Below are 144179 nucleotides of genomic sequence, written 5' to 3'. Positions count from 1 at the left end.
ACTAAGTTATTACTCACAGATTGTTGTACAGTTCGCTAGTCAACCAATGGATCAATAGCTTACGACGCGTGACCTACATAAACATAACAGATACATATACTGAAACACACGTTTGGATCGCATATGACTTATCTTATTTCATTCTTAGTGTGTTTCTAGCCTTTATCCTCATTATTATGTCTTAATCTTTGTAGCGATCCTAATTTTTCATAAGTCATTATTTATTATTATTATGATTATTATTACTTTATTTATTTTTGACTTTATTAATTGTGTGGTTACATGAGAATTTAATGTGGTATTTAATTAATTTAAGGTGTTATTTAATTATAGGTAATTAATCTAAATATTGATATATTTATATTGTTTAAAAAAAAAGGTTTTATATATTGATAAAATATGTCATATTTATTTATGTTTTAGTAATGTTGTATTTATATTATATAATACAATAACTATTAGGTTGTACAATAATATAACAAGTGATTAGGTTATCAACTAAAGAAAAGAAAAGTGAATCAGAGAGGAGCAAGCCGTGAGTGAGGAAAAGAGAGAGAGATAGATAGATTAATCAAATCAAGAACCTGTTTCATCCAAGAAAGCTGAGAGAAAGTGAGTTAGTGCCGAGAGGGAGAGACATTGAGAAATCAAGATTGACAGGGGAAAGAAGAGCGGAGAAAAAAAAAGATTAGGGTTTTGTTTTGGTAGCTTAATTAATTCTTTAAATATTTGTTTGATCATCAAAAAATAATTGTGAGTACAAGATCTACTTCCCTTGATTTATATTCAATTCATCATTTTTATTTTATATATTTGATGTTAAATTTATTTCATATTTGCATGTGGATGATTGATTGGTTCTAATTATTTTGATTAGTTGTGTATGTAAGGTTTAGGGGTTTTAGTTGATTGATTGATTTTAATTATTTTGATTGGTTGTGTATTCAAGGTTTAGGATTTTTTTATATGGATTTATTTTATTGTTGTAATCACACTCATGGTTATATGAAATTAAAATTAATTAGAAACTCATAGATAAATTCCCTATACGCCACCATGACTCCATAGATTGTTGTTTTATTTGAGTGATAGTGAGAAAGAGTGTATAAAAAAAAATTGAGGATTATGAGATTTATTTGAATGCCTTAGGCTTGGCATTGTTATGTTGTTCTCATGAGTGAGATGTTTTATATACTTATATTGTTGCCTCATTCTCATGAGTAGACAAGTGTTTTGATTTACGCGCGTACGTATATGCCAACCATCTGAGGAGCGTGGGTCAAACTCGGGATGATATTCCCGTGCAAGTTTGGCTTTGGAGTGGTGTTAGATATATGGGACGCACATGGGATATATGTGTAGGTCGGAATTGGAGGCCGAAGTGGTGGAGTTAAGGTACAAAGAATTTAATTATGAGTTTATTGGTATAGTGTGAATTGTATTGATTTGTTCATGTTGAAAAATAGTAAACGACCTTGATAAATTATGAAATTTGAGTAGAGGCATGTATACGTGATTCTAGACAACTTTTGTGTTTTAAATTTTTATTAAAAAGATCGATTAGAACTTATAATCGGATGATCTTGGTTATAGTAGTTTTAATTCATTTTGGCAATGCAGATTTAAGAGGCTGTTTTAACCCACGAAACGAGCTCATTTTTATTGGTTTCGCGCTAATTGAAGTAAAACATTATTCTACACACTTTTCATGTTTTGAACTTTTCCGAAAAGAATCATCTTAGGGCAGTTTCTGTTCGTTTTCAGCTTCAGATTTTTCGATTGAATTCCGTCTAGGTTCTTCTATCAAGTTTTTCTCTTAGCCTGTTCAGTTTCTGTTAAATTTGTTTACGTTATCTTTTAGGAAATTTGATTTTGTACAACTTTTGTTTTTTGAGTTTTGGTCAATTCGAATTATTTAAGCATAAAACGGTGCATTTTTATACTTCTTCAGCAAGTTGCTTCTGATTGAATTATACTAACTTTATTTTTTTTGTAGGATGGTGGATCTTACTAATTTTTTTTTATGCATGGCTGACCCACCATATTTTTATTTCTATTTTGTTTATTTTATAATCAATTTATATTTCGATGTGTACGGGAAAGAAACTAAATGCCACCCATTCGTCTCGATGTGGTTGGAACTACTTGTCTTGTCCCGTAACAAGAATTAAATATATTTTTGTTTGTGTCTGGTGGACAAGTGGTTGTTAAATCTTGTACTCACACCAGTATACCTATATACTGACCCATTTTTTCTCTTGGCAACTCGGGTGCGTTCTGTTTGAGCGCAGCCGAGCTTCCTTTGCAGGATTAGTTGGGGCTACGGTGATGACGTGGAGTAACTATAGTTTTTGGACATATCTCTTGTATTTCTTTTGTTTTCTTGAGCTTAGAGTTGATATTAGTTTATGTATTTATTTTTTTTTTTATGACTTTAGTATTGGGATAATTTGGCATGGTTTGTAACCATACATTATTTAAGTTTATTTTGACTATTTATTGTTACTTTAATGTTGGAGGTATTAGCTAGTTATGAATATATGGTGGGTGGTTTGGTTGGCGTTTAGTTTTTGTGTTTCACCCCTAGGATTTGGATGATGGAATATTGATTGGGGTTTAGTCCTAATTTAATATTTAATTGTCTGAATTTTGGGACATGACAATCTTAGCCTAGGAATGCCTAGGATGCAATAAGGATGCTAAATTATACTCGAAAACATTTAACAAAACTTGTTGAAAACAGGGGTGCCACTCGAGCATAACTTCCTTTGCTCGAGCAGACATGCAAAATGTGAGTGGTCGCTCGAGCGCATATTCTTTCGCTTGAGCGATCTGCAAAAGTACTGGTTGTGTGATTTTCGCGCTCGACAGACGCTCGACGGTCGCTCGAGCGTGAGACTAAGTATAACGATTCCGGTCTTGACCCGACTCTTGTTGCATTCCGGACTCAGGGTTATGGTTTCTGAATGTCGTTCATTATCGTTTTCCCCTTTATCCCACTTAAATTTGGTTAGTGGATTGTAGTTGTGTGTTTGGAACAAGTTGGTTGCTTGTTTTACCAAACCTTGTTGCCCAGATTTTTGCTCTTCCGCTCGAGCGGCCATTCTTGCGCTCAAGTGGGCTTTGCAAATTTTGTTCCTCCGCTTAAGCTGTACTTCTCGCGCTCAAGCAAGCTTTGGAAACTCTCAGTACTTTGTAGGTCTGCAAAATTACAGGGAGAGTGATTTCTACGCTCGAGCGACGTCTCCTAAGCTCGAGTGGGTGGGCACTGGAGCGACCTTTCTTGCACTCGAGCATTGGTTTGTTGTTTGCAAAACTACTGGATGTGTGTTTTCTTCGCTCGAGCTGCCTTTCTTGCGCTCGAGCAGTGAGCGTCTTGTCAATTGTGTCTTGGCGCTTGAGTGGAGCAACTTATTGTGTCTGACACTCAAGCGTCAACTCTTCCGCTCGAGTGGACTGTGTGTATATCAGATTGCGAAAATGACTTTTTACATCACTTTTTCAGATCTTTTCTCCCTAAAACCTAAAGTTGAGACACTCTCTCTCTAAAACACACACACACACTCTCTCTATATATATATATATATTTTTTTTCACCTAGTTTTAGTGATTTCTTCACCCTAATCCCTTTGTTAAAAAGGTAGAGCGTCTCTAGATCTTCATTTTGATCCGAACAAAGTTGGGTTTGAGCATCTTTGGAGTTTCACCTTTGCTTTGAGGTAAGGATTTTCTACACTTTCATATAGTTTTTAGCTTAGTTATTTGTCGTTGTGTAACAATGGTGGGATTTGGGACTAGTTTGAACAAACCTAGGGTTTGGGTGTGAAATGGAAAGAGAGATTTTTGATGAATGTGAAATAAATGGGTATGGGGTTTGAATATGACTATATGTTATGTCAAAATTGTTAATTTTGGTACTTGGGTTGTTACTTGGGAAAAGGGGGAAATTTTGCCCTAATTGGATCAAATTGTTATTTTGTATAAATAATTGAAATTGACATTGGTAATATAAAATTGGGCGAATATTGAAATGAATAGTGGAATTGGATATGTATTATCTCACATCCTTTGGAAATTATTGAATAAACTATCTATCTTGAGATTGAATATATGTTTAGAAATAACTGTATTGGGCTATCGGTGGAGGATAGCTATGATTGTTATAGAAATTGCATGAGGATTAGGTGAATTAAAACTAATCCATTGTTAGTTGTCATTGGTTATGACTATGTTTTAAATACATTGTATATGTATGACTGTTTGGGAGGAGATTGGGGAAGTACTCCTTGTATGATTATGTTTTTTTTTTTTTTTTAATACATTGTATATGTATGATTGTTTGGGAGAAGAAAGAGCATGTACTCCATTATTTGGGAGGAGAAAGGGGATGGACTCCATTGAAATTAAGTTGGCCAGAGTGTCTTGGGTGAAAGTCCCAAAATTATACTTTGGTGCCAATCCCATGGATGAAATATCCGTAAAATGGAAGATTGAAGTGTTGTGTGTTAATTGTGATTGGAAAACCATTGAGTTGTAGTCTCAGTTGGGTTGTTGAAAGATAATGAAATTGACTCATGAATTGAGAACAATAATGAACTTGAAATGAATTGAAGGATAATGGATCAAGATTTAAATTTGGTATTCTATGATTATACAATTTGTGAATGTTTTATCATAGGCATTATATATGTACATTATACTTATATCTTTGTTAAATCTCATATATTGTGTTAGATTATTCTTGTTAGACTTTAGCGCACCCTATTTGGGAAACCATTTTCAGGTGTTAGGGACATGTCTCTGCCAAGGCAATAACTGAGAGGGACTTTTGAAAGAAAGAGTTTCTTTTTGTTGTATTCTTTTTGCATAGCCTAGGGCTTTACTTATATAAGCTAGCCTCACTTTTGTTGTAACCAAGCTAAGACTTGGAAAGATGTAATCCCATAGGGCATTTTTTTTTTTTTGTTAAACTCTTAGCATTAACTCTAAGAAATGAAAGAACATTACACTCTGATTCATGTAGTCAATTGTATTCATTCTTGGTTGGATTTATGTTTTTTTTTTTTTGGGGGGTGTTACACTCAGGTCCTCGCTCGAGCGCAACTCTTGTCGCTCGAGTAGTCTGCAAAACATGTGATCTTCTTGGAGCTTGCATTTCACGCTCGAGTGGACTTCTGGTCGCTCGAGCGGAGATGCAAAAAACAAAGGTGGCCACTCAAGCACAGGATCTGTTGCTCGAGCGGAGGGGTCAAATTCTAGAATTGCCAGATTCACCTCCAAGCTTCCAAACTCAAATCAAATACTCCAAAACTCATCCTTTTGGGCCAAACACTTGAGAAATCATATGTGAACTTGGAAAACATTTGGAATTCTAAGTCATTTCGCAAAATCAAAGCCCAAAAACTCACCAATTGTGCAAAACAAAACTCAATTCTTAGAAAACATAACATGCATATATTGCCTTGACTTCAAAACTTCAAAAACATGATCTAATGACAAAATGACATGAAACTTGATGAATTCCCAAAACTAAGGTGAATTAGTAACATGCATGAGGAAATTCTTCGGAAAGTAACTTCAAAATGCTATGAAATATGCATGTATGCATGGTTTTAGTTCATTTCTCCAATTCTAGCTTAATTTTTATGTAATCCTCTCAATTCTCTTGAATTCATGGTTTATGCATCCATATTATACAATCTAAGGGTTGAATTCTTACCTAGACTTCCCAAGATGAGAGCTAGAGACTTAATTCTTGAATCTCTAAGTTCAATTCTTCTTCTTCCTAGCAAATCCTTTAGTTGAGCTCAATCTTCTCCTTTTTCTCCCTCTCTCACGTTTTGTGTGTGTATAAGCTCAAAGCTGTGTTGAAATGAGGAAAGGAATGAGTGGGCGCACATAAGGAGCCTTATATAGGCTTCATTACTGGTGGCTAATTAATTCAACTAAGCAAATGAGCATTAATTATTTTAATTTAATTCGCTCCGAATCGAATTTCAATTAAACCTATCAAGGAGTTATAAAAATTCCAAATAACACATATACCGAATCAATTTCGCGATCGGATGCCGATAAGGCCTTCAAATCACAAAACGAAACAGAAATGCAAACAGATATTCCTATGAGGGATAGATAGAAACACAAATTATTCAGTGCACATGTAATTAACTCAGGATTTCATCCTGATTACTTATTAGGAATGCTTAATCATGTATTATACGTTAATCATGTGTCAGGGTTGTTATAGTTTAGCTATTCGGAAAAGCCAGAAAACATAAAGAACAAATTGAGAAGAACATAAAAAACATGCTTAGAATGGGCATGAAAACTTACGGATTTAGGGCAAGAAAATCTGATTCCAACCAAACAGCTGGTGCTCTAGCAAACGGTTACAAATGCTTCATGGATTGGGGCTCGAACTCAGGGAATTGGGAATCTGAGGTTTAATTTGCAGAGAGGCTAGAAAAAGATGAACAATGTGTGACTGTTCAAACGTACAAGCATTATATGTGTAATGGAGGCAAAATGGCGGGACTTTTCAAATTTTTAGGCAGTGTGCGATGGTTGTCACAGTGAGAATGGGCAATCAATGCGTGCCACGTGTCCCAATAAGGACACAATGTCAAAAGCGTGGGAAGAGGGGTTGTATGACTGGCGCAACTTATAGAAATCGAGCAAATTTTAGCTCAGTTAGTCTGATTATTTTAGCTCGGTTAACCTAAGTATTTTAGCTCGATTAGAAGTGGTTTGGGTTCGGTTGATTTGAACTTTCACTGCTCGGCCGAAAAATAAATAATCCCAAACATGTTACGCAAATGGAATTAAGAGGCAATTGAAAGGGTAATTTGTGTGTAAATTGGACCGAGCTAGGCGTGGAGTGGCGCAATGGACCGAGATATGAGTTTGAATAGCCTGATCTTGGGCTTAGTGAATTCTATCCCGATTAGAGATTTTGTTCGGGCTAGGACCTAGCTAAATGAAGGAAGTCCTTTGGCGGACTAAGGTGTTAGTCGTAAAGAGGGCCGAGCTGTGTGTAATTCGGTAGGTTGCAGTCCTGTAGCTAGGAACATCACAGCTCTGCCATGTTATGCACAGAGCCGAGATAGCTCGGTAGGCTGTGGTGACAGCCAGAGTATAGGGTTTTGACCATCTCACTTGGTTGGCAATGAGTAGGGTGTTATTAGGATAGACATTATCCTTGGGCATGGGATTCCTAAGAGGACTCTGCTAAGGAGAGTTAGAGTCCTATTAGGATCGTGTCAAGTAGAATCTATAAAAGCTCATGACATAACCTATGCACATGCATTGCAATTCTTACTCTCAAATACACAGGACATTTGTGTCTACTATCTATTTGATGACTTAGGCATCCGGCACACACTTGCTGACCAACTCATATTTGTGTTTTTAGGTAGCAAAGCGATGACATTTGGAGGAGTGTAAACTTGGTCAACAAGATTATTTCGTGTTCGTACAGTCTCATATCTTCCTTTCGAAAGCTCTTCTGTTGTTTTTTGAAATTTTGAGTTTTTGAGAGGAGTTGGAATTTGTGATCATTGATTGAAGTTTTAGAATTGTATTGTTGAGAAAGAGGTGCTTATTTTTTGGAAAAGATTTTGGTTTATATTTTGTTCAAAAAACTAATGTCATTGAAGATTCTTTTTTATATTTTTTTTTCCTAAGTTTTGACCCTTTTAGGTCTAAAACTAGTTCTTCATAAACCCTCAAGCCCTCTTAATTAAATATATATATATATAGGTGATTAAGATGTATGATAAAAAAATAATATTTTATTTTAAGATTTAATGTATATTATCTTTATTAGTAAATTTACATTAAGATATAATAGAAATTAAAGTTTTAAAATTTTAGTTGGGCATACTGAATTTATATTTGTGTGCAAATAGAATCTCCCACAAAATAAAGGATTTAAATTATTGAAACAAGGCCTGTCGAGATTGGAGGAAAACACAACCAATGGAAAAAATATTATCAATCCCACACTTTTGCCCGACCCTCGTGAAAGAGACACTTTGCATAGGTTTTGAGATTAGTCATAGTTTATCCGAACACCCGATCATCCCCTCAAAAAATCTTACACTTCTATCATAATTATGTTGATTTCTCTTAAGATTTTAATTCAAATAACAATTAGACTAATTTTTTTTATTTATAAGTCATTAATCATATTAAAAAAATAATAATGTTGTTATCTCTTTTCTACTAAAATATAGATTAATTTGTAGTTATTTCAACATTTATACACATTCTGAATTAGTTTCGATTGCTTTAGTAATATTAAAAGAAAAGTTAGTGTAATTATATATGAAAAGAGTAAGACTAACTTTGTTGTTGTTGTTGTTGTTGTTGTTGTTGTTGTTTTTTTCCTTTTTTTTTTTTTTTTTTTTCAAACCGCATGGAGGTGAGTCTAATTTACTATAAAAATAAAAATAAATTTACAGAAAAATAGAATCACAAAACATGGAGTAATATGTCTCAAAAATAGGACATATTAGTAATTTACCCTAAAATTAACATTACACAAACTTATCGCACCTAAATTACTATCGGAAATGTAGAAGTAAAGATTCATGAAAATACTATCTTATTTATCGGCCGAGTTCTGTAGAAACTGTCAACTCATTATTAGAAGAGGATGTTTCGGGTTTGTCAAAGGAAGAAGAAGGTCCAGAAGAAATCCATTTCTTTGCAACAAAAGCTGGCTCTTTAGGATTTGGAAGAGGAGTTGCAACTTCACTAGTGAGCATGGAAAGTACATTTGACATGTTTGGACGATCACTAGGATCTTCTTGTACACACAAGAACCCAACATTTATGCATTTTAAAACTTCACCTCTATTGCAAGATTCGACTAGTGTTCGATCCATCAAATCCAATGCCTTCTCCTCATTCCACAATCTCCAAGCCTGAGATGATAAATCATCCAATCAAAACATTTTGAGTAAACTAAAAGACATATGAGATTATATATTTTGGTCAAACAAACTTTAGCACTCACATAACCTAAAAGGTTTAGGGCTTCTTTGGACTGATAAAATCCTGTGTTCCTTTTCCCACTGACAATTTCGAGCACAATTACTCCAAAGCTGAAGACGTCGGACTTTATTGAGAACAATCCATCTAATGCATATTCGGGAGACATATAGCCACTGCATTATTATGCCAAATTCTAAATTTAAGTTAATATTAGTAGGATAGGACACATTAGACAAAGAATGAATGACTTGAAATTTGCATCCCTGAAAACATGGCAATCTTAGTTTGATGATGATACCTTCAATCATACTATACTTACTATGTTCCAAAAATTCTCTTTGTGTTCGCTTCTGTTTCTTTGCCCTTAACTATCCTTGCTAAACCGAAGTCTGAAATTTTGGGATTCATCTCTTCGTCTAAAAGAATATTGCTTGTTTTCAAATCTCTATGGATTATCCTCAACCTGGAGTCTTGGTGAAGATAAAGAAGCCCACGAGCAATCCCCAAAATGATACCAAAGCGTTTCTCCCAATCCAAAGACAAGCACAATGTTTGATCTTGGAAATGGTCCATTAAAAAAAATAAATAAATAAATAAAGAAAAAGAAGAAGCACATTTAGACTACCATGTTTCATGTATATTAGTGAAGAAGCACATGCTTTGCACGTGGCACGAAAACTATATAGTAAATGTAGAACTAGCATTTGAGGAATTTGGTTATAGAAGCTAACCAAATACGAATGTGTCTAAGCTTTTGTTTGGCATATACTCATAAAGTAAAATCTTTTCATCGCCTTTGATGCAGTAGCCCAAAAGCCTGACAAGATTCCTGTGTTGAAGTTTGGCAATCAAGACAACCTCGTTCTTAAATTCTTCTAAGCCTTGTCCTGAATGAGTTGACAACCTCTTTATAGCGATTTCTTGTTCTCCAGGGAATTTACCCTACAAGCATATTTTTAGACAACTATTGTGTCATTAAAGCAGAAACTACTTGTTAATGAACTTCAATGAGTAATTAGGAAAGGACTATAACCTTGTAAACAGGCCCAAATCCCCCTTGTCCGAGCTTATTTTCATCTGAGAAGTAATTTGTAGCTTCTAATATGCTTTCTAAGTTAAAAACAGGTACATCAATGCCTTTTTTTATCACCCTCTTTGAATTCACTCGAATCTAAGAAGCTTTTTACACTTCTTTCCATGTCATACATTTGAATCGCTTGATTTCCCTCTCTTCTTTCTCTGCTTTCTGATGTTGAAGATAAATATACAACTTAGTTATAGAAAATTCTAACATGGAATGGAACAGTGAAATTATCATTAATATTTTCAAGATACAGAATAATAGTAAAAGAAAAAAAAAATAATCAATGCACATTATAGGGCTGACTAATTAATTACCTCGTCTTCTTGCTGTCATTCTTCTTCCACAGAAAATCAAGCTAATGATGCATAATAGCACAAATATGAAAAACACAACTATGAAAATTACTCTGGTTTTCAAAGAAATTGACTTGTGTTTCTTCTCAGAGCTTCTGAATTGCCCAGATCCTCCAAATTGCCTAGGGTTATTGCCCACTAAAAAAAAACCAAAAAAAAAGAAAAAAAGAAAGTGAGCGAGAGACAGAAAGAGAGAGAAGATGGCTCTCTTAGATATGAAAAGGCACAAAATTTGCATCTATCTGATCAACAATATAGATACCAAACAAGCAACATAAGAGGCAACGTTTACAGTTGATAAATCAATTATCAGCACATATGACTAGTAGTTTCATTCATTCCTCTAGCCAATGGGAAAAGTCTAGTACTTAAGAAAAATGATAAAATATATGCATTATATAGCATCCTCACCTTGTGTACAAGCTATTGTTGTCCCATTCCATTGATAGTTTGCATTGCAATGACACCAACCTTTACCACCACTTGTCGCATTGCAACTTGAATTAGGCCAATCCTTGCAATCTATGGCTGAAGTACAAGGTGGCTCAAGTGGGGAATTCCAAACAAACTCTACTTCATTTCCATTTCTTGATTGCTTTTGACCATAGCACAAGTTAAGCGCCTGAAAAGGGGATGCTGGACTAAGCTGTAGATATTTTGAATTTCTAGCACCACAATCTTTATCTTTCACTTCAATGACAAACTTGCGTGTTTTTGGATTGATGTTTTTGACCTGAAAGTCGTTGACCTGAAAGTTGTCTCCTAAAGTCCGGAAGCTAACTTGGCCAGTTGAGAAGTTGCAGAAGAAATTGAAGTACATGGGATCACCACAATTTGGTCCTGTGCTTAGCGGATAGGGAATTATGTTCGTGCCACAAGTCTCACAACTTTTGCTTATTGATCCTACAAGAGTGGATTGTCTTATATGTCAAAAAAAGAGCTACCACTGAAGTTTCAAGATCATGTTTAACTACAATGTGATGTGTTTATACTTTTATTCTAGGCACATTTATCAGTTACATTACATCTTTTTTAACTAACATAAGGAACATATATATGTAAAAATCAACAATAAGAATAAAAACTAGTGGACAAATCAACTAAAATTAGATGGCAAGTATATATCAACAATAATTGTAGCCAAGGTTTTAAATAATGGTGGTGGTTACCGTAATGGTAGTGGTAAAGCTGACGCGGTTACAGGATGTAACGGCTGTAGCACAACGTTGGTGGTAACTGGAATTGTGAATTTTTTTTAATTATTCGCTCAACTTTAAGAAAACATACCGATATGCATTTTTTTTAATTTCAGAATCACATTTAGTGAGGTTGAAAATGATTTTTAGTATTTTTGTTTCGTTTTAAAACATGATCCAAAATATATACTAATTTTTATATTAGGTTTAAGTTGCTATGGAAAATTTTCTTATTGTTGGATTTATTTAATTTTTTTTTTACTTTACTAATTATAATTGTGGACAACTTCTCCGATTTGTTAAGAAAAAAAAATGAAGTATATAATATTCTCATAAACAAAGGTTCAAAATACAAAATGTCAATTTAATAATGTAAAATAAATTTAATACAACAGAAATAGATATATCATATAAGTTCTTTTTTTTTTGGGGGGGGGGGGATAAATAGATATAAGTTCATATTCAAATACAATTAAGTTAAAAAAGTAATGAAATCTTGTAGAATTTGAAGATTGGACATTCAAAACATGTATAGATAAGATTTTTACTAACTTCTATGTAACTAGAAAATAAAAAGAGAAAAATAGCAATACATACAAAATTTATATTAAAAAAAGAAAGAAAGAGAAGCATAACAGTCATAACAGCCAGCGACAATCTAACGGTTATGGCCTTTACATAACGGTAGTGGTTGTTATGGTCGTGAATTTCTGTCACACCGCTATAACGGCCGTAACGGGTAGCTAATCACAAGATGTGTACCTACCATATTTGTATGTAACCCAAATTTCTTCAAAAAGAGTTTTCTAAAAAAATTCAAAAAGAAACTAACTGATAGTCAAGTAGTTCAACTATATATCTGATCAATGTTACAAAAAATACCAGACTTTACATCAAATGTATCTATATATAAGCTAAAAATGTCAAATTGCATGTTTGTTGATATGTCGAAAATGAGTTTTTTTTTTTTTTTTTTTTTTTTTTTTTTTTTTTTTTAATTTAAGCATTTGTTGAAATTATAAAATGATATATTCAGATTATTATTTCTTCTAATATATCATATAAATATACTATAATTTTACATACAAATAATTGTATTAGTTTGCTAGGTGAAAACTGTCTCTAAACACAAGATTGTCATGTGCTGAATTTCTGAAAACTAATTTTAGATCATATTCATATCTGTAAGGAAGGCTAATAATAAGATAAATCAAATTATGTTATGAAAAAAGTTGGATTTTGAAAAAAGTCCTTGTCCCACTTCAGCATAGGCAGCTAGAAGCGAATAAATACAATAGGAGTTCAAAATCAACAATCCGATTTCTGCTATTGAGAAAAAGTAAGATGCATATATAGTAGTCTTTGACAAATACAAATACTTAGCATATGACATATAACGTGGTCAATATATAACATAAAATCATCGTTGTGCACATTGTTCATATGTAACATTGTATATAGCACCATGGTTTCTTGCAGCTTGTAAGGCGACACAAGGATACATCTATATTTGAATATTATCAGTCAGCCATCGATTCCTCAAACAAAATTGAAATATATGGTGAATGTTTAATCAGCTAATTAATGCAAGGACCAACAATATTAGATTTTCTGTTATTGATGGTTTGGGGATTCTAAAGGCAAATCTAGTCATCAATTTACATGGTCAGCCCCTTACTGTTACTTGTACTTGACCATAGTTTGATTGTCCATGTCAAGTGAAACAATCGTTCAACAATTAATTCGACTGAAATTATTTTGCAATGACATCGAGAATTTTCTGAATAAATTAAACTCAAAAAATATAAATGAATATAATAATAGTAATCATAATAAAAAAAATTTATTGCCTCAGAATGAAAAATTTATTAAAATAAAGAGTTGTAATTGAACAAATATGGCTGACTATTAGAAGAAGATAATAATTGTTATAATAGTCACAAATAACTATCAATTGCCAGTTATTTAACAATCACTTTTGGTTTAAATTCCCATCATTGTTTTATGGTAGAGATCACACATCTTCATGATTTGATAAATTCTATTATTACATAAAAGTCATACAAAAAAGTTAATAAGAATGATGTGGCACTATCATTATTATAAATAACCTCTTCTACCTTATTTTAGATAGGGAATACGAAACTTTCACTGTGTTTGGGAACCTAGGGAAAAAAAAAAAAAAAATTACTTAAGTAATAAGAGAAAAGAAAAAAAAAGAAAAGAAATGATTGTGATTTCTCTCATTTTTGTTTGGATAAGGAAGAAATAAAAGAAAAGAAATGATTATGATTTCTCTCATTCTTGTTTGGTTATAATTCATTAAGAGAAAAGAAAAGAAATTATTTTATGTTATATTACCAAAATAAACTTTTTATATTTTCAATCATTTTATTTCGTTTATTTTTATAGGGACAAAATTGGTATTATGAAAATAGTGGTTTCTTTTCTCTCCCAATCTCTCCACTTTTGGGAAGATTGAAAATGAGACTTATAAAAGAAATGAGTTTCTTTCCATTTCTCTCAATTTCTTTCCATTTCTCTCCACTTAAATTATCCAAACAAGTAAGAGAAATGCATATCTCTCTATTTCTTTTCTTTTCCCTCCAAATCACTCAATCCAAACATAGCCTGTCCCTATAATCTCAAAGTCGACAATCAACTATTTAAGAAGAAAAATCATTTATAGGCCAAAAGATAGGTCGATAGTGTCTGAGCTGTAACAATTTAACTCAATTCTGATACATAGGTCTATTATTGCCCCATGAAACAGGGCCATTTGTCCAAATCATCAGTGCTCTGTAAGAAAGCCCAACAATACAAGCCCGCAAGCCGAACAGCAACAAAGGATTGATCTTGGCCCATCAGTTAAGGTGTGGCCAAATTGAATTAGCCTAATTAGTTAGAAGGATAAATTGTTTGGTTAAGATTGAATCGGGCATGTTTAGCAAGAGTAGATCTAGTCTATATGTTTGCCAGTAATGTTATACAGTAATGTCATGATGTTACGAATTTTTATTTAAAATATATATATATATTAAAAAGTGTACAAAATTTGATATGAATTTAAGATACTCATATCAAATTTAAATGCATAGAGGGGCACCCATTTTTTGTCTGGAAGGGAAGAAAGTAAAGTACCTATATCTGTACGGGCTACACGGACTGATAGGTTATGAGCACCTTCCGTATCCTCGTGAAGATTTCTTAGATTGGAGGTCCAAATTCTGCACCCAGATGAGTTTGTACTAGTGACTCTTTGCGCAGATGATGCGATATAAGAATACGCCTGGCAATTGCAATCTCCCACACACTCGCTTTCGCAATCCTGCTCACTTTTCGCCTCAAATGATGAGTCTGGATCTTCCACTTTCATCATCTTCAACTTCAAGAATGTGTACTTCTTATCCGTCAAGCACATAGTTGTCTTCCTAGTACACCCGCTTGAAAATTCACCAGAATTCCATTCATCTGGTGAGTTCGGATCAAAACCCGGCAAACACTTACAGTACTTCACTCCACTATTCTCACTATTACAGCTTCCAAAATCCCCACAAGCATTATACACACTGCACTTGTCTCGCGGTTCTGACCATATCAAAGACCACTGTCCATTATCCCAATTGAAAAGCTGTAGTTCCCCGGAAAAACTCATCACCAACCTCGTAATATTGTCTATTAAAACTGGTGAGACAGTTAAACTCTTACCATAATCTGTTCTGTTCTTACCATTGCTAGAATTTGATAACAGTGGGGCTATTTTGTATAGCAATTTCTGATCGGAACTGTTAAAGATACCAGACCCTCCACTTCTCCAGTACATCTTGCTTCTTTGCCAAATGATGTAATTATTTGATTGATCTTTCCCGAAAGTAAAATTTCCGCTTGCCGGGTCGTTGCCCCTTTTCCATGAAGTCAAATTTAGATTATCGTCCATCATCATACCGGGAAGGAAGGTATCGGTTGGATGATCAAAACTCTGCCATAGTACCTTCCCCGATAGATCATCGCTCAAAACCAAGTTCCCAGAGTCCAAGAGCTTTACTGTTGTCCTATTGGACAAAGATGCTGAGATTGTAAGACCTGTACTGAAATAAATGGAATTTCCGTCCATGACCTTGAGGTTGAGGTTGCCATCATCTTCTGCAATGGTGAAAACGCCAGTTGTACTGAATAGCGGGCTGTCACGGTTGGCAACCCACACAATTGTCGATGGGTTCAACATGTAATACCATATTCCTATGTATCTGGCTACGTAGCCGGATTCTCCCATAGTGGAAAAGAAACCAAGTTGGAATTTGTTGCCAGGTGAGATGAGAGTTTCGCCATAGATATCATGAATTGGATTGCCTGTTGTTATAGTATCCCTTGCAGTTGTAGCTGCAGCTGCAAGACAAAATATTAAAGGACCCAACAACAGCAATAGGCCAAAGATGATGAAAATGGTAGATGGTTGTGTAAAATTTGAATGAAAATTATAAGAAAATATCACGGCGGCAGTGGTGGTGGTGGTGTATGCTCCGTTATCCTTCATTACAGGACGCATGGTGGTGGCTGTAGAATAAGCTAACAATGAGGATGGCATTAGCGGTTGACTTGGCAATTGAGCCGTAACCAAGTCGTCTGCCATGGACAGAAGGGCGGGCCGTTGATTCTTCCCAGTAGGGGCACGCGGTTTGACTATCCCAAAACCACGTCCTTTTGGAGAAAAAAAACAAATACTTCTTGCCAAAATAAATAATAGTTTCTTTTTGAGAAATCTAAATTATTTTTTATAGTATAATTATTACATTTTAAAAATATTAATTTTTTAAAATTACTCTTTGATAGTATATTTTTTTGACAATATCAATTATCATAATTGTACTTTTTGTGTTATTAATGAATTTAAAAAAATGACAAAATAAAAAACTCATTATTTTAGTCCTTAATTTTTGAAAAGTGACTAATATTTTAAGACAGTGAAAAATATAATAAGAGATTAATATTTTGAAAATAAACTAATAGTTTGAGACGGATGGAGTAAATAAAATAAAATCTTCTTTTCCCTTCCCCCTTGTCTTCTTTATGTTTGGTTCAAAAGTATTAAGTGGGTATCATCAAAATATTTATTTCTATATTTGGAAATAATAATAAATTCATTATAAATAAAATTATTTTTCAAAATTTAAGAAATAATCTACATAATCATCATTTCATTCCATCTCATTCTAACATCCTCAAATTTCTAAACTTCATCCATCAAAAAAAAAAAAAAAATTGAAATCAAACCAAAACAAGCAAGGTTGACTGCAATGTTGATTTAAGAATTACCTTTTGAATTTGGAGAATATTCATGAGATAGGGATGCGAAGGGACGTCGATAGACTCACCCCTGTAATCTTGAACCACTCTGCGGACCTTGACTCCAATGAAAGATTCTGAATCTTGCGATGAATTACTCTCTGGTGATCTGAGTTTGATATTGCCTTCTCATCCATGATCTTCATCACCATTTTCTAGGGCTTTTGATGCGTTTCCATGTTTGTCACCGTAGTAGTACGGATCGAGACTCGGTAGTCAGATTAAAATCATAATGGGGGTACGTGTTTTCGTTGGATGACGATGGGGTAGGGTTGCAACCGTTGAAAGGGGTGTTTATCAAGTTTTTTTTTTTTTTCCTAAAATGATGTTGTTTTTGAGACACTATACACATCCATTATTTAAACTATTAAATAAAAATGAAAGCATATTTGCTACTATTTATGTTTATGTTTTTTTATTAATTTTTACAAAAAAAAAAAATTAAATGACAAAAGAAAAAAAAAATTAGTGTTAATTTTTGTTTTTTGGCAAATTGTGAAAAATGACTTTACTTTGAAAATAGATTTTCATCCATTCCTTTGTTTCAACCACTCCAATAATGTTATCACCCCCTTGCTCATTAGTACTACCAGTTCCAACATTTAATGGGCTCATTACCTCCCACAACCAACACACCAACCAACCACCACCCCTGCCGGTAGCAGGAATAACTTCGGTTAAAAATAGAAGATACCACTCAAAATGGGAATTTCATTTATCAAACACAAGAACATTGTTTGGAGGGACCTTAAATATTAAACTAAAAGTGAAATATTAGAAATTTTTAAAAAATATTAAAATTTTACACAACACAATAAATGTAATTTTTAAAAAATATTAAAATTTTACACAACACAATGAATGTGGATTCAATATTGTGTGAGTCGCACAGCATGTAAATATTGTGTATCATGGGATGGGTCTCATGTGATATAAATCATATGTTGAAGATTGATTGAAGATTGTTTGGCATAAATTGAGGATGACTGTGTGTTAATTATAGTATTTGTATAAATTAGGTAATGTGTATCAATTAGGTAATCATTCCTTTCTTGTATTGCTGTGTATGGCTATATATATATCATTCCATATTGTAAAAGAATATAGAAAAATAATATTTCATCTTGAAACCTCTGAATCTCTTGTTTTCTACTTGGTATCAGAGCATAGTTATCCCCATATTGTTCCTCGAATCCGTCTCTCGCAAACCATGAACACCGAAATTACTGAATCCTTACCATCATCCCTTCCCGTTATCCATGTTCAGTCTGAAACCGCCAGCTTCAAAGCCGGCATAACCCTCACCGAAACCAACTACAATGTTTGGTCCCAGATATTGGAGATGCAAATCGCAGGCCGTGAACGTCTCGATTTTATTCTGGGAGACACACTCCCACCACAGAAAACTGATGCATCCTATGGGAAGTGGTATGCTGAAAATCAAAAGGTTAAGGGGTGGTTGTTGACATCTATGTCGCCTGAAATCATGAAACGTTATCTCCGTCTACCCACCGCTCGCGAAATCTGGAGTGCTCTTGCTAAAGCCTTCTATGATGGGTCCGACGAATCACAAATCTTTGCACTACACCAGCAAGCTTTCTCTCTAAAACAGGTTGGTCGACCTCTATCTACTTATTTTGGTGATCTTGTCGCTATTTTTCAAGAGTTGGATCATCGTGATAAGATTATTATGAAGGATCCCGATGATATGATTGCGTATGTAAAATCTGTTGAGAGGTTGCGTGTGCATATATTCTTGAATGGGCTGGATACAGAATTTGAACAAATCCGAGGAGAGGTTCTTCGGAAGGATCCTGTTCTGGATCTTGATGAAGCCTATGCATATATTCGGCGTGATGCTGTTCGTCGCACAACGCAGCATACTAAACCAGAACACCTTGAGTCATCTGTTATGGTGGCTTATCGCCCTAAACCGCAAGCCACACAACCTGCTTCCAAATCTGAACAACTCTCTGGCCCTCGGGTTCCATCTGCTTCGCAAAATCGGCGCAACAACATTGGGGGTGCACAGCCAGATCGTGTGTGTACTCATTGTGGTGGAACTGGCCATACTAAGGCCCGGTGCTATGATCTGATTGGGTACCCTGAATGGTGGGATCCTGCAAAGGCATCCAGCAAGCGTACTTCCAAGGCCACACCTCATACTTCTCTTGTTGTTGCAGAACCAATCAGAGACCTGCCTGAGTCTGCTTCAGGTAACCATGGTAAGGCTCTCTCTACTTTCCATACTTTTAGTGATAATACATGGATAATTGATTCCGGTGCAACCGATCACATGACCTTTGACGCAAGTCATATTCAGTCCATAACACCTTCGAAACAACCTATAGTGACCACAGCCAATGGTCACTCCACCCCTGTAATTGGAGAAGGTTCAATTCCTTTGACAAGCACTTTAAATTTGGATACTGTTTTAGTTGTTCCTTCTCTCCATCATAACCTATTGTCTATTGCACAAATCACTCATGCCTTGCAATGTATTGTGATTTTTTGGCCTAATATGTGTGTTTTCAAGGACATCCAGACTCGGAAGACAATTGGTTATGGTACTAGAAGGGGCAAGCTCTATCATCTTGATCTGCAACCTACAAGTTCAACTCAGTTAGCTCAAGTTTTTTCCGCTGCTGGATCTGCAAATAAACGTACTTTAGAGATTTGGTTATGGCATAAGCGCTTTGGTCATGCTTCTTTTGATTATTTAAAACGATTGTTTCCACAATTATTTTCTGCTTTAGATATTTCGGATTTTAAGTGTGATATTTGTGAATTTGCTAAAAGTCATAGAATCTCATTCCCAATAAGTATGCATAAAAGTTCCGTCCCATTTATGGTGGTTCACTCCGATGTGTGGGGTCCAGCAAAAATTCCGACTCTTAATGGTGCACGTTGGTTTGTTTCTTTTATCGATGATTATTCTCGCATGACTTGGGTGTGTTTAATGGCATCAAAGAATGAAGTTGCATCCCTGTTTCAGAAATTTCACACGATGGTGGCCACTCAGTATCAATTTCCTATACGAGTCCTCCGCTCTGATAATGGCGGAGAATTTGTTAATCAGTATTTGACACCATTTCTTAATCAACATGGCATTGTACATCAGACAACTTGCACTTCTACCCCTCAACAAAATGGAGTGGCCGAGCGAAAGAATCGTCACCTCCTCGAAGTTGTACGTGCTGCCCTGTTTGGAGCTCACATGCCTACGAATTTTTGGGGGGAAGCTCTCACTTCTGCTGCTTATCTCATCAATCGAGTCCCTTCCCGTACCTTACAGTTCCAGACTCCATTTCATGTTCTCCATGCGGCTATCACTGCTCCAACCGTCCCGAATTTGTCCCCAAAAGTCTTTGGTTGTGTTGCCTTTGTGCATCTTCACAAACCCTTCCGTACTAAGTTGGAACCTCGTGCTCTTCGTTGTGTCTTTGTCGGCTATGCCTCTCATCAAAAAGGCTATCGCTGTTATCACCCGCCTTCTCGTAAGGTCTATGTTACTCTTGATGTTGTTTTTCATGAGGATACAATGTATTACTCTTCACCCGCGTCTCCACTTCAGGGGGAGCATAGCAATGAAGTGCAGACCTCTCATGACATTTTAACTCTGGATATTCTGGATTCTGACATACCTAATGAGGAGCATACCAATAAGCATAATGCAGAGCATAATGATAATCCAACACTTGTTGAAGTTGATACCCATACCGAGGAGCATACCAATAAGCATAATGCAGAGCATAATCATAATCCAACACTTGTTGAAGTTGATACCCATACCGAGATTGACCCAATGGAAGTAATACCGCAGCCCACACTGGTGCACCCAGCATCATCTCAGGTTTCACAAGAGCAAGAGCACACTTCTTCTTCCCCACAGACAGTACCATTTAACCAATTGGGCTCTCCGATTGGCTCTATCCCTGAAGAGCATGAGGTAAATCTTGACCCCAAACAAAAACTCCTACCTGCTCGTGTCACAAGAGGAATACCGAAAGCAACATATGAACCTGTTCTTAACTCTCAGCCTAAGTACCCCATGAGTAACTTTGTCTCATACCATCAATTGTCAAAGGATTGTGCATCATTTGTGAATCAATTATCTGCTGTATCTATTCCTAATAGTGTGCAGGAAGCTTTGAGAGATCCCAGGTGGAAGGAGGCAATGAATGAAGAGATGAAGTCTCTCCAAAAGAATTCAACTTGGGATATTGTCGAGTTACCTAAAGGAAAGACACCTGTCGGGTGTAGATGGGTGTTTACTATCAAATACAAAGCTGATGGAGCTATCGAACGATTCAAAGCCAGATTGGTTGCCAAAGGGTATACACAAACATATGGACTAGATTATGGGGAGACATTCGCACCAGTAGCCAAAATTAATACTGTTCGTATTTTAATTTCTCTGGCTGTAAATCTAGATTGGCCTTTGCATCAATTTGACGTAAAAAATGCGTTTCTACATGGGCATCTCCAAGAAGAAGTTTATATGGCGTTACCTCCTGGATATAATCTGCCAACAAAAGGGGGCAAACAGGTTTGTAGATTGAAGAAATCACTATATGGCTTGAAACAATCCCCTCGAGCCTGGTTTGGTCGGTTCACAAGCTCTATGAAGGCATTCGGATATAGACAGAGTAACTCAGATCATACTCTATTCTTGAAACATAACAAAGGAAAAATCACAGCCCTTATTATCTATGTTGATGATATGATAGTGACTGGAAATGATCTAGACGAAAGGAAGGCATTGCAAAATCACCTCGCCCATGAGTTTGAAATGAAAGATCTTGGTCTATTAAAGTACTTTCTAGGGATTGAAGTATCAAGATCAAAAAGGGGTATTTTCTTGTCCCAACGTAAATATGCCTTAGATTTGTTAAAGGAAGTTGGTATGTCTGCTTGTAGTCCGGCTAGTACTCCGATGGATGAGAACTTGAAGCTAAGTATACATTCAAATCAAGTGCCTACTGACAAAGCACGTTATCAAAGACTAGTTGGAAGATTGATGTATCTTGCACATACTAGACCGGACTTGGCTTATGTGTTGAGTGTTGTCAGCCAATTTATGCATTCTCCAAGCGAAGAACATATGAATGCAGTTATCCGTATATTGCGATACTTGAAGTCATCTCCGGGAAAAGGAATCATGTTTACAAAAGGATGCAACTTGGAGGTTGAGGGTTATACCGATGCAGATTGGGCTGGATCAATTGATGATAGACGTTCTACGTCTGGATACTTCACATTTGTGGGTGGAAACTTAGTTACATGGCGAAGTAAAAAACAGGAGGTAGTAGCTAGGTCCAGTGCCGAGGCTGAGTACAGGGGAATGGCTAAGGGAGTATGTGAGTTATTGTGGATCAAAAGTTTAATGCAAGATTTGCATATTAAACAAACCAATCCCATGAGATTATATTGTGATAATAAGTCAGCATGTGATATTGCCCATAATCCAGTCCAACATGATAGGACTAAACATGTTGAGGTTGATAGGCACTTTATTAAAGAGAAACTAGAAACAAAGATCATCGAAGTGCCTCATGTACGTTCTCAAGACCAGCTCGCTGATGTGCTCACCAAGCCAGTATCAAGCCGGGCATTTAATAGCTGTCTCGTCAAGTTGGGCATGAGTGATATCTATGCCCCAACTTGAGGGGGAGTGTTGAAGATTGATTGAAGATTGTTTGGCATAAATTGAGGATGACTGTGTGTTAATTATAGTATTTGTATAAATTAGGTAATGTGTATCAATTAGGTAATCATTCCTTTCTTGTATTGCTGTGTATGGCTATATATATATCATTCCATATTGTAAAAGAATATAGAAAAATAATATTTCATCTTGAAACCTCTGAATCTCTTGTTTTCTACTTCATATACCCATATAAATATTACAGTAAATTACACTTACTTCTTTTGAGATTTCTGGCATATATAAGAACTTCTCCTGTGATTTCAATAATTATAAAAATTTCTCCTACTTTTGCTAACAATATTAAGATTCCTCCACTCCGTTAATTTAGCACAAATGGCGTTTATTGACTATCCAAAATGGCCATATTATCCCTTTGAATTGAACGGGAAGATGAAAACTATCAAATAAACTAATAAGCTATTTAAATAAAAAATTCCATTCACCTCCTCGGAGATTTTGCATATATATTATTAAAAACTTATACATATTTTAATGTAATACATTAATAATTTAATATAAGATCCTAATCATATAATACATATAACACTTATTTCACACTATATAAACAATGAAAAAATTATCAATTTTAATTAATGCATTTATTATTTAAATTTGTTTTTTCTTTTCTTTTCTTTTTTTAAGTTGAAACAATGGATTTTTTTGTATGGCAATTTGTCCTACTTATTTATTCATATGTAAAAAAATTATTTATCTCTAAATTGTTAAGATATTATTAAAACATTAAATAAATAAAAAAAACTTAATTTTCATTGATAAAACACTTTGAAATAAATTTTATCATTGATTTGAATTTTTTTTTTTTTTAAATTAACATTGAATTGTTATTTTCCCTTAATAGTTGTTTATAGGATATATTGTTGCACCTTTACATTAAATACCATATTGCTATTTCTGTCCAAATTTTCAGTATTTTTGTAGGGTAATTTATTTCTTATTTACACTAAAACGACAGTGTATGAACAGAAGATTCTGGGAGCGAAGCTTTAAAACTAATCGATTCCAGATTTTTTTCTCTCTCTAAATTAATGTTAGATAACATTCTAATAAATAGTTAAAATATTAATAAATCATTTCATGAAGAAAAAAAAAACTTAATTTTTATTGATAAAATACTTAAAAATAAATAATCTCGCTAAAATTAATGTTAGATAATATCCTTATAATTTAATATAATACTTATTCCGCATGACATGAACAACGTAAAATTTATCGTTTTAAGTAATGCATTTATTATTTAAAGTTTAAAAAAAAATTGAAATAAATAGATTTATTGTTTTCGGACAATTTGCATTACTTATTTATTCATATATACAAACATTATTATTTTATCTTTCTCAATCGTATATTATTCTCAAATTTTTATTTTTATCTTTGGGTCATTATACTTCTAATTGATGCATATTTAAAAAACGCAAGTTAATATTTTTACATTATTAAAAAATAAATAAATAAATATAGAAGTAAAAAAAATATAATCACCTCACAATAAATTAAAATTAGTTGATAGGGAATAAAGGATCACGAAATCTTAGAATTAATTTCTCGCATTCATTAATGATTATATTTTATTTTATTTTTTCTATAAAAGTTCAAAAACTTATGGAAAAAAAAATAGTGTCAAGAAATTATATTGATATTTTGAAAAAATTATGAAAAATAAAAAATAATTTCATATCTATTTGATAGGGTAAATTAAATTTAGTGCATTTAAGGTTAAGATTAGTATTGAAAACTTTAGAAGAGGTAAAAAAAAAAAAAATTTACTTATATATTTATTTTTAAAATTTTTTTTAATCAGGTAAGAAATATTAATTTAAGTTTTTTAAATATGCATCAACAAGAAATTTAATGGCTCAAAGATAAAAATTAAATTTTGAGAATAATATTGAGAAAAGATAAAATAATAATTTTTTTACATATGAATAAGTAATGCAAATTGCCAAGAAAAAAATAAATGCATTTATTTCAACTTTTGGAAAAACTAAATAATAAATGTATTACTTAAAATGATAAATTTTACATTATTTATGTAGTATGAATTAAGAGTTAAAATATTGCATAAATTTTAAGAATTTAATTAAATAATGTTAAAATATATGAGTCTTTGATAATATATATGTAAACCTTACAAGAGGTGAGTGAAATTACTCATTTGAATAGATAAGGCATCTAAGGTGTAATTTCGCCATTATTGGTATGACATCAGCGTGACATTAGCGTGACATCAACAAATTTTATTAAATAGTCTAACGGAGAGTAACAGTGAGAGAATCTTGATAATAGTTTCAAAAGTGATTGAGATTAGTGTAATTACTAAAACTACAAATGAGGTCCCTATAATTGTCCAAAATCTCAAGGGAGGTAAGTGTAATTTACCCTAAATATTATGTAAATTTTTTAATAATATTTTTTTTAAAAAAAGATTACCTAATATTGTTCAAACTAAGGCTCTTTTGGCAACACCCCAAATAAGTTATTTATATCATATTAATTTTTTTTTTTTTACACATCTTTTCGTAATAAAAAAAAAATAAGTCAAAAAATAAGTTCTACCCTAAACAATCCTAAAAAGTACTGCACATGGCATGGAATTCTATTGAGTGTTTAGACATATTGGGATGCAACTTATTGGATAAAATAGTTGTTAGACTTATTTATTTTGATGATTTATTTAATTATGTTTTAATTTATTTGGAAGAGAAAAATAGAATCAAAATTTATTTTACCTCATTATTTTTTATCTAAAACTTTTATCCTAAATGTTGTTAAAATGTATATAATATTTGCTTAAATCAGGAGTTCATTTCAACCCAAAAACAATGCCCAAATCAGCAGTTCAAACAACCTAAAACAGAGGTTCAAACGGCCCACATAGGAGCAATTCAAACGGTTCAAATCTGTCAAACACCGGACATTTGGGTGGACATCCAGCAGGACGACCGGCCAGGGCTTTTCTGCCCAGTTCTGCTTCTGTTCGAATTTTCCTCTCAACGGCTCTGTGCTACAAAAGTCATTTTTCAAAATAAAGATGTTCCAGACTAGCCTTGTCTCCTACAATGATCAAATCAGTAATGATGGAATGGATTATATTCACATGAATACAACGGCTCTATAAGCCTCATGATATATATATACCAGAGCCCAAGTGAACAATACACAGCAACTACATACTTACTTACAAAAATTCAGAAAACATTCTTTGATCTATAATCACTCTCATCTTTTCTTTAAAAATTCTCTGAGAAGTGTTCTTCAATTTTTGTTTGCATCTTTCTTCTAGAAATTATACACTGAGCCTTATAGCCTCAAGTTCATCTTTCCTGTGTGAGGTTTCTAGAAAAATCAAAGCATCATTTTATATATCTATCTTTGAAAGATAATTGTTGTAGTTTTCTGTGAAAGCAAAAACACTTTCTTATCAACCTTGTAATAGTGTAGTACACTCAATGTGTTTGGACTTAGAAAGTTTGTGTAAAATTCGTGGAGGATTGCTCCATTTGTGAAAATGTTGCTACCACCCCTGTGAAACTAGAGTATAATGGAAAATCTCAAGAGAAGCTTGACGAGTGGATGTAAGCCGAGTTGAAACCGAACCACTATAAATCTGTTTGCCTCTCTCTCTCTTATCTCTTTATTTTATTTAAATTGTCATAGCTATGTTTCACATTTTCACTGTGCCAAAATCATTAACTGATATAATTGTTAGAACAATTGTTTTAATTATCTTTATTTCATTAACCATATATATCTATTGTGCTAGTCATAATTTTTATTGGAGTATTATTATAATTAATTGTAAAGCCACAAATAGGCCACCATTCTTTGATGGAAACAACTATAGTCATTGGAAAGATAAGGTGACCCTATACCTACAAGCCACTGATTATGCCATGTGGATTATTGTCACCAAAGGTCCAAAAATTCCTACTAAATTAGTAGACAATATTAGTGTACCTAAAATTGAAGATGAATGTGATGAGAGGGATCACAAATTATTGCAAGCCAATGCTAAAGCCAAACTCACTCTTTTTTGTAGATTAGACTCTAAGAAGTATAATAGAATTTCAAGTTATGATTCGGCAAAAGAAATTTGGGATAAACTTGAGGTAATGTATGAAGGTACAAACTAAGTAACGGAATCTCGTATTGATATGCTTGTTCATAGTTATAAATTGTTTAAAATGAACTCTGAAGAATCTATTTCAAGTACGTTTACTAAATTTACTAAAATTGTAAACTCTTTGAAATCTCTTAGCAAAACATATACTAACAATGGGTTGGTGAGAAAAATTCTTAGGTGTTTACCAAAGAATTGGGAAGCAAAAGTCATCACCATTATAGAAGCCAAAAATCTCTCCACACTTGGATTGGATGAACTTATGGGTTCCCTTATGACTCATGAGATCACCATGAAAGGACATGAGGATGTAGAAAACAAAAAGAAAAGTGGAATTGCATTCAAAGCCTTATCAAATGAAGAACAACATGAAAACTCCAGTGAGGATGAAAGCTATGCCATGTTTAGTAGAAATCTCAAAAAACAATTCAAGAAAAACAATTATGAAGGAAGAAGACCTTTCAAGAAAGAGTACAACAAAGATAACAAGAAAGAACCTATTATTTGCTATGAGTGCAAAAATCCTAGACATATGAAGATGGATTGTCCAAAATTGAAAATCATGGAAAAGACTACAAAAGAAACAAGAAGGCCATGGTAGCAGCTTGGGAAAAAAGTGAAGATAAAGTTCAAGTGATGAAATTGAAAATGAAGTAGCCAACTTGTATCTCATGGCTCTTGAAGATGAAGACTCTACTCAAGATGAGGTAACAACACTTTATGAAGAACTTGAAAGTGCATTCCATGAAGTACAAGATGAATTTAGAAAAGTTTGTGCCAAAAATAATGTGTTAAAAAAAATCTGTTGCATCTTTATCTAGTAATGTAGAAGAACTAAAGAAAGAAAAAATTGTTTTGAAAAATAATTTTGACACCATCTCTAATGAGAAAACTGCTTTAAAAAACAATGTTGATGATTTAACAAAAGCACTTGAAAAATTTGTAAAAGGTAGAGATAATCTTAACATGCTTCTTGGAAATCAAAGATGTGATTTTGATAAAACGGGTATTGGATATGACCCTATTAAGAAACAAAAGAATCTTAATACAATTTTTGAAAAGGCACCTCTTATGACACACCCTCATATTACTTGTCATTATTGTAGAAGGAAAGGCCATTACATATCTTCTTGTCCATTCAAAAGGAATATGAACATAGAAATTAAAAAGATTTGAATTGCTAAGGGATCTAACAAAACTAACCAAGAAGGACCCAAGAAATTATGGGTATCAAAAACCAACACTTAATTGCCATCTTGTAGGTTTGTTTTAAGTCCAAAGCCAAAGAAGGAAAGTGGTACCTTGATAGTGGATGTTCCAGGCACATGACCGGAGATAAATCCTTCTTTATTACACTATCATCCAAAGATTGAGGATTTGTTACTTTTGAAGATAACAAGAAAGGAAAAATCATCGGTATTGGTAGCATCAGTGTCTCCTATAACCCATCCATTGAAAATGTTTTACTTGTTGATGGACTTAAGCACAATCTACTTAGTATTAGTCAATTATGTGATAAGGGTAACCATGTTATATTTGATAAATCACATTGCACAATTGAAAGCACAAATGATCATAAAGCTTTATTCGTTGGTAATCGCCATGATAATGTTTATGTCTTTAATTTCAATGATCTCTATGCTAGTGATGTTAAATGTTTATATGTTAATAGTGAAAACAGTTGGTTATGGCATAGAAGACTTGGTCATGCTCATATGGATTTAATTACTAAACTTTTGAGAAAGGATTTGGTCATTGGACTTTCAAAAATTAAATTTGAAAAAGATCATCTTTCTAGTACTTGTCAACAAGGAAAACAAATTAAAACATCGTTTAAATCAAAATCTCACATTTCCACAATTAGACCTTTACAACTACTGCATATGGATTTATTTGGTCCCTCAAGGACATCTAGTTTAGGTGGTAAACATTATTGTTTTGTTATTGTTGATGATTATTCAAGATTTACATTGATTATGTTTTTAGCATATAAAGATGAAACATTTTCTTCTTTTACAAAACTCTGTCGTAGAATTCAAAATGAAATAGACTTTCTTATTACTAATATTCAAACCGACCATGGTAGAGAACTTGAAAATGAGAAATTTGAATTGTTTTGTGATGAGTATTGTATTGGACATGATTTTTCAGCACCTAAAACCCCTCAACAAAATGGTATCGTAGAAAGGAAGAATAGAACTTTAGAAGAGATGAGTAGAACAATGCTTTGCGAAAATAATATTCCTAAATATTTTTGGGCCGAAGTTGTTCACACTACATGCTATATTTTAAATCGTGCATTAATTAGACCTATTCTCAAAAAGACTCCTTATGACCTTTGGCATGATAGAAAGCCCAACATTAGTCACTTGCATGTTTTTTGTTGTAAATCTTTTGTGCATAATAATGGTAAGGATAACTTAGGTAAATTTGATTCAAAATCTGATGAAGCAATTCGTCTTAGCTATTCCTTAACTAGCAAAACTTATCATATTTTTTAATAAAAGAACTCTTGTTGTGGAAGAATCTATACAGGTGACATTTGATGAAACTAACATCTCTGCTCAAAAGCAAATTGTTAGTGATGATATAGATTTGGAACCAAACGTGGAAGATTCAAATATCTACAAAGAAGAGAACCAACCATGTAAGTTGGACAAAGAGATTGAACAATCTATTCTCCCACCTCAAGAAGAATAAGGAAATAACGATGATTTGCCAAGAGAATGGAAGTATGTTCATAATCACCCTAAGGATTTAATCCTAGGTGACCCACAAAAGGTATCGAAACTCGCTCTTCATTAGAAACATTTGCAATAACCTGGCTTTTCTCTCACGGATTGAACCTAAAAACTTTCAAGAAGCCGAATTCGATGAACATTGAATAATTTCTATGCATGAAGAGCTCAACCAATTTGAGAGAAACAAAGTGTGGGAACTTGTGCCAAAACCTAAAGGTCATACCATTATCAGTACCAAATGAATCTTTCGAAACAAGCTTAATGAATTTGGCATAATTATAAGAAACAAGGCTAGACTTGTTGCACAAGGATACAATCAAGAAGAAGGTATAAATTTCGATGAAACTTTTGCTCCGGTTGCTAGATTAGAAGCCATTCATATGTTACTTGCATTTGCATGTTTTAGAGATTTCAAACTTTATCAAATGGATGTAAAAAGTGCTTTTCTAAATGGTTTCATAAATGAGGAAGTTTATGTTAAACAACCTCTAGGTTTTGAAGATCATGCTTTTTCAAATCATGTCTTTAAAATATCAAAAGCTTTATATGGTTTGAAACAAGCACCTCGTGCATGGTATGAACAATTAAGTAAATTTTTTATTGAAAATAATTTTACTAGAGGAACGATTGACACAATACTTTTTGTTAAAACTAAAAATGATGATTTACTTATTGTGCAAATATATGTGGATGATATTATATTTGGTGCTACTAATGAAACCTTGTGTAAGGAATTTGCTAAGTGTATGCAAGGTGAGTTTGAAATGAGCATAATGGGGGAGCTAAATTATTTCCTTGGATTTCAAATCAAACGATGCAAGGAAGGAATTTTTATCAACCAAGCTAAATATACAAAAGAACTACTCAAAAAATTTGGTATGAATGACTCAAAAATAGTTTGAACACGTATGAGCATATCCATTAAGCTAGACAAGGATGAAAAAGGTAAGTCCATTGATCAAACAAAATATCGAGATATGATCGGCTCACTTCTTTATTTAACCGCAAGTAGACCTGATATTTTGTTTAGTGTTTGTATGTGTGCTAGATATCAATTAAATCCTAAGGAATCACATCTTAGTGCTGCTAAAAGAATTTTTAGATATCTTGTTGGCACTCAAAATTTGGGATTGTTTTATCCTAAAGGTGTTGCATTTGATTTAATTAGTTACTCGGATGTTGACTTTGCCGGATGTAAACTTGATAGAAAAAGCACCAGTGGCACTTGTCACTTCCTTGGTAACTCATTAGTATCTTGGCTTAGCAAAAAGTAAAATTCTGTAGCTTTATCAAAGGCCGAAACTGAATATATAGCTTCCGGAAGTTGTTGTGCCCAAATACTTTGGATGAAACAATAATTGGAAGACTATGATTTATATTATGATCATATCCCTATTAAATGCGATAATATTAGTGCCATCAATTTAAGTAAAAATCCGGTTCAACACTCACGCATAAAACATATTGAAATTCGACATCATTTTTTAAGAGATCATGTTCAAAAATGGGATATTGTACTTGAATTTGTAAACATCGACAAGCAATTGGCTGATATTTTCACAAAACCCGTAAGTGAGGATCGCTTCAATTTTATTCGTGGCGAGCTTGGAATGTCGATTTCTACTTAAAAGGTTTTGTTGTGACTGTGAAACTTGATTTTTTGTTAAAATGATATATGTGTATTGCTACATTGATATGGAAACATTTATATCAGTTGGATGTTCTCAAGTCCTTCATACATTTATCTTTAACAGTTTGCTATTCTCAACTGTGTATTTTTGTTCTGTATCTTGAGCTTAAGTTAACTTTGCATACATTGATTTTTTTTTACTCTCATGGTATTTTTTTTGCTTTAGCATTACCTTTCCAGCAACACCGACGTCCCATTATGCTTAATTTCTCCTATTAGGCTTAATTTTTTTTTTTCTTCTCATTTTTTTTTTTTTGTTTTGCTAGTAGGCTTAATTTCTTTTATTTTGTTTCTCATTATTTTTTATTAGGCCTAATTTATTTATTTATTTTTTTCACTTTTAAAAAAAAAAAACTTTATACATGATAAAAAAAAAAAAAACCTTCCATCTATTTTTTTTTTGGCCATACACCGACCTTACTTACTCGCCTCTTTCGCCAATTTCTTTCTCTTTTTATCACCTTGGGAGACCCTTGAAGGCCCTGCCCTCGTGCTTTCGCCGAGAGCGACAACTCCTCGCCAACTATTAAAGGGCAAGAACGACGGTGCTCCAAATTAGGGCATGGAAAGTAGCCTGTCGTTTCAGCTCTTTATTTTCGGCCTTTCGTGTGCGTATCTTTACTCACGCATCCTTATACATGCGTTGGAGCAGAGAGAGTTGGGCGTTGACCTAATGGACCTCACTCGTCCTGTTCTGCAATCGGTGAGCCAATTTTGTGACTGCAGTCATCGTCTCTATACAGGACGTCAGTATGAAATGATTGGCTTCAATGTCTGATTGCGTTGCCATTATTTGCTCAATCGATATCATAGGAAGATTGGAAAGAGTAGGAGCCGTGGCATTCGGCTCAGCAGCGCTTAAGGGATCATTCAGGTCCAGAAAGAGAGTGAGGGGACGGAACGAGGCCATGTGGTAGTAGAGAGAGATGTACCAGAAAGGAGGGTAGTTTTTGGCAGCCTTTCTGCTCTGCGTAATCTCTCTGTTCTATCTCTCTCAAGAAGATGAAGAAAGCGATGGAAGCGAATGAGGAAGAAGAAGGAGAAGAGAGTGATTAAGAAGAAGACAGAAGAGAAGAAGACAAGAGGGGGAGAGCGCCGAGGCAGTTGATTGAACCGTCTCGCTTTTGACAGTTGGCTAACGCAAAAGCAAAGCCGCGTGTCCGACGCGTTTTTCAAAGAAAAAGCGAGAGGCGATAGAAGTATGTATAATTGTATATATATATGTATATATATATGTTTAGAATATCTACGTCTTATGTTTGAGGCCCGCGTTAATGCCATTTATCACTATCATTTTCCTCCTCCTCTTCCTCCAGATTCTGAGCCATGATTTCCTTCTAATAATGTCACAGGGAGAGAAAATCCTGTTGATGTTATGTTATGTATTGTTGAGGTAGTATTCTTTTTATTATTATTTTAAACTGATATAGAACTAATATAGACTATGTATTGTGGTGTTGATGTTATGTTATGTATTGTGGTGTCGAGATAGTATGTGTTGATGTAGTATTCTTTTTATTATTATTTTAAACTGATATAGACTATCTAGTAATTATAAATGATGATTTTTTTATTATTATTTAAGGTTTGTTATCTTAGTCTTATATCATGTGTTTGATTAAAGCTTATTTATTACAAATGTGCTAACTTGTGTATCTAGAAAATGAACAGTCATTCAGGGAGCATGACTTGAGGGGGAGCTTTTCTTACTCCCAAAACAAATCAAAACATCATTGTGTGCCATGATCAAAAAGAATTGTTAGACTTATTTATTTTGATGATTTATTTAATTATGTTTTAATTTATTTGGAAGAAAAAAATAGAATCAAAATTTATTTTACCTCATTATTTTTTATCTAAAACTTTTATTCTAAATATTGTTAGAATGTATTTAATAGTTTCTTAAATTAGGAGTTCATTTCAACCCAAAAAACAATGTCCAAATCAGCAGTTCAAACAGCCCAAAACAGAGGTTCAAACAGCCCAGCCCAGCAGCAGTTCAAACGGTTCAAATCTATCAAGCACCGGACATCTGGTCGGTCATCCGGCCAAGGCTTTTCTGCCCAGTTCTACTTCTGTTCGAATTTTCCTCTCAACGGCTTTGTGCTACAACGGTCATTTTTCAAAATAAAGATGTTCCAGACCAACCTTGTAACAACCCAGATTTTTAATTATTATGTAGAATTTATACTAATATTATTTAATCTCAGTTAAGAAAATATATAATTTATTATATATTATTATGTGTAATTTTGTAAAATAATATAATTATTAAAAGTTTAGGGGTCAAAATATAAATAATAATAATAATGATGGACATAATAATAAAATAAATAATTAATTTTCTGTTAGTATGTGATAATGTGTAATTTAATTAAGAATTAATTAATTTATATAATTATATTAAAATATAGGATCAAAAGGTAATTATCTTAAATATCTATTAAGGATAAGAACGAATCTATATAATTATTACTGAATTGCCACGTAGCGCCTTTTCCCCCTATAAATACGGAGGCGCCTGGAGAGGAAACGGCAGAAAAGAAAGAAGAAAGAAAGAAAGAGAGAAAGAAAGGAAAGAAAGAAAAGAGAGGAAAAGAAGGAAAGAATAGTGGAAGCTAAAAGGGTCTTTAATAGTGGAAAGAAAGAGTAAGGTATTAAAGTTAAGGTGAGTTATATTATACCTTGAGTCACCAAAATGTATTTTACTTATGTTTTGACTTACCAAAATCTATTTTATAAAAGTTATGTTTTATTAATATATTTATAAAAGTTATATTTTTGTAAAGATTTCAGTTACGTGGTTTTATTTCTGAATCCTATTCGCTTAAAAGGAAACCCATGGATGTGTGTGTTTTGCTTTTAAAGAATATTTGGCTATGACCTTATATGAAAATATGTTTTGTAAGTACCACCACGGGAGTCCCATGCCTTGGGGACTTAAATAACCATTGGCTTAGTGAGTCCCATGCCTTGGGGGACTGAAATAACCATTGGCTTAGTGAGTCCTATGCCTTGGGGGACTGAAATAACCATGGGCTTAGTGATTGACCACTCTGTGGTCCAGTGTTTGTCGTGGATCCATTGACCAGTGTAGTGCTTGGCACTTAGTGATGTACCGTGGTTATGGTTGTATAGTGATTTCCGTATTACATGTTAAATGATCTAAAGTATATATCAAATGATTTTCGTATTATATGTAACAAGCTCGTTTTGGCCTAATTAATTATCCATGGTGAATTTTATGCCTTATACTCTTAGTATAATATTTCTCACTCTGCCATGAGCTTATAGTTTTTTACCACTTTCAGGTGGCATGTCGGGACCAGCGTGTGGAGTAGACACAAAGCACTTTTATCGATGTATTTTTTTTAATGTAAAAATCGGCCTTTTTGGTCAATACCTTTTGTAATAAAAATAGAAGCTCCAAGGATTATTTTAGTACCCTTATTTAAATATTTCTTCCGCTTGCGTTTATTAAATTGTTTAAAGATTTGGCCGGAGGTAACCTCGGTTACTGGCCATCACGATGCCTAACCCTTGGGTACGGGGAGCGGGTCGTGACAAACCTTGTCTCCTACAATGATCAAATCAGTAATGATTGAATGGATTATATTCAAATGAATACAATAGCTCTATAAGCCTCATGATATATATATATATATATATATACTAGAGCCCAAGTGAACAATACACAGCAACTACATACTTGCTTATAAAAATTCAGAAAACATTTTTTGATTTATAATCACTCTAATCTTTTCTCTAAAAGTTCTCTGCGAAGTATTCTTCAATTTTTGTTTATATCTTTCTCTCAGAAATTATACACTAAGCCTTATAGCCTTAAACTCATCTTTCCTATGTGAGGTTTTTAGAAAAATCAAAATTTCATTTTATATATCTATGTTTGAGAAATAGTTCTTGTAGCTTTTTGTGAAAGTAAAACACATTCTTATGTAAGGTTTTTAGTCGCCGAAGCCTTTTCCCGACTAAATATTTTGGTCGCTAGATTTGTCGTGGGAAAACGGTCGGGGAAGGTTTTGGCGACTAAATTATTTTTAGTCGCCAAAAGTCCTATAAATGGCTACTAATGTTTTAATAGGGAAAGGTACGAGGTATTGGCGACTAAATATTTTTTAGTAGCCAAAAGTCATAAATTGGCGACTAAATATTTAGTCGTCAAAAGTTTTCAAATAAAATTAATTTTCATTTTCAGCGACTAGAACTTTTAGTTGCCCAAAGTATCATTTATTATTAGCTACTAAATATTTAGTCGCAAAAAAAAAATTAATTTTCATATATTTTTTTAGCTACTAAACTATTTAGTTGCCTAAAGTCTCATATATTTTTTACTACTAAATTTTTAGTTGCAAAAAATCTTTGGTTTGTTTTTGGCTACTAAATTTTTAGTAGCCAACAAGTTTTATTTTGTTTTTTTGGCTACTAAACATTTAGTCACCAAAAACTTTATTTAGTGTTATTTTTTATTTTATTTTTTTATTATTAATTTATGCACAACCTGTATTTATTTCGTGCAACCTGCACCCTGTATATAAACAAAACAATACATATGTCTATTTCTATTTCACTTTCAACCATCCGAAAATTTGGTCTTGTAACATCAAATTCTATACAAACCAAATATAAACCAACCCCAAAAAATAATTCCACACAAACAGATAATCATACAAAAATGATGTCCTTCGTATACAAAAAAGAAATATCCACTAGTAATCTATACCACCAGAAAATAACTTCATCTCTGTTGGATCAACAACTATTGCAGTAATCACTACAATAAAAAGCACATTTGGCGACTAAATTTTTGTCGCCAAAAGTCCATTTTTAGTCGCCAAAAGTCGACTTTTCACTTTCCTCGACTAAATATTTTAGTCGCCGATTTTGTCGCGAATACATGGTCACCGGAGGTATTGGCGACTAAAAAAAGTTTTAGTCGGCAAAAAACATACATTTAGCGACCAAAGCTTTTGTCGCCAATAGTCAATTACATTTTTGAAAATTATACATTTAGCGACTAATCTTTTAGTTGCCAATAATGAATTTTTTTTATTTATACATTTGCCGACTATTTTTTTCGTCGCCAATAGTCAAGCTTTTGGCGACTAATTCCATTTTAGTCGCCAAAAGCATATTTCAGAAAAAAAAAAAAATTACCCTATTTTGTTCCTAAGTTTCGAACAACCAACCTCCCACATTCTAAACCTTTACCAACACACTCTCCCCACTATGCTAGTACAACATCACATTAATATAAATGCAACATATATTATTTATATAGTATATTGACCGGTATTAATACAAAACTATATATATAAAAAATAATTATTTTTATTTAATATAATTTATGTAAAAAATAAATTATTTACTAAAAAAAAATAGGAGACCACTTTTGGCGACTAAATCTGTTTTTTAGTCGCCAATTCTATACTTTTTGGCTACTAATTACTTTTTTGTCGCTAAAAGAATTAATTCCTGCCTAAAACCTCCACTTTTGGCGACTAAACTGAATTTTAGTCGCCAAAACCCTCCACTTTGGGCGACCAAACTGAATATTAGTCGCAAATTGTTGACTTTTAGCTACTAAAGATTTTTTAGTAGCCAAAAAGCTTCACTTTTGGCTACAAAATTTTTTTGTCAGAAAAACACGTATAATCGGCGACCAAACTATTTTTTAGTCGCCAAAACCTATACTTTTGGCTACTAAATGTTTTTAGTCTCCAAAAACTTGACTTTTTGCTACTAAAATTTTTTTAGTCGCTAAAACCCATATAATCGGCGACTAAACTGATTTTTAGTCGCCAATAACTATACATTTGGCTACTAAACTATTTTAGTCGCCAAAAGTCTTCACTTTTGGCTACTAATTCCATTTTGGTCGCCGAAAGTGCTACTTTCAGCGACGAAATCTTTTTTTTAGTCGCCATTTGTGCTTTTTGTTGTAGTGAATTGGTAGTGGAAAAACTTAAGTTTGTAAAAGTCTTCCAGTAACAAGGTCCCATACCTACAATATGAAAATAAGTCATTAGATAATTCACCCATCGAAGTCTACAACTTTTCCCAAACCTTAACAAACCTGAAAAATGAGAGAGAAAAAAATCCAAAATCAATAACAATCCAAAATCATCTAACTTGCGCAGCTTAACATGCATAAACATTCTAAGAACATGCAATGAATAACAGAAGCCATGCACAACAGAAAAAGAAAAACAATGACTGTGAAACAAAGTTGTCTAATTTGTAAGTAGAAATCTTCATGTAATATTAGCATGGTGATGCTGGACGTTCAGCAAAAGAAAAAGAAAGGCTAGAAAAAAAAAGAAAAAGAATAGAAGAAACCCTTATTCTCTTATCTCAATATCCAAAGAAAAAGAAGAAATTCTAACCTCAATTGACTGATTTCTCCTTCTCTTTCTTTGCCCCTCCCCGCCTGCAAACCATGCAACAAACATATTATGGGATTGGGTTCCTTAAATTTATTTGTGCCCATTTAATTGGATTACTATCTGGTTTTGGGATTGGTTTCTCTCTGCTGTAAGTAAAGAATTTCATTTGTTCTATTACTTGATTTGATTTCATCCTCTGGTCTTGCCACATTGGCATCATACAAGTCTTGGGATCCCCATTTGCTTTGTTTCAATTTGTGTAGTAAGCGTACCAAAATTTAATCTCTTTTATTTAAACAAAATCTCTATATATAGGCTTGGAAATTTTACACTGTTCTTCAGGTTCAGAGCACATTTTAATAGAGCTAGCCAGCTTGCTTCCTCATGTTCATAGAACCAATTGGTGTTCCCACATAGTAGGATCATAAATCTAGTTAGAGTTTTCACATTATAACTTATGCTTTCTGATGAACCCCATCCTTATTAGAATGAATGAAACGGAAGTTGTAAAAAATGATCAATTTCTTTTGTGGTCCACCAAATAATTCTTCCCCAGGAGAAAAGAGAAAAAAGAAAATTAAACGTTGCTCAAGTCAAGAGCACTTGTCATTGGATATTTGAACTCAAGTCCAATCTATAGAATTGTCTATTGGATTTCTCTATAACTTACAGCTAATATGTAATAATTTGAGCGCTGAGAGTGATTACTTGTACTTCTGTAGGCATCCTTTCTTTTGGTCACATAAGGTTATCCTAAAACCCTACCTAACCCGACACCTAGTTAAGATGATGTTCCACTTTTGTATTGAGAGAACCTTATAGAAATTTGTCTTCTTTTATGACTCTGTGGGGCTTGGCTAATTATGCAGTGGTTTGATTTGCTATTAATGTCTATCTCTCTGATGATCTTCATTAATGTCTATCTCTCAATAAAATCACAATAGTCTGTAACAGAGTTACAATGGTGTACATATATTGGTGACCATGTTCAATTGTGAAAGCAGATTCAAACAATTTACAACCAATTTCTTCAAAGTAGATCACATTACAATGACTTCAACACTAACTATGTAACGCCCTCAAAAAAATAAACCCATTAAATATATATATATATCATCAACATGCAAGGTTAAAAAGGAACCAATTCATTATAACATTCATCAGAGTTTTACTAACTAAAAACATTACATGTAACATCCAATTAAATGCCCTACAGGCTTGCATCTTTCCAAGCCAACACTTGGACACAAAAGTATGAGTTCTAACTCAAATACAAATAAAGCCCTAGGCTTGAGTGTTTACATGTACTAACAAATAAAAACAAATAACTGAAATTAGTCTTCCAAAATCCAAGTCCTTCCAAGCTAAGTCCTTGGAGGTAGCTTATCACCTGAACCTGAAAATGATGTTCCCATATAGGGTGAGCCACAGCCCAGTAGAAATATACTAAACCAAATATAAGTATTGAATAAAGCAGTAGCATTCAATAGATGGTTAACCAAGATAATCATTTACATCATTATGCAGTCTCATGACCCTAATGTCTAAGACACGTTTTACTTCCCAACATTATCAGTATGGCTCAGAACCTGGCCAAACTTACAACAGTGAACTATATATATATATAATATTCACATTCTTCCAATGTCAATAAACAAATGAGACTCAGGCTCAAATCAAAACACTTCATACTTTCAGTTGATACACATTTTAGTGCTGTATCAATAAAAACACTTCAATATAAATAAGCACACATAAAAGTGATGCTAATGGAGTCCATCCCCTATCTCCTCCCAAACAAAATCCGGTTTAGAGGTCCATCCCATATCTTCCCCTAAACCGTGGAGTACATCCACTATCTCCTCCCATACAAAACAATGTATGTAAACACATAACATATACAACACACAATCAATACACATAATGTCTGTATTAATTCAACAGTCAAAATTGATGACTTAATCAATGATTAGTTTCAGTTATCCCTAATCCACATGCAGTGTCTACAACAATCACGACTATCCTCCACCGATAGTCCAAAACAGTTATTTCTAGACTTGGAAATAAATATACCAACAATTCAATAGGCGAGTGATTTAAATTATCCAACTACGCCATTTAATCAATGAATTCCCCAATTCCATGAATTTAACCATATTTCCCCAATTCCATGAATTAATTATACAAATTAATTTATTAATACAGCTAGGATTTTTCCCAAAATTACCAAAGTACCCCCAACATATCAAAATACTAAAACTTAGAACAAAACTTATAAGATGGAGTAGGAAATCCCTACCTCGAAGAAAATAACCCGAATGGAGAAGACAGAGATGAATACCCAAATTCCAAAATGCTCCAAATCACCAAATGTTCAGATTAAATGGAAGCCCTCGACTCACTCTATCTTTTTAATAAAGGATCTAAGGTAGAAACCCACTCTAAGTAGATCAAACCTAAGAGAGAAGGTGAGTAGAGGAAGAGAGAACTCGGAACTAGGGTTTTGGGATCAAAAGAATGTAAAAAAAAACATTTTAAAAACCGCTGCTGCGTATTTAAACTGGACAGGCTCGCTCGAGCGAAGACTTGGTCGCTCGAGCGACCAGACACACGAAAACCTCGCTCGAGCGAAGAAAAGCTCGCTCGAGCCAAGAATGCAATGCTTCAGGTCTGCAACCCAGAAGCACGCTCGAGCGAGAAACTCAAAAACAAACACATCGCTCGCTCGAGCGAAGAAAAACTCGCTCGAGCGAAGAAACACTACTCTCAGATCTATACTAGACGCAATCGCTCGCTTGAGCGAAGAAAAGCTGGATCGAGCCAGAAGACACAAAATACAACCCTCGCTCGAGCGACCAAGCCCTGGCTTGAGCGACCAACCCAAAAACTGGACAGCAACACTTGGTTTACGAACCCAACCAACCTGAAACAAACCTGCCCAACACATCCTATAACTCCAAATGAGAAAATAAAGGACGACAACAATAATTACACAATGACAGAACAAACGGAACCTAAGTCCGGATATAATAATCAAATGGGAAAAGACCGAGGTCGCTATAACCTCCCCCCCTTCAAAGAATTTCGTCCCCGAAATTGAGCATAAGTTTGATTTTAAAATGACAATTCAATAGTACACAACTTGACCCAAAACTGGTCATTTCATCTCTTTATCAAGAAGCATTTTACAATATATATATAAAACAACATATATTTCAACCTGCATCACTATTATGCATTATTCCTTTCAATGTTAGCAATTCCCATATCATATTCAATTGCATGATATATATAACCTATTCAACAATGTAATCAACATATGCAATGTTACACTAAACTTCTATAATGAAGCAAGTTTCAAGATACACCCATTTACCAAAACATACTCAATGTTTTACAACTTAAGACATATGTAAGGCTCTTAAGTTCAACAATATTACAAAATCTAAATACAAGATTACAAATCGATAAACATGTCCGGGTATTTCTGGCGGACTTCCAACTCACGTTCCCAAGTGGCTTCCTCCACTCCGTGATGTTTCCACAAAACTTTGACCAAAGGGATGGTTTTGCCTCGCAAAACTTGATCCCGCCTATCCAAGACCCGAATCGGTCTCTCCTCATACGAGACATCCTCATCAACCACTAAATCGGTCCAATCCAACACATGTGATGGATCCGGCTCATACTTCCGAAGCATACTCACATGAAACACGTCATGTACTCCGGACAACTGCGGTGGCAAAGCTAAGCGATAGGCAGCCTCGCTAATCCTCCCAAGGATCTCAAAAGGACCAATGAACCGAGGGGACAACTTCCCGCTCTTCCCAAACCTCATCAAACCCCGTCTAGGTGATATCTTCAGAAAGACATGATCACCCACCTCAAACACCAAAGGTCTCCTCCTACGGTCGGCATAAGATTTCTGACGACTCTGTGCTGTAACAAGCCTCTTACGGATAAGCTCAACTTTCTCCGTCGTTTCCCTCACCAACTTCGGACCCAACAGAGGTGCATCACCCACCTCGGCCCAACAAACAGGAGATCTACATGGTCGGCCATACAAGGCCTCAAACGGTGCCATACCGATACTAGACTGGAAACTGTTGTTGTAGGCAAACTCCACCAACGGCAAGTGCCTCTCCCACGACCCACTAAAGTCTAGAACACAACCCCGAAGCATATCCTCAAGGATCTGAATAGTACGCTCGGACTGCCCGTTAGTCTGTCGATGATAAGCCGTGCTAAAGGTCAACTTAGTGCCTAAGGCACTTTGCAAACTCTGCCACAACCTGGCAGTAAAACGAGGATCTCTATCTAAGACGATCGTCACTGGAACCCCGTGTAACCTCACTATGTCCCGAATATATAAATCGGCCAGATGATCGACTGAATCTCTAACACGCATAGGAATAAAGTGCGCCGACTTAGTCAACCGGTCCACAACTACCCAAATAGCATCACTACCCCGCTGAGTCCTTGGAAGACCCACAACGAAGTCCATAGTAACATGTTCCCACTTCCACTCGGCAATAGGCAAGGGTTGCAACAAACCCGCTGGCCTCTGATGTTCAGCCTTCACTTGCTGACAAGTAAGGCACTTAGATACGAAAGCTGCCACATCTCTCTTCATACCCCGCCACCAGAACTGGCGACCCAAATCCCGATACATCTTAGTACCTCCCGGATGCACCGCAAGGCGTGAATGACGGAGTACCTCCTCTTGGCAAGACTCCGGCACAAACAGACGGTCTCGGTATCTCACACTCAGGTCGGAATACACCGTCAAACCCTTCTCAACCTTTCCACCGGAAATCTTCTCACGGAGAGATTCTACCTCAAGGTCACTTCTCTGAGCCTCTAACACTCGAGTCATAAGTGTAGGTTGTGCAACAACAGAAAACAAGGCCGCAGCCTCAACGGATTCGCCCAAAAGTAAATCAAACTCCCCAAGTGCACCCAACATCTCCCATTCTCGGATGGCTATACTAGCTATGCCACCAACAGGTTTCCTGCTAAGGGCATTGGCCACCACAGTGGCCTTTCCCGGATGATAATGTAACTCAAAGTCATAATCCTCTATGAACTCCATCCACCTCCTCTGCCTCAAGTTCAAGTCTTTCTGTGTAAACAAATATTTCAAACTCTTATGATCCGAGAATACCTCGAATCTCTCACCATAAAGATAATGCCTCCAAATCTTCAAGGCAAATATCACAGCTGCTAACTCTAGATCGTGCGTAGGGTAATTCTGCTCGTGAATTTTCAACTGACGTGAGCCATAGGCAACCACTTTCCCCTCCTGCATCAATACACAACCCAGACCTTCTCGTGAGGCGTCACAATGGACTGCATAACCCAACCCTCTCTCTGGAATAATCAAGACTGGTGCGGTAGTCAGTCCAACTTTCAACTCTTGGAACGAGTTTTCACAAGTCTCACTCCATACAAATTTGACTCCCTTCCGAGTCAATCTAGTCAAAGGCGAAGCTAATCTGGAGAAATCTTTCACAAACCGACGATAATACCCAGCTAACCCCAGAAAACTGCGGATCTCAAACACACTCTTAGGCTGTGCCCAATCTTGCACCGCCTCAGTCTTGGATGTATCAACAGACACTCCTTCCCCAGAAACTACATGGCCTAAGAACTTGACCTCTTCTAGCCAAAACTCACACTTCCCAAACTTAGCATAAAGCTTATGACCTCTAAGTAACTCAAGCACCACTCTCAAGTGTTCCTTGTGCTTCTCCTCAGAAGGTGAATAGATAAGGATGTCGTCCACGAAGACGACTACGAAACGATCTAAAAATTCTCGGAATATCCGGTTCATCAGATCCATAAAAACTGCCGGTGCATTGGTGAGCCCAAATGGCATCACCAGAAACTCATAGTGGCCATACCGTGTACGGAATGCCGTCTTCGGAATATCCTCCTCCCTGACTCTTAACTGATGATAACCCGATCTCAAGTCTATCTTCGAGAAACAACGGGAACCTTTCAACTGATCGAACAGATCATCTATACGAGGCATAGGGTACTTATTCTTAACGGTAGCCCGATTCAATTTTCAGTAATCTATACAAAGTCTCAAAGCACCACCTTTCTTTTTAACAAAGAGGGCCGGTGCTCCCCACGGCGAAACACTAGGACGTATATAGCCCTTGTCTAGTAACTCCTGGAGCTGAATCTTCAACTCAACTAACTCGGCTGGGGCAAAATGATAAGGTGCCATAGAAATCGGCGCCGTACCGGGCACTAGGTCAATAGAGAATTCAATCTCTCGATGCGGTGGCAAACCAACAAGATCCTCGGGAAAGACATCCGACTACTCACAAACCACCCTTGGCAATACAATCTGAGTCTCATCATCCTCACTAATCGAAAGGTTAGCAAGTAGACCACTAAGCTCACTCCGTCCTCGCAGAACATACCCCGGTGGCAACACATTACCAACCCGGTCCCCCAGAAAATCAAAATACTCTCCGCTCATGGTACAACAAGTGACCCTCTGGCGGTAGCAATCAATAACTGCCCGGTATGACAATAACCAGTCCATACCCAAAATAACATCGAAACCCCTCATAGGCATAACTACAAAGGAAAATGGGATTCTATGATAATCAACCTCTATATCACAACCCCTAACACCTTGTTTCAAAATCAATTCACCCCCAAGAGGTGACACTACACAAATAGGAGATGCTAACTGTGCTAACTCCAACTCCAAAACAGATGCAAATGCAGCAGACACAAAGGAATGAGATGCACCCGTATCAATCAAAACATTAGCAATCGAGTTGCAAAACAAGAAGGTACCTCTCACAACTGATGGTGCCGGCACAAGATCCTGCGCGGTAACAGCATACACGCGCCCAGACGACCTCTGATCAACCTGTTCACCCCTAGGAGCATAAGATTGCTGCACCGACTGGGACGATGAAGCCCCCTGATTGGCCCTCGAGGCCTGACCCGACTGAGCTGGCTGCTGACCCTGAATCGGCCTCAAACCAGATGCACCAGGTGTGCCACCCAACTGCGGGCAATACCTCTTCATATGCCCTGGCTGACCACACTGATAACACGAGAGTGGCTGGCCTCTACCCTGACTCTGGCTCTGAGATCGAGCCGAAGATGATGCTGCTCTCTGCACTCCTCCCCTCTGAGGACAAACTGGAGACTTATGGCCCAGCTGGCCACACTTGAAACAGGTAATGTCTCCCTGATTGCCTTTCCCCGAACTAGCACTCGGCACAAGAAAAGTCGATCTAGAAAAGCTACCCTGAGACTACTGAGGATTAAAACCCTTCTGTCTCCTACCATCACTCTGACCATCCTGACTCCTCTTGGAGCCCTTCTGTCCTTCCTCCTCCTCCTGCATCATGATTTCCATGTGGGCTGCAGCATCAACCATACGCCCATAATCCCGAATCATAGTTCCCCCAACTCTCAGCTTGAGGCCACGCCTCAACTTCTTCTCAAACTCAATACAACGACGTTCCTCAGACGCCACCAACTCAGGTGCAAACCTGGACAAACTAGTAAATGCAGCCTCAAACTCAGCCACAGAAGAACTCGCCTGCTTAAGCTGACAAAACTGGTCTCTCAGCTTCTCCCTGACTGTTGGAGATAAGAACTTCTCCTGGAAAGCATTCACAAAAGCCTCCCATGTACCTCCTATATGACCCTTAGTAAACTTCCACCACTGACCCGCATCCCCCTTCAGCTGGAAAGATGCCAAGGTCACCTTCAACCCCTTGTCTTCGATGCCAAGCATCTCAAACGTCTTCGTTGTCTGTTCGAGCCATTCATCTGCCTTAAGCGGCTCTTTAGGATCACCCACAAATTCATCCGGATTAGACCGGAAGAACTCCCTCTTCAGAAAGGAAGATCCTACATCTGCAGCAATATCCCGAGCTTGATTCTCAGCTCTGAGAATGCCTACTGACTCCCTGAATGCCCCTGCTATCTCTCGGGCTAGAGCGCCCATAGCCTGCTGGCCTACTGGCTCGGCCACATTGGCCTGGCCAATACCCTCCTGAACTGCCGGAATCTCCTCTGGCACAGGCACCTCCTGCCTACCCGGCCTACCACGCCTACCGCGTCCTCGTCCTCGTCCTGACATCCTAATAAAGGAAACAAAGACGTTAGCACATTAATAAATGTGCTGAAGCTAAACACTTGTGTCCTAATGCATGGGACAACAATAATTCATTCCACGTAAGCACATAATCACATAAGCACCTACGAATTTCATTCCCGGATAATGATAGTCCCAATGCGTTACTATAGTTCTGGTTGGAAGCAGCAGTGATCAAGTGCCTTTCCAACAAGACTACTAGAAACTCAAGGGTCCAATCAACATCCTAGAAACTACATTCCATACCCACATAATCACATAAACATGTTATCACATAAACATATAACATTACACTAAGTCTCTATCAAACGAGACGAACCCAATGTGATACTAACCACTTCCCACGTACCCAAAGTATTCAAACCCGGTACGCTCTGATACCAAGTTGTAACGCCCTCAAAAAAATAAACCCATTAAATATATATATCATCAACATGCAATGTTAAAAAGGAACCAATTCATTATAACATTCATCAGAGTTTTACTAACTAAAAACATTACATGTAACATCCAATTAAATGCCCTACAGGCTTGCATCTTTCCAAGCCAACACTTGGACACAAAAGTATGAGTTCTAACTCAAATACAAATAAAGCCCTAGGCTTGAGTGTTTACATGTACTAACAAATAAAAACAAATAACTGAAATTAGTCTTCCAAAATCCAAGTCCTTCCAAGCTAAGTCCTTGGAGGTAGCTTATCACCTGAACCTGAAAATGATGTTCCCATATAGGGTGAGCCACAGCCCAGTAGAAATATACTAAACCAAATATAAGTATTGAATAAAGCAGTAGCATTCAATAGATGGTTAACCAAGATAATCATTTACATCATTATGCAGTCTCATGACCCTAATGTCTAAGACACGTTTTACTTCCCAACATTATCAGTATGGCTCAGAACCTGGCCAAACTTACAACAGTGAACTATATATATATATAATATTCACATTCTTCCAATGTCAATAAACAAATGAGACTCAGGCTCAAATCAAAACACTTCATACTTCCAGTTGATACACATTTTAGTGCTGTATCAATAAAAACACTTCAATATAAATAAGCACACATAAAAGTGATGCTAATGGAGTCCATCCCCTATCTCCTCCCAAACAAAATCCGGTTTAGAGGTCCATCCCCTATCTTCTCCTAAACCGTGGAGTACATCCCCTATCTCCTCCCACACAAAACAATGTATGTAAACACATAACATATACAACACACAATCAATACACATAATGTCTGTATTAATTCAACAGTCAAAATTGATGACTTAATCAATGATTAGTTTCAGTTATCCCTAATCCACATGCAGTGTCTACAACAATCACGACTATCCTCCACCGATAGCCTAAAACAGTTATTTCTAGACTTGGAAATAAATATACCAACAATTCAATAGGTGAGTGATTTAAATTATCCAACTACGCCATTTAATCAATGAATTCCCCAATTCCATGAATTTAACCATATTTCCCCAATTCCATGAATTAATTATACAAATTAATTTATTAATACAGCTAGGGTTTTTCCCAAAATTACCAAAGTACCCCCAACATATTAAAATACTAAAACTTAGAACAAAACTTATAAGATGGAGTAGGAAATCCCTACCTCGAAGAAAATAACCCGAATGGAGAAGATAGAGATGAATACCCAAATTCCAAAATGCTCCAAATCATCAAATGTTCAGATTAAATGGAAGCCCTCGACTCACTCTATATTTTTAATAAAGGATCTAAGGTAGAAACCCACTCTAAGTAGATCAAACCTAAGAGAGAAGGTGAGTAGAGGAAGAGAGAACTCGGAACTAGGGTTTTGGGATCAAAAGAATGTAAAAAAAAACGTTTTAAAAACCGCTGCTGCGTATTTAAACTGGACAGGCTCGCTCGAGCGAAGACTTGGTCGCTCGAGCGACCAGACACACGAAAACCTCGCTCGAGCGAAGAAAAGCTCGCTCGAGCCAAGAATGCAATGCTTCAGGTCTGCAAACCAGAAGCACGCTCGAGCGACAGAACGCTCGCTCGAGCGAGAAACTCAAAAACAAACACATCGCTCGCTCGAGCGAAGAAAAACTCGCTCGAGCGAAGAAAAACTCGCTCGAGCGAAGAAACACTGCTCTCAGGTCTATACTAGACGCAATCGCTCGCTCGAGCGAAGAAAAGCTGGATCGAGCCAGAAGACACAAAATACAACCCTCGCTCGAGCGACCAAGCCCTGGCTCGAGCGACCAACCCAAAAACTGGACAGCAACACTTGGTTTACGAACCCAACCAACCTGAAACAAACCTGCCCAACACATCCTATAACTCCAAATGAGAAAATAAAGGACGACAACAATAATTACACAATGACAGAACAAACGGAACCTAAGTCCGGATATAATAATCAAATGGGAAAAGACTGGGGTCGCTATAAACTAAATCTTGAGGCCTTTTGTCTTGTTGGTTTCATCAAAAACATGATTACATTATCATAATAACACTTCTATTAAGAAGTGAAAGGGTCTTGAACCCCTACCTTTTTCTTGGAGATATCCTTAGTGGTGTCTTTTTCATATGTTGGTTTATTAAAGACGCATGATGGATTATGCTAGATTTACTCTTTCAGGGGAGTTGCAGCTCGAGCTTTACATTTGTCAAGAGGAGTGGAGAAACCAAGTGGAAGGGTCACATACATAGTTGTCCTAGAAGGTTTGTGCAGATTCAGTGTACAGGAGCTTAGCACAAGACGAACGTATTATACTGCACGGGTTGCTCCCGTTGATATGACAAAATCTGGTAAGTCATCACCTACAATCTTTGTATTAGAGATATATTTGGTCCACACTTAATTGCCACTTTCTGGTAAGTCATCACCTACAATCTTTCTATTGGAGATATATTTGGTCCACACTTAATTGGCACTTTCAACCAACATGCAGTGATGTTAGATTGAATATTCTAATTTCTGGGTGAAGGTGGCACATAGCATTTGACTACTTTTAGTGTCAAGATGTTACAATTAATAGTTCAATGTTGCTTTTAACACACAAGTGGAATGTGCTCTTCATATAGGAGTAGGTGTGTTCAAGTTTCTGGTTCATTGAATCCTGCCAAGATGGTCTATGAGACACAAACTCAATTAGATGCCTGCTTGACAATGCAGTTAAGCACTTCACACATGTTGAGTGGTGCATTGTGTATCCTCCATATCTAGCTTCTATTTGTTGCTGCTACAGTAATTTATCAACAAAATTCCTAAGGATTTGATAGGTGTTTAAGACTATTAAGTTTTACTACAAACAAATAAATTTCATTTAATGGCCTCTAATATTTAGAATAGTAGTATAAAACTTAAAAGCAATTATACTACTCTACTTCTAGTTGGTTTAATGGATTCATTATAATATTTTGTCAAAGAACACATGTCTTCCTCCCTCAACAAACAAGGATCTTTCCTCAATCGACTCATCAAATTTGTGATTGATCATATGGCTGAGTTTCGAGGAGCAACAAAAATAATAAGAGTACAATAATTTATTAAAAAAAATCATAGAAGATCAACAAATCGTTTAAGAGGACATAGATTCATGAGATATCAACAATTCAGCACAATCCCAGAAAGAACATCATCTAATTAATCCCACAATCATTCCCAGACTGATTTAATCATAACCCTCTCACAAAATCAACAAATTAACTGAAAAAGAATAAACAAAATCTGAAATTTGAAAAAGATCGAGAGTAACAACCCATCAAATAAGATAAACCAACAGTGTCTTTTTGTCGAACACTTTTTAGGCAAACAAACCTATAATCCTAGAGCCTATCATGATCTAATATATAACAGGACAGGAGATAACAGTGTAAATACACCTACTTAACAAAATATAACCATGAAAATAGTAATAAATTAAAAATATAAATATATAGAACCCAAAAACCAAATTTTGAACTAATCAAGTGAACCCAGAAAAAAATAATAATAGACCATAGATAATGAACCCAACAAAATACTAAAACCCAAATGAATTAAGCAAATGGCATTACTAATCCGTAAAAAAATAAATGAAAACCTAGAAGAGCGGGCATGGTGCAAGAAGCGACGAGCTTGGGTGACTTCTCGACCTCGACAAGGCACGCACGGCAATTATAATTTTAATAATTGGAGGATACTGTTTATAATTTTAATTTAATATATAATTTTAAATTTGTAATCTATAATTTATAATTTATAATTTAACAACACTAAAAAATTTTAATTTATAAGGCTATAATTTTTAATTTATTATTTTGCAATTAAATTAAATTTATAATTTATATTTTTTATTTAATATATAATTTTAAATTAACAACACTAAAAAAATAATTTTATTTAATATATAAAATTAATTTTTCAACAACACTAAAAAAATTTAATTTATATGGCGATAATTTTTAATTTATTATTTTTAATTAAATTTAATTTATAATTTATAATTTATAATTTATATTTAATATATAACTTTAAATTAACAACACTAAAAAAATAATTTATAAATGTTCAAAAGACTATTTTACCATTTTTCAATTATTTATTAAGTAATAACATGAGGGTAAAATAGACATTTCACACATTAGTCTCATGAGATACTAATCCCATGAAAATAATCCCACCTCCCACTAGGATACAATAATCCCTCATATGAGAGACTAATAATCCGAAGGAACTATTAATCCAGAGCAAAAAAAATTGAACCAAATAATAAACTATTAGTCTGAATGGATAAATAGTCCAATCACGTGAATAATCTCTCAAAACAAACACGTGATTTGGCTTAATGGGTAAAGAAAGTAATTAAGGCCCTGTTTGATTTCCGGATAAAAAGAGTGGGATTAAATATTATATACTATGCAGTTTACATATGGGATTACATATCCCAAAATTGGTGGATATACAATGCTTATTTTTCTTATGCTAATCCTACAAATTAAATCGCTCAAATTATCCAAACAGAAGCCGTGATAGCCCACGGACTCAACAGTATACTCCAATTCGATCATGGATCGGAGGAAAGCCAACCTGCATCACCACTGCGACACTATCCTCGTCTTACTACAAGGGCATCACCACTAGCCAACTAGATGAATTGGCCACTGAAATTGCTGTCGCCATGACTGCTGACCATCCCAACTATGTTTCTGTGAGTTTCACTTCTTTCTGTTCTGGGTTTCCGTCAATTTACTGATTTATACTTCCTTTATTCAATTAATCTTCTCAATTTGTTCATAATCAGTTTGACATGTGCCCTTCAATTAATCTTCTTAATTTGTTCATAATCAGTTTGATATGTGCCCTTCAATTTTTGATTTTGAGTTCTGGGTTTGGTCTTTTTGGTGTTTTTTGGTTATGGGGTTTGCATATATGTGAATATGTTTAGATGGGTTTGGTTTTTGGTTTGAATTGTGGGTTCAATTCCTTCTTTGTTTTCTATTTCTGTATTTTTCTTATTTATTTTGTTTTCGGTGTTTTTTTGTTTTAAAAAATTGTTTTTTAGATTTGGGGAATGTTGGTTGCACTTGAGGTCGTTGCTAATATATCCCAACACACACACACACACACACACACACACACACACATATATATATATATATATAGAGAGAGAGAGAGAGAGAGAGAGAGAGAGAGAGAGAGAGAGAGAAGGGGTTGTTTACCCATAAAGGAAGGGAGCTCCTCAAGGCTCAAAAGTTTAAAAAAAAAAAAAAAAAACCTTCATGAGAGGGAATGCAGTCTCTCTCTCTCTCTCTCAAGAATTTGTTCTTGTCAATCATAGCTGAAGCTGTATAATGATAAGTTAATATTTTCTTTATTTTATGCCTTTTGTTTAATTAATTAATTGATTTAGCGTATTCAGAAATTATTGTGTACTAATTAGGCTACAGAACACCAAGAATTTAAAGTTTTACTTGATGTAATTCAATGATTCACAATCTTTTACTCTTCTTCCCTTTTTTATTTTTTATTTTTTATTTTTTATTTTTTTGTCCTGTTTGTTATAGTTGTATAGTTGCTTTTCTCCTTTTACAATAGTCTTTAATTTGTGTTTTGATTACATACATTTTGAAGTCTCTAATTCACCTAATATCTGCATTTGATTATCATAGTATTTTCTTCCTTTTGCCCACTGTTTGACATTAAACAAGGGAATTTTGGGGCTTTATCGGCATCAAACTGGAAAGGGTATGATCCTCTCCTATTTTCTTTCTCTCATGTTGTTCTATTACTTATGGGGATCGAAAAGGCATTGGTAGCATTATGCAATGGGTTTTATTGGACATGATTTTGAATATTGAGATATTAATTTGGGATTTGATTCCACAGTTTCTTTCTCTTCTGTTCTTTTGTTGCTACATCAAGTTCTTTTTTGACCTTTGATAAGGCTATGATCCTTTTGATATGTTTCCTCATTCTCACACACATTGGGTATGGATCCACCGGTTCATTGATCAAAATTTTGGTCAAATACTGTGACAATCTGCTGAATTGATTAAGTTAATTTTTCTTTTTAGTTAATGAAATCTTAGCTTCAAATTCACACCAATTATGGGTACCAAAATTCAAGGCTTGAGGGTTTTGATTAAGAATTGGATTGAAGGTTCAAACCATGTTCTAAAATTGGAGCTAAAGCTCATTTACTCGGTGGTTTGAATCTTGGACGGTGATGAACACATTTGCATTTGCAGCTCATCCGTGTCCTATTCTGTGAAATTCTTTTATGCTTTGAATTTTTTAAATCCAAGAAGGAATTTGTAATCATGGATGATGAAATAGATTTATGGTCTAAAGGCCACTTTATTCCAACAATTGGACTGATGATCTTAATCCCAAATACAAAATTTTGGGTAGAACAATGCCATTTAAATATTTAACTAGGAAATTACTACACATTAAATTTTTCTTAATCTCTACAGTACCTTGATGGTCCATTGGTCCACCTGCCAGAGGTCGTGCACATTCAGTTCTATCAAGAACTTGGGCCATTAAAGATCACTCCCAAAGAGAGAGTAACTCTCAGCAACTACAAGAAACACCTAAAAGGGCCTAATTTCTAAATGGGTGAAGCCACCTTATATACTACTTGATGACAGCCCTATACCAGTGCCTAACTTTTGTTTTGTACTATGCCTTGTTACTCATGTCTCTACCGTGTCAACTTTTCCCCTTCCTCTTGTACCTTAGCAAGAGGGGGGGAAAATCTAGAAAGAATATAATGAATCATACCAACTAGAATGGCTACAATTTTAAGCTACATTTCTGGATACTGAGGGAAGAACTGGTACTCCTCCTATAGATTTTTTACCATGCACTCAATAATCAATTGCTCCCTGCGAATTTACAATACATCTTTTTAGAACACTATTTCTCAAGTTAAAGATTAAAATGATGTTGCTGCTAGTGTGATTTTGTATTCGTGGCTTTTGCTTGCTTACCAAACACAAAGTAGTTTCTTTTACTCTACAATTTTTCCTATTCAAATTAACTTAGTGCATATGATATATAATTGGGCAGAGTTATTTGAGCGGCCACAATAGCATTTCAGACTTTTTTTTTCTTTTGGTCATTCAGCTGTCTGCCTGGCAACACATCCTTCTTAATTTAGTGGATTTAGTGGTTAATTTTTCTATTGTCATTCTGTGGGTGTTTCCATTCCATTGTGATTCATGGCTCATACTCTTATTAATAAATGTGATTCATGGTTCTTATTTTCTTATAATTTTTTTATGAATACTTTTCTTCTATTCAGGTAAGAAATGCTCTCTATTAATTTCTTAAGCTTCTTCTTATATGTTTCTTCTCTCTAGATTTTTTTTTGGATGTATTATACAGTGTTTGGGTGTATTTTTTTAATCTCTTCTAAACTGTTCTATGTTTTCTCTTATGTTGGTGTGAATAGGTGATGCTTTTAGTGTTGGAAGGACTATATTTGCTTTTAGGTAAAAAACATCCACTTTTTTCTGTTTTGCTTTTTTTTTTTTTTTTTTTTAAAAAAAAAAAAATTTACTTCTGTTTTCCTACCCTTGATAAGCACGACACTGTTATGGAAAGAGTAGAGTTACAATTCCCAGGATTGAGGTATGGTGCCTTTTATGTGTTTGGTATTTAGTGTAATTGAAAAGATCATATATGTTGCTTGTCGTTCATTGATTGAGCCTAAGCCATTGATTTTGAATATGTTTATTTGATTTCTTAGTTGTTGATTTCCTTTCTTTTTTTTCTTCTTTTTTTGGGGCTAGTATGTTTTTTTTTGGGTGAATATAAAATATTTTGGGTGAATATTTTCCTGATATGTTACTACAACATATTTTAGACAACAAAATAGAGTCCTTTGTTGCTATGGATGGTTCTTGCAGGTGAGAAACCAATCATATCTAATGTTGAAATTGCCCCAAAAAATTGAGGTTAATGCTATGGATGGTATCCAGAATGAAATGGTTGGTTAAACCATTAACCTCCATTTGGCTATGTACTTTCTGGATAAAATGTTGCAGCTATTGTTGATACAGATGTTAATTATATTTGGAAATATATTATCGTTAGTATTTGGGTTAAATTCTTTACTTGGATCAACATTGATACTGATCTTCACCAACATAGTCCCATCATTTGTATTTCTATAGTTTCTGATTACAACACTATAAATGTGGTGTTTCCATTTGTGTTTCTTGTACTCATTCTCATAGATTCTGAGACTTCCTAGTCAAGCTGCCAGGTTTTCCATAGTGGGCTTTGAGCTGAGCCACTTCCTTGTTCCTTAGGCTACTCCTTGAGGGGATGATATTTCCACGTGGCCCGTAATAAGACAAAAGGGCCCTCAGCAGCGGTTTTGAAGTTAATGATAGTTTTTAGATGGTTTAGAAAATAAGGATTTTTTTTGGGATTGCTTTGACCGTTTTGGACGGTTTTGAACGTAAGGATAGTTTTTTATTTCAAAAAACATTTTTGGATGGTTTGGAATTAATAGATAGTTTTTATTTATTTATTTATTTTTTATTTTAGATGTTTGAAACAATATTTTGGTGGTTGATTGATATATATATATATATATGTTTGTAAATCTTGTTTGTAATGTTTTCTTATATTGTATGGAACCGGTGAAATAAAACCTACTGATTTTTTTAAAATAAAAAATATACTTATTCTACGGCAAGCAAAATAGGTCATTGTACTAAATATTCAACGACTAGCAATGAAGGTCGTGGTTTGTCCCTTGAATTAGAAAAATGTCTGAGGGCCACAAAATTAGTGGCTCAAATGGCTCGAAACTGCCAAAACGACGTCGTTTTGGCTTGTTTTGCGCCCAAAACGACGTCGTTTTGACAGTTTCGAACCATTCGAGCCACTGAATTTCGGGCCACCAACCATTGCTGTTTGAATTAATAGTGTGCCAAAGTAGTTGTAGAAAAGTCAAACATGACGCACAAGATCCACTGTTAAAGGATTTTTAACAGCGTACTGCGGCAAGCCATTGAAGTGAATGACTTTTCATAACTGGTTATTATACGGCTTTACATTGCACGTCGTAGAGTCCTCACTATGGCGTGCATTTCATGTCGTTAAAAGTGAGTTTTGTTGTAGTGATTTGTCTTTTCATTTAAATTGAAAGTTAAAATTAATAATTTTGTAACACTTATCAATTACACGAAGATAAAATTAACAAAAATTTAGACAGAATAACGGAATTGAAATTATACTTAAAGTATAGGATTCAAATTGTTCAATTTCAAGCTATAAGGACTTAAGTAAAATTAGGTAAAAAGTATAATTAATCCAAAAAATTAGTCAGTGCTTCGTTTCAATTTTTTGGATTTAATTTTTTGAAAATTGAGTTTTTTTATTTTTTATTTTTTGTGTTTTTTTTTTTTTGTTTTCAATGAATATTTTTAAAATTTTAAGCAATTTTTATTTATTTTTTTAGATGCACATTACATAGATGTATCTAAAAAGTAAAATATTTATAAAAAAATATTTTAGAAAATCAATAAATACACAAGAATACAAAAAATATATTGAATTCTCATATGTTATTTTTATATATATATATTTTTGGTATTTACTAATTTTTTTAAAGATTTTTTTCATAAATAGTATATTTTTTAAGTGTATTTATATTAGGTGTATTTAAAATTTTTTTAAAAAAATTCATACAATATTAAAAAAATTCAGTGAAAACAAAAAAAATATGAAAAAAGAAAATAATAATTTTTTAAAAAATGAATCCTGAAAATAGGAACCAAATAATATAATTATGTTAAAATTCCAAATAAATCTGTGTAATTTACCAACTAAATTTATATTGTGATTTACCAACTAAATTAATATGAAGAAGAACAATGCCAGAAAGGACAATCATTAACAATACTTTTGTCAAAACTAGGGCTGGAAATGAACTGAGCTGTTCATGAACAAGCTCGGCTCGGCTCGTTAAGGGCTCGGCTCGGCTCGTTTAGAAAACGAGCCGAGCTCGAGCTCGAATATTAGGCTCGTTTAGTAAACGAGCCGAGCTCGAGCTCGCATAAGCTCGACTCGTTTATCTTTATTTAAATTATATAATAAATATATTATTTATATATTAAATAATATATAAATACATATAAATGTATTATTTATATATTAAAAATATATAAATATATATAAAAATAATAATATAAATACATTTTTTTATATTAAATAATATAAATAATATTTTTATTTAAATATTTATATTTAAATAATATAAATAATATTAAAAAAATTTTATCAAGCCAAGTCGAGCCGAGCTCGAGTTTCATTAAAATTAACGAGCCGAGCCGAGCTTGAGCCCAGTTCCTTATCGAGCCGAGCTCGAGCTCGATAAGTAAATGAGCCGAGCTCGAGCTCAGCAAAGCTCGGCTCGGCTCGGTTCGTTTGCAGTCCTAGTCAAAACCGTGTTATTCATCATTTTATCTAAAGAATTAAATCAAACCATAAATTAAACTAATAATAAGAAATCTTGGTTCGGCATGGATTGGAGTTAAAATAATCACACAAAAAATAAATTAAGTTTTTTTTTTGTTTTAATCTTAGATTAAAAGTTGTCACATACAAATTATAATTATTTTATTTTTCTCTCACAAAAATTAAAAAATTTATCCTAAACGAAGCTATTTTATTCCTAGACTAGGTCTCGTTTTGGAACAAATGTTTTAATAACTTCTTAATTTTTTAATTAAAATATGATATAAAAAAAAGAGAAAAAATCTTTGATTTTTTTTATATAAGTTGTTGTTTTTTAATTTTTATAATATTTTTTTTTTTAACTTTTAAACTAAAAAGTAATATTATCAAACGATATAATAATAAGCTACAATAAAAAAAATATTCACTTCAAACAATCATTGTTGTGTGGCTTTGGATTCTTCTACCAGATCGTGCATGCCAGCTTTACTTTCTAGCAATGGGCACACACAAACAGCATTGAACTTTGTTTTTCAAAATTAGCAGAATATACAGAATGTACAGTTGTATATTTTATATAATAATAATTAGTATTATTATACATATAAAATTAGAAGCTAAAATGACTAAAGATTTTAATATGTGATATTTTATCTTATTAATTTATTTAATTTAATTTATTTTTTATGTTTTTTTTGGTCGTAATTATTTTAATCAGGTTAAAATAGTAAAAAAAAAACTAAATAGCCAACTAAATAAAAAGTTGACTTCCCAAACAAAGCCTAAGGTTTTATTTGGAAACAGACTATTTTAATAATATTTTTAGTTTTTTACGAAAAGATGTATAAAAAAGAAAAGTAAAGAGAGTGATGTGATAATTTTTTACTAGAATTGAAGGTTGCCAAACAAAACCTAAATATGAATATTACACTACATAAATAAAATAAATAAAGAAAAAAGAAGAAGTTAACATTGGTCTCATAAGTCCTATTATAAATTGACATAATTTTATTACAAAATTTCGTAATATCAATTACAAAATACATGATTTCGTCACAAATTAACGTAATAAAATATTTAAAATTTTGTAATTTATGTACCAAAAGTTTGACTTGGTAAAAATTTATAGTTTGATTAAAACATTTTTTATTACGTTAATTTATAATGAAATTATATATTTTATAATTAATATTTTAAATTTTTATGATAAAATTATATCAATTTATAATAAATTATATATATAATATAAACCCTTAAAGGGCGTGTACGATAGAATTTCCCCCATAAGCTTTTGTAATTCGAGGGGTAGTTTGTTTGTAAGGCTACAATGAATTATTGTCCATTTCATATTTTTATTTGGTTCCCCATGCTTTTGCATTTTTAACCTTTTCTTTTTGTGTGTTCAATCTGGAAAAAAAAAAAAAAATCCTTTTCTTTTTGTGTGGAAATATATAAGAATATAAAATTTAGATTGGAATATAAGAATGTAAATCAGGTGTCTATGTACAACCTGATTTCTTTTTCCTTTTTTTGGTTACTCATTTTTTCTACGGCAAGTAGTACTCGTGGATAGTTTTTTTTTTTTTTTTTTGTTTTGATAAATTACACTAATATCTCTATATTTTTTAAATTAAATTGTCAATGATATGCAGATAAAATGATATGTACTTACAAAATTTTTAATTTGCTATTGCATATTGCGTATATAATCACTAAATTAAATATGAGAATTTAGATCATGACATGAAGAAATCATTACAAGAAAAAATACTCTTGCTTTGTAATTTATCAATATCCAATTTACAATAAGAAAAACAAAATATCACCCGATCGATAAAAAATAAAAGGAGAAAAACATTAAATAAAATATAAAGTTATAATACCTACCAATTGCAAAAATAAGCTAACTAAAGTATGAGTTAAATATACATTTCTCACATTTTTTGGGGATAATGCAATATGTTTCTTTTTTTATTTTATGTGAGTCAAATTTAATCAGCTTGCTTGTTTTCATTTTTCAGAAAATACTTTTCAGAAAATTCTATTTTCTTATTTTTCGTGTTTTTTTGTTTTTACTGAATTTTTAAAAATATTTTAAACAATTTTTTACTTTTTAGACACACCTAACATAAATACACCTAAAAAGTAAAAAAATTGTAAAAAAAATCTTTTAAAAATTCACTAAATACCAAAAATACAAAAAAAATATAAGAATTCAATACATTTTTTATATTTCTAGGTATTTATTAATTTTTTGAAATAGTTTTTCACAAATTTTTTACTTTTTAGATACATCTAACTAAGGTGCATCTAAAAAAGTAAAAAAAATATTTAAAATTTAAAAAATATTCACTAAAAACAAAAGAATACGAAAACAAAAAAACTTAGTTTTCAAAAAATTTAATTCAGAAAACTCAAACCAAACACACTGAATGTAACTTTATTAACAGAGATTAGGGCTCATAAGTTTTTTTTTTTTTTTGGTGGGCTTCTTCTTAAGGTTGAGCGTACCCATTTTATATTGGGAAATCAGCCCATTTACCATCATGAACGGCCCTAAACTTAAGATAGTAGCCCATTCATTGTTGGGCTAGCTCTGTCCGCTCAGCACTTCTCCATTTTTTTTTATTATTATTTTTTAAATTTCTTATTTAAACACATATTATAAGAACAAATTTTATTGTCAATTAAAATAAATGTGGTTAGTAATGACTTATGACATAAAACTTACCATTAAAGACATAATACTAGTAGGATAGGACACGCTAGACAAAGAATGAATGACTTGAAATTTGCATCCCCGAAAACATGGCAATCTTAGTTTGATGATGATATCTTCAATCATACTATACTTACTATGTTCCAACAATTCTCATGGTGTTCACCTCTGTTTCTTTGCCGTTAACTATCCTTGCTAAACTGAAGTCTAAAATTTTGGGATTCATCTCTTCATCTAAAAGAATGTTGCTTGTTTTCAAATCTCTATGGATAATCTTCAACCTGGAGTCTTGGTGAAGATAAAGAAACCCACGAGCATTGGGCCAAAGAAAAAATTTGAATTTAATTAATTTATCTCTATCAAGATCTTTATTTTCATCAAAAAATCAACTCCAATTTTTGACCTTGTTCCCATTGCAAAATATTGGATTTCTATTCACATCATGCTTAGTCTTTGAATTGAAACAAATTAGAATTCTCAATTCTCTACGACATCTAGATGATAAAATATTTCAGGAACAAGCAAATCATAATGATTTTTTTTTTTCTATTTCCGGTTATCCTTTGATGATGCCTTGAAATGGATTCATCAAAATCTTTATCCTTCTTATCAACATATCTTTGTTCTCGGTATCTTTGATTAGTTTGATGCCTACTTGTATGAACTAATGAAATACCTATGGTTTGATACATAATAAACTGTCCATCATTTTTTACAGACAGACGAAGGGATTCGATAATTAATATCCCCCTTTTCATCAATTCTGTAAGAGTTAAATTCTTCTGAATCAACATTATATCCAGATTAATTTCTCTCCTTTGAATAGAGGATATAGTAATTTTTCTTGGATTTCTCAGTCTAAGCAGGAGACAATATACTTTGATATTATTGATCATTTTTTGATTCAAAGCATTATCCCATCTCAATTGAAAAAGTAAATACTTTTTCAGGAAGAAATCTAGTTTTGCTTCGGTATTGCTCTTGTATTGTTTTTTCTTTTTACGGTTTTTCATGTTTGATTCTGAATAATCTTCTTCAATATCTTTTTGTTCGGTTGAGGGAACAGATACAAGATTTACTTGGTTTTGTGCATTTGATCTAAGATCTCTTTGGCCTGCAGATTCTTTTTCTTTTTTATTTTTATTCTTTAATTCCATTTTTTTTTTTTCATTTCCCAAAATGATATCAAAGCATTTCTCTCAATCCAAAGACAAGCACGACGTTTGATCTTGGAAATGGTCCATTAAAAAAGAAGAAGAAGCACAATTAGATTACCATGTTTCATGTATATTAACTAGTGAAGAAGCACGTGCTTTACGCATGGCACGTAAACTGTATAGTAAATGTAGAACAGGCATTTAAGAAATTTGGTTATAGAAGCTAACCAAATATAAATGTGTCTAAGTTTTTGTTTGGCATATACTCATTAAGTAAAATATTTTTATCCCCTTTGATGCAGTAGCCCAAAAGTCTGACAAGATTCATGTGTTGAAATTTGGCAATCAAAACAACCTCATTCTTAAATTCTTCTAAGCCCTGGCCTAAATGACTTGACAACCTCTTTATAGCGATTTCTTGTCCTCCAGGGAATATACCCTACAAGCATATATTTAGACAACTATGGTGTCATTAAAGCAGAAACAACTTGTTAATGAACTTCAATGAGTAATTAGGAAAGGACTATAACCTTGTAAACATGCCCAAATCCCCCTTCTCTGAGCTTATTTTCATCTGAGAAGTAATTTGCAGCTTCTAATATGCTTTCTAAGTCAAAAACAGGCATGTCAATGCCTTTTTTATCATCCTCTTTGAATTCACTCAAATCTATCAAATTTTTAACATTTCTTTCCTTGTCATACATCCGAAGCGCTTGACTTCCCTCTCTTCTTTCTCTGCTTTCTGATGTTGAAGATAAATATGCAATTTAGTTATAGAAACTTCTAACATGGAATGTGTTACCCAAAACACAATCTAAGAGGGGCGTGAATTAGGTTTTTACAAATAAAAATAATAATGCCTTAATAAAAATTATGACTAGCACAATAGATAAATATAGTTAATGAAATAAAAATAATTAAAACAAGTGTTCTAATAACTATGTCAGTTAATGATTTTAGCACAGTGAAAATGTGAAATATAGCTATGGCAATTTAAATAAATTAAAGAGATAAAGGAGAGAGAGAGAGGCAAACAAATTTATAGTGCTTCGGCTTCAACTCGGCCTATGTCCACTCTTCAAGTTTCACTTGAGATTTTTCACTATACTCTAGCTTCACAGGGTGCTAGCAACCTTTTCACAGATAGAGCAATCATCCACAAATTTTACACGGACTTTCTAAGTCAAGAATACTGAGTGTACTACACTCTTACAAGGTTGAAAAAAAGGTGTTACAAGAATTATCTCTCAAAGATAGATATAAAAATGAAGTTCTGATTTTTTTGTAATCCTCACACAGGAAAGATGGGCTTAAAGCTATACAACTTAATGTATAATTTTTGAGAGAGGATATAAACAAAAATTGAAAAACACTTCTCATAAATTTTTTCAAAGAATAGATGTGAGTGATTATAGATTAAAGAATATTTTTTGGTTTTTTGTAACTTGTTTATGTCAGAGATTTTGGTATATATAATGAAACTTATAGCCATTTATAGCCGTTGTATTCATTTAAATTTATAGCCGTTTTATTCATTTGAATTTATAGCCATTGTATTCCATTATTACTAATTTGAATATCTTCCACTCCATCATTACTAATTTGAATATCTTTCACTTGAACCTTTTGGCCTGCTGTTGTGCTAGGCTGTTTGAACTCTTGATTTAATCAAATATTAAATACATTCTAACAACATTTAGGATAAAGGTTTAAGTGAGAAATAATGGGACAAAATAAATTTTGATTCTATTTTTCTCTTTCAAATAAATTAAAACATAATTAAATAAATTATCAAAATAAATTTTGGATTTTATTTTTCTTTTGAAATAAATTAAAATATAATTAAATAAATCATCGAAATAAATTTTGGATTCTATTTTTCTCTTTCAAACAAATAAAAACATAATTAAATAAATCATCAAAATAAATAAGTCTAACAATCTCCCATTTTTTTATGATGGCACACAATAATATTTTGATTTGATTTGGGAGTAAGAAAGGCTCCCCCTCAAGTCATGCTTCCTAAATTCATTTCTAAATATATAGGTTAGCACATGTGTAATAAATAAGCTTTAATCAATAACATGATATAAGATTAAGATATCAAACTATAAATACATAACATCAGATTAGTTTGAATACCATAATACATAACATCATATAATTTCTCCCCCTGTGACATCATCAAAAGGAAATCATAGGTCAGAATCTAGAGGAGGAGAATGATAGTGATAAACGGCATCTATACAATTCAAAACATATATATACAATTCGCGCACCTCTCTCTTTTTCGTTGAAAATCGCGTCGGACACGCGTCCTCGCTTTTGCGTCAGCCGACCGACAAAAGGGAGACGGGACAATCAACAGTCAATCAACAAATATATATATATATATATATATTACATAGCTATACAATATATATACATATATGCATACACATACAACTCTTCCGTGTTTCTCTCTTTTTTCGTAAAACGCAGTTGCCACGCGGCCTGGCTTTTGCTTCATTGGCCGACAAAAGCAGCTCTCCTCGATTGCCGCTCACCTCGACTATCTCTCCCTCCTTGTCTTCTTCTCTTCAGCCTTCTTCTTAATCACACTCATTTGCTTCTTCTTCTTCACCTCGCTCTTTTCTATCTCTTCTTCATCACTCTATTCGATCTTCTTCTTCCTCGAGAGATAGAACAAAGAGACTTAGCAGAGTAGAAAGGTTGCCAAAAACGACCCTCTTGTCGATTACATCTCTCTCTGTTACTTCATGGCCTTGTCTCGTCCCCTTACTCTCTTTCCGGACCTGAATGATCCCGTAAGCGCTGTTGGGCTGAGTGTCCCGGCTCCGACTCTTCCCAACCTTCCTATGATGTCGATTGAGCAAATAATGATAGCTCAATCAGACATTGAAGCCAATTAATTTACACTGACGTCCTGTATGGAGACGGTGACTGCAGTCACAAAATTGGCTCACAGATTACAGAACAGGACGAGTGAGCTCCATCAGGTCAATGCCCAACTCTCTCTGCTCCAGCGCATGTAGAAGGATTCGCGAGCAGAGATAGGTGCACTGAAGGCCGAAAATAAAGAGTTTAAACGGAAGACCACCTCCATGGCTTGAATTGGAGCAACGTCGTTCTCGGCTTTTGATAGTCGGCGGGGAGTGCTCGCTCCCGATGAAAGCACGGGGACAGGGACGGCAAGCATCGCCCAAGGTGATAAAAATAAGAAGAGAGCGGTGGAAGAGGTGAGTAAGTAAGATCGGCGTATGGCCGTAAAAAAAATGAAGGTCTTTGTTTTGTTTTGTTTTTTTGTTTTTTGTTTTTTGTTTTTTGTTTTTTTTATTTTTATTTTATATAAATATGTTTATTTTGATCGGCGTATGGCCATAAAAAAATGAAGGGTGTTTTTTTTTAATGTAAATATTTGTATTTTAATTGTTTTTGTTTTTATGTTTAAGTACTGAAAAATGAAATTAAAAAGCAAAAAAGAATTAAGAAAATTAAGTCCAAATAGCAAATAAAATAAAATAATACCAACAAAAATTTAATGGGACGTTAGTGTTGCTGGAATGGTAATGCAAAAAAAATACTATGAGGGTTTAAAAAAATCAATGTATGCAAAGTTAATTTCACCTCAAGATGCAGAACCCAAAAAAAATTACACAGTTGAGAATAACAAACTGTTAAGAAGAATAAATGCATGAAGGACTTGAGAGCATTCAACTGACATAAATGTTTCCATATCAATGCAGCAATACACATATATCATTTTAACAAAAAATTCAAGTTTCACAATCGTAACAAAACTTTTTAAGTAAAAATAAACATTCCAAGCTCGCCACGAATAAAATTGAAGCGATCCTCGCTTAGGGATTTTCTGAAAATATCCGCTAATTGCTTGTCGGTGTTTACAAATTCAAGTACAATATTCCCTTTTTGAATATGATCTCTTAAAAAATGATGTCGAATTTCAATATGTTTTGTTCATGAGTGTTGAACCGGATTTTTGCTTAAATTGATGGCACTAGTATTATCACATTTAATAGGGATATGACCATAATGCAAATCAAAGTCCTCCAATAGTTGTTTCATCCAAAGTATTTGGGTACAATAACTTCTGAAAGCTATATATTCAGCTTTGGCCGTTGATAAAGTAACAGAATTTTACTTTTTGCTAAACCAAGATACTAATGAGTTACTAAGAAAGTGACAAGTGCCACTGGTACTTTTTCTATCAAGTTTGCATCCGGCAAAGTCGGCATCCGAGTAACTAATTAAATCAAATGCAACACCTTTAGGATAAAACAATCCCAAATTTTGAGTGCCAACAAGATATCTAAAAATTCTTTTAACAGCACTGAGATGTGATTCCTTAGGATTTGATTGATATCTAGCACACATACAAACACTAAATATAATATCGGGCCTACTTGCAGTTAAATAAAGAAGTGAGCCGATCATACCTTGATATTTTGTTTGATCAATGGACTTATATTTTTCATCCTTGTCTAGCTTAATGGATGTGCTCATAGGTGTTCCAGCTATTTTTGAGTCACACATACCAAACTTTTTGAGTAGTTCTTTTGTGTACTTAGCTTGGTTGATAAAAATTTCTTCCTTACATTGTTTGATTTGAAGCCCAAGGAAATAATTTAGCTCCTCCATCATGCTCATCTCAAACTCACGTTGCATACACTTAGCAAATTCCTTACACAAGGTTTCGTTAGTAGCACCAAATATAATGTCATCCACATATATTTGCACAATAAGTAAATCATCACTTTTAGTTTTAATAAAAAGTGTTGTGTCAATCGTTCCTCTAAAAAAATTATTTTCAATAAAAAATTTACTTAATCGTTCATACCATGCACGAAGTGCTTGTTTCAAACCGTCTAAAGTTTTTGATAGTTTAAAAACATGATTTGTAAAAGTATAATCTTCAAAACCTAGGAGTTGTTTAACATAAATTTCCTCATTTATAAAACCATTAAGAAAGGCACTTTTTACATCCATTTGATAAAGTTTGAAATCTCTAAAACATGCAAATGCAAGTAACATGCGAATGGCTTCTAATCTAGCAATCGGAGCAAAGGTTTCATCGAAATCAATACCTTCTTCTTGATTGTATCCTTGTGCAACAAGTCTACCATTGTTTCTTATAATTGTCCCGGATTCATCTTGTTTCGAAAGATCCATTGGTACCGATAATGGTATGATCTTTAGGTTTTGGCATAAGTTCCCACACTTTTGTTTCTCTCAAATTGGTTAAACTCTTCATGCATAGCTATCATCCAATGTTCATTGAATTCGGCTTCTTGAAAGTTTTTAGGCTCAATCTGTGAGAGAAAAGCCAAGTTACTACAAATGTTTCTAAGTGAAGAGCGAGTTTCAATACCTTTTGTAGGGTCACCTAGGATTAAATCCTTAGGATGATTATGAACAAACTTCCTTCTCTTGCCAAATCATTATTGTTTCCTCATTCTTCTTGAGGTGGCACAATAGGTTGTTCAATCTCTTTGTTCAACTTACATGGTTGGTTCTCTTCTTTGTAGATACTTGAATCTTCCACATTTGGTTCCAAATCTATATTATCACTAACAATTTGCTTTTGAGCAGAAATGTTAGTTTCATCAAATGCCACATGTATAGATTCTTCCACAACAAGAGTTCTTTTATTAAAAACACGATAAGCTTTGCTAGTTAAGGAATAGCCAAGAAAAATTGCTTCATCAGATTTTGAATCAAATTTACCTAAGTTATCTTTACCATTATTATGCACAAAACATTTACAACCAAAAACATGCAAGTGACTAATGTTGGGCTTTCTATCATGCCAAAGTTCATAATGAGTCTTTTTTAGAATAGGTCTAATTAATGCACGATTTAAAATATAGCATGCGGTGTGAACGGTTTCGGCCCAAAAATTTTTAGGAAGATTATTTTCGCAAAGCGTTGTTTTATTCATCTCTTCTAAAGTTCTATTCTTCCTTTCTACTATACCATTTTGTTGAGGGGTTCTAAGTACTGAAAAATTATGTCCAATACCATGCTCATCACAAAACAATTCAAATTTCTCATTTTCAAGTTCTCTACCATGGTCGGTTCGAATATTAGTAATAAGAAAGCCTTTTTCATTTTGAATCCTATGACAGAGTTTTGTGAAAGAAGAAAATGTTTCATCTTTGTGTGCTAAAAACATAACCCATGTAAATCTTGAATAATCATCAACAATAACAAGACAATAATATTTACCACCTAAACTAGATGTCCTTGAGGGACCAAATAAATCCATATGCAATAGTTGTAAAGGCCTAGTTATGGAAATACGAGATTTTGATTTAAATGATGTTTTAGTTTGTTTTCCTTGTTGACAAGCATTACAAAGATGATATTTTTCAAATTTAATTTTTGGAAGTCCAATGACCAAATCCTTTCTCAAAAGTTTAGCAATTAAATCCATATGAGCATGACCAAGTCTTCTATGCCATAACCAACTATTTTCATTATTAATATATAAACATTTAACATCACTAGCATAGAGATAATTAAGATGAAAAACATAAACATTATCATGGCGATTACCAACGAATAAAGCTTTGTGATCATTTGTGCTTTTAATTGTGCAATGTGATTTATCAAAAATAACTCGATTACCTTTATCACATAATTGACTAATACTAAGTAGGTTATGCTTAAGTCCATCAACAAGTAAAACATTTTCAATAGAAGGGTTAGGAGAAATACCGATGCTACCAATATCGATGATTTTTCCTTTCTTGTTATCTCCAAAAGTAACAAATCCTCCATCTTTCGATGATAGTTTAGTAAAAAATGATTTGTCTCCGGTCATGTGTCTGGAACATCCACTATCAAGGTACCATTTCCCTTCTTTAGCTTTGGATTTAAAGCAAACCTACAAGATGACAATCAAGTGTTGGTTTTTGGTACCTATAGTTTCTTGGGTCCTTCTTGGTTAGTTTTGTTAGATCCCTTAAGAATCCAAATCTTTTTAATTCCTATGTTTGTATTCTTTTTGAATGGACAATAAGATATATAATGGCCTTTCTTTCTATAATAACGACAAGTAATATGCGGGTGAGTCATGAGAGGTACCTTTTCAAAAATTGTATTAAGATTATTTTGTTTTTTTAATAGGGTGCCTTATCGAAAACACATCTTTGATTTCCAAGAAGCATGTTAAGATTATCTTTACCCTGTACAAAATTTTCAAGTGTTTTTGTTAAATCATCAACATTGTTTTGTAAAGCAGTTTTCTCATTAGAGATGGTGTCAAAATCATTTTTCAAAATAATTTTTTCTTTCTTTAATTCTTCTACATTAATAGATAAAGATGCAACAGATTTCTTCAATATATTATTTTTGGCACAAACTTTTCTAGATTCATCTTGTAGTTCATGGAATGCACTTTCAAGTTCTTCATAAAGAGTAGTAACCTCATCTTGAGTAGAGTTTTCATCTTCAAGAGCCATGAGACATAAGTTGGCTATTTCATTTTCAATTTCATCACTTGAGCTTTCATCTTCACTTTCTTCCCAAGTTGCTACCATGGCCTTTTTGTTTCTTTTGTAGTCTTTTCCATGATTCTTTAATTTTGGACAATCCATCTTCATATGTCTAAGATTTTTGCACTCATAGCAAATAATAGGTTCTTTCTTGTTATCTTTGTTGTACTCCTTTTTGAAAGGTCTTCTTCCTCCATAATTGTTTTTCTTGAAGTGCTTTTTGAGATTTCTACTAAACATGGCATAGCTTTCATCCTCACTAGACTTTTCATGTTCTTCTTCATTTGATGAGGCTTTGAATGCAATTCCACTTTTTTTTTTTTTTTTCAACATCCTCATGTCCTTTCATGGTGATATCATGAGTCATAAGGGAACCCATAAGCTCATCCAATCCAAGTGTGGAGAGATCTTTGGCTTCTGTAATGGCGGTGACCTTTGCTTCCCAATTCTTTGGTAAACACCTAAGAATTTTTCTTACCAACTCACTGTTAGTATAAATTTTGCCAAGAGATTTCAAAGAGTTTACAATTTCAGTAAATCTAGTAAGCATACTTGAAATAGATTCATCAGAGTACATTTTAAACAATTCATAACTATGAACAAGTATATCAATACGAGATTCCTTCACTTGGTTTGTACCTTCATACGTTACCTCTAGTTTGTCCTAAATTTCTGTTGCCGAATCACAACTTGAAATTCTATTATACTCCTTAGAGTCTAATCCATAAACAAGAGTGAGTTTGGTTTTAGCATTGGCTTGCAATAATTTGTGATCCCTCTCATCACATTCATCTTCTGTTTTAGGTACACTAATATTATCTACTAATTTAGTAGAAATTTTTGGACCTTTGGTGACAATAATCCACGTGGCATAATCGGTGGCTTGAAGGTATAGGGTCATCTTATCTTTCTAATAACTATAGTTGTTTCCATCAAATAGTGGTGGCCTATTAGTGGCTTGTCCTTCAGCAGTGCTAGCTAAGATTGCCATAGATCGAAACTTTCAGATGGTTAAATCTCAAACAAGAGTCTAGGCTCTAATACCAATTGTTACCCAAAAGACAACCTAAGAGGAGGGGGTGAATTAGGTTTTTACAAATAAAAATAATAATACCTTAATAAAAATTATGACTAGCACAATAAATAAATATAGTTAATGAACTAAAAATAATTAAAACAAGTGTTCTAACAACTATGTCAGTTAATGATTTTAACACAGTAAAAATGTGAAATATAGCTATGGCATTTTAAATAAATTAAAGAGATAAGGGAGAGAGAGAGAGGCAAACAAATTTATAGTGGTTCGGCTTCAACTCGGCCTACGTCCACTCCTCAAGCTTCACTTGAGATTTTTCACTATATTTTAACTTCACAAGGTGCTAGCAACATTTTCACAGATGGAGCAATCCTCCACAGATTATACACATACTTTCTAAGTCAAGAACACTGAATGTACTGCACTCTTACAAGGTTGAAAAGAAGGTGCTTTTGCTTTCACAGAAAGTTACATGAATTATCTCTCAAAGATAGATATAAAAATGAAGCTTTGATTTTTCTGTAATCCTCACACAAGAAAGATGGGCTTAAAGTTATACGACTTAATGTATAATTTCTGAGAGAGGATGTAAACAAAAATTGAAGAACACTTCTCAGAAATTTTTTCAAAGAATAGATGTGAATGATTATTGATCAAAGAATATTTTCTGATTTTTTGTAACTTGTTTACATTAGAGACTTTGGTATATATAATGAAACTTATAGCCGTTTATAACCGTTGTATTCATTTGAATTTATAGTCGTTTATAGTCGTTGTACTCCATCATTACTAATTTGCATACCTTCCATTCAATCATTACTAATTTGAATATCTTCTACTTGAACCTTTTGGCCTACTGTTATGCTGGGCTGTTTGAACCTTTTGGTCTGCTGCTGTGCTGGGCTGTTTAAACCTTTGTTTTGGGCTATTTGAACCTTTTAGCCTGCTGCTGTGTGGGCTGTTTGAACTACTGATTTAATCAAATATTAAATATATTCTAACAACATTTAGGATAAAGGTTTAAGTGAGAAATAATAAGACAAAATAAATTTTGATTCTAATTTTCTCTTTCAAATAAATTAAAACATAATTAAATAAATCATCAAAATAAATTTTGGATTCTATTTTTCTCTTCAAATAAATAAAAATATAATTAAATAAATCATCAAAATAAATTTTGGATTCTATTTTTCTCTTTCAAATAAATAAAAATATAATTAAATAAATCATCAAAATAAATAAGTCTAATAGAATGGAACAATGAAATTCTTATTAATATGTTCAGGATATAGAATAACAGTAAAAGAAATTTTTTTTTTAATCAATGCACATTATAGGTCTGACTAATTAATTACCTCGTCTTCTTGCTGTCATTCTTCTTCTACAGAAAATCAAACTAATGATGCATAATAGCACAAACATGAATAACACAACTAACAAAATAACTTTGATTTCCAAATCAGAGCTTTCGGATTACCCAAATCCTCTAGATCTTACTGGAAAAAAAACAAAAAAACAAAGTGAGAGAGAGAGAGAGAGAGAGAGAGAGAGAGAGAGAGAGAGAGAGAAGATGGCTCTCTTAGATATGAAAAGGCACAAAATTGCATCTATCTGATTAACAACATAGGTACCAAATAAGAAACACAAGAGGTAATGTTTACAGTTGATAAATCAATTATCAGCAAATCTGACTAATAGTTTCATTCGTTCCTCCAGCTACTGGGAAAAATCTAGTACTTAAGAAAAATCATAAGATATATGCATTATGTAGCATCCACACCTTGTGTACAAGCTAATGTTGTCCTGTTCCATTGATAGTTTGCATTGCAGTGACACCTTCCTTTAACATCTCTTGTCGCATTGCAACTTGAATTAGGCCAATCCATGCAATCTATGGCTGAAGTACAAAATGGCTCGGATGGGGAATTCTAGTCAAACTCTACATAATTGCCATTTCCTAATTGCATTCCACCATAGCACAAGTTAAGTGCATTAAAAGGCGATGATAGACTGAACTGTAAATATTTGGGTTTTGAATTTTTAGCACCACATCTATCTTTAGCTTTCACTTCAACGACAAACTTGCATGTTTCTGGATTGATGTTGTTGACTTGAAAGGTGCCTTCTAGAGTCTGGAAGTTGACTTGGCCTGTTGAGTAGTTGCAGAAGAAATTGAAGTACATGGGATCACCAGAGTTTGGTCCTGTGCTTAGTGGATAGGGAATTATGTTCGTGCCACAGGTCTTATAACTTCTGCTTGTTGATCCTACAATAGTCGATTACCACTGAAGTTTCAAGATCATGTTTGACTGCAATGTGATGTGTTTATATTTTTATTCTAGGCTCATTTATCAGTTACATTACACATATAAGCAAAAATCAACATTAAGAATAAATACTAATGGACAAATCAACTAAAATTAGATGGCAAGTATTTATTAACAATCTGCCAGAGGTGAGGTACTCTGTAAATCATTGATAAGCTGCTGGTTTGGGTTTGTCTCAGATTAGCTTTGGTGGTCTGGTTTTGTTTGTTATGTTTGGCTTAGGTTACTCTGTTACCTCTGTTCCTCTGCAGTGACTAACCTAGTTGGGATAAATATGCTTTTTATGATGCTTGTGCACCAGCCTTTTTATTGATGTATCATTGGCACTTTGAAACTTGTTCGAATGTTCATCAATATAATCTTATTTTGCTAATAAAAAATGTATATATCAACAATAATTGTAGCTAATCACAAGATGTGTTCCTACCATATTTGTATGTAACCCTGATGTCCCTAAAAAGAGTTTTCTAAAAAATTCAAAAAGAAATTAACTGATGGTCGAGTAGTTCAACTGTATATCCAATCGATGTTACAAAAAATACAACCTTATAGCTTAGCCTAGACTACTGACATAATATTAGCTTAAATGTCACGACCCCATTCCGCCTCTAGTAGAATGATGCCATGATGGCCAGTAATTCAAGATTACCAAAGGCCAACTTACAAAGATTCACACAACAGAGTATACATATGGGGCCTACATGTGCAGAAGCATAAATTTAAATCTAAGTAGTCCATAAGAGCTGTGCATAGATCAAATGAAATGACATACATCTTAACATGGTTTTACAACTTGAATACAACATAAAATAAAGTACATCTTGATCAAAAGGCTTCTCAAGCCAACACATACAAAAGAAATGAACTAGAAAGCCAGGAAGCATAATCTTCAAGATGCTAGCAAAACATGAATCAAAACATCTTCCAAACAAAGCTTAGGCGACATTGCCTTCTTGCTCATCACCTATATATATATATATATAAGGGAGAGGGTGAGCTTGGAGACTTAGTGAATGATATAAGTAATAAAGGTTTGAATGAATGATATCCGAGATCTTTATCAAAACCATATATATCATAACTTGTAACAAAACATGGGATGAACCGAGTTCATCAATCAAAGTCTTTCAAAGGTTCGTAGGATGTTTACTAACATCTACATAATACAAATGATGACATTCCTGACAAAACAAAGGAATAAATGATTCCGAATCAAAAGCACACCCGTTCATGACCGTCGGTGGCAAAGGAGATATCTCCAACGTAGGTGCAACATGTATTAACGTCCCCTAGCACGAAAGTACCTTCCAAGAATGTCATCAAAACAAAGATAATACTTGTTACAAAAGCTAATGGACAGTCATTCATACTTGATCAAATACTTTTCTAAAACAAAGCAAAGCTTTCATTAAAACATTATAACATAGCTTTATTAAAAATACCACTCACAATGGCTCTTCGAACTTGGGAATTAAAGCAAGGATCCAAGGCCTACAAGTACATGATAAATCCCATTGAATGCATTTCAAGAAGACAAGAAGAAATGCTCAAAGATTGGTATGCAATGCACTCTCAAAACAAACTTTACATATGTGAAAAAGATCCCGACATTTCTTTCTGAAACCAAGTCAAGACAAAGCAAAACATGTGCTGGGAGTCGAAATACTGTTTTTTTTTCTTGGAAAAGCATGTTGGGTACTAACTAGGTCTCAGAATGGATGCACAGAGGTGAGTTGGGCCAAAATAACCTAGCTGGGTGAACTCAAGAGGTCTTGGCCGAGGTGTGGTCTCCTAGGCCTAGGTGTGCAGCTGCCTGCCGAGATGTTACAAGGTGCCGGCAAGGGTGTACCATGGTCGGCCTAGGTGTGCATGCAAGATAAACTAAGGTGTAAGTGATCATGCAAGGTAGGCCAAGGTGAGATACGATGCTTGGCCTAGGTGTGAGATCTAGGCAAGAGTGGTCTCGGTGACCACACTTAGGGAAACAGTGAAGTCTGGAAATTTGGGTTTCCTCTTGAAGAACATGAATGCCAAAAATCATAACTTCTTATCCAAAATATGAGATTTCATGAGATAAGTTCAAAAACATGGACCTGGGTACTCATACTTGGAGATTTCATGAAAACAAACACAAAAATATGGAACTTGATACAAACTTTCGGATCAAAATATGGTTTTCTTTTAAGAACACAAGAACATCATTTTCACTTTCTAAAACAAAACTTTAAATCAATCCATGTCTCATGAATCATGCTAAATCATTCAATGTGATCAGATTAATATCAAGAACAACAAGAGTAAATCAAGAATTTAACCTCAAAATGGAAATCCAACGATTCAAACTCTAAGGATCAAGCTTGGAAATCTAGTTCTCACTCTAAAAACTCATTCTTCTTCTTCTTCTTCCTAGAGCTTCTCTCTCTACAAGGAAAAGATATGGCAAAATGATATGGGTTGCTCACTGCTAGCTGGCTTAAACCACTACTAGGACACGTGGTATAGGCACTCTAGGTTCCTCACTGCTAGCTGAATCATGCTAAATCATATGATCAGATCTCCTCAATAAGGTGCCAGAGTGAAAAGACAAGAGTATGATAAAGTGTGTATAACAAGTAAGATGGCATAGGCACTCTGAGAAGGTAATGATCCTGGATCAAACATAGGCTTCGTGCAAGTAAGGTCTTCTTGATCTCGGCTAGGAATGATAACACTTAGCCTAGGTGTGCCACACCTTAGCCTAGATGTGCCATACCTCGGCCTAGGTTGTATCAATCCCAAAACAAGATTGCTAGGTGTTGGCTAAAGTACACAACAAGGCTGCAAGGTTCAAGGATCAAAGATCTCGAATGCCTAAATGATAAACATCTCATCCTAGATAACACACATCTCGGCCAAAATACCAGGGTGATGGTGGAGGTCAACCAAGGTGGTTTCAAGATAGTCCTAGGTGTTGGCGCTCAACGGCCTTGGTGTAAGAGGTTCAAAGGTGCGACCTAGGCTTGAGACAACAAGGATAAATGGCCTAGGCTCAATACACAAGGCAAGGAACAAAGCATGCATATAACACTTTAGGCAAAACATGATAGCATCAAGACAAGACGAGAACCTTCACTTAGGCAAAACGAATCAAAGTCTGCAGATGCAAGTTAATCAAGACAAAATCATGTAAATTCATATGAGCATGACTAAGACAAGATTGAGGGTTGTTATATTGAAGATTTTGGGAGCCTGAGACTTGACATAAAATGTATCTATATATAAGCTAAAAATGTCAAATTGCATGTTTGTTGCAACTGTAATATGTCAAAAATGAGGTGTTTTTTTTTTGTGAATTCAAGCGTACTTGTTGAAGTTATAAAATGATATATTCATAATAGTATTTCTTCTAATATATCATATAAATATACTACAATTTTACATAAAAATAATTGTATTTAGTTTGCTAGGTGAAAACTATCTTTAAATACAAGATTGTCACGTGTTGAACTTCTGAAAACTAATTTTAGATCACCTTCTGTTAGAAAGGCTAATAATAGTTAGATAATCAAATTGTGTTATGTATAGAAAATTTGAGTGATTTGCCTTTGGAATCATGATTCTAAAGGCAAAATTTTCAAATCACTTTTTAAAATTCATAATCAAATACATAACTCAAAATTACTCATGTTACCATTTCGTTTTCAGTTTTCAGTTTATATTTACAAAAAATTTAAAAACTATCATAAAAACTTGTTTGATAATTGTTTTAATTTATAAATGGTTGTCTCAGTTTATAAATTTGAGGAAAAAACGTAAACTCAAATTTTTAAAAAGAAATTTAAAATTTTGACTTATAAATTTTTTTTTTCAATTATTATTTTTAATTATAATGTGTATGATCCCATTGTCATAAATAATAAAAAAATAGATATAAATATTTTAGGCTTGAACAAACATATTTTTTAGTTTATGTTTTTAAATTTTTTTCAAACATTTTGTTCAAACCAAATGCGTTTGTAGTTTATATTTTTCTAAAAATAAACAAAAACCAGTTTATAAAATTTTTGTAAACATAAACAAAAAAAACGTAAACGTTACCAAAGGCTAATTAATTTCAAAACTCATAACCAAACACACAACTCAAAACTCAATTTAAGACTTTTTTCAAAACTCAAAACCAAATTTTTTTCAAAACTCTATTTTAAAAGAAAAAAGGCGATTTTTTTTAAGGTCCCTAGTATTAAGATTTTATAGCATAAAGGACATTCAATATTTTAATAATGTCTAAGGTCCCTCAAGTTGATCCAGAGAAAATTCACGTCAAAATTTCTCTGATCTTCCCTAAACTTCCCACTGTAAATTTCTCTGCCTTCCTCTTTTCTAAATTTCTCTGCCCTCCCCTTCTCCAAATTTCTCTGCCTTCCATATACTTCCCACTCTCCCAGAGAAATTTCTCTGCCTTTCCACAAAATTACATCTCCAGAGGTATTTTAGACTCAACACTCCAGAAAAATTTGAAAATTTCTCTGACTTCACCGGTCTTCCCACAAAATTACCTCTCCAGAGAAATTTTAAATTTCTTTAGCTTCCCTGGCCTTTCATGGACTCTCTAGAGAAATTTCAAATTTCTCTGCCTTCCATATACTTCCCATATATTTTCTACTCTCCAGAGAAATTTCTCTACCTTTCCACAACATTACCTCTCTAGAGAAATTTTGAAATTTCTCTGGCCTCTCTACCTTTCCTGGACTCTAAGCTATTTTTTATTTTCTTCTCTTCTTGGACTGTCATACTCATGAGAAAGAAAGGGCCATACAAGAAAGAGATGAATTGAATAAGCCTAGGAAATTAGGAATACATAAATTTGTTACCTGAAACAGCTTGTAATAAATTTTGTTGAAATAATGGATCACATTAAATTTAGTAAGGGAAAATCATAAACCTCAGACAAAATGTGATCCATGATTCATACATTGGCTAGGGTGTTACAAGATCTGTCAACAGTACCTTGGGAAATTTGAAGAAACAGAGTCAGAAATTATAGTTGCAGAAATTATAACACACAACATGCCCCCCATCTCCGCGGTCTATGTCACTCCCCAAACCAATACATACACACATATATATACACACACAAACACAAAATTTTGAGTAATGACTGGTGATGTGATTTGTATTTATCATGATCAACACTCACAAAGGGGCAAATCGATGAAGGAAGAACAAAATTACCTCTGAAGAACACTATGGCTATGGCGATGAGCAACCACAGTACACAACTGATAGAGAAAACTCTGGATTAGTGAAAGCGGAAGCGGCCGAGGATCGGGGCCCTTGCGGTAGGAATCCATTTCTCTCTCTTATCACATATACGCATACACATATATGTGGTGAGAGAGAGAAATGGATCGATCGTCGCCGGAAAACCTAATACTTGTGACCTGGGATTACTTTCGTGATGATCAACCGCCCCAAATCTCTGAACTCGCTAATAAAGCCGATGATGACGGATCTGGCTCCAAAATGAATCACTCAATGGGTGTGGCAGTGAATGAGAGTGAGAGTGGAGGCAACGGTTCATGGTTGATTGAATGAGAGAGAGAGAGAGAGAGAGAGAATGATGAAAGCCCTAGCCAGAGGAAAGAAGAAAACGAGAAAGTGAATTTTCTCTAGAATATACGGGTGTAGGATCAAGGGACCTTATACATTACAAAATAATATTGTGGATCTCTTCTATTACAAAAAATGGAAGAGAGACCTTAGACTAATATTCTCAAGAAAAAAATCAAAAAAATATTTTTTTATTTTGTTTATTTAAAATTATTTTTAGAATAATAATTTGAGTATGGAGTTGTGTTTTGAGTTATGAGTTTTGAAAAGAAAAAATTTATTTGGTTATGAGTTTTTAAAAGAGTTTTGAGTTGTATTTTGAAATTTTTTGAATTTATTTTTTTAGGGTAAATATTTATTTATTTATTTTAATGTGCACTATATTTCATACATTTATGCGTTGTATTTTTTTAACAATAAAAAATTTTAAAAATAATAATTTTTTGTTTTAAATATATAATTTTTATTTTAAATATTTTAATTTTAATTTTTTTTTTGTTATGTGTTAGTTATGATTTGAGTGTAGAGTTTTGAAAGTAGTGTGGAGTTTCGAGTTATGTGTTTAGTTATGAGTTTTGAAAATAATTTTTTAATTGAGTTTTAAGTTATATGTTTGGTTATGATTTGAGTGTGAAGTTGTATTTTGAGTTTAAAATATTAAAATTAAAAATTAAAATATTTACAAAATAAAATAAAATGTTTAAAATAAAAAATAAAAAATATATATTTAAAATAAAAAAATAAAATTTTCTGAAACATTTTTTAATATTTAAAAAATATAAATCCAAAAAATTCAAAATACAACTCAAAATTTAAAAACACAAATCTCAAAATACAACTCAAAACTCTTAACCAAACAAATTTTCTCTTTTCAAAATTCAAAATTCAAAAGCTTTTTTCAAAACTCATAATCAAATAAATTTTCTCTTTCCAAAATTCATCTCACAATTCTACGCTCAAATCACAATTTCAAAATTAAACCAAACGCCCAAGGTACTGCCAAGTTCAGTGGGTGAGCGATGTGATAAATCAAAATCTACAGGAATGGGACCATGTTAAATTGCAAGAGCTGGTTAGGCGCGAGGAAGCTAGCACTACTATGACTATCCCAATCTCCTCAGTTGACCAAGAGGATTCTGTTGTTTGGCATCACACCAAAAATGGAAATTTCGAAGTAAGAAGTGAGTACCAGATAGCTATGAGGAAATCTTAGTTAAGGACATCAAAATGGGGCTTCTACCTCAGTCCGGTTGCCTGATAAGTTTTGGAAACTGCTATGGTCTCTCCCTGTTCCTCCCAAAGTCAGAAACTTCTGGTGGAAGGTGTGTAACAAGAAGTTAGCTACCAAAGAAAACCTTTTTCGCCATAAATGTGATACCTCTCAATGTTGTCCTATATGTGGTTTGTGCTTTGAGTCTATTGGACACTTACTCTTTCAGTGCAGTTAGACTAGACTTGTGTGGTTTGGGAGTGAACTCGGCTTCTTGTCAGGGCATGATTCTATTTTATCTGCTGCAAGTTGGACTCAGTCCATTTTTGAGAGTTGTACTAATGATTGGGATCGAAAAGAACGATTGGGAAAGGCAGCAATAGTTGGGTGGTGTATTTGGAAGGTTCGCAATGACTAGGTTTTCAATCAATCTGAAGTAGACCCTATGCAAGTCATCAGACATGCTTCATCTTTCTGGAGGGAGGTCTGCTCGGTGTCTTCTATGGAAGCTCCCTCTCCGGCAATTGTAAATAGCTCGGATCAGGTCTGTACTAGGTGGAAACCTTCTGACCAAGGTATGTTTAAAGTAAATTGTGATGCTAGCTTTGCCTCCAAAGGCAGGAAGACTACTCTGGCTGTGATCCTGAGGGATTGGCGAGGTAAATTAATTGATGGTGTAGTTTCTACAATTCACACACATCTTCTGTCATTCAAGGAGAAGCGCGTGCTGTCAGATTAACGTGCTTGTTTCTTCAGACTCTTGGACTCTCAAATGTCCAATTGGAAAGTGACAGTAAATCAGTCATTGACTTATGTGTCTCAGAATTGGTTCCTCCTTGGAAGTGTCTTGCTTTCATACATGATATTCGGTCAATGAGCCACGTTTCCTCATTTTCCTTCTCCTGGGTGCCTAGAGAAGCTAACTGTGTGGCCCACTGGATTGCCTCAGCAAAGATGCAGGATGCTCTTCCCATAGATTGGTTTAGGAATCCTCCTTTGTCTTTGAGGAATTTGCTTTTTTATGATTCTTTGAGAGCTGTTTCTGGTTCAAAAAAAAAGTCCTTGTACCACTTTAGCATAGGCATAATCTAGAAGTGAATAAATAAAATAGGAGTTGAAATTAACAATCCGATTTCTACTATTGAGAAAAAGTAAGATGCATAGTAGTCTTTGAAAAATATATGTACATATCATATGACATATAACATGGTCAATATATAACATAGGCCTCGTTTGGAAAGTTGGCTATTTTAATAAAATATTTTAATTTTTAACTATTTTAGTAGGCTAAAATTTTTGTGTTTGAGCAGATGGTTAAATTTTTTTATAGTTAGATATGATGTTTGTGAGAGAAAAAATAAATTGATTATGGATTTGATATGACATTTTGTCTTATTAGCTATTTTAGCCTATTTTGTTTTGTCGTGGATAGCCTAAAAAAAAAGCCCTAAACCCACTTGTCAACCAGGGTTATAATCATCTTTGTGCACATTGTTCACATGTGACATTTTACAGTACCATGGTTTCCTGTAACTAATAAGGCGACGCAAGGATTCACCAGAATTTTGAATATTATCAGCCATGTTGCCACTGCGTTTGTGAACAAATTAAATTATACTTCTGTCGATTTTAAGAAGACCAAACACACAAGAAGAGAAACACTTATAAAATTTTATTAATAACCCAAAACTCTTCATAGATAGTCCTAAAAATTACAATGGTATGACTCCGAATCATTTCACTAACAAATGTTAAAAATAACCATAGAACTCACATGTAAATTCGGCTATTTTGCTTTATCTCCCTATAGTAAATCTGCGCAAATTAAATAAATTTGTGCCCCATGTGCCTAATTTGAAATTTGGCATGGAAACTTTTGTAAGTTAAAAGTCAAAATACCGTGCCTAATTTCAATTTTGGCATGGAAATTTTTTTTAGTTAAAAGTCAAAATACCATGCGAAAACATAATACAAGTCTTTATCTTCATCTTCATCTTCTTCGTTAAACAATATGAAAATCATAATCCTAAAACCATAATCCTCTATCCACCTACTGCGTGGCAACCGCCTTGCCCCGCCCATTTTCCTTCCTCCATGTACCCCACCGCCTGCTTCCTTCAATCACAAGCTCCTGATATATATATATATATATAGAGAGAGAGAGAGAGAGAGAGAGAGAGAGAGAGAGAGAGAACTAAAACATCGACACCTAAAATTCCAACTGCAAAACAACTCCATATATTTTGGGGGGGCTTCATGATTGGATTCCTCAAACAATATTGAAATATATGATGAATGCTTAGCTAATTAATAAAAGGACCATTAATATTAGATTTTCTGTTATTGATGGTTTGGGGATTCTAAACGCAATCTAGTCATCAATTTACATGGCCCACCCCTAAATTTAAAATGTTTTTCAAGGCATCATCTTTAACGCGGTTTAACTTTGTTCAAAATGGTTAGATGAAAGGACATGGCTCCTCTTGGGTTACTAGAGAGGAGTGTTGGGCATTGATGGGTCTTGATTTGGGCTATGTCAATAATTCAAACCGTTCAATGTATAAAATCAAGTAACTTTAATTATAAAATTTTTGTAAGGGAAGCACTCAAATGGCACTAAGCACTCAAATTTTGTTTACTAGTTGTAATTCTTTATGGTAAGTTAATAAAAAAAAAAAAAAATTGTTCATAAAAATAAATAAATAAATAAAGGGTTTGGCTTTGTTTTTAGTCTCGGATTTGGATTAACGACTATTGTCTAGATCTATGGAGCTTATTATGAGTTTCGTTTCAATAATTTGAATAGTTTATTTTTAAAACCTTTCGTATATATCATTTATGAAAAAAAATTAAATCAATCGAATAATTATAAACTCTTTATTTTATCACATTTATCACCCAAAAAAAATAAACTCTTTATTGTAAACTTTGATATGAGAGTTTCGTTACTTGTGCTGTTGATCGGATTGCCTGTTGTTATGGTAACTCTGGCAACACAATAGTAAAGACATGAACACAATAACAACAAAGACTGCAAAGAAAATGTAAACAGTAGATGTCATATGATTTGCAGATCATGATTCATGCAATATTACAGTGTGAAAAAAAAAAAAAAATCTCGAAGTATTTGATTAGTGATGGTGTGCCATGGCATATGTGTTGTTGGAGTTCAGATCCTCTGCAGTGTTTGTCTGTGGCGCTTCGTGCGGTGCAACCAAAACGATCTTGTTTTGGTAGGTTTTTTTTTTAGGGTTCTCTTTCCTCCTATATTGTTTGCTGTCAAAGGTCTCAAATGTTTGTTTGAGAGACCACAACAGAGAGACGAAGAGGAGACAGGTGATCGGACGGCAAAAGAATGATGGCGGCAAGGCGACGGCCACGGCGATTCCGATTAAGAAAAGAGGGTTCTTCAACATATCCAAAATATGCTTTCCAATTCACATTCCATGAAGAAACTAAGATGATTGTTTGGTCAACCACCTAGATTTCAACCCAAAGATTAGCAAGGCAGAAATCAAATCCTAGATCTCTCATTTCTTGTTTTCCCTCAATTTATCAAATTAGTTTATTTCAACTTTCTCACATACAACAATTCCCATTCAAAAGCCCACGTTTTCCCAGCTAATATAGATTATTTCTCAGGGTTTTTCACAAACAACAATATAAGAAAACAAGAATAAAAGAAACCCAGAAAATAAATCAACCTAAATCAGTATGTGGAAACAAAATCAAGCATTTTCTCTTCGACAGCAGCGGCGAGGAGAGAGAGGAGGAGAGGAGGAGGTTGAGGATCCATTATACTTAATCTTGATGAGTTGCCGTCGTCGCCTCGCCACCGAAGTCACCTCGCCGTCCGATCATTAGTCTCCTCTTTATCGTTTCTGTTCATAAGGTGCTTAGGGTTGTGGGTGTGGTGTTTCAAACTGACAGAAAACAAAGCATGAGGTAAGGAAAGAGAAAAAAAAAAAAAAATACTACCAAAACAACGTCGTTTTGGTAGCACCGTAGAAAGTGCAGAAAACAAACACGACAGAGGATCTAGGCTCGTGTTGTTGATGCTAGGACGATCAGACGGACAGGCGAGAGAACCGTCGCCAGGGCATTCTGCCAAGAGATGTGGCTGGTAGGGCTGGGCAACAAACCCACCCGCCCGCACAAACCGCCCGACCCTACCCTACCCGTAGTGCTTTGGGCGGTTTCGATGTAGGTAGGCGGGCGGGTGCGGGTCAAGAAATTTGCAAAAGATCGGGTTCGGGTCGAACCCGACCCGCCCACATCCTTTTTTTTTTTTTTTTTTTTTTAAAGAAAAAATAACTAGTTATTATTATTATTTTTTGCATTTTGGATGGATGAAGATAACTAGTTATTATTTTTATTTTTACATTTTGGATGAAAGTAAAATTTATTATATGGGCACTTATATACATTATCATGATCTAATGATATTTAAATTAGTGTTACTAGTTTGACTTTTATTTATACATATAAAAAAAAAAAATCAGTATATTCCATTAGTCTAGTAGACACAGTTAAATATGATATTTTGAATTGTCATTCTATTATCACATTATTGCATATTAAAAACTAAACAGTGAAGATTAATCCACTATTAAAATTAGTGTTACTAGTTTGACTTTTAAGGGTTTGTTTTTGCAAGCTAAGGAGGAAGATTAATTACTATCCTCAAGCATGGTTCCATATCATCTTATCTAACATGTGGACTATTTATTATGATCATGAATTGTATATCTTATAATTTAATTTATAACTCTTCTAAAAAAAAAAAAGTGTTTAGAAAGTAACAAAAAATGTCAAATTTGCTTAAGTTAAAAAAAAAAAAAAAAAAACTAAACCTCAAACCGAACTGCACCCGCCCGCACAAACCGCGAACCGCATCGCGGGCGGTTGCGGGTCCATTTTTCTCCAACCGCATAAGTGCGGGTCGGGTCGGTTTTGACCCGTACCCGGCCAAAACCGACCCGCGAGCAGCCCTAGTGGCTGGCTATATTTGTTTGTGTCCTTTGTGATGGAGGTTGCCCGACTAGGTGGATCTTATCTCTCTGTTCAGTGATAAATAGAGAAGTCCGGGCGCAGGCCGAAGTACGGCCTGTTGTCTTTTTCAACTTTTTTGAGTAGCTGTTTTCCATAATTTTTCTTTAACATTGTTGGCTACATATTTTGTAAAAGCCAGTTACAGTTCGACACGTGGCATAGTAAGGGTAATAAAGGAAGGTTATTCAAGCCTTTAATCCTGATCGTACACGTGACAATAAACATTGGTCCTCACATGATCCGAGTAACACTAGATCAAATAAACGGGATGCAAGATGACGTGTCTTCAAACGGTTACTCATATTCAAATCTAAGTACAAGAGGGAAGCTCAACTGCCAGTAATGGCGTAATGGAGCTACTTGTAAGGAAGCATGACCAGCGATCATGGAGGAGCAGTTCGACAGTTCGAAGTGCAGTTCGAAGGTCATCACTGACGAGTATAAATAGCAGGGTAGCCCCCAGAAAGAGGGACGGACTCAGACCATACAAACCAGTCATTTACTTCATATATTTTCTTTCCAGTCATTTACATTTCCAGTCCTTAAATACCTGTTCTTTAAATACCTGCACTTTAAATACTCGCACTGCACTTCGATTCATAGGAGTAGCTTCAAGTAGATTCAAGTAGATTGCTGTTGTAAACCTCTCCGAGGCTGAGTTCGGACCGTTGTAAGTGTTCATTTTTATGAAATACTTCAATTGTTCTTCATATTACTGTTATTTCTCTTAATTTCTCCTAAGTCAAGCCACCAGTAAAAGTCCTCTTCATTGAGGCTGAAAAGAACTAAAACACAATCGTCTGATAATTGGTTGGCAATTATAATTTCTGTAAGGACTGATTGATCCTTGCTGGCACGCTCACATTCACAAAAATACCCTTCGAAAAGCCAAAAAGCCAACATATATTTTTGGCACGCCCGGTGGGACTTAATTAAAAATGGCTAGAAGAAGACGACAAGGAGAAAATGAACGCTTCGAAGAAGGCGTGGAAGGAGAGGTAGAAATACCAAATCCAGAGGATAATGTGGTAACACATCCTGTGGAAACTCCTATATTGTCAGAACCCATGGTCGAGCAGACCAGTACTTCTGGACAAGAACCATATGTTCATATTATTGGACAAAACCAAGGAATTGGACCGTCCACTATGCCAACAAATCCATGGGATGGTTTAGTGAATGCCATGGGACAACAACTAATGAACACAATGGAAAGGTGGGCAACATCCTTTTTGGATCGAATGAATAACCACCAACCAACAAACACAAGACAAACGGAGGAAGTTGTAAATGTCCCCCAACAAAGATTGGCTAGAGAAAAACAGCCTATGCAAGTTAATGGTCAAACTAGTACCCAAAACTTTGAAAGACCATCACCTCAGTCTTGGTATGAACCCATTTCAAGGCCTATAGCAGGCCAAAATACCTCAGCACTTAATAATGAAGCCACACAAGTTGGTGGATCTGGCCAAGTACAAGAAATTGGTGTAAGAATGGTTACAAATCCTATGTTCGAAGCCATACCTGGCACAAGAGGGTACACCAATCCCTTATTCGAATTTACACCCGGGGGGTTGGAGGGTTTTCCTACAAATGGTAGAGACACGACACCTGTCCCAGCACCTGTTGCAGGTCCTTTCGCAGGTCATGCTCAAAGAGGTTACCCATACCCTCAACAGCAACCTGCACCGCAAGGACAACCAGCCCCAAATTTACCACCTTATGGACCAAGAGGACCACAAGCACAAGTTTATCCACCAAATCCTGTGTTTGCTCCTCCAGTAGTGGTTCAGCAGGCACAAAATATGGTCCCTAGAGACCAGATTGTTGATATTGTTAGGGAGATATGTGGACCAATGGCTCGGGGGGTCCAGACTCCTATATACAGAAAACCATACCCAGAATGGGTAGATAGGGTACATGAATACCCAAGGGGATTCAGGATACCAGATTTTACCCTTTTTTATGGGACTGGAAATCAATCAACGATAGAACATATTGCTAGATTTGCTGCTCAATGCGGTGAATTCACTAACCATGATTATATGAAACTGAGATTATTTCCAAATTCCCTAACGGGAGGAGCATTTGTATGGTACATCAACCTTACACCTGGCTCCATTCAAAATTGGCAACAAATGGAAGAGGCATTTCATGCCCAATTCTTCCAATCAGAACCAGAAGTATCTATGGCAGATTTGGCTAGGTTGAGTCAAAGGCCTGAAGAAAAGGCTACTCAGTTTATTGCCAGATTTAAAAGGGCTCGAAATAAATGTAGAGTCATCCTGCCAGAGCCAGAATTCGTCAGATTGGCTCAAAATGGTTTAGAATTCAGGCTTCGAAAGAAGTTTGATTCAACTGAATTCAGAGATTTGGTCGAACTGACCTATAAGGTGTCTCGATATGAAACATTATTAGAAGAGGAACAAGATCGAAATAATGCATCATATAAGACATATTATAGAGATCCTAATTATGAAATAGATGCAGCAGAGATTGTAGGCAAAGAACCTGTAATCTGTGAAGCATTAATTCGTAAGGATACAACTATAGACCAGCAGTTTAAAAAGAAAGACTTTCACAGAAAATACTCTTTCGATTTAACAAAAGCAGATGACATCTTTGATCATTTGCTCGCGGCTAATTTCCTTAAGTTGCCTAAAGGAGTAAAACTACCATCTCCGGATGAACTGAAAGGAAAAGTATACTGTAAATGGCATAATTCTTGGTCTCACTCGACTAAAAACTGCATTGTTTTTCGAGACAGGATCCAAGAACAGATTCGGAAAGGAAGTTTGAAGTTCTCAGCTAAAACAGAAAAAGCCATGGGAATTGACAGTGATCCCTTTCCAGAAGTTGGAGAGGCAGCAGCCAATGTCATTACATCAGATTTCCAGAACTTGTCCTTGACAGAATTGGAGGAAGTCAATGTGCAGATGCATGTTGCTAATCAAACCAACGTCAAGAAGAATACTAGAAGACTACCAGTTATTGAACAAGGTTCCTCACACCAGATGGAATGTTCTGATGAAGAGTCACTGGATGATGATTCTTTAGAAGCAGCAGTGATGCAGAGAATGTGCCCCAGGTGCAGACTCAGTTACAAGTGGTTGAAGGGGCTTCCAACTGATGGGAAGCAATACTACAGGGATGTTCAGAGACGTCCTAAATCAACCAATGCTTACAACAAAAGGCCGTATCCGGCTAGTGATAGGCAGAGACCACCAGTGGTTGAGCCTGTAGTAAACAGAATGCATGACAAAGGCAAGGAACTCTTGCATGAATCCAGACCACATAACTATTATAGAATGCAGAGTAGCCATTCTGAAAGAAAGCTGGAGAGGAGTTCAGTCCATGGAATCAAAGCCAGAGATTGGCTCCCTAGATCAGTTTCACGCAGGACAGAAAATGGTCACCCTTATCGAAGGTCTGAACCAGATTCAAAACATGAGGACAAAACTAAGCACTTACCTTCACGGCCAGTTTCGAAGATGGCTTCGAAGGTGGAAAAAGGCAGGTCAGCTTCTGAATCAGTAAGCTCATGGGTACCTGGGGTCCCGGATTGGTTTGTAATGCAAAACAAACCTAGGGAGGTACGTGCTTATGGAGATACTGTAAACCAAGGCAGGATGATCAAGCCTCCTATGGTGGCTCCGAACAACTGGGTACTGCTTAAACACCCAAAGACGAGGGAACCCGACATGATCCCAGTCATCTCAAGATCACAGAGGAGAAAAATTCAGCGCAGGTACACCCAGTACCAAAAGGATCTGAAGGAAGGTGGAGAAAATTCTTCATCAGTCAAAACGGAAGGGAGGAAGAACCTAAAATCAGACCATGCTCCAAAGCCAGTTCCACAGAGCACAGTGGTCTGCAGCCGAGAACAGTTGGCCAAGGTTCATTCTGAACTGAAAACCAGAGAAAAGGCCAGTTTGGTAGGGTTGGAGAAAGCTCTGATGGAAACAGATAGTGAGACTGAAGAAGAGATTAGCGTGAGTCAGAAGAAAGAGGTTGTGGAGGAAGAGATGTTTGAAGCCTTCATGGCTGAGCAAACGTTTCTGACTAAAGAGCCAGTTGAGAAAAATCCTTCGAAGGGATCAGTTAGTGATGAAATACCAGAATGCATCATGCAGGATGTTTCTGAGGGAGTCAACCAAAGTAACCAAGAGGGGAAACAAGTACAGCCAGCCATCCAGTTTGGCTCGTTTCCCCCAGTATCAGTAAACATGGTGCACATATTGCCACAAGAATTTCAAGCTGGAGATGAGAATCAAGAGGGGCAGGAAGCTGACCCAGTTCAGATCTCCAGTGAAGATTCACAAGCAAGTATGGTGCAAGATAACTTCGAAATGGTCATCCCGATGGAAGATGGATATGAGAGTGAAGAGATGGTAAGCATCAATCTATCATATCCATTTGAGTACCCCTCGGATTCGATGACACAGCACGTCAGGCCCTTGTACATCAAAGCTTTCTTTGATGGGGTACAGCTGAACCGAGTCCTAGTAGACAATGGGGCAGCAGTGAACCTACTCCCGAAATCTTCTTTGAAGAAACTAGGGAAAAAGAATCCCAGGTTGATACCAACCAGCACAACCATTGCTGGATTTGCTGGAGATAAACAAATGGCTCAGGGGATTCTACCCATTAATTTAAGTGTGGGAACCAGGGATTGTATGACAGCATTTTTCGTAATCGACAGTAATGCTAAATACAATGCTTTGCTTGGAAGGGACTGGATCCACACTAACAAGTGTGTGCCTTCTTCTTTACATCAGAAAATCATGATGGCCTTGGGCAATGGAGAGACAGAGGAGATCGACGCAGATCCTCAACCCTTCATAGCCTGTGCAGACTTTGCGGAGGCTAAATTGTATATTGAGGGAGTGACACCTCTCAGTATACTGATGAAAGATGACAATTCAGCCGAAGTGACGGCTGATGAAGAGGTGACACACCTGAAGCACTTAGTCCAAAAAAGTGCTGGTGAAGAGGTTGTCCTTAGAGATGACAATGATGCCTGGTTATAGGCAAAGAGAGGAATCACCAGAAGCCAAGTCCTTGGCTTTGATCAAGTTTTCAGCATTGGACATAAAAGCAATAGTCCAGAAAGTTCAGGAGCAAGAGAGAGAGGCCATGATAATTGGCTGCAAACAGCAGCAGCAACAGGCTAGAGTCTTGACTCTTGGTAAGTACTGTGCCTTGGACATTGAAACAAAAGTCCAAGAAATACAGGAAGAGGAAGCCTTGTGGACAGATTTTGTCTATGAGGAGGAGGGCAGAGATATTGAACTGAAGAACTTAGGGGCAGAACCAAGCTCGAAGATCACTTCAAAGGCAGCAGAAACTAGAGGGAGTTCTCATGCACAAGATCCTTTAGAAGAAGTAAATCTAGGGGAAGGTTCTGTACAACAGCCCACTTATGTAAGTGCTTGTTTGAATGCTCTGGACAGAAACCAGCTTTTGGTTGTTCTGAAGAAATACAAAGATTGCTTTGCATGGTCTTATAATGAACTACCAGGATTGGACAGGTCATTAGTGGAACATAGGCTCCCTATGAAGCCTAATTTCAGGCCCTATAAGCAGAAACCAAGAAGGATGAGTCCAGAAGTAATTCAGAAGGTCAAGGAAGAGATCCTTAGACTCCTCAAGGCAGGTTTTATTAGAACAGCCAGGTATGTTGAGTGGCTATCTAATATTGTGCCTGTAGTCAAGAAGAATGGCAAAATGAGGGTATGTATCGATTTCAGAAATTTAAATCTAGCAACTCCCAAAGATGAGTACCCTATGCCTATAGTGGACTTGCTGGTAGATAGTTCAGCAGGTCACCAAGTCTTGTCAATGATGGATGGGCATTCCGGCTACAACCAAATATGCATTGCAGAGGAAGATATCCACAAGACAGCGTTCAGATGTCCTGGGAATATTGGCACCTTTGAGTGGGTTAAAATGCCATTTGGTCTAAAGAATGCTGGAGCTACATACCAAAGGGCCATGAACACTATCTTTCATGATCTTATTGGAGGATATCTGGAATGTTATATTGATGATATTGTAGTTAAATCCCAATCCATGAAAGAGCACCTGTTTCACTTAGAAGCAGCTTTTGAAAGGATGAGGAAGTTCAAGTTAAAGCTCAATCCTCTTAAATGTGCTTTTGGGGTATCATCTGGAAATTTCTTGGGCTATGTTGTTCACAAGAAAGGAATACAGATTGATCAGAATAAAGCCAAAGCAATCATCGAAGCCAAACCCCCATCAAGTAAGAAAGAATTACAAAGGTTCCTTGGGCAGGTTAACTTTCTTCGAAGGTTCATTTCTAACACTGCAGGGAAAACTAAAATATTTTCTTCCTTGTTAAAGCTGAAAGATGAAGAGGAATTTGTGTGGACAGCAGAGCATCAGATTGCTTTCGAAGGTATCAAGGCCTACTTGGCTAAACCTCCAGTGCTGATGCCACCAAAGGGGGACAAGCCCTTGAAGTTATACATAGCTGCAGCAGAGGATTCATTGGGAGCTTTCTTAGCCCAAGATAATGAAGAAGGCAAGGAGCAAGCTATTTATTACCTTAGTAGGTTTTTAAGTTCGTGTGAATGTAAATACTCAGCTGTTGAAAAACTGTGTCTTGCTTTGTATTTTGCTGCAATAAAATTAAGATATTATCTTTTGCCTACAACTGTCTTGGTAATTGCAACCACAGATTTGGTTAAATATATGTTATCTAGACCAATGTTGAGGGGAAGAATTGGCAAATGGATACTTGCCTTATCAGAATTTCATCTAGAATATGTCCCTCAAAGGGCAGTAAAAGGGCAGGTTTTAGCCAATTTCTTGGCAGACCATCCATCTCAAACTGAGAACCAGGAGATCATGGAACTTGGTATGACCAGTGTTGAGCCATGGCAAATGTGGTTCGATGGGTCGAAAGCAAATGGGTTAATTGGAATTGGTATTGTAATCAAGTCTCCACAGGGGACAGAAACTACCCATGGTTTTAGAGTGGATGAAGCTACCTGTTCCAATAACCAGGCTGAATATGAAGCCTTAATTGTGGGACTAGAGATTCTTATTGGATTACAAGTACATGCAGTTGACATATTTGGGGATTCTCAATTGGTGATTAACCAAGTGAAAGGAATTTTCAAGTGTCAAAGCATAAGTATCTTGCCATATTATGTTGTTGCATTACATTTGCTTTCTCAGTTTCAAATAGCAAATGTAACCCATGTTCCAAGATTCTTGAACAATAGAGCCAATGATGTGGCTCAAAAGGCTTCGAACTTCAAGAGAAGGGATAATACCCAAAGGGACATAAGCCAAACAACATATCAGAGATTAATTCAACCTTTGAATAAAAGGAATGTGATCTTGGAAGTCAATCATAATGACTTACAAGAACAAGATTGGAGGCATCCAATAATGCAGTACTTGGTTGGTCCATCTTCGAAGGCCAGTAGAAAAGTTAAATTGCAGTCTATGCAATATATGATATATGGTAATGCTCTCTACAAAAGGGGGGGAGATGGCTTATTGTTGGAATGTCTAGGCCCAAAAGAAGCATTAACAGCCATGGCTGAGGTTCATGAAGGCATCTGTGGTGCTCATCAACCTGGTGTAAAAATGAGATGGTTGCTTCGAAGGCATTCCTATTATTGGCCAACCATTCTTAAAGACTGCATAGAATATGCAAAGGGGTGTCAGGCATGTCAAAAGCATGGCACAATAAGGCACGTGCCCATAACTGACCTACATGCAGTAGTAAAGCCTTGGCCATTCAGAGGGTGGGCCATGGATATGATGGGAAAAATACACCCACCTTCTTCGAAACATCATTGTTTCATTCTAGTGGCCACTGACTACTTCACTAAATGGGTCGAAGCTAAGCCATACAAGGCTGTAGACCAAACAGAGGTTATTGGTTTTATTAAAGATTTGATCCATAGATTTGGAATCCCGCAAACCATAACAGTTGATAATGGAACTGTGTTTGATGGGAAGATGGTGAAGGCTTTTGCGGCAGAATTTGGAATTAGCCTTGTTAATTCCACACCCTATTATGCACAAGCTAATGGTCAAGCTGAGTCATCCAATAAGTCCTTGAAAAAAGGAATACAAAAGGTTGTGGATGACAATCCCAGGGATTGGCATAACCTATTGTTGGATGTTCTGTGGGCATATAGAACCTCACCGAGGTCAAGCACAGGGGTCACTCCTTATGCCTTGGTGTATGGACATGACGCAGTCTTACCAGTAGAGATTAATGTCAAATCTTTGAGAGTAAGATGTCAAGATCAATTGAATCCTGAACAATACCATCAAAGTATGTGCTTAGAATTAGAAGGCATAGATGAAGCCAGAATTTTGGCATTAAATAGCATTCTTTTCCAAAAGAAGAAAGCAGCCGAGAATTATAATAAGAAAGTCAAACACATTGGCTTTGATGAAGGTGATTTGGTATGGAAGACAATACTCCCAATTGGGATTAAAAGCCATAAGTTTGGCAAATGGTCACCTAATTGGGAAGGTCCATATCAAATTCATAGGGTTCTGCCTTTCGGAGCATACCATTTAAGAAATTTGAATGGTTATGTACATTCCAAAAAGATTAATGGCAGATATCTAAAACCTTATTTTCCAACCGTTTGGGAGACACAAGGGATAGAGTAAACACCATATGCAAAAACACAAAGCTTGTTCAAATTATATTCAAAATAGTGTGCTTTCATAAAGAATCAAGTACATTATGCCACAAGTTGGCCCAAAAATCATTACAATGCTTTAATTGTTTTTGTACAATAGCTTTCCTATTACTAAGGGAAGGAAATAATTGAATAGCTGCAGCCATGTTTTCTTTTCGATCAGCCAGTCCTTGATTGGTGATGTGCAATTTCTTATCAGTTCGAACCAAGGCTTGGTTTACTGCAGCTAACTCCTCTTCGAGCTGAGCTTTCTTCTCCAGAAGTTGGACTCGAAAGTGGGAGGCAGAAGAGTGTTGTTCTTTCAGAGTTGATACTTCAGTATGCACCTGAGAAACAAAACTCTGGTCCTTAACCAGCTTATCATCCGCAGCTTTAGCAGCATGGCAAATGTTGAGATAGAAATCAATAGTAGCTGCAGCCTGAGATAGATGACTTGAAACACTCATGGCAGACTGCTCAGCAATGTTACAGCGTTGAAGGAACCCGTTCCTGATGATAGGCCTTTGTAGAGCCTCGAAGGGGATCCTCGAAAAGGAAGTCAACAGTTGCAAGCATGTGTCCAAATCTACTAAAGGTACAAAAGGCTTGTTGCTGGAGGAAGGAGAACTCTCGAAGATTTCCAAAAGGGAGTTAGCCAAGGCTAATGGCTCAGCTTCAGTAGTAGAAGTAGGAGAGGTAGAAGGAATGTCAAAAAGACTAGCTAGTCTTTCTTCAAAAATGTCTACCTCATCCCTTGACATGAAGGGCATAGAGAGTGTTGTGGTGGAAGACACAAAGGGCTGCATAGGGATGGGAGAAACAGATGGAGCATCTTTGGCAGCCTCTATGGTCTTGGCCACCAGCAAATCAAGTGAGGAAGGGCTGGAAGTAGGCATTGGTGATGAGTCATGAATTGGAAAATTATCGGCATCCCCTGAAGGAGAATCAACTGCCATGCGAGATGAAGTAGCAGTAGGAGGAAGAGTGAGGATCGAAGAAACAAACTGAGGCAGATCAAGAGTCAAGAAAGGGAGGTATGGCTCTAAGCCAAGGAAAAGAGATGCAGGGATACTCGGCCTCGGTAAAGACGTATCGAATATAGGCTTAGGAAGTGGGAGCGTGATTTGAATGGTTTTCACGCGTTGCATCTGATCAACTTCGACTGAAATTGGGGAAGTTTCCGTTGGGAAGATTAATGCAGTGGTCGTTGCTGTAAAAAGAAGAAAATGTGAGGTAATGTCAAGTCTTAGTCTTGAAAAGTCGACAAGAAAAGAATAAAGGCATGCAGAAACTTACTTGTCCCAAGGAATTGTTGCTGCTGCCTCTCCTCAGCTCTTTCAAGAACAACTATGGCTTTGGGATATTCTTGTTCTACAACCTCATGGATGGGATCTTCAAACGAGCTGGTAGCTAGAACAGTGATCTTCCTCCTCTTTTCTATTACTTGAGCAATTGTCTCGGAATCAGAATCTTCGGTAAAATCGGAAGGAGAAACGGTAATTTTTCTTCTCCTTTTCCTTTGAGTTGGAATCATTCGCTCCTCCATTGTCTTCTCGACCTTTTTAGGTTGGGGTCCAGACTCTTCAAAAGTGAGCTTCTCCTCTTCTTCCCTAGCGGCTATCCCCTCTTGAGCCAATTGAGGGTCTCTTTTGTTTCTTTTCAAGGGAGACTCCTGTTCTTGATCATTTTCTTCTTCCTCCATCTCTGGAAGTTCAGTTTTTTCCCTTTCTAGCTCAAAGAGTCTCTTCTTCTTTTGTTGTTGACCACCTTCATAAAAGAAGGATTAGAGATAAGATAGCAAGCATTATATGAAGAGGTTAGAGAAAAGGAGAAAGGGGTACATACTTCGAGTGACTCTGGGAGGAATTGAAGCAGCAGAAGTAAACTGAGTTGTAGCAGTTACTGTAATTGGAATAGTGGAAGAAATGACAGTCTCAGCTTCTTTGGGCTTGGGCACATCCAGCACCTCCAATAGGTTTTGAGAGGAGATGGCCAAATAAACTTCCATGTTGCTCACCCACCAATTTTGATATCTCTTCAATTCAGTACCATGAGGGGAGAAAGGGATGAACTCAAAACTGGCCAAATCATCCATAAACTTGAAGGTTGCCTCTTCTAATCTCGATTTTCGAACCTTCAAATCCCTCTTAGTAAGACTCAGATTGGTGTTGCTGCAAAGAGGTATTGGAACTCCTTGTGTGAGGCCAAATTGTCTAGCAAATTGAGCAGGACAATAAGGCTCAGCTATGCATTTATAGGCTCTGGGGTTGGTGGTCCCAATAAACAGTTCCCTAGGGATCAGTAGGGAAGCCCACATATCTTTATGAATAGGCAAAGCACAGAGCCTATCACTAAGGAAGTGATTTAACCAGGTTGGACCTATGCTAGCTTCGAAGGGACGGAAACGATGATCAGGAAGAGCAGCTGGTAGTTGATGAAAGAAGGAGAAATAAAAGGCAAAAGTAGCTGGATAAAGTGAAGCATTGGCCAGTTTTATGCCATGAGTGAGGGAGTGTAGCCCAGAAAATTTAAGACATTTGGATTGTAGTTCAGAAAAATAGGCAAAGAGCCAAAGCTGAAGAATCCAAAATGGTCCCCCTTGATTGGCATCTAGGGGTTTCTCACAAAAGAGGGAACAAACTCTATATACATGACCCAGAATGTATGGGGCTAAGGCTATTCTTTTCTGCAAAACCAAGGCTTTGGCAAGAGGAGCAAATTCGAGCATGATTCTTTGGGAGGAGGTGCAGAAAAGAAATTTGCAAAGCCAATATAATAAAAAGGAAAAGAATTCCCTATCAGTTACTGGACCCATTCTTTTGTTCTCGACTCTAACAAAATCACTGTAAGATACATTAAGAGAGGGGAGGGAGAAAGGGACTACTAAGTCAGGAAAATCTGGTGTGATGGGGGTACCAATGGGGGATACTCCTAATAGGTGGCAAATATCAAGAACAGTGGGAGCCATCATCCCACACCTAAACTGAAAGAAATTGAAAATAGGGTTCCAGAAACATAAAGCAGCGGGGATTAGAAAAGGGTCTTCTGGGATAGTTACCCTAGATAGTCGAAGAGCATCAAGAAGGCAGAGTTCTTGAAGGTCCAATGTCCTAGCAGGGACAACTCGGTCGTACCATTCTTGCCACTCTGGTCTCATCGTGGGCCAGCATCGGTGAGGACGATTGACTTTCCAGCCTTGCCAGTCGAGACCACCTTCATACAGAAGGCATTGATTCTCCAAGCGAGGATATAGGGCGGGAAGCTCGGAAGGGATCTCCTTGAAAATAGGTCCTAGCACGTACTCTCGCTGCACATGGCGACGAGGGATAAAGAAACGCCCATCGATAGCACTTTTCTCATCACCCTTGTATTTCTCACATTCAGCATCAATAAGCCGCTTCAAAGCCACAGATGAGCTTACGCGCTCTATGGTCGGAACTTTTGATGGGGAAGAAGCCATTGATCGTGGGTTTTCGGAAAATATAGAAGGGAGTAGAGAGAAATGGAAATCCAAAGGGGATTTGAATGTGTAAGCAATTCCGGGGCACAGAGTGAAAAGGTTTTAAATAACTTTTGTGTGCGGGGATACATCTCGTAAGTCATTAAGTACTAAAACGTGCGAAAACAAGGAATCTCTTTCAACATCGATAATTTCTGGAGGGAAAAGCACATTGATGCCAGCTTCGAAGCCACATTTTGGCGCTAAAATTTCAAACAAAAACGGCTTCGAAATGCAGGAGCCGACTTCGAAGCATACTGCATGCTTAAAAATGTCTGAATATTCAAAGTATTGGTCTACTTCAAAAAATCTAAAGACCTGTTCGAAGTGATAACATTCGAAGCAAGCCCTAGAACTCTTTAAGGAAAAAAGGGCATTGTTCGGAACATCCAAACCAGTTATTGGTTTGAGCAAGAAGGAATTGCCATAGTTTGCCCTTCGAAGCCAAAAGAGATCAGTTTCAAATTGATTGGCTATATCAACTATGACCATATATTGGTTACAGTTAATATAAAGTCATTGAAATCAAAGTACTAAAATGATATCTGCCAGAATTGTCAATTTTACTCCATGAATTGGAAGAAGACATGATTGGTTCTTTTAGTACTTCATTAAACAGTTGATTCGAAGTATGGAATTGTTCAATTCAAAGTTATGAGTTAGCTTTTAGAGATAAAAGGAAACAGAGTCAAACAGTGTTAAGTACAGAAAGACTTTGTTTATTACATTAAGTAACTCTATCTCGGTACAAATTCAAGCTCATAAAAATAAGGAATAGAATAAATAACAAGGTCATGAAATTTTGTCCAGCAATGGTCAATAAATTTCTGTTCTTTCTTTATTATTTCTTCTATTTCTTCTAAAGTCGATTGCATAAGCTGATGAGCCCTCACTTCATAATAGAGTTCTTCAGCCTTTGCTTCGAAGGCCTCTTCCCTCGATTTTTGTTCCAAGTCATCTATAACCAAACCATCCCAGTACGTAGAATCTTTATTCCTGAAGTCATCGAGCTCTTCGATGAGATTCTCTGCTTCATATTGGGCATGAATTCGGAGAGATAAAAGTTCATCCAGATTTTGGATGGTGATCTTAGAATTCTGATGCCAGTAGAGGAGCACTGGGAGTTGGTCCAAAAACAAATGGAGCTCTGCTTGAGCAAGAGGGTTGAGGACATGACCCCTAGTGAGGATATCACAAGCCCATTGGAAATTCTTAAGAGGAATATCATCCTCAAGAACATTGAAGGGCAGGTGGGAGAAAGCCGCAAGCAAAAGTTGAGCTTGCTTTCGCTCGGCTGGAGAAGGGGGTGACGGAGGTTGGTAAGGTGGAAAGACTTTGTCCATTGGAAGGGCAAGTCTTAGTTTTTCTGTCCAGGAAAGGATGGGAGGAGGAGAAGGAGAAGATGATTCTGCTTCAGAAGACGAAGGGGAAGGAGCAGGTGTTTCTATCTCAGAGGATGCAGATGCAGAAGAAGGTGTGGATGCTTCTATTATGGGAGATGGCACGGGAACAGAAGGAGCAAAAGCATTAATATAGTCAAGCCAATCAGAAGAACAAATCTTCGCCTTTTTGGCTAAAAATGAAGGGGTATACCCTTGTGCTTCTTCTGAACGTTGGGCAGGATGCATTATCTTCGTAGGCATGGAAGAAGTATACCAAGCCACAAGCAGATTCTCCTCCAAGCTACGTCGAAGGTCAATGGGCGCGTAAGGGTAGACCACTGAGCTTCGAGCGTAGGAGGGAAACTCCAAAGGGTCAGTAAACTCAACAAAATGGTGATTGATTCGCTCCCTTAGATCATAAGTCTCAGGAGTGGACCAGCTTGTCCAGCCAGAAGCTCCAGAGGATGAAGAGGTCACAATTTCATCCCATGCAGAGGTCTGTGAAGAAGAGTTTCCTAGATCCATATTTTCATCTTGTCGAAGCAAAGGCTCGAGGGTAGTTCGGTCAGAATACAAAGGGAGCTTAGGGGAAGAATTCTTTGTATCTGTAAGTTTGTAAACCAAGGGATTAAAAGCAATGTGTTCATAGTCCAGAGGTTTATAATCTACAAAAGCCTCCATTACCTGAATATAGAAGGGCGGGTAAAGGTGGCTAATGAATGCGTGGAGGTTCTTTCGAGGGGGAACAACATCACTCAAAGGCTCTTCATATGCTTGATCAATAGAAAGGGAAGTTGATGCAGCCATAACCTATTCGAATACTAAGGTATTGGGATGTTCGACGAGTTAATGTAGATGATCTCCAAATGGATGACGGTTGTATTTCCAGAATATGGACTTCATACACGTTCTGGAAGCGCGGGAAAATTGCAATCCACTAATATCACCAAGTATTGGGTATATTAGTGCGGGGGGTAATGTTGGCTACATATTTTGTAAAAGCCAGTTACAGTTCGACACGTGGCATAGTAAGGGTAATAAAGGAAGGTTATTCAAGCCTTTAATCCTGATCGTACACGTGACAATAAACATTGGTCCTCACATGATCCGAGTAACACTAGATCAAATAAACGGGATGCAAGATGACGTGTCTTCAAACGGTTACTCATATTCAAATCTAAGTACAAGAGGGAAGCTCAACTGCCAGTAATGGCGTAATGGAGCTACTTGTAAGGAAGCATGACCAGCGATCATGGAGGAGCAGTTCGACAGTTCGAAGTGCAGTTCGAAGGTCATCACTGACGAGTATAAATAGCAGGGTAGCCCCCAGAAAGAGGGACGGACTCAGACCATACAAACCAGTCATTTACTTCATATATTTTCTTTCCAGTCATTTACATTTCCAGTCCTTAAATACCTGTTCTTTAAATACCTGCACTTTAAATACTCGCACTGCACTTCGATTCATAGGAGTAGCTTCAAGTAGATTCAAGTAGATTGCTGTTGTAAACCTCTCCGAGGCTGAGTTCGGACCGTTGTAAGTGTTCATTTTTATGAAATACTTCAATTGTTCTTCATATTACTGTTATTTCTCTTAATTTCTCCTAAGTCAAGCCACCAGTAAAAGTCCTCTTCATTGAGGCTGAAAAGAACTAAAACACAATCGTCTGATAATTGGTTGGCAATTATAATTTCTGTAAGGACTGATTGATCCTTGCTGGCACGCTCACATTCACAAAAATACCCTTCGAAAAGCCAAAAAGCCAACATATAAACATGAATTATTGAAGAAAAAATTAAATGCAACAGTAGTATCACAATCCAATCATTAATTATTATATTTTCTTTTTAAATATATATGACATCTAAAATGGGGTTCATCTCTTTCATGTAGATTTATTATTAATTGATGATATCACGTATCACTAATGTAATATCACTAGTGCATTAAAAATATCTCTGTGTGTTTTGTTTTGTATTATATGTGATGTGATATTGTTTAGGAAGAATTTTGATTATTCCCTTACAAATATATAATGATCTTATCTTTTATTTGTGCAACGTCACTTGTGTTCATAACATTAACATTGTAAAGTGCGGGGATATAATTTTTGAATGACAACAAGTGGCCGAGGTGTCACAGAAGTGCCAGCCGAGGTGCCATGTGTCCTGATCATGATGCCGAAATGATTTCGGCTAGGCTGAGGTTATCTGCGAAGATACCGGAATCTAGGATAAGCGGATAAGGGACAATAATCCTAGAATGAGAGAAGATTTCAGTTTGGATAAAGATAAGACTCTTAGAGAGTTTATTCAAATCCTACTGGGAGTCCAAGATTTGCAGTAATCCTAAGTTCATTGAAGTTAGGCTTCTATTGGGACTAGGTTTGTGTTGGCTATAAAAGAGAGGTACCCTCATGGGTCTAAGGTATGCTTTTTATATTCTAAATAGTGAGTTAAGCACTAATTGTTATCTTTGAGAGATAACTGACTTGATCGTCGAAGTGCCCCTGGGTAGACGAACCACCGTCGGAATCTCTTCTTTTTGTGACAGGTCGTTCGGGTTTAATATATTCTGTCGGTGCTCTCCAGCTAAGTACTAGTTTGGCAGCGTGGTCAGAAATCGACACACAATTTGGCGCCGTCTGTGGGAAAGAAAGGAGAATAGATGACCAATGACGGACAAAAAAAGAAGGTTGGGGACGACACCCCTACTGAGAGTGGGAAACATACTGACCCTAACGTCGAAGAAGACAACTGCAACGAAGAAACTCGTGATAAGAATCATAGAGGAAAGAACGTCAGCCAGGAAGGCGACGTACTGAAGAAATCGGATCGGAGCAGGTATTATAACGAGGACGACCTCCAGGTATGGAAAGATAGATGCCTGAGGAGGGATGACAACATGAAGGGAATGGCTGACAAATTGGCTAACCTACAAACGGTCGTCAATTTCATGATACAGAACAACGTCATGCAGCCACCGTTCCCGCTACAAGATACGCCGATTCTAGAGGCCAAGAAAGGTGCCCAGAAAGGGAGACAGAAAACGGTTCCTGCAGTCCCTCAGCATGGCGGCATCAAGGGACATTCTCACCAGCATTCACGGGAGGTTGGGCATGGAGAATCTCAGAAGACACGTTGAACAAAAGAAACCTGGACCAAAGAATATTGAGATGTTCAGGGGAATGAACTCTGTTTCGACACGACCAATGGAGAGAGATCTAGAAGGACTCACAATGACACTGGAAGTAGTGCACCAAAGAGGGTTGGAGAATGATGCGTGGGAGTTGGAATTTACAAGTTAAGGTTGGTTTAATACTTGTTGAAATTTTAAAAATTTAAAGTTAAAGTTAAACCGAGGTCATATTTAACACTTGTTGAAATTTATGAAAAATTTACAAGTTGAAGTTAAACCGAGATCATGTTTAACACTTGTTGAAATTTAAGGAAAATTTACAAGTTCAAGTTAAACTGATATCATGTTTAACACTTGTTGAAATTGTAAGGAAAATTTACAAGTTGAAGTTAAACCGATGTCATGTTTAACACTTGTTGAAATTTTAAAAATTTACAAGTTGAAGTTAAACCGAGGTCATGTTTAACACTTGTTGAAATTTTAAAAATTTAAAAGTTGAATTTAAACCGAGGACATGTTTAACACTTGTTGAAATTTTAAAAATTTACAAGTTGAAATTAAATCGAGGTCATGTTTAACACTTGTTAAAATTTTAAAAATTTACAATTTGAAGTTAAATCGAGGACATGTTTAACACTTGTTGAAATTTTGAAAATTTACAAGTTGAAGTTAAACCGAAGTCATGTTTAACACTTATTTAAATTTTAAAGAAAAAATTTACAAGTTGAAATTAAACCGAGGTCATGTTTAACATTTGTTTAAATTTTGAGAAAAATTTATAAGCTGAACTTAAACCGGGGGCATGATTAAAGGAATGAATAATATAGGTTCCATCACCTTAGGATGCCGAGGTAATAGAACCTAGGGGCAGTTGTGGGGACATAATTTTTGAATGACCACACGTGGCTGAGGTGTCACCGAAGTGTCGGTCAATGTGTCACCGAAGTGTCAGCCGAGGTGCCACGTGTCCTGGTCATGATGCCGAGATGATCTCGGCTAGGCCGAGGTTATCTGCGAAGATACTGGAATCCGGGATAAGCGGATAAGGGACAAGAGTCGTAGAATGAGAGAAGACTTCAGTTTGGGTAAAGATAAGACTCTTAGAGAGTTTATCCCAATCCTACTGGGAGTCCAAGATTTGCAGTAATCCTAAATCCATTGAAGTTAGGCTTCTATTGGGACTAAGTTTGTGTTGGCTATAAAAGAGAGGCACCCTCGTGGGTCTAAGGTATGCTTTTTATATTCTGAATAGTGAGTTAAGCACTAATTGCTATCTTTGAGAGATAACTGACTTAATCGTCGGAGTGCCCCTGGGTGGACGAACCACCGCCGGAATCTCTTATTTCTGTGACAGGTCCCTCGGGTTTAATATATTCTGCCGGTACTCTCCAGCTAAGTACTAGTTTGGCAGTGTGGTCATAAATCGACACACACAATTTAGCGCCGTCTGTGGGAAAGAAAGGAGCATAGATGGCCAACGACGGACAGAAAGAGAAGATTGGGGACGACAACCCTACTGAGAGTGGGAAACATACTGACCTTGACGTTGAAGAAGACAACTGCAATGAAGAGACTCGTGATAAGAATCACGGAGGAAAGGATGTTGGCCAGGAAGGCAGCGTACCGAAGAAATCGAATCGGAGCAGGTATTATAACGAGGATGACCTCAAGATATGGAAAGATAGATGCTTGCGGAAGGACGACGAGATGAAGGGAATGGCAGACAAATTGGCAGACCTGCAAACGATCGTCAATTTCATGATGCAGAACAACGTCATGCAGCCACTGTTCCAGCTACAAGATACGCCGATTCCAGCGGCCAAGAAAGGTGCCCAGAAAGGGGGGCAAAAAACGGTTCCTGCAGTCCCTCAGCATGGCGGGACCAAGGGACATTCTTACCAGCCTTCGTGGGAGGTTGGGCATGGAGAATCCCAAAAGACACATCGAACAAAAGAAACCTGCACCAAAGAACATCGGGATGTTCGGGAAAAGGAACTCTGTTTCGACACGACCAATGGAGGGAGGTCCAAAAGGACTCACAATGACACTGGAAGTAGTGCACCAAAGAGGGCTGGAGAATGATGCTTGGGAGTTGGAATTTGCAAGCTAAGGTTGGTTTAACACTTGTTGAAATTTTAAAAATTTACAAGTTGAAGTTAAACCGAGGTCATGTTTAACACTTGATGAAATTTATGAAAAGTTTACAAGTTGAAGTTAAACCGAGGTCATGTTTAACACTTGTTGAAATTTTAAGAAAAATTTACAAGTTGAAGTTAAACCGATGCCATATTTAACACTTGTTGAAATTTTAAAAATTTACAAATTGAAGTTAAACAAGGTCATGTTTAACACTTGTTGAAATTTTAAGAAAAATTTACAAGTTGAAGTTAAACCGAGGTAATGTTTAACACTTGTTTAAATTTTAAAGAAAAAATTTACAAGTTGAAATTAAACCGATGTCATGTTTAACACTCTTTTAAATTTTAAGAAAAATTTACAAGCTGAACTTAAACTGAGGTCATGATTAAAGGAGTGAATGATATAGGTTTCATCACCTCAGGATGTCGAGGTAATAGAGCCTAGGGGGTAGTTGTGGGTGTAGACGCGCTCGTGGACGCCCCGGGAGGGTTAAGTCCCGTTCTGTCCATTTGGGGTTACTACAGCTCGGACTCTCAAATTGTCACGGTTCTTAATCTGAACCAAAGAGTCCAAATCTGGCAAATCGTTTTGAGAAACAGATTTTTGAAAAAGTAGTGCCAAATATGGACTGCTTTGCCAGATACAGAGTCGCCACCTAAATATTTTTTATGGGAGAATTTAGGAAACCCTGACTCGGTGCCGAAGGCCACATGTCCGTCATCACCGAAGTTGTCTCGGCTCGGGAGCTTGGGTACGATCGGGGAAGGTCAGTTATGAGCACCCCCTTTCGCCCGGTCTGAAGACCGGCCTCTACTAACCGTGATATCCGTTTTTGAAAACTTTATATGTTCTTATTCCGGTTATTAGCCTAGAATTACTATGTTATGCGCACAGCAAACAAGTATAGACCAAATCGCCCAAATTGGAACAAAACATTTCATGTTTATTTTGAAAACGGTTTGCTACTCGCAAGTAGGCTAAAATGCAGATTTTACCACCCTTAAGTGGGCTTTTAGAGAAGATGATTTTGCCACTATCTAGTGGGTTTAAAACTCACAGTTTTAATGCATTATTCCAATTTAGGTAATTCAACCTCCATCCACAGGCATTCGAGCAATTATATCACATAAGCAGCTAGTCTCATGGTAATCATGATATCATGGCAACATTCACACGCATGCGGGATGCTAAAGCATAACTACTTACATTGTACTTCGTGCCAAAACAGTAAACTAGTTAGCAAATATGCATGTCCTAGTCCATGTTAAAATGACTAATGCATCGCATGCAAAAATGTAATTAGAATAGGCTCGGTTAACCTAAATATGGCATATGAGATGCAACCAATTGATTCATGTATTCAATTTGGAATTTGAAAACACGGATGCAGTTAGCATGATGTACCGAGCCTAATGCATGCAATACAAATGCATAAATGCACGCATGTATATCATAAGGTATGCTAATTTCAAAAATGCCCTAATCTACCATCATAAGCAGGTAAATAAAAGGGAAGAAAGAAATGGGGATTGGAAGACATACACACACTCACCCACACTTATTACATCACTGCCCTCACTCGGAGGGTCCAAATGAATATTACAGTCCCAAAATAATAAACAAATAAAATTATTACAAAATTTCTAATTAATTAAAAGAAAAGATGGCAAAGGAAAGAAGAGGGTGGCCGCAGCCTCTGCCTCGGGATGCACAGATGATGCATGCTCGGTCCGCCTTGCCCGGAAACTCGCTGCCATAGCATTGCTGCCTCTGTTTACACTGCCCTGTCTTTCTGAAAATTGCCAAAGTCCTGGAGCAGGTTCCTCACACATTGCAAAGCACCGCCGGCCAGACAGAATTCCCACCGGCACTCCAGAATTTCTATCGGCTGTTATTGGATTCATTGGCACTTCAGATATTGCCAGTCGGCACTAAATTCTGCCGGTCGGCAGAAACTTCCTGCAGAAGATAGTTTGACAGCAAACAGAGAACAGACAGTGCATGGCATGGGGTTTTCAGGTACATGTGAGCATGGTTATGCTTCCTATCATGTTTTGAACTCAAGGAAGTATGACCTTTGATCCTCGAGCCATCAATGGTGCATGATGACCCAAGGGATTAAATTTGCCACTTAATGTAAAGATGCATGCAACATACAAATGAAGACCAAGGCATTATCATGTTGAAGTCAAAGGCCCCGGTGACCGAGAATCAAGGCACATTACATCACTTGAAGTATGAATGTCCCTTGACCCTCATATTTGGCTTGACACCCCAAGCCAAATGGTGCAATGCATGTTATGCTCACAAGGCTCAAAATGCGACATGATGCTAATTATGCAAGACATGCCAAATGTCATGCAACAAATATGACAAGTATGTAATGCTAGCATGTAAGATGCAAGTGTGATACAAAACATGAACCAATTTGACAATGGGATTAATATACCACAAAGCTTAACGGAGCAACCATGCAATGAACATGAAGCAAGCATGCAATGGGACCTTGAAGTGATAAAGGTGCAGGCCTTGACTCACCTCAAAACAGCACCAAAAGTGCTCAAAATGATGGACAAACTCTCATGTCAACATGCAAGCCAATAGACCCAAGGCTAAGGCACCAAAAGGGCCACTTCATTTCCAAAAACAAGACCAAATCATGGCATGATTTAGACAAGTAAAAACAGAGTTTTTACATGCAAAATGGGACTCCAAAACCTCCTAGTATGGCAGCTACAATACCTCCCATGAAATGCTACCACCAAGACTCATTCCTAGGCATAAGAGAGTACACCCTCAAGGCATAAAAGAGGTCAAGCATGCGCACATACAAACATGATTCTTGGACTAAAATAGCATGGCAAACAACTTCAACTCATTAAAGTGGATCAACTAAGGCATGCTAGTGACTCATATACTTGAGGGCTCACAAGCCAAAATGCATAGCAACCATATCAAACATGTTGAACATGACCAAATGGATAACCAAAATACTTTAAGCATGGAAAAATAGTGCTAACATCTTCATGGAACCAAACCAACACATGCAAAAATCATGGTCTAAACACAAGGGACATTTCTAGGCCAAATGGAGCAATACAAAGCAAGTACTACAAGCATACAAGGAGGCACAAATCCGGCCAAAAACAGAGATCCCACATGACCTAAGAACACCCAAAAAGTTTTGAAACGAAGCAAAAACCAAGCAAGCATGCATGTCACCCTTTTGGGCCACAACTCAAGGAAACAAGACCATAAAGGGAGAGGGGTGTCCCTCTCCTATGCAAGACTTCAAACCGACTTTTTCAACACTAAAAATACACTGATTTTCAGTGGGGAAGAGATCAAAAATACAAAGATGACCAAAGCTTAACCAAAGAGGCAACAAAAGTGGCCAAACAAGGCCTAATAGAGTGAGTTTGCACTCAAAACACCAAACCACCTTAATGAAAGTTCTAAAGCATGAAAATATAAGCCTTATTCATGTTATACACAAAAGCTAAATCAAAAAGCAAAATAAGTAAAAAATGATTGCATGTTTGGGGAATATAAAGCAAGATGCTCACCCTTGAAGAACCTTTGAAGAACAAATGGTCTAGCCCTCTTCTTTTGATCAAAATCAGTCCAAAAACTCAAGAAACAACCCCCCAAGTCCCTCAATCTCGGAGCAAGGTGTAATAGTGTGTGTAATGGTGCAAAAGTAAGGTAAAAACACACTTTTGAGCTAAGAAACACACACAAAGGAGGAGAGAGAGGGAGATATAGAGATAATATGTATCTATATCTCTAAGCTCTGGTTTTTGGTTCCAAAGTTTTAACCTAGATCAAAGAGGAAAGCCCTCCTCTTATAAGACTCCCTCTTGCAAAGCTTCTCCAACAAGCTTGCTTAGAGGGAGATCCCTCCATACATGGAGGGAGGCAGAGTTGGTGCCAGCTATCACAGCTGGCACAAAATATCTCCACAAAGTGGGTGAACAGTGGTCGGCTGCCCAAAAAAGTTATTTTGACAAAAAAAGGTGTCGACCGGCAACAAACTATGCCGACCGGCAACAAATTGTGCCGATGGAAGCAAAAGACCAGCCAGTGGCCTCTAGCTACTACCGGTGGTGTGTGGGGATGCCTCACAAGGCATTCCCTGCCCTTCCAAGGCAAAACACAAGTGTTTGGTATGAAACCAGACACTAAACGGTCAAGTTCGGAGATCCTGAGGTAGGGCGCGCGAGCCGAAACGTCCGGGAACTCCAAACGAACACGAACATGGATAATCACCGAGTGTTCCAAGCGGTGACGTCCAAGTCTCGAGGACGGTCAAAAATGGGGTGTCTACAGTGGAGACATAATTTTTGAATGACAACACGTGGCCGAGGTGTCATCGAAGTGCCAGCCAAGGTGCCACGTGTCTTGGTCATGATGCCGAGATGATCTCAACTAGGCCGAGGTTATCTGCGAAGATACCAGAATCCAGAATAAGCGGATAAGGGACAAGAGTTCTAGAATGAGAGAAGACTTCAGTTTGGGTAAAGATAAGACTCTTAGAGAGTTTATTCCAATCCTACTGGGAGTCCAAGATTTGCAGTAATCCTAAGTCCATTGAAGTTAGGCTTCTATTGGGACTAGGTTTGTGTTGGCTATAAAAGAGAGACACCCTCGTGGGTCTAAGGTATGCTTTTTATATTCTGAATAGTGAGTTAAGCACTAATTGCTATCTTTGAGAGATAACTGACTTGATCGTCGGAGTGCCCCCGGGTGGACGAACCACCGCAGGAATCTCTTCTTTCTATGACAAGTCGTTCGGGTTTAATATATTCTGCCAATGCTCTCCAGCTAAGTACTAGTTTGGTAGTGTGGTTAGAAATCGACACACACACAAAGCTATCAATTTTTTTTTTTTTGGTTTCCCATTTTGATAACCATCTATTTTTGAAAAAACATATATGTTTTAGGAATCTACTTATCAGGATCTTTTAATCAAAATCAACATTAAATATGAAATTATGTAAAAATAATATAAGAATTTCTTAGTTCCTCAAACAAATTACATTTTCTAAAATTGTGAAATTTCAGTTTCTGGGCTTAAGAAACTATTAAATTTTAGTTTCCATGCCTGGGAAATTGTGAAATTGCAGTTTCAATGTGCCATTTGTTCTCCATTTCATAGTTATAGTTTCTCAAATAAATAAATTGAAATATTCAATTTCTTAGTTTGAGAACTATGAAATTTTATATTTTTCAAACTGCAAAAATAAAATTAAAAAAAATTCAAATTTTTGCATTTGAGAAACTATGAAATTTCATAATTTATTTGAATAAATTGTGACATTTCACAATTTTTGTACAAAATTTTAAATTTTTATGAAAACTAAGAAATTTCTCAAAATTTACCAGATTTCATGGATTTTGTTTGTGTGTGTATGCACATGCGCCCATGTGGAAATTCAATTTTTGACAAATTTGTAAAGAAATTTTGAAAATCAATTAAAAATAAATGAGAAACTAATCATTTTTAAAAAAAAAAATCTACTATGAAACTTTTTTTCTTTTTTTCTTTCAAAATTTTATATTCAATATAAATATTATTTGATAGATATTCTACAATATGTTGCAAAAATGTAAATTTTATGGACAATGAATATATCAAACGAAAGTTGCGAATTTTTAGGTTTTTTAAGAATAAACCAAAAAAATCACATAGCTTCAAGTTGGTTGTTAGAGCATCTTCAATGTTAGCAAAACCTTTTGCTATTGCTAAAAAATAATAAAGCTAAACCATTATTATTATTTAGCATTTATTTAGTACAAGAAATAGTTAGACGTAAAATTGTTAAGAGTATCTCTAGCGATAGATAGCTAATTAGATGAAGTCAGATTTGGCGTAACTAAAATAATAATAATAAAAATTCATCGAGATTTGTCCCTTTTATCTTTCTATTTTGGGTCCATATACCTTTGCATTTTTAACCTTTTTTCTTTTGTGTGGGAATATAAGAATATAATTAGTGTATGGATGTATTTTAAGAATGACATCACGTGGTTGAGGTGTTGTCGAGGTATCGGCCGAGGTACCACGTGGGCGAGACATGTTGCCGAGATGGTTGCGGTATGGCTGAGGTATGGTATGGTAATACCGGAATCCCAAGATATTTGGATAGGGGATAAGAGTCCTAGATAAGAGCAGACACTTAGTCTGGATAAGGATAATGCTCTTGAGGAGTTTATCCCTATCTAGTTGGTAGTTCAAGATAAACATTGTGCTTGAATCCTATGAAGTGAGACTTCTAGGGGACAAGGGCACTATTGACTATAAAAGTGAGGCACCTTAGTGGGTCTAAGGTACGCTTTAATTGAGATTTGTGTTACTTCTTTAATATTTTCGAGAGATAAGATTGACTGACTTGATCGTCGAAGTACCTTCGGATGGATGAGCCACTACGGTATTCTCATCGGTGGTTGGCTTAATCTATTTTGCCGTGTGCTCTCCAGCTAAGTTCCCTATTTGGTTGTGTGGTCAGAAATCAACACCTACAATTTGGCACCGTTTGTGGAAACTTAGTGTAGCTTGCTTTTTGCACTCTTTTCGGATATGACTAGCCCTACAGTTCGGATTTCTGTGGTTCTGAATCTAATTTTACAAATGCAATGAGAAACCATGAAAACACAAAAAGAGTCCAAATCTGACAATTCTTTTGAAAAATCGATGTTTGAATCAAATGCCAAAAATGGACTTCTTTGCCAGATTTCAGAATCGCCACCTAAATATTTTTGAAAAATTTAGGAAACCTGTGACTAATGCCAAAGGCCACTTATCCATCATCACCAAAGTGTCTCGGTTTGGGAACTTAGGTTCGAGAGGAGAAAGTCATGAATTGAGCACCCCACTTGTCCGATCAAAGATTGGCCTCTACTAATCATCATGCGATTTTTATTTATATTATATGCTCTTGTTTTGATTATTAGCTAACTTACTATGTGTTGCACAACATAAATATAAACTAATTTGCAAAAGTTGAAACACTTTGATTTTATGTTTGTTTGAAAATTGTTTTGAATACGTGTCACTTAAAAAAGCGAGTTTGTATGTACATTTCTCAATTTTTCCCAATTTTAGCAATTAGCCTTCATCCACTGGCATACAGGTATATCACTTAAGCAATTGGCTTCATGGAAACATGCTTGATATGACAACCCGAACACGCAATGCGGTATGCTAAAACAATAAACACTCACCTAGTACTCTAAGGCAAGCCAAACAAAGCAAAACAAAATAATTAGAAAACATGCATGCCCCTAATTAATGCAAAATGACTAATGTGACACATGCAATCATGCAATTTAAATAGGGCCAGCTACTAGCATGGTATATGAACCAATTCAAGACATGCAATAAATCACGTATTCAAGCAATTAATTTGCAATTGACATTGGTTAGTATGATGAGCTGAACTCTAATGCATGTGAGACGAGTGTATGCAAAGCGTGAAAAATGCTAGTTTGAAAAATGATGTTCTATACTAACCATTGCAAGTGAATAAGTAAAAGGGACAAAGAAATGGGGTTGGAAGACATACATATTATTACATGTTTGCCCTTATACAAGAGGGTGGGAATAAGTGTTCGAGGGTCCGAAATAAACATTTTTTTTAAAAAGCCAAATAAATGAAAGTAACTAACTAGACATTTAAATTAATAAACAAGTTATCTTAGTTAATAAACAACCATAAGTGCAATAAAGATATAATAATGAATATAACAACAAGAATTATTATAATTAATTACAACAATGTTAATGACAATATTAATCTAAGCAACCATGAGGCTCAATGATTGCATGCACAGTGGCGGTTTTCAAAGCTGCCATGTCTGCTTTCCTTGGAATTTGCTCTGTTTCACATCCAGCCGCTGCCTTCTGTTTTTGTAGAACACACTGCCTACCAAACATTGAAGGCCGGCCAGGCCCTAATTTCGTGCAAAACCTTGTTTTGTGCAAAACCTTGTTTTGTGCTCTGAGGTGAAAACAGTGCAAACAGAGTTGCTTTGAGCTCTGTTTGTCCCTTCTGTTCGTCTCTGTCATGGCAAGGCTCAAGAGAAGAACGGAGTGAATTCCGAAGCCATCAATAAGCAAGTTGATTGCTTGATGATTACGAAGACAATCGAACAAAAGTTGATGAATGCCATGCATGACCACCCTTCCCTCCTTATCATGGAATGAACTTAAAGGAGAGAGATACAGACGCTTCAAGTTTCATTAACACATCATGAATTGGTGCGTGACGATTCTTGACACTAGGGATTTGGCATAATGTCCAGCCGAATCCAAGCAACCGTACTCATTTTCTTTACATTGCTTTTATCGATTTTAGGCCAATTTTATTAGTCTTGTCCGTTCTTTAATCAATTTGTCCCACAGTGATAGTTAAGTCCACTAAATGAGAAGAAATGCCAAACGAGAAGTAACTCGAAGCATGAAAGAGGGACTATGCCTTGATGATGAACCTCTGAAGAGATTAAGCCATTGAGCATAGGTCTCTTTCCCATGCCTCGAACAACATCAATCTTTTTATACAATTCTCAAGCAAACAAAAGAAAAGAAGAAAAGAGGGAGGTTGCAGGCAGGGTTGCAAGATTGATTTTAAGAGTGAGATGCTCAAGATGAAAACTAAGCAAAGAAAAACTATCAACTCAAATGGCTTGATGTCTAAGGCCTAAACAAGCAAAACCATGAGGACTTACAACATGATAGGCAAAGTATTCAAAGCATAAACCAATTAAATGAAACAAAACAAGTTTAAATAGACCATAATATGTAAAAATCAGTGACCAAAATGAGTTTTAAAGAGCATGGAAAAGATAGGAACAAGTAAGAGATCGTAAAGCTAGTAACCAGAAACAAGGGGAGGTTGCTAGCCTCTCCATTTTTGAGACCTCAAACCATGTTTTTCAGCATATTTTAAACTCTGAAAATCAGTTTGGAGACAAAAAAGAAGTGTAAATACAAGGGTATGAGCTATAGAGTTAGGTGCAAGAAAGGGTGTTAACCTTTACCACCTTCGGTAAACATTCAAACCCAAGTCTCAACACTTGAAAGTGGATCAAAACAATACAAAAAAAAAAAAAAAACAAGAACTTGATAGTAAAAGACAGAAATGAAAACAAAAGAGAAGATGGTAGGCTTATACCTCTTGAAGAGGGTAAGCTCTTTGTTGTGAATCAAACTAGGTCCAAACACACTTTCAAGCTTGAATTGTGATGCTCAAGGCTCAACCAAGGCTCTAAGGCTAAGGTGCAAGGGTGTGTATGGTGTATGGAGATCTTTCAAAGGTGGTAAGGTTGCTGAAAGGTTGCTTGCACAAGAAGAAAGAGCTCTCAAGAAGGTGTATATGCTCTTTGGAAATTGTTCAACACTCAAAACAGAGATATAACCTTGTTTTTATAGAATTTGAGCAAAAGAGGTCATAAATATCTTCAAAAATAGACAACTGGCGGGATCCCACCCAGAACAGTGTTTCTCGCTACCAAGGCACACCCGGCCCCAAATGGCCACGGCTGGCTCCCAATGTGGCACGGCGCGGGCCTCAATGTGATGCCCTATCTCTCTGCTTCAGACTCAGCATAAGGTGACACAATGTGTAAAAATGGATTTCTAGGGTACAAACAATGTGAATATGGAAGATTTGAGATTATTTCGGAACTTAAACGTAGCTTCTTTGTTAAGACCTCGACCCACACACAACACCACTTTCATCATCGAGTGTACCGAGCAAAGCACTCAAGCCTTGCGGGCAGTCAAAAATGGGTTGTCTACAGTTGCCTCTCTTTGACAGAACTCGAAGTCATAAAGTGACGTGAGTGAATGTCAACGCCTAGAGATGACCAATTTGACGAGGCTGCAAGGCTTGGGCAAGAAATCAAGACGTAAATGCAAAGATTGAACTCAAGGGCAAAGTGCAAAATGACATGCAGAAAATAACTTATGATCATGCAATGAAACTAGGCAATGAAACAACGCTGTCATCCAAACAAGAATGCAACATTGAATGAAAGCATAAATCAAATCCAGACGTGTCTCAAGCAGAAAGAAGTGAATAAACAAACACGTCTCACGTGGAAAGGACAAAGGAAGCACAAACCAAACTACGCTTCATGTAGAAAGGATGTAAGAAAATGCAAACCTAGCTACGTCTCGTATAGGAAGGGTGAAGGGCGACGTAACCACCGGGCACACCCGAGGTTTTTAACTGAGATCCTAACGCATCTCATGCACTAAGAGGAAGGGGGTTGTGAACACCGAGCGCACCCGATGTTTTTTACCAAGATAAACAATCCTAACGCGTCTCACGTGACAGGAGGAAATGTGGTCTGAACATCAAGCACACCCGATGTTTTTAACCGATTTAGACAATCCTAACGCGTCTTACGTGAGAGGAGGAGGAAGGTGTGAACACCGGGCACACCCAATGTTTTAAACCGATGCAAACAATCCTAACGTATCTCACGCGAGAGGAGGAAAAGTGTGAACAGAGGGCACACCAGATGACAATCCTAACGCGTATCACATGAGAGAAGGAGAATGGTATGAACACCGGGCACACCTGATGTTTTTAGTCGAGACAAACAATCCTAACGTGTCTCATGCGAGAAGAGGAAAAGTGGTGTGAACATTGGGCACACCCGATGTTTTTAACCAATTTGGACAATCCTAACGCGTCTCACGCTAGAGAAGGAGAATGGTGTGAACACCGGGCACACCCGATGTTTTTAACAGATTTGGACAATCCTAACGCGTCTCACGCGTGAGAAGGAAAGGTGGTCGAAGGAACAAACAACACTAAAATATGACACAACGAGATCGAAAGGCCTCGGAGAATGAATTTGAGGTGCCAAAGTTAAACATGGGTTTCAAAGTAACTTAATTTTTGAAATTTGTAATTTAGTTCACCGATTTTTATGGAAAATAGGCTCCATTTGAATATGCTGCACCTCTGGAAAATGATAACAGTATAAGTAATACACAAAATCCGAAATAACGACGAAATAATGGAACAAGTGAATTACGGGACAAACAACGAAATGACGGAACATATTTATAAACTAACGGAACAGTTTAAACAAAACAAATTAGGAGTTTAAACAAAAAAAATCAAATTATAAGTTTAAATTATGAGTTAAACAAATAAGAGTACGAGTTTAAACACAACGAATTAGGAATTAAACAAATCCAATCATGCATTTAAAGAAAACGAATTACGAATTAAACAAATCCAATTTTGCATTTAAAGAAAACGAATTATGAATTAAACAAATCCAATCATTGAGCATGTAAACAAAACAAATTAAATAAACTAATTTATGTATTTGAATAAAATGAATTAAATAAAGTAACGCGCCTCCTCATTTCTTTTTTACTGTTTTATGGTTTTTCTTTCTTTTCTTTACCTTTTCTTTTCTTTTGTTTTTTTCTTTTTCTTTTCATTTTTTTTGGTGTGTGTGTGTGTTTGTTTTTCTCTTTTTTTGTTCTTGTTTTTGTTCTCTATTTTTTTTTTCTTCTCTGTTTTTTTTTTTTTCTCTTTTTTCTTCAAATTCGAAGCAAGGCTGCCCAGTACTGAAATGATCAAAACAAACAAATTGAATTACATTTGGAGCTTGCCAGGCCTAAATGAAGCACGACGGGGCTCCAATAGAGCCGACTGGGCCTCGATAGCGGCAGGGGCAAATTTGGGAAACCACAACCCGTGGTTAAATAAAACACAACCTAACCCCTATTTTGCATACATCCTAGGTCGAAACTCCTCCCCCTTTCTCTCTAGGCTTCCTCTCTCTTTAGATTTTCCATCCCCTTGAGTTACCCAATGACCCTTGCAATTTTTCTTCATGAAACCCTTTCCTTCCTCTACATTTTGAACATAACAAAATTTGTTTCGGTTGAGTTTCGGGTTTTCCCTTGATTTTTCTTAAATTATCACATATTTGCCCACACTTTTCTCACTCTTTCTTTATTTTCTCTCCCTTAGGGTTTGGGATTTGGGGTTTTCACTCAAGCTCATGCACCCGCTCACTTTTTTGCACCGTTTCCACACTCTCTCTCTATGGCCAGTGACGAGATTCCCATTCCGGACCCTGCCATTGGTATTGGGGCCGTCCTAGGTGAGGATATAGAGGCCGAGGACGTTCCCGTATCGCCTCCCCTCGTCGATAGGCCATTTGATACAGTCACCTACCGACCATGTATACACATCTCGCCCCTAGGCGGTATTTTGTGATTCGAGGGCCTCATTCCAGGAATAGATAAGGACATCCTACTGCGAGAGCCCATGGAGCACTTGTTCGTCGATGCCTCCACAGTAAGCAACCTTTCTTTTGTTTTGTACATATGTTAAATCTCATAAGCAAACCACTCATTAATGCTATATACACTTCCCATTTACAGGTGATAGCTAGGAGGATTGGCAGCTATGGATCCATATCCGGCCCCCAACACTAGTATGAGAGGCTTTCCACAAAGGTCCGCACACTGGTTGATGTTGCCGGCTTTGGGCCTTTCTATACAGGGCTCATATAGATGAGAGCCAAGCAACTACTCTACGGGGCCCTAGTAAAGAGATGGTGGGACACCACAGACTCGTTCTACTTCTCATCAATCGGGGAGCTGACTCTGACCCTATACGATTTTGCGATGCTCATTGGCTTGCGAGTTGGGGTTGGCAGCTCGATCTCATTTGATCCTGATATGACACAGTGGAGAGCTGCACAGCGTCAGTTTCTCGGGGTGACCCCAGACACTACTAACCATAGGATGGTGAGGTATAGTTGGTTCGTGGAGCGCTTCACCGACCTTCAGCTAGCTATGCCAAATAAGGTTGCCCAGTACACCCGTGGCTTCCTCATGTATCTCCTCGGTACTAACTTGTTTGCAAACAGGGAAAACACCATGGGGTTATATCTCTTGGGAGCACTAGTGCACTTACCACAGGTGGTAGAGTATGATTAGGGTGGCGCCGGCCTGGCCACCCTGTACTGCTACATGAGCTTCGTATCCCGCCGCAAGGCGGATTCATTAGGCGGCTACTGGAGGGTTTAGGAGGTACATCTCACACTTACTTTTCTGTTTAGATTGCATTCTGTTTAATTTTGCATTTTCTGCTCATCTTTACCTTGCATTTTGTGTTTATCATGCTCATTTACTTCATCCATTTTTTTCTTCTTGCAGCTATGGGTTTACACATATTTCACCTCTCTAGCTCCAGTCCTAATGAGGCCGATTGAGTTGTCAGTACCCTGCTCCTGGTACTACAACTCTCGATTCAAGCGATGTCGCCGCGTAGACCGAGACTTCCCTTACTTTTGCTGTTTCTTTGACACCATCACCGCCGATCAAGTAACAAAATACCAATCTTTACATTTTACAATTTCTATGCTGCTGTTGCCATACTGTTTGATTCCATACTGCACCACTCTTCTTCCACTGCCATTTCTGTACTGCACTGCAATTATCATACTATTTAATCTTTGATATTGATTTTTTTTTTTGCTTTGCACATTCTGTCCACAGGTTGACTGGCACCCCTGGGCAAGTATCCCTCAAGCAGAGAGGGTGACTTATGCTGCTGCTTGGGAGGCCTCTACCATGCAGATTATTTTTTAGGGCCCTTTCGGCAGGACATTCTATTTGGGAGAGAGGTTCCTTCGCCAGACCCGGGGCATACTATTTGGTATGAGAATAGTTGATCACCTCCACAACGGGCCCCAGATTGATCATCTTATGCGGGGAGAAGACGGTGACTGGTACCATGAGCCTAGTGACTTCACAGTCTTCCTACATACTTGGGTGATGTCACCTCTTACCCTGGGTGTGGTCTGTGCTATACCTGAGGTTGCTGCTGTTGCCGCTGCCGCTAGAGGGGTTCTTACTATAACTCCCGTCCCTGGGCTTCTGGCGATTCCCATAGAGGTCATATATATGTGACCAGATGGGGTGATCGAGCAGATCTCCCTAGAACACATTGACAAGAGGGATCACAGATTGGTGATGGCTCTTAGTGTTGAGCAGGTACACACTTCTTCTTGTTTCTACCCATTGTGTTACTTTATGTTTTCACTGCCCTCTGTTATTTCTGTCCATTGTTCTTATATCCTCTTCTCTTTTGCAGGTACATGCGGCATATGCTGATGACCTTCTCCGAACGATTGACCGACTACTTCTGATGGTGCAGAGGAGACAGACTACTCTGGCTACTCACAGGATTGAGGTATACTTTGCCCCTAGTTTACAGTAATTACAATCTTGCTCATAACTCTATTGGTCTCTTTTAATATCTGTACTCTGTCTTTTTTTTTCTTTAGTTTGAGCCAGCACCAGTTGCACCTACAGGACCTTATCCAGCTAGGAGACGGAGACGAGGCCCAGTAAGGGGCAGAGGAGGAGCTGACCAGGGAAAAGGTAGAGTGAGGCAGCGCTCACCTTCCGAGGAGTCCTTTGAGGAGTACACGACCTCCGAGGAGGAGGGGAAGGCGGTTGATATGCAGTCTAGCAACCCCAATGATGACAGTGATACACCTCCTCCGCAGCCGAGGAGGAAGAGAGCGGGGATGGGTTACTGACGATGATGATGATTTCTTGTTTTAGTTCTTATTTTGCTTTGTAGTTAAAGGCTAGCTTCAGATAGACCCTTTTGTTTTTGAAGGCTCTTCTTTTGTTTTGCTGTTTTGTAAACAACGATCGGGGTTGGACCCACTAGTTTATAAAAAGACAGACTTTGTGAAATGATCTTCTTGCATAATATGTGATGAATGGTGTAACCTTTGCACAAGACTTAAAACAGCGAATACCTGCTCTTGCATTCATTCTTGAATCGGATAACAACCCACAATCGGACAAAATGTAAAATACAACTCGATAATAGGAAAACAAAATGAAAGCAACACGAAAATACTAAAAAACACTTGGTACAAACAAAATAGGACTCAAAACACAGCCGTGGTACACCAGGGCTAAGGCCAGCCTTTTCTAAAATTGCTCTCCAACTGTCATGCACTGCTTCTTCTCAAACTTTATAAATGGTTCTTCCATGCTATTTTTCTGGTAGAATAGCAATTTTTTGGTATTTTGCTATCAAGATGGAGACGCTACTCAACAATAGGCTCCGAGACTAGATAGCCATTTTGGACGGCTTGAAAAAGGTGAACTTTCACGGTTTCAGCCTAAACGCCCCTTTTCCTTTGAGTCACACTTCTCTTTGCTTTCCATTCCTTCATACTGCAGTTCGATGTTAGAACCCGATCACGCATGTGTTTCGCTTTGGTTCACAAGAAATGTGTCCAACGTTCAAAGAATTTCAAGCCTTGATGGAATCCCAATGCGACGAAGAAATCATGTCGCAACCCCGTTTCGACCATGCCCAGACTTTGGGACAGATGTGTGGATTACCATTGCACGAGGCTCGGTCTTTGGCTCATGACGGGGAGCTGAACATCCCCGGTTTAGTTCATCGATTTTCCGCTATTGGAGACAGGGGCGACCTTCTCTGGCGCAGCCACCAATAACATGCTCTCTGTTTATGCTTACTTGCGCAATTCCTCCTTGCCCCTAGTTTCAGCGGAGCCAACATCCAGTTGATCAAAGTGGCCTAATGTCTGAAAGAGGGCAAGAGTTGTATTGGTTTAGCACTGACCGAGACCTTGATGGGCCTAGATGCTTTCTGTCGTGGAGAGACTACCGGTTGGCAGGGAGTCCGCTACTTCTCCAGGGATTATTTCCCACCCTTCTTATTTATGATTCTCACATCACTCAATACTCAATCTCTGTTTTTCTATCAAAACCTCTTCCTTACTTTTCCCTCATCGTACACCTATCTATTCTTTAACCTATCTTATTTTTCATCTCTTCCCAGGTATGGTTGATGGACAAATTAAAAGTAGTAGACCCTTGCCCTAAGTACTCAGCCCAAGCTTACTTCTTTCACCAATGGCTAGTCGATTTCTCCTTAAAGGGGTTGTGGTGTGACTGGATGTGTAGCCGGTCTACAGCTGACATAGCTTGGCATTGCCTCTGGCTTGATGTAACTGAGATGAGCTACAGCATGTCTCGCCAGCCGGGTATACAGTTGATTGGCCTTACACACTGTGTATCCTATTTCCCCTTCTGATTCAGGCGCCAGTTCGAGCATGATCAAACACGTCTAGGTGAAGGGATGAAATACCCAACTTTATTTCCCATTCATGGTTCACACTTGCCTCGGTACCTCACTGCTTGGGGGACGAGAGAACTTCTGGCCTCTACTTTTAGCTTCAATTACACCCTGTTTGACGAGTGCTTGGCTTGGTTTGAAGAGGAGGAACGAATCAAACCATCTTTGGCAGCAGAATCCTCTACAAGGTTGAACCTGACTTAGCTGTGGCCCTAGTTTTACTGCTTTGATATCTTATTTTCAAGTTTTATAATGTAAAAGCAACTTTGATTGAATCAGAAGTTAAAATATGTACTTGTTTTGAAATCAATACGTACTTGTTTTGAAATCAATGAAATTAAAGTTGCGAGCACTGAAAATTTTTCTTTCGATCTAAAAATGGTCGAAGTTGTAAAAGGTAAATGTAGACACGCGCCTTCGGGCTTTTGCTTACTATAATTCGGACTCAAACGTCACGGTACTTAATCTGATCTCACAATGTGTAATGTGAGATTGATAAATCACTAAAGAGTCCAAATCCGGCAAATCGTTTTGGAAAACTGATTTTTGTAAAGAAGTGCCAAACATGGACTGCTTTGCCAGATACAGAGTCGCCACCTAAATATTTTATTTTGGAGAAATTTAGGAAACCCTGACTCGTGCCTAAGGCCACGTGTCCGTCATCACCAAAGTTGCCTCGGCTCGGGAACTTGGGTACGATTGGGGAAGGTCATTTAATGAGCACCCCCGCTCGCCCGATCAAAGATCGGCCTGTACTAAGTATGATATCTTGTTTTTGAAAACACATGTGTTCTTATTCCGATTAATTAGCTAGAATTACTATGTGATGCACACAGCAGAATAGGTATAGACTAGATCGCCTAATTTGGAATAAAACATTGCATATCTGTTTGTTTGGAAAATAGTTTGAAGTTTGCTACTCGCAAGTAGGCTAAATTCGGGATTTTAATGAATTGTTCCAATTCAAGTAATCCAACCTTCACCCACAGGCATGCAGGCAGTTAATCACGTAAGCAAATAGCCTCATGGCAAGCATTCTTTCATGGCAACATTAACATACATGCAGTATGCTAAAGCGTAAACACTCACAGTGTACTCCAGGCCAAAAAAAAAGGGAACTAGTTAGAAATCAATGCATGGTCCTAGTTCATGTTAAAATGGCTAATGCAACACATGCGAAAATGTAATTAAAATAGGCTCGGCTATCCTAGAATGTCATGTGAAATGCAACTTGATAACATGCTGTTTGAACACGTATTCAAGTAATGTATTGAAAATACAATGCAGTTAGTATGATGCGCCGAGCCCGGTGCATGCAAAGTAGATGAATAGATGCAAGCATGCTAGCATAAGGTATGCTAAATGAAACATGCCCTAAAACTACCCATCGTAAGCGGTTAAGCAAAAGGGAGAAAGAAATGGGGATTGGAAGACATGCATCACACACACGCACGCTTATTACAACAGCTGGCTCTCTTGAGGAAGAGACCAAATAAAGAGCTAACTAGCTAATCTAAGCTAATTAAACTAATTATTACACAATAAATTAATTAACTAATCCTAGTTAACTAATTATTACAAAACAAATTGGCTAACGCATTAACTAATTAAAGTACAAACCAAAGCAAAAGCAAGCTATCTAAGCATGGCAGCTAAGGAAAGCAGTAAATCAGGAGCTTTAGAGGTAGAGGAATGCATGCATGTCCAGTCGCCTCGTTCAGAAATCCAGTGCGATGCCCCGATGTGCCTCTGTTTTCATTTGTTCTCAGAAACTTGCACCAAGCTCCAGAAAGCTGAAAATCTACCTTGGGAATCCTGTGAGAGGGTGGCCGGCCACTTTTGGTCTCTAGAAACACCTGTCGACCACTTTTGATTGCTGAAAATCAAGAAAAGTGGTTGGCCAGCTACTTTTTCTGGCTGGCCGACCAGTTGTTGCTGTTGAATTGCAATTTGTTGCAACAGAGAGCAAGAAAGGGCATGGAAATGTATTTGCAAGATATGTATGCACAACCACCCTTCCTATCATGTCATGAACTCAAGGGAGTGTAGGTTCTCGATCCTCGGGCCATCAATCGCGCATTTTCATGCATGATGGCCGAGAGGCGAAGTTGCACAATTCAATATGAAATGAATGCACAAGTAAACACATAAAGCCTAGAACTCTATCATGGATGATCAAGAGCGTCAGTGACCGGGAATTAAGGCACGTTTCATCACTTGAAGTATGAAACGTCTCTCGTTTCCCGTGTTTGGACTAACACCTATTCCAAACACAATTCAAGCAAGCATGGCATGCTCAATGTAATGAAATGCAACCTTAGCATGCAAGCATGCAATTACATGGCATACTTAATGCGATTAGCAACCTAGCATGCACAATACAAGGCATGAGATGGCATACACAATGCTAAATGCTAAGAACTAGATGGCATACTCGATGCAAGGCAATCATAAGGGTTCTCAACACAATGTAATGAATGCATGCACAATGCAATATACATGGGCAACTTATGTAATATACCAAGCATGGCATGGTCAACGCAATATACATGGTATACTCAATGGACTTAAGCCAAAAGGGTAGACCTCAATCATGCCCAAATCAGTGGCCATTGGTGATGAAATGAATGCACACAAAGCAAGGCATGCATGCACAATGCATTGGCCATCAAAGAGGCCAAAGAACACAACTCTCAAGAGTGCTTAATGAATGACAAAAATGGAAGTGTAACAACACTAAGTGCACTGAAAAGAAGCAAGAAATGCTGCCAAATCATTCAAACAACATAAGTAAAGCATGCTAGGGTCCTAAGGCATGAAAGCTAGCAAAAAGCAACACAAATGAGGCATGCAATACATGGCACAAATGCATGAACTAAGCATGGACAGAGCTCAAGTAGGTCAAAACAAGGACCAAAACATGCTGAGATAGGGGCTTAAAGGCCTAGGCATGCAAGCATACGAGCTAAGTCAAAACAAGGCAACAAATGCACAACCCTTAGAGGCACTCAAAGGGTGAATGAAGTAGGAACATGGTAATGCTAAATGCTCTGAAATGTCATGTTAAGTGATGCTAAATCATGTACACAACACAAATGAAGCATGCAATGATGCTCAAAGCTTGAAGCAAACAAGAGAACTTGTACTACAAGTATACAAAACATGAAGCATGCGATCAAGGCAACCTAAAACAGTCCTAGAACATGTTAAAATGAGTCTAAAACATGCATGAAAGGAAGCCAAAATGTGCTATCATGAAGGACATAAGGTATGGTGAATGCAAGGCAAATGGGGTGGATTACACTACACCTATTAAGACCAAGCATGGGATGACTCGACCAATGAAAATTAGAGTTATGTCATGGCAAAATAACCCCAAATAAGCACTAAAATGGTGGCTCGCAAGCAAGGGCATGAAGGCATACGCAATGGTTCATGTTAAGACATAAAAGGGGCCAACCCTCCAACGCATTGAACGAGTGATAAATGTGAATGTATGGCCATGAAACATGGACTGAAATCTTATAACAAATGATGCCAAATCACTGAAATAGGCCAAGCAATGCATGCTAGTGGATTCGATGGATAAGGCTAACAACCTAGATTGAACTATAGCTATACAAAGCAAGTCATGGATGACCATTACAACCAAAATCAGACCTTAAACATGCTAAAACATGAACAAAATCTTCTTGAAGTTAAGCCAAAAGCATGCTAGAATGACATGTCACAACATGATGTATGTTAGGCTATTTCATGGAAATACACTACAAGTGCAAGGAGCATGCAAAAGTTAACCAAACCAAACCTCAACAGAGGTATGACATGATAAAACATCACCAAATACATGCTGAAATGGACACAACATAGGCTAGAATAAGATGCTACTTCATGAAGCATACAAAGCTAGTGTGTGTGATTTACACTACAAGTGTATAAGGCATGCAAGAGCCAACCAAACCAACCCAAAAAAGATCTAAGGCATGTTAAAATAACACCAAAAACCTACTGAGATGGCCCCAAAACAAGCTAGAAACACATGCTCAAGCATGAGGCATACAAGACTAGATTGTGTGATTTACACTACAAGTGTATTAACCATGCATGGAGTGACCAAACTAAGGAAAAATAGTGGTATGCCACAGAAAAATAACCATAAATACAAGCTAAGATATGGCCAATAAACACTTAGTAAAGATGCTCAAACATGAGGCTTATTAAGGCATGTATTGAAGATGCAAGGGAAGGGGATGGCCCTCCCCTTCTTAGGACCTTAAAACACCATTGAGAAGGCCAACACAAGGTGGTCCCGAAGCTCACAAAAAAGGCTCAAAAATAAGGCCAAACAAGGCCTAAGAGGGGGTAAACAACCCCAAACACCAAAGTGATCTTAAACAAAGATCAAAAGCATGCAAAAATAGAACTTTTATCAGTTATAAGTTAAGCTTAAAACAGCAAGCAAGATAGGCTAAAAGCTTAAGCAAGAAAAGGGGTTTTAAGGCTTAGAAACTCACCCTTGAAGACCCACTTTATAACTGCAACTCCAGCAGGTTTTTCAAGATTAAGGCCACCTAAGAAAACCAAAATCAGCCCCTAAGCACCTCAGTAGGAAAAAGATGGTGTTTGAGTGTGTGTTTGTGTGTTAAACTAAGACAAATCTACACTTTTGATGCACAAAAATGGAGAAACAAGGCAATATAGAGACAATGCTATATCTATCCTTCTAATGGCAATTTTCTGAACCTAGAGGAGGGAGGGGGAGCTTCCTTCTTATAGAAGAGGAAAGCCAAAGCTTCTTGGAGAAGCTAAGAATCAAGCCAATCCCTCCGTACATGTGTATGGAGGATGGCTCCAATGCACTCCAGCTGTGCCAGCTGTCCCAAAATATCTCCAAAAAGGTGTCAAAAAGCAGTCGACCACTTGAAGTGGTCGGCCTGCTAGTAAAAGTGGTCGGTCGACCACTTTAGGTGGTCAACCAGAATAGAAACTGGTCGGCCATAGGTGGGAGAGGTCAACACACTAAATACAAGGTGGTGGTGTGGTGGTCGACCAGAAAAGATGGTCCAAAGACCAAGAAAGCCAGTTATCTAACAAGAAAACTAGCTACAAAAAGGAAAAGTGGTCTCCAAGGAGAAATACTGGTCTCCCACCCTTGTACCACCTTCCAAACAAGGAAAGCAAGGTTTGTACCAAAAACAAACCAAAGCGGATGCAAGATGAGAAATCGAGAGGTGAAACACGCGGTCAAAAGCCCCGAAAACTAGCTGACAAGCATCAAAAGTGATATGCAACCACAAAAGTGGTCTCCCAGACCACAGTGTTCCTCTAGGTAGAGGCAACAAGGTGTGGTTGAAAAACCACGCCAAACGGAGAATGTTAAGTGGTGCCGAGACAAGGTGTACGGCCAAAGGCTCTAAAAATCAAAAACTAGTCTCTAAACGGGAAAAGTCGCCTACGACCACGAAAACTAGTCTACGACCACAGAGAGATGGTCTACAAGACCACTCCCTCCCTCCGGGAAGGGAAAACAAGACTTGGTCCGCAAACCGAGCCAAAGCACAAAGAGTTCCGATGCCCGGAGGCAAGGCTCTCAGCCAAAACTCCGAAACCTCAGAACGAGCACAACATGCACCATCACCGAGCGCTCAATCGATGACATCTGAGTCTTAAGGTTGGTCAAAAATGGGGTGTCTACAGTTGCCCCTCTTTGACAGAACTCGAAAGTCATAAGTGACGGGAGTGAATGTCAAAGCCTAGAGACGACCTATTTTTGACAAGGCTGAAGACTTAGACAAACAGACAAGATAACAAAGAAATGTGCCCGCAGGCTAGGACAAGATGCAAATGACATACACGAAGCCGAACATAACTTATGATCATGCAAAGAAAGTTGTAACGAAGCAATTATGCAAAATAAATGCAACAGTTTTAAGCAGGTGAATACAAAACAAACTACATTACATACAGAAAGAATGTAAGAGAATTATCCAATTCTCGCTACGTCTCACGCGGAGTACATACAATACCTGTCTGGTTCGTCTGGTTCGTCTAGTCGCGCCAGCTTTAAATGAACCGTACATACAATATCGTGCCTGCAAAAGAGAGAAACTCAACAGGTACATCATTGTCAGAAACATGCTTAGCAACGCAAGTGAAAAGTGCGCAACAACGCAAGTGGAGCGGTGCATGACAATGCAACCTAAGTGTGACGCATAACAATGTGGTATGGATGCAGAACAATGCAGCCCAAACGAGCATGCCAACACAAGTAGTGAGTGTATAACAAAGCCACAAGTGGTGTGCATAACAATGCAGGTGAAACATGCACGACAACGCGTGTGGAAAGTGCAAGACAATGCGAAAGAAATGCGCAACTTCAGATGTATGTTTGAAAGGAAATGCTGAAAGAGGAAACGTAAACCTTAACAAGCGTAATTCAACCGTAACTTCCGATTACCTCTTGCAGGGTCATAACATATGTAAAGGGATACACCTCGTTCTTTGGACGAGTGAACGATGAGCTACGCATTGAAAAATTGAATCGAAGTTCCGCGGGGACATTCTTGAGCCGAAAAGTGTACTTTTCTTGCACTTTCTTGAGAACCGGGAACTCCAATCACCACCAAAACACACAGGGAGAACAATGGAGCTCTAAATATCATCCAGGAAGCTGGCTGACCAGTTATAAAGTTGGTCGACCAGTTGTTGCTCACCAAAGTGGTCGGCTGACCAAAAAAACTGGCTGGCCGACCAGTTTATAGAATTTCGGGGCAATTTGGTCTTTTAAGCTTCAGTTCTTTAAGTACACAACTCCAAATCATTTTGTATCACACCTCCAAGGCTGAAATTCATTCTTCTTCCTCCCTAGACCCTTTTCTCTCTCAGATTTGCACTTTATACGTATTTTCCAACACCCCACGTGAAGTTGTTTCGCAAAAACTTTTAATTTTCTTTGATTTGTACCGATTATAATTTGTTTTTGGAGCTTCTTTCTCCATTTTCACCACTTGAGGTATGTTTGTCTCAAAGTTTAGCACCTTTTCTCGGGCGTTGACTTTTCTCTTCCTGAGAGTTGACTTTTGTTGACTTTTTGCAATTTTGGCTTATTTTGCTCGTTTTTGCATCTTCTGTAGATTTCTTCAGATGGCCGACGATATTCCGTATGGAAGAGGCTTTCCATATGTAGAGGACGAGCCTGACATCATACCTTTGCCTCCGAGGATACGACCATTCGACGTAGAGGAGTACGACCCGTAGGAGCACGTCCTACCTCCTAGCACCTTCTATCGCTTCACGAACTTCGCGCGGCGGGCACCTGAAGACCTGCTGCTGCGGGAGCTGGAGTCCCATCTATCTCATCACGCGCATGAGGCACATACTACATATGCACATTTTCTGCGATGTATTTTGCACTTCTTTGCATACTTACATACACAGTTTATACTCAGCATTCCACTAATTTGGCACACAACATATTTGGACACACAACTCATAACACTGCTCAATCTGAACACACAACCCATAACACAACATTCTGTTTTGTTGGCACCCAGCTAAAACACTGCTCAATCTGAACACACAGCCCATAACACAGCATTCTATTTTGTTGGCACACAACTCATAACACTGTTCAATCTAAACACACAGCCCATAACACAGCAGTCTATTTTGATCAGCACACAGCTCATAACACTGTTCAATCTGAACACACAGCCTATAACACATCATTCTATTTTGTTGGCACAGAGCTCATGACACTGTTCAATCTGAACACACAGCCCATAACACAACATTCTATTTTGTTGGCACACAGCTTAATCTGAACACACAGCCCAAACTTTTGAAATTCTGAACACACAGCTCAAACTTTTGTGGTGAACACGCAGCTCAAACTTTGTTGGTGAACACGCAGCTCACATTTTTGAAATTTTGAACACGCAGCTCACATTTTTGAAAATTTGAACACGCAGCTCAAAAATTTGTTGGTGAACACGCAGCTAACATTTTTCAAGTTTTGAACACGCAGCTCAAACTGTTGTGGTGAACACGCAGCTCACATTTTTCAAGTTTTGAACACGCTGCTCAAACTTTTTGTGGTGAACACGCAGCTCACATTTTTCAAGTTTTGAACACGCAGCTCAAACTTTTGCATTTGCACGCAGCCCATACATTTGAATATGAACACACAGCTCATACTTTTGCATTTGCACATAGCCCATACATTTGAATTTGAACACGCAGCTCATACTTTTGCATTTGCACGCAGCCCATGCATTTGAATCTGAACACGCAACTCATACTTTTGCATTTGCACGCAGCCCATGCATTTGTTTATGAACAGAATACATCTATTCATTCTGAATGCAAGTGTCCTCCCGTTTCACATGGGGTTATGGATCTATCCTTGTGAGGGAGTGGTATGCGGAGCTCCCAGATACTGTCCGACACATTGTGGACGAGGCAGGATTTGGCCCATTCTGTGCAGGATTGTCACGTCATCCAGTGAGCAGGATCCTCCTAGGCGCACTTATAGAGAGATGGTGGGACACCACCAACTCCTTCCATTTTTCGACTACGGGGGACATAACGATGACCCCATTTGATTTCTCCATACTAACAGGCCTTGACGTGGGAGGCCGGCCGATTCCATACGATGCAGATATGGGTGAGTGGGAGGCTGCGTGGATTTATCTGCTTGGAGACTGTTCGCCGATCGACAGATCATCAGGCAGGGTCAGATACACCTGGTTCTCAAAGCAGTACCAGAGGACTATGCCCTAGACCATTGAGGCCATACATCAGTATGCCCGGGGATTTTTGATGTTCCTCTTCGGGACCACACTGTTCTCCGACAGGGGGAACACAGTTGGGATTTATCTGCTGAGTGTTCTAGTGGACCTATCATAGGTTCGGCGTTTTGATTGGGGTGGCGCTGCCCTCGCTACCTTTTACTGCTACATGAGTGCGACCTCTTGCGAGCGGGAGACCATAGTTGGAGGCTACTGCCGAGCCTGGGAGGTACATTCTACCCTCTTGATTTACAGTTCTGCTTTCGATTATCTGTACACTGCACACGGCACACATTACATTCTGTATACTGCACACAACATCCTGTATTTCCTGTACAGCCTGTATACTGCACACATCATTTTACACTCAGCATTCTGTATTCTTTATACATTCTGTATGTTACACACAGCATTCTGCACTCAGTATTCTGTATTCTACATTCTGTATACTGCACACAGCATTCTACACTCAGCATTCCGTATTCTAACGACCACTGTCTTGCCTTTTACAGCTGTGGGTTTATGCATACTTCCCGACGGTGGCTCTTGAGCTCGAGGTCGAGGCACCACTTGAGATCCCCTACTCGCGCAGATTTGAGGGTCGGTGCCGGCCGAGGCTCCGGCAGACTTTGCCCTTGCTCTGGTAGTTCTTTGATACTGTACGGACGACGGAGGTAATCCAGAACTCTCAGTTCTTTATGCTTTCAGTTTTGATTCATCTCGCATATTCATGACATCTAATTAGTTCATGCACTTGTTACCCGCAATTTAACTTGCAGCCTTGGATAGCCATGCCAGGGAATCCTCGATTTCTGTTCGCTGGGGCATGGGGCACTTCGCGATACAGGGTTCTACTTGAAGGACCGGTTGGCAGAGCGTGGTTCCATGGAGAGCGCTTCATGCGCCAGACGATGGGGAACTCTGATCAGGACGTCCCCTCATTGCCTCCACCAGAGATGCGGTCTGCAGGGGATCTCACACCCCGAAAGACGGAGGACCTCATGTTGGGTATTGACGCGGTGCTTTTCCTGGAGGAGAGGGATTATGCGACATATCGTCATGCGTACTTGATGCCTCCACTGTCAGATGTTCGTGCCTCCAGGAGGAGGGCTGTTGACGTGCCTTCCTTGAGTCGCGCCCGAGCTAGAGACAGTCCTTCGACCAGCAGAGCCGGCACATCGAGGGGTGGGGTTGGATGGATGCCCTCTACTTGCCAGTATGCTGGATGGCCAGATCTTCTGATTGAGCTGACAGGTTGGGAGTATGGGACACCATACCAGATCCCACTAGAGCCTCCGCAGCTGGATCACCGATACGTTAGTGACCCTGACTCACCACCGGTATGCTTCACAGTTTTCATTTATCATTCAGATATTTAGACATTCATTCATTCACTGATGACTTGAACTTGTGTGTGCAGCCTCCCAGGGAGTATACTGAGGGGTTACTCAGAGTGGTGGCTTCACTCGAGGGCATGGTTCTGCGGAGGGAGACAAAGCTTTGTTCCTCCAGCGTTCAGGTACTTCTCAATTTCCTCGCATTTATCATGCTTTTGATGACATATGGAAACCGAACATTTCACTATATTGATTCATTATATGTGTAGAGCACATCTGACACATCGTATTCACACATCATATCTGCATGCACCCGCTCTATGTCATTCTCGCATCTGCATCTGATATACATATTGGCTGACGCATTCAAACTATCTTTTTTAGGTCCTGCCTCTGCGGACTGGGCCATCCAGGCCTTCTCGAGCAGCTAGGAGAGGAGTCTCAGCACACGGTCGAGGTGGGTGTAGAGCACCTGCCATATATGAAGAGGAGTCTAGCGAGGAGGAGGAGTCGACACATGCACAGTTGGAGACATCTGCAGGCAGGGATGACTTTGGTTCTAGTGCTGAGGGCGGAGGCGACGCCGAGGAGGATTCCGAGGATGGTGACTCCGATTCAGATGATGGTGCTGGTGCCGGTGCCGGTGGTGCGGAGGTTGCTCAATCGAAGAGGATAAAGAGGGCCTCTTAGTCTTGAGCTTGATGGCGCTAATGCAGATGTTCCTGTTTTATTTTCTTTTTTACATGTAGTTATAACACATTGTACAGCTTAGGCAGTTTTGTTTTTCTTCAAAACTTGTACCCTTTTGCAAAATGTTGTAAAAAGAAGCTATGATGGAATAAAAACGACTTTTTGTTCAAAAAAAAAGTGTTGTACTAGTATTCTTAGCATCGCATCGCATTGCACCATTTTGCACAAAAATGAATTTGAATGAAAATAGAACAACGTGTATTGCCAAGTCAGGTAGTGAACCGACGCGACAAACTAAACAACTTAACTCACTAAGAAACAAAACCTTAGCAAGTTTACAACTTGATAAGAAACGAGCAACAACTCGATAAACAAAGAGCAACAACTCGATAAGTAAAAACTTAACAACTCGATAAGTAAAGCAACTTGATAAACGAATGCATTTTGAGACAAACAAATCGACAAAATGCATCAGAAATAGAGGTAAACTCGGACCTTCAGTACTCTCAGCACACAGGAAAGCTAGAGACTCATTCTTGGAGGTAATGAACAGTTGGAAACCAGCTTTTTGCACATGATCGACCACTTTTAGAGCCTGCTGACCAGTTTTTCTGTTTGCAGCCCAAAAAAGTAGCTGGCCGACCAGAAAAAGTGGTCGGCCGACCACTTATCCTGGGAACCTCCAGTTTTGTGACACTTGTCCTCCAAACAGTGCCTTATCCTTTATAAAGGTTCTAGCTTCATGGTTCCCTCATTCCAACTCAGTTTTGCACCAAAATGGAGGCATTCCTCATCCAAAATCTCACAAGTTGGATTGCTTCCTTAGATGGCTCGGAAAAGGTGAATTTCCGGGAGTTTGGCATAAATGCACTATTCATGTTGAGCCGCATCCCGCTGCGTTTTCCATTCCTTCATGCTGCGGCAAGGTTTTGGAACTCGGTAACATACGTCTTTAGCTTTGATGGACAAGAGATATGTCCCACATTTGAAGACTTCCAAGCTTTAACAGAATCCAAGCGCGAGGAAGAAATTTTGCCTCAGCTGTGGTTCGGCCACGTCCAAGCTTTAGGAAGGATGTGCGGCCTTACTTTGCATGACGCTCGGTCATTGATTCACGACGGAGAGCTAGACATTCCGAGCTTGGTTTGTCAGTTTTCTGATGCTGGTGACCGGGGCGATCATGACTGGCAGGGTTATCGGCGACATGCACTTTGCTTGTGCGTGTTGTCTCATTTCTTGCTTGCCCCAAGCTCTGGTGGGTTTAGCACTTGTTTGATTGAGGTCGCCGAGGGCTTATGAGAGGGAAAAAGCTGCATCGCCATGACATTGGCTGAGACATTGATAAGGTAGGATGCTTTTCATCACTGGGAGACGGCTAGCTTGGCGGGGAGTCCACTATTATTACAGGTAATGTTTCCCACCCTATCTCACATATATTTCTCACGTCACTTGGCCCTCAGGCTCGGTTTTTCTCTCAAAACCCTTTTCTCACTTTTTCTCTCAACGAACATCTCTCTATTCTTTAATCTCTCATTTTTAATCCCTCCGCAGATATAGTTGATGGACAAATTGAGGATTGTGGACTCCTACCCCGCATACTCAGCTCGCAGCTCTTTCTTCCGACAACGTCTAGTCGATGCCCCTGGTGAGGGATGGTGGTTTGACTGGATGTGTAGTTTGTCCGCAGACCGCATTGCTTGGCGTTGTCCTTGGCTCAATCTGCCGGCAATGAGCTACAGTATGACTCGCCAGCCTGGGATTCAGTTAATTGGCTTGACACACTGTGTGTTCTACTTTTCGTTCAGGATCCAGCGCCAGTTTGGACATGATCAGACTTGTCCGGAGGAGAGGATAGAGTATCCTGCTACATTTTTCGATCCGAGGCGCACAACTGGCTCAGTATGCCACTGCATAGAGGATTAGAGAGCTTCTAGCCCCCGTTCCCACTTTCAGCTGCACCCTCTCTGATGAGTGCATAGATTGGCTCAATGAAGAGGCACAGGTAGGGCCCACTTTAGCATCAGAGGCTTCGACCAGCTCTGGGAGGGGACGCAGGAACACCTGAATTATCTATGCCCCGAGTTTATTGTTTTATCAGTATTTTCAAGTTTTCTTTACGAATGTAATGAAAAGCAACTTCAATTTTGTATTCAAGAGCAAGAGAACTCTGTATTGAAATTAATGAAATTGAAGGTTGTGGGTACTGAAAATTTTCTGTTGGGTCCAAGAATGGTCTAAGTTGTAAAAAGATTAATTTGAACAAAATCAACTTTTATCAAAACTTTTCAAAACCATTTTCGATATGGATCAGAACTGGACACGCTTGAGATCTGTCACTAAGATGCACAACCCTGGATTCCAGCAACTGGAAAGTTGCCCCTAGTCTGAGTAGCACTGCACTGGAGATCATAACCGAGCTCCTGAATGCTAAATAGACAAAGATGACCAAACATAATCATATGGAAAAAGTTGATCGGGGAAGTGTTTATGGCTGGACTTCGGGATGAAGTTGCCTACGTATCCCAAAGATGGGAATCAAGCCTTACGTAGTTCGGCCTGGGTTCACTCGTGTATTAGCACTCTCCTTTTGCGCTCTAACTTTTGCCAAGGCCGCCCTTCGCGGGTTTTCAACCTTGCGAGCTCAGTTTTTATAATTTCAAATTTTTTATGCTCTAACTTTTGCCTAAGTCGCCTTTTCGGGTTTTCGGCCTAGCGAGCCACTCAGGGATAATATTTCTTCAACTTGTCCATGTTGATTGGTTGGGAGAATTGTAGGCCATCTAGGTCTATCAGAACGACAACTCCACCTGACTAGATAGACTTGATGATGTAAGGACCAGTCCAATTGGGTCTGAACTTGCCCCTAGGGTCGTGAATGGGAGCTCGGTTGTCTTTGAGCACCAAATCTCCTTCCTTCAAATTCCTGGACTTAACTTTCTTGTTGAAAGCCCTGGCAATTCATCGTTGATAACCTTGCACATGGTATAGTGCTTTCAGCCTTCTCTCATCAAACAGCATGAGTTCTTCGAACCTGCTCTGCTGCCAATCTGCCTCAGCTATCTGACACTCAGCCAATACTCGTAATGACGGAACCTCAACTTTGATGGTTAGAACGGCCTCTATCCCATAAACTAATGAATATGGAGTCGCCCCAGTAGAAGTTCTAATTGACGTCCGGTAGCCCCACAGAGCAAGCAGCAACTTATCTGGCCAGTCTCGGTAGGTGTCCACCATCTTCTGCAGAATGTGCTTGATGTTCTTGTTGGTAGCCTCAATTGCTCCGGTTGTCTGCGACCGATATGTGGATGACTTATGAAAAGCCACGTTGTACTTCTCCAACAAGTCGATCACCTCCTTCTTGAAGTGAGAGCCATTATCTGAGATGATCTCGTTCGGAACCCCATAACGACAGATGATGTTGTTCCTGATGAACTTTGCAACATGCGAAGCCTTCAACACCGCAGAAGATTGGGCCTCAACCCACTTCGTGAAGTAGTCTATCGCAATCAGAATAAACTTATGCCTATTAGACCCTTTCGGGGTGACAGCTCCGATCATATCAATCACCCAGACGAAAATGGCCATGGCGAAGTCATGTTGTACAGCTTTGATGGCAAAATGTTCGTGCGGTTTGGATGGATCTGGCATTTGTGGCATCGCCGGACAAAACCAATACAATCCTCCTCCATGGTGGACCAATAATAACCCTGTCTAAGGATCTTCTGAGCTAGCATTACCCCATTCATGTGTGCTCTGCACTCTCCTCCATGGATGGCCTCCATCAGGCGCTTTGATTCTTCGGCATCAACACACAGCTTATGCATCCTGAGATGACCTCTCTTGTACAGTTTTCCTCCGCAGATGATGAACTGAGCAGCCATTCTTCGAATTGCCCTCTTATCTTTGGCATTTGCCCCTGGTGGATACGCCTCTTTTTCCAAGAAGTTCCAAACATCATAATACCAGGGATTCTTATCTTGTACCTCATCTATGGAGGCAATCAGCTCGTAGGCTGGCACAAACTTTTGGTCAATGATGATCGGACGCATCCGGACTCCAAAAGGGATGTCTATCATGGAAGATAGAGTTGCTAATGAATCTGCGAACCTGTTGTTCTCTCTTGACAGATAAGCGAAATTCAGCTTCTCAAACGGAGGAATCAGCAAGTCCAAGGTCTGGTGGTAAATTCTCATCTTTTCTTCTTTGACTTTCCAATCTCCTTTAGCTTGAGATACAACAAGGTTCAAGTCCCCGATGACGTCCAACCGTTTTGCCCCTAGTTCTAGGGCAACTTCTAAACTGGCAATACATGCCTCATACTCTGCATTGTTGTTCGAGACTTTGAACCGAAGTTTGAATGCTAAAGGTATACGGGAATTGTCAAGTGCTATCAGTAACACCCCTATCCCATACCCGTATTGGTTTGATGCTCCGTCAAAGTACGTTGTCTAAAACTCATCTTCGACTTGCAGAATGGCCTCATCTAGGAATAAGTACTCAACTGCTTCATCCCCTTCAACTGGGTGATCGGCTAGGAATTTTGCTACCGCTCTCCCTTTTACTGACTTGCGCGTCACATACTTCAGATCGAATTCGGAAAGCAGAAGCAACCAACGGGCTAACCAACCCATAAGTGCTGGTTTCTTAAAGAGATATTTAATGCGATCTAATCTTGAAACCAGTATTATGGAGTGAGCTAACAGGTAGTGCCACAGATTCTTGGTGGCCCATACCAAGGCCAGACAAGCCTTCTCCAACGGAGTGTAGCGGGTCTCGTAATCCAGCATCTTCTTGCTCAGATAGTAGATAGCCCTCTCCACTTTGTCCTCAGACTCTTGTGCAAGCATGTAGCCCATTGTAGTTTCAGTCACTAAAAGGTACAGAATCAACGGTTTCCCCAGCTCAAGCGGTGACAACACTGGTGGGTTCTGTAAGTATTGTTTGATCTGCTCGAAAGCTATTTGGCATCGGCCGTCCCAATAAAATTTCTTTCATTTCTTCAGGAGACCAAAGAGTGGTTCACAAGTCAAAGTTAATTTAGAAATAAACTGTCTTATGAATTGCACTTTACCCAAAAAGCCTCGCACCTCCTTTTCAGTCTTTAGTGGTGGCATTTCTAAGATGGCCTTGATTTTGGAAGGGTCGACCTCGATGCCCCTCTGTGTGATCAAGAACCCCAGTATTTTCCCTGCTGTAACACCGAATGTACACTTATGAGGATTCAGCCGTAGCCTATACTCTCTGATTCGTTGAAAGAACTTTTGCAAGGCGGTGTAGTGGCCCTCTCTTTCTTTGGACTTGACAATCATGTCGTCCACGTACACCTCAACCTCTTTGTGGGTCATGTCATGCAATATTGTGGTTGCGGCCCGTTGATACGTAGCTCCAGCATTCTTTAGCCCAAACGACATTACCCTATAACAATAGGTCCCCCACGGGGTGGTAAAAGCAGTCTTCTCTCGGTCTTCGGGTGCCATCAATATCTGATTGTAGCCTGAAAACCCATCCATGAACGAAAGCAACGCATACCCTGCAGTGAAGTCCACTAACTCATCGATATGCGGCAGAGGAAAGTCAACCTTTGGACTAGCTTTGTTCAAATCCCTGAAATCCACACATACCTGAATTCTGCCGTCATTCTTCGGCATCAGAACGATGTTGGCCAACCAAGTTAGGTATTCAAATACCAGTAGGAACCCTGCGTCAATTTGTTTGGTGACCTCTTCTTTGATCTTGAGAGCCCAATCTGGGCGGATCCTTCTGAGCTTCTGCTTAACAGGTCGGACCTCTAGGTCAAGAGGGATCCGGTGCTGTACTATCTCAAGATCAATTCCAGGCATGTCTTCGTAGGACCACACGAAAACATCTTTGAAATCTTTTAATAAAGCGACTAAGCGCTCGCGCTCCTCCGAAGACAACGTGGACCCAATCTGGACTAGCCGCGGGTCCTTTTCAGTACCAACGTTAATTTGGGTGATTTCATTAACCAAGGGTTTAACAAACCTCTCCTGCTCTTGATCAAGCAAATATTGCAAAATCGGAGGAATTTCTTCCTCGTCGTTTTCATCAAAATTTTTAAAATCCCGATTCATGCAATAAATTAAGGGCACAAAAAAGTAATCGAAGGCCACAGCCGCATCATTCTCATTAATCATCCCCAAGTCGTCTACTTCCTCTGTTACAACAGATTCAAAGGAAAAAGAAAAAGACGACCTAGACAGGACTGTGGCATCCGGGTTATCACTCCCAGGAATACCGGACTCAGACTCAGACGAGCTAGAACCTGATTCCCACCCTACGGACTCGGTGGAATCAGATTCCGGCTCACTACCTGACCTGGTGTTGTTCGATAAGAAGCCTTCCTCATACTGCCAGACGAGGGAAGGTGCAATGGATGCAACCAAAATATTTGAAGATGAGCTCGTAGCCGTTTCATTCCCAATTATGGACACTGAGAGGTCATCTCCCAAGCACTCATGTACGATCGAATGATCTAAAAGTAGACAAGCCAGTGTTACCCCATCTCAATCTTTGCTTCCTCATAAACCTTCTCTTTACACTGCTTAGCCTCAGCTATCGGGTCTATTCGTTCCTCGACAACATCATCCTTAGACAATTGCAAGTCAAAGAAGATCTCAAATCCCGGCAAGCGCCGCCTTTCTGCATTCAACCATGGCTCTGGGAAGCCGTAGAACGGGGAGTCCTCCCCCTCCCGGACAAAGCGTCTATTTAGGGTACCCTAAATAGGTCGGTGCATTAACTCAAAATGCTTCCCCGCTTGCTTAGCTTTGGCCCTTCCGGCTATCTCTTTGCCTTTTCTCACCCAGTCCTCCTTGGTAGGCAGATAACCTAGACCGAAGGTATGTGGGTTATGCGGCACTTCAGCCGATGTTTCAGCGCCTTTCCGGCCACTGCGCCCTAATCCCATCCCGGGGATATGCTATAACTTGTTCATGTGATACACTGATTGTGCGTTGACATAGAGCCCCTCGTCGATAGCCAGAATATTCTGTACAACCCAAGCCTCAGCTAAGCTAAATCCTGATAGGAACACATCCTCCACGCCATGTTCAATCTCCAGAACCAGCGTAGACACCTCTGGCGGCGGAAGGATTGACGAATTCCTAAAAATAATGGCCACCCCCTTTCCGTGGGGGTATTTCAACATCAGATGGAGGGTGGAAGAGACTGCCTTCACCTGGTGCAGCCACGGCCGCCCCAAGAGTAGATTAAAGGTTGCGACAACGTCCAAGACATGGAAGTCAATATCGTGTTGTCCTGGACTGATCTTGGTCTGAATCTGCACAGTCCCCATCACTTCTATGCTGGTGTTTTCGTATGCCCGAATCACCTGGGCAGTGGGTACAAAGTCCGCAGGCTTCAACCCGATTGCATATGCTATCCTTGACGGGCACACGTTAATGGCGGATCCTGTGTCGACAAGAACCACCGGTATCCACTTGTCTCTACACTCCATAGAGATGTAGAGTGGTTTGTTATGATTTGCCCCCTCAGGCGGCAACTCCTTGTTAGTAAAGGTTAACGTCGAGGAAGCTCCTCCCGGAAAAACCAATCCTACCAGCTGCTAAGGCATGGTATCAATTGAAAGTTTAGCCCTGTCCATCGCAGAGAGGACAACTTGTCTGTGTACTCTTGATGCCATAAGCAGTCCCCAGATGGAGATGTCTGTTTGTATCTTCTTCAGCTATTTCAACACAGCCTGCTCTTCGAGTAGCTTTTCTTTCTACTTCTCTGCCTCCTTGTCCTTTCCGGACGCCTCTGGTTGATCTAGGTGTGGGGGCTTGAAATACCGCCCACTTCTAGTCATGTGGTCTACTTCACCAATATACCAGGTATCATCCAGTTGGTTGTTCCACCAATCCTCGTCTGTGTGGGCAAGACATAGGTCATCATCTTCCCACCACATGCCATTGGCCATCGACAAGCAACTACCTGGTTCTGTTACAACTGTCCCTGTGCCCACAGCACATTCTGCTCCCGTATTAACATCACATTCAGTCCCCACAGGGGCTTTGGCCTTTCTAACTCTCTCCAGATCTTCGATCTTCTCTTGCTCGAACTGTTTCAGTGCAGCCTGCTATTCAACATCCTCTGTACTCAAACTGTTTTGATCCTAAGCAAAATTCTTAATACCAGTGCTCTCCGGTGGTTCATTCTGATCTCCGGCCATGTCGGCCACTGCTGATGACATTCCAACCCCTGATTGCCCCTGGTCTGGTTGAAGTTGTTCAATAGCATCCGGCTTGTCACTGAGCCACCCGGTAACTTCCGCGGACCTATCTAAATCAAACCAGTTGGCAGTCACGTCTCCTGAATCCTGTTCATTGAAGAATTGAAGGTTGGCTATGTCCTCTTCCAATTTTGCTAGGTCATCTAGTCCCTGATTAGGTCCATCCTCTCGAATGACACAAATCTCTGCCCCAACCGATAATTCCACCCTCGGCTTAATCTGCCCTGTTGGTGTAATGTAATCGCTCGGATCAGACACAAACCTTACAGACCCCTTAGGCTCTGAATAATCATTTCCATCTGCTCCTGTAATCATCCCGATTCTATCTTCGATGGTCGCCACCACCGGCTCAGGTTGGGTTTGGGAGATGTCCAATATGCACAAATCCATGCTTTCTGGAATATATACTTTCGGCTTGGGTAGGTGAGAAGGGGTAACATATATGCTAGGATCGTATGACACAACCCCAGTTTGGATGAAGTTGATGCGTTTAGGAGGTGGAGCTTGGTTATGTGGTGGGAGTGGGTTGGTTGTGACATTTGGTTTTTCCGAAGGTGCGATCACCTTATTGTCAACGAGATCTTGGATGTTGTGACGCAGCCTATAGCACTAATCGGTGTCGTGACCATGTGTTGGTGATAGGCATAGTACTTAGCTGGCTTATGAGAGGGGGGAAGTGTATTTGGCAATGGCCGCGGCTCTAGGGGCTTCAAGTGCCCTTTCTTGATCAAAACCCCCACTTTGGATAGGGGCATGTATAGTGGGGTGAAGGTTCGCTAGCCTCTGGGCACATATCTAGCTGGTTGTGAGCTACTACTGGATGCACCAGTGAATGGGGTAGCTGTGAGAGTTTTGGGAAGGGTGGTGGTGACCATTCCGACATCTGACGTTCTGCTAGCTACAACACTACTTGTGCCTGTATTTGTATCGCGGTTGAATGCCCTCTTGGGTTGCTCTCTCTCATTATCAATGAGGCCTTGTTTCATTGCGTCCTCTATTTGCACCCCAATCTCATGTAGGTCTGCAAAGGTGGGTAAGGGGAGGACGATCATCTTCTGCATAAGCTTGGGTTGGAGGTTGCGTACAACCATCCGAATCTGATCTTTGTCCACGGGCCTGATGGTCATCATCGAGGCTTTAGCACTCTAGTGGGCCACAAAATCGGAGAAACTCTCATTCGGTTCTTGCCTGGTGATCTCGAGATCACGGGTTGTGACCTCGATCTGAGTATTATAGGAGTATTGAGCTATGAAGGCCTCAGTCATCTCCTCCCAATTTCTCTTAACTGAATCCTCCAATTTCGCATACCAAATAGCCGCTATACCCGACAGGGTCCGGCCAAACAGAGAAAGCTTCTGCAATCTAGAGAGGCCCATCAACCTTAAGATGTCTGAAAACAACCGCAAGTGCACCGTAGGATCCCCAGACCCATCAAAGCAGTCGATGTGTGGCATTTTAAACCGATCTGGCAGCGTCACGGCCGAGTCGTTATGCCCATCCTCTATATCTAGAATGGACTTCACACCCTGAGACTTCTTGAAAAACGTTTCTAGCTTGCTTGCTTTTAACGCCGTTGGATCCACCTCGAACTCGAACAGTGAATCCACAAGGTTGGTAGGTGCTTTGGATAGCTGGGGCAAGATTGGGGGCGGAGCCGGCCCTGTTGGAATGTCCGTATTTTCTTGGACATTTGGTGTCTCCCCGAGTATTGGAACTCTGGGTGAGGGAGGAGGTGTGTATGAAGCAGATGCTCTGGTTTGCTGCTGTAGCCTGGCAATTAACTCTGCCTGTTGGGTTACTACCTCGACTTGACGTACAGATACTTCTGCCTGACGGGCAGCATCTTGTTGCACGGTTTTCATACTTTCCTGGAGCTGATGCATTATCTCTTCCAAACCTGCCATATTGTCTGGATTGGACTGGATAATTGGTATATCTAACTCTGTAGTAGGAACTGAGACCTCAGCCTGACTGTTCAAGAACCACTGATCTGATAACCTCTGTACTAATACACTGTGCCTTCTTGACCTCCACCTAGCAACCGATGGTAAATAAAGAAACACTACTTGTCTGTCTATCAGATCTCTAGATCGATTGAGTCTTCGACCTCTAACCCAGAGTGCTTGAGGGATATTTGCCTGGTCAGATGCAATTGTGCTAAACTACATTGCAAAAAGATAAATAAAGCATAATAAATAAATAAACGACCAGAAAAATGGACAGCATAATGGCTTTAAATAAACATAACACACAGTTGATATTTGTGAGCTGAAGCACACTATTCTCAAACACTGATCGCTATTGCCCAAATAGCTGCCCCAAAACTGAATCTGATACCCGCAGATATAGCTGATTCTCAAATACTAATGCCCTCAGGCCTGATACCCAGACTTGCAAACTGATACACAACTTGTAGAGGCACACTCTAACAGCACATAGCAAGCAAATGAGAGCCAAAACACCCCTATGTTGGGGTAAGGTTTCCCTGTCCTATTTTGTCAGGAGCTAGGGTTTCGCTATGCACACAGCGGTTTCAAACAACCTACATTCGGGTAAGCAACTTGTCCTAGTTTGGAACAGTCACTAAGGATTCTGAATATGCACTAGGTCGAATGGTCAAAAAGGGTGCCCCGATAAAATCGGGATTTGTGTTCCCGTAGTGGCAGAGCCCGCAATTGGTCAGCCTTATGGCACGCTTCTCGAAGTGAGCCTCTGGTAAACCGTTCAGGAATAGCATACGGTAAACACGGTATCCTAGGCACACCAACGCAAATGCAATGCAAAGAGACACATAAGTGTAGTCAAAACAAGATATCATGAGTTTGAGTCAAGTCCTCAAAAATCCCCAGTGGAGTCGCCAGAAACTGTAGACGCGCCCTTTCGGGCTTTTGCTTACTACAGTTCAGAATCAAATGTCACGGTACTTAATCTGATCTCACAATGTGCAATGTGAGATTGATAAATCACCAAAGAGTCCAAATTTGGCAAATCGTTTTGGAAAACTGATTTTTGTAAAGAAGTGCCAAACATGGACTACTTTGCCAGATACAAAGTCGCCACCTAAATATTTTATTTTAGGAAAATTTAGGAAATCCTGACTCATGCCTAAGGCCACGTATCTGTCATCACCAAAGTTGCCTTGGCTTGGGAACTTGGGTACGATTGGGAAAGGTCATTTAATGAGCACCCCCACTCACCCGATCAAAGATCGGCCTGTACTAAGCATGATATCTTGTTTTTGAAAACACATGTGTTCTTATTCCGATTAATTAGCTAGAATTACTATGTGATGCGCACAGCAAAAGAAGTATAGACTAGATCGCCTAATTTGGAACAAAACATTGCATATCCGTTTGTTTGGAAAATAGTTTGAAGTTTGCTACTCGCAAGTAGGCTAAATCCGGGATTTCAATGAATTGTTCCAATTCAAGTAATGCAACCTTCACCCATAGGCATTCAGGCAGTTAATCACGTAAGCAAATAGCCTCATGGCAAGCATGCTTTCATGGCAACATTAACATACATGCAGTATGCTAAAGCATAAACACTCACAGTGTACTCTAGGAAAAAAAAAAGGGAACTAGTTAGAAATCAATGCATGATTCTAGTTCATGTTAAAATGGCTAATGCAACACATGCGAAAATGCAATTAAAACAGGCTCGGCTATCCTAGAATGTCATGTGAAATGCAACTTGATAACATGCTGTTTGAACACATATTCAAGTAATGTATTGAAAATACAATGCGGTTAGTATGATGCGTTGAGCCCAGTGCATGCAAAACAGATGAATGGATGCACGCATGCAAGCATAAGGTATGCTAAATGAAACATGTCCTAAAACAAACCATCGTAAGCAGTTAAGGGAGAAATAAATGGGGATTGGAAGACATGCATCACACACAAGCACGCTTATTACAACAGTTGGCTCTCTCGAGGGAGAGACCAAATAAAGAGCTCACTAGCTAATCTAAGCTAATTAAACTAATTATTACACAACAAATTAATTAATTAATCCTAGTTAACTAATTATTACAAAATAAATTGAATAGCTAATGCATTAACTAATTAAAGTACAAACCAAAGCAAAAGCAAGCTATCTAAGCATGGCAGCTAAGAAAAGCAGTAAATCAGGAGCTTCAAAGGTAGAGGAATGCATGCATGTCCGGTCGCCTCGTTCGGAAATCCAATGCAATGCCCCGATTTGCCTCTGTTTTCATTTGTTCTTAGAAACTTGCACCAAGCTCCAGAAAGCTGAAAATCCACCTTGGGAATCCTGTGAGAGGGTGGCCGACCACTTCTGGTCTCTAGAAACACCTGCCGACCACTTTTGATTACTGAAAATCAAGAAAAGTGGTCAGCCAACTACTTTTTCTGGCTGGCCGACTAGTTGTTGCTGCTGAACTGCAATTTGCTACAACAGAGAGCAAGAAAGGACATGGCAATGTATTTGCAAGATATGTATGCACAACCACCCTCCCTATCATGTCATGAACTCAAGGGAGTGTAGGTTCTCGACCCTCGGGGCACCAATTGCGCATTTTCATGCATGATGGCTGAGAGGCAAAGTTGCACAATTCAATATGAAATGAATGCACAAGTAAACACATAAAGCCTAGAACTCTATCATGGATGATCAAGAGCGTCGGCGATTGGGAATTAAGGCACATTTCATCACTTGAAGTATGAAACGTCCCTCGTTTCCCGTGTTTGGACTAACACCTATTCCAAACACAATGCAAGCAAGCATAGCATGCTCAATGTAATGAAATGCAACCTTAGCATGCAAGCATGCAATTACATGGCATACTCAATGCAACTAACAACCTAGCATACACAATGTAAGGCATGAGATGGCATACACAATGCTAAATGCTAAGAACTAGATGGCATACTCAATGCAAGAAAATCATAAGGCTTCTCAACACAATGTAATACATGCATGCACAATGCAATATTCATGGGCAACTTATGTAATATACCAAGCATGGCATGCTCAATGCAATATACATGGTATACTCAATGGACTTAAACCAAAAGGGTAGACCTCAATCATGCCCAAATCAGTGGCCATTGGTAATGAAATGAAGGCACACAAAGCAAGGCATGCATGCACAATGCATTGGCCATCAAAGAGGCCAAAGAGCACAACTCTCAAGAGTGTTCAATGAGTGACAAAAATGGAAGTATAACAACACTAAGTGCACTGAAATGAAGCAAGAAATGATGCCAAATCATTCAAACAACATAAGTAAAGCATGCTAGGGTCCTAAGGCATGAAAGCTAGCAAAAAGAAACACAAAGGAGGCATGCTATACATGGCACAAATGCATGAACTAAGCATGGACAGAGCTCAAGTAGGTCAAAACAAGGACCAAAACATGCCGAGATAGGGGCTTAAAGGCCTAGGCATGCAAGCATACGAGCTAAGTCAAAACAAGGCAACAAATGCACAACCCTTAGAGGCACTCAAAGGGTGAATGAAGTAGGAATATGGCAATGCTAAATGCTCTGAAATGTCATGTTAAGTGATGCTAAATCATGTACACAACACAAATGAAGCATGCAATGATGCTCAAAGCTTGAAGCAAGCAAGAGCACTTGTACTACAAGTATACAAAACATGAAGCATGCGATCAAGGCAACCTAAAACAGTCCTAGAACATGTTAAAATGAGTCTAAAACATGCATGAAAGGAAGCCAAAATGTGCTATCATGAAGGACATAAGGCATCGTGAATGTAAGGCAAATAAGGTGGATTACACTACATCTATTAACACCAAGCATGGGATGACTCGACCAATGAAAATCAGAGTTATGTCATGGCAAAATAACCCCAAATAAGCACTGAAATGATGGCTCGCAAGCAAGGGCATGAAGGCATACACAATGGTTCATGTTAAGACGTAAAGGGGCCAACCCTCCAACGCATTGAACGAGTGATAAATGTGAATGTATGGCCATGAAACATGGACTGAAATCATATAACAAGTGATGGAAAATCACTGAAATAGGCCAAGCAATGCATGCTAGTGGATTCAATGCATAAGGCTAACAAGCTAGATTGAACTATAGCTATACAAAGCAAGTCATGGATGACCAATACAACCAAAATCAGACCTTAAACATGCTAAAACATGAACAAAATCTTCTTGAAGTTAAGCCAAAAGTATGCTAGATTGACATGTCACAACATGATGCATGTTAGGCTATTTCATGGAAATACACTACAAGTGCAAGGAGCCTGCAAAGGCTAACCAAACCAAACCAAACCAAACCAAAACAAAGGTATGACATGGTAAAACATCACCAAATACATGCTGAAATGGACACAACATAGGTTAGAATGAGATGCTACTTCATGAAGCATACAAAGCTAGTGTGTGTGATTTACACTACAAGTGTATAAGGCATGCAAGAGCCAACCAAACCAACCCAAAACAGATCTAAGGCATGTTAAAATAACACGAAAAACCTACTGAGATGGCCCCAAAACAAGCTAGAAACACATGCTCAAGCATGAGGCATACAAGACTAGATTGTGTGATTTACACTACAAGTGTATTAACCATGCATGGAGTGACCAAACTAAGGAAAAATAGTGGTATGTCACAGCAAAATAACCATAAATACAGGCTAAGATATGTCCAATAAACACTTAGTAAAGATGCTCAAACATGAGGCTTATTAAGGCATGTATTGAAGATGCAAGGGAAGGGGATGGCCCTCCCCTTCTTAGGACCTTAAAACACCATCCCCACC

The 144179-nt window shown here is 37.5% G+C and overlaps 2 protein-coding genes and 2 long non-coding RNA genes across 4 annotated transcripts; 2 read left to right on the top strand and 2 right to left on the bottom strand.

Moving 5' to 3' along the window:
- Positions 1-8432: 8432 nt before the first annotated feature.
- On the bottom strand, positions 8433-16327 carry LOC114277607 (G-type lectin S-receptor-like serine/threonine-protein kinase At4g03230). Its single transcript, XM_028219513.2, is given in 9 exon segments — positions 8433-8927; positions 9020-9170; positions 9317-9554; positions 9729-9939; positions 10031-10141; positions 10143-10243; positions 10396-10572; positions 10846-11337; positions 14772-16327. Coding segments are annotated over 9 exon segments (3288 nt in total). The 5' UTR covers positions 16261-16327; the 3' UTR covers positions 8433-8609.
- A 17514-nt stretch (positions 16328-33841) lies between these two features.
- On the top strand, positions 33842-34708 carry LOC145796719 (uncharacterized). Its single transcript, XR_014337207.1, has 2 exons — positions 33842-33920; positions 34564-34708. It is a non-coding gene; the product is annotated as an uncharacterized LOC145796719 (long non-coding RNA).
- Positions 34709-50719: 16011 nt separating this feature from the next.
- LOC145797221 (uncharacterized) lies at positions 50720-54870 on the top strand. Its single transcript, XR_014338472.1, has 3 exons — positions 50720-50958; positions 51920-51995; positions 53710-54870. It is a non-coding gene; the product is annotated as an uncharacterized LOC145797221 (long non-coding RNA).
- Positions 54871-60828: 5958 nt separating this feature from the next.
- On the bottom strand, positions 60829-95904 carry LOC145798197 (uncharacterized). The gene is made up of 5 exons (XM_082885688.1): positions 93860-95904; positions 93311-93781; positions 92469-93224; positions 61136-61347; positions 60829-61044 (listed from the first exon to the last, which is right to left on the bottom strand). Exons 1-5 carry the CDS (start codon positions 95472-95474, stop codon positions 60829-60831), a joined length of 3270 nt encoding a protein of 1089 aa, XP_082741814.1. The 5' UTR covers positions 95475-95904.
- Between the last annotated feature and the right edge of the window lie 48275 nt (positions 95905-144179).

Source organism: Camellia sinensis, chromosome 8 (assembly GCF_055761805.1).
Source record: "Camellia sinensis isolate YWXY chromosome 8, ASM5576180v1, whole genome shotgun sequence".
Lineage (NCBI taxonomy): Eukaryota > Viridiplantae > Streptophyta > Magnoliopsida > Ericales > Theaceae > Camellia > Camellia sinensis.
Note: the sequence above shows the minus strand (reverse complement) of the source record. Positions and strands in the feature narration are given on the sequence as shown.

Bases quoted from the DNA above. Each gene is read 5' to 3' on its own strand.
- LOC145798197 (XM_082885688.1), bottom strand. From the start codon at position 95,474: ATGGCTTCTTCCCCATCAAAAGTTCCGACCATAGAGCGCGTAAGCTCA. The intron at 93,782-93,859 runs GTATGTACCCCT...TCTTTTATGAAG, and splicing joins TCCTCCCAGAGTCACTCGAA to GTGGTCAACAACAAAAGAAG. The intron at 61,045-61,135 runs GTTATAGTCCTT...ATATGCTTGTAG, and splicing joins GATTTGGGCATGTTTACAAG to GGTATATTCCCTGGAGGACA.